This window comes from Anolis sagrei, chromosome 4 (assembly GCF_037176765.1).
Source record: "Anolis sagrei isolate rAnoSag1 chromosome 4, rAnoSag1.mat, whole genome shotgun sequence".
Taxonomy (NCBI): Eukaryota; Metazoa; Chordata; class Lepidosauria; order Squamata; family Dactyloidae; genus Anolis; species Anolis sagrei.
Genome location: NC_090024.1, coordinates 146,630,322 through 146,760,733, shown reverse-complemented (window position 1 = coordinate 146,760,733; position 130,412 = coordinate 146,630,322). Strand labels below are relative to the sequence as shown.

General features: G+C 40.6%; 1 protein-coding gene and 1 long non-coding RNA gene across 4 annotated transcripts; one reads left to right on the top strand and one right to left on the bottom strand.

Moving 5' to 3' along the window:
- Positions 1–53,095: 53,095 nt before the first annotated feature.
- Positions 53,096–105,862, bottom strand: LOC137096961 (uncharacterized). 3 transcript variants are annotated; one of them, XR_010909846.1, is made up of 8 exons: positions 105,100–105,862; positions 99,040–99,223; positions 82,199–82,268; positions 58,349–58,604; positions 57,350–57,469; positions 56,561–56,713; positions 55,565–55,721; positions 53,096–53,740 (listed from the first exon to the last, which is right to left on the bottom strand). It is a non-coding gene; the product is annotated as an uncharacterized lncRNA (long non-coding RNA). The 3 variants fall into 3 exon arrangements; XR_010909847.1 differs by having other exon boundaries at positions 53,096–53,503; XR_010909845.1 differs by lacking the exon at positions 53,096–53,740 and having other exon boundaries at positions 55,564–55,721.
- A 6-nt stretch (positions 105,863–105,868) lies between these two features.
- On the top strand, positions 105,869–121,901 carry F3 (coagulation factor III, tissue factor). Its single transcript, XM_060773961.2, has 6 exons — positions 105,869–106,089; positions 111,022–111,136; positions 114,281–114,465; positions 116,486–116,667; positions 118,180–118,339; positions 121,044–121,901. Exons 1-6 carry the CDS (start codon positions 106,008–106,010, stop codon positions 121,181–121,183), a joined length of 864 nt encoding a protein of 287 aa, XP_060629944.2. The 5' UTR covers positions 105,869–106,007; the 3' UTR covers positions 121,184–121,901.
- Positions 121,902–130,412: the final 8,511 nt, after the last annotated feature.

Below are 130,412 nucleotides of genomic sequence, written 5' to 3'. Positions count from 1 at the left end.
CTTAATGTGGACTCAGATAACCCAGTTCAAAGCAGATATTGTGGGATTTCCTGCCTTGATATTCTGGAATTCAGGGCTGTGTGGAAGGGCCCTCAGATATCCCAGCTGAAAGCAGATATTGTGGATTATTGTGCCTTGATATTCTGGGTTATATGGTTATTTGGAAGTGTAGACCCAGGCCCTTTCCACACAGCTGGATAAAACCCCACGTCTGCTTTGAACTGGAATATATGGCAGTTTGGACTCCCATAACCCAGTTTTAAAGCAGATCTTGTGGGATTTTCTGCCTTGATATTCTGGGGGCCCTTCCACACAGCCATACAACCCTGAATATCAAGGCAAAGATTCCCACAAGATCTGCTCTGAATTGGTTTATCTGAGTCCATATTCCTGTTCAGCTGTGTGGAAGGGGCCTGGGTTATATGGCTGTGGTGGAAGAGCCCTCAGATAATCCAAAGCAGATATTGTGGATTATCTGCCTTGATATTCTGGGTTATTTGACTCTGTGGAAGGATCCTAAGGATAGCATGAATAAATGAATGCTTGGAAGAGGTAATAATGGGTTGGATGAGGAAAAACAAATCAAATCCAGACAAGATAACAGTGCTGACTGTCAAGGGTGCTAACCTGGTTTTGGAGGTGAATCAACTGGATTTAAAGTGGATTTTTTCTTTAGTGTGATGAGGCCCCAGCCACTTCATCACACTAGAGGAAGAAAAAACCCACTTAAATGGATGGATTTACACTTCTCTGAAATACTGTGCTCTCTTCCATACAGCTGTTTAATATCCACATTGAACTGGATTATATGGCAGTGTGGACACAGATAACTCTGTTCAGAGCAGATATTTGTTCCGCCTTGATATTCTGGATTATATGGTTGTGTGGATGGGCCCTCATATAATCCAGTTCAAAGCAGATAATGTGGATTATCTGCCTTGATATTCAGGATTATATAGCAGTGTAGAAGGGGCCTTAGGCAGCATCTCCACTGCAATATTCAGGGCCCTTCCACACAGCCCTATATCCCAAAATATCAAGGCATAAAATCCCACAATATCTGCTTTGAACTGAGTTATCTTAGTCCACACTCAGATAATGTGCAATTTTCTGCCTTTATATTCTGGGATATAGTGCTGTGTGGGAGGGCCCCCAGTTGGACACCACTTTAATCTTCATAAATGAAGATATGAAGTCCAAGGAGTTGTTGTTTGGTGAGGCACCAGCCCTCTTTGGGCAGAGAAGGCTCAAATAAACATTGTAAGCAGTCATCATCATCATCATCATCATCTTAACACTCCCAGGATTTCACAGCACGGAGTCAGGGCAGTTCAGGGTATTGGGTGAGTGGGTTTATTAACAAAAGACCTTCCCCATAAATGCACAGCAGAGTAACTTATTAGCAGCAGTGTGACCCAGCACCAGTAGCCAAAGGATAAAAAGAACAAAAACACACAACAGACCAATGTTATCTCTTCCTTTGGAGGCTTTTCTTTGTAGCAAAATCATATAGTTAAACTATTTACAAAAATAAGGTTTCAATAACACAAAGTTCTTTATACTTCCTTCTTTGTATGTTTTATCTGATGGGCAGGTAAACAGCTTCCAGCTTCACTCACAGAGCCTCTTCTCACACCAAACTTACACAGGACCTTTACACACAAGGCCTTCAACCTGGGGCTTCTCTCATCCAATCTTCTCCCGCCAGGCCTTCTCACACTGGGGTTGACTAAGCTACAGGCACACCTGCTTATACTGAACTGTAGCTTTTGCTGAGTCATTGTGCCCATTTTAACCCTTTAGTGCTTGACTCGCATTTTTGTAATTAAAAATACTTAGTTAATTTTTAATATTTATGACACAAGACTCCCTTCTATCCTGCCCTATATCCCAGGATCTCATCCCAGATTATCTGCTTTGAACTGGATTGTGTGAGTTCCCACTGTCATATAATCTGGCATCAGATCCTGGGATATAGGGCAGTATAGAAGGGGCCCAAATGGTGTCAAAGTACATCAATTCTATAGTATAGATCAGGCATGGGCAAACCCAGGCCCAAATGCGGCCCTTTGGGATCTTTTCTCAGGCCCTCTCTCTCACACACATCATCCTATCCTTCCTTCCTTCTCTATTTCCTTTCTCCTTCCCTTCCTTCATTACCATCCTCTTTCTCCCTCTCTCCTTCCTTCTTTTCTCCCTCCTTCCATCTCTCTCTTTCTCCTTCCTTTCCTTTCCTTTCTGTTCCTTTCCTTTTGTCTTTCCTCACTTCTCTCTTTCCTCTCTCCTTCCCTGCATTTTCTTCATCCCTTCCTTCCATCCTTCTCTTCCTCCCCCCCTTTCCTCTCTTTCTTCCTTCGTTCCTCCTTTCCTCCTGGGGGATGTTTAGCTGGGAGAAGAGAAGGTAGAGAGGGAACATGAGAACTGTGTTTCAAGATTTCGGTCAACAAGTTCAGCAAGGGTGTCCCATTCAGGAGGAGGAGAAGAGAAAACTGATTTTCTGCTGCTCTAGAGACCAGGGTACAAGGGAGCAATGGGTTCAAATGGCAGAGAAAGAGATTCAACTGAAAAGATTAGGAAGAACTCCCTGAGAGTAAGAGCTGTTGGAAAGTGGCCTAGGCTGCCTGTGAGTGTGGTGGAGTCTCCTCCTCTGGAGGCTTTTCCGCAGAGGCTGTCTATTGGGAGTGCTTTGATTGTGCCTTCTTGCATGGCAGGGGGTTGGACTGGATGGCCCTTGGGGGTCTCTTCCTTCTCTAGGATTCTATATCAGGAGTAAGCAATACGGGGTCTCCTGGACACACTTTTTGTCTCCCGTCCACCATCTCATCCTGACCAAGGCCAACCCTTTTGGGATCCAAATATTTCCTGTCTTTCCTTTATTTTCTGCCTCCAAAAGAAAAGAAGAAGGGGGGCAGGGAGGGGATTTTGGGAGACCCCCCCCAGCCCGCCCACCCTGCTCTGGCCTGCCATGCAGCCCCCAAGTTATAAAGTTTGCCCATGCCTAGTGTAGATGCACCCTGAAACTTCCAGAATACCAGCGCCTTCAGTCATGTCAAAACTTCATTAACATTATGTAACACATTTTTGTTCCTGGGTTATAAACGTTATTTCCTAATTGGTTCCATCATCAAAACATGGGGGAAGTTGATTAAATGATAAAAGCTTTGTTTTTGCGGTTTGAACAAAAGGTTAAAAATTGCATAGGAAAGGTTTAAAATGGCAAAGTGAATGGTTAAAAATGGCACAATAATGAAGTTTCTGGAATATAACAACTACTTTCAGAATAAGTGCCACATGATTAAACAGGAAATAACACTTGCAAACCGGGAACACATTTATTTTCGAATTTTGTCACAAAGTGTAATTTGGCAGAGTAGCACATGCCTTTCCATTCCCTTTGCACACATTATATGTACCACTTCTCTCAATGTTGTCACTGAAGTTCCACAAGACCTGCAGACTTGCCCTCTAAAATTTTAAAAATTATTTTTCGGCTGATTTTTGGATGAGCCGTTCCCCCAAACTGGCCAAAACTGCAGCAATTGCTTTCCTGTAATGCTCTGCCCTCACAAAAAAAAAAACAAAACAGAAAAAGACAGGAAAAATGAACCAAAACAAGGTACAGATTTTAACATAGTGCACCAGCTGGATTTTAGCCGTAGAGACATTCAAAACTACAATCACATCTACTATAATTGCGTATCTTAGAATGAAATGTTCCATAATAAAATGCTTCATGATCAGCATATGTCCTATGCAATAGTGACAGTATGAAGAAACTTGTGTGCAGTAGTTGGGTGCTATGATATAGTGCCATTTATTACCCACCGAGGTCTTACACAGCTTATGTTCTTTGAAACTGAATTTCTCTAGAACTTCCCAATTGATCGGGACTTTTTGGTAACCCTTAGTAGAAAAGTGGTGTTTGACTTTTCCACCCACCTATTGGCCCTGCCCTTTAATTTTCATATTCAGGTTATCAGCGATGAAGGAAGCCAGGCAAACAACATAAGGCATGATTTCAACAGAGACTAGACTTTGAATGCATTTACACTGTAAAATGAATGCCACTTTAACTGACTTAGCTCTATGCTATGAAATCTTTGGAGTTGTAGTTTTACAAGGTCTTGAGCCTTCTTCGCCAAAGAGTGCAAAACACAAATCCCCAATTCCATAGCATTGAGCCATAGCAGTTAAAGTGATATCAAACTGAATTCTATCTACACTCTTCCTTTAAAGGTCATGTGTTCGTTTTCTCTCAAACAGTTTTGAAAAGCAAAGACATTTTAGCCTGATACTGATTTTAAGTATCCAGTTCATAAAGTATCCAGTTCATATCTCCTAAGCTTTCCTACTTTGTGAACAAAATATATATTTAAGCTATAATACACTGAATTACAAAATAAGATTGAGGCAAACCCAGTGTCCAAAGTAGCAGAAATATGTATTTACACAAGTCATTGTGTCACTGTGCTAGCACTGTATGAGTGTAAATATTCATTTAGCTACTTACAGAGAGAATTGTTCTGCAGTGTTTTGTTGTGAAAAAGCCAAGGGCATCAGGACAAATCAAAAGCCAGTGAACAAGGTGTGGCTCCAAATGATACTGCTATAGGCGCTTTCCAAAGTTATTGTTGATGCTACTGTTTCCAAAGATACATAGAGGATATGGGATGGCAGCATAAGGAGCCATGTTTTGATGGTAGATCAGCCTTCATGAATGTGCACAACAGGGCAGTAGGTATGGTGTTGAATGTTGCAAATTGATGTTTCCAGCATCAGTGACTCTACTTGCCACCTCTTCCAGAGTCTAAGAGGTCAGATCATATAACAATAATAGACTTATATTGTGGCACAGAATAAGTACATGTGATTTTTAAAAATTTTCCATTTCACATGTACAGATCTGAATAAGGAGCTCCCAGTGGCGCAATGGGCTAAACCCTTGTGCCAGTAGGACTGAAGGCTGACAGATTGGAGGTTCTTATTCAGGGAGAATGTGGATGAACTCCCTCTGTCAGCTTCTACTTCCCATGCAGGGACATGAGAGAAGCCTCCCACAAGGATGGTAAAACATCAAAACATCCGGGCATCCCCTGAGCAACGTCATTGCAGATGGTCCATTCTCTCACACCAGAAGCGACTTGCAGTTTCTCAAGTCACTCCTGAAATGAAAAAAAAAAAGGGGGGGGGGAATCTGAATAAAAACTTTGCTGAAACATGTTGAACTACTTGTACATTTTTGCAATCCTGTCCTATTCTTTTCATTCCTATTTCTGCCCCAGGCACCAAAGTTTCTGTTAAAGAGGTAATGTCTAGAAACACACTTATGCTATCAGCTACCAAATGGCACATACTTTCAAAGTACCTGTTTGCTGCTTCAGAATAATTAAATTCTTTGAAAGCACAATAATTTCATCCTATTTATAGCAACAAGACATATGTATAATTGTTCCTAAAGTCTCTACAAGTTATAAATATCTCATGGCATGGAGTGGATTAGAACCAAATATTTACTTGGATTTGTCTCCTAAAAATGACTCAGCTGAGCTCAGTATTAAGATATTTTCCACTCCGTTTTCATTAGCACACCAAGATGAGTCAGTCAGCTCAACTGACCTAACAGAGCCATCATTTCCAGATGTCTCGTAGCATCATCACTTAATACAGATCTACACAGATTACAGGAGGTTTTGGGAAAGATATGGGAAAAGCATTTCAAGTATAGTGTAGCCAGTTAGCCTGAAGGTGCAGCAGAAACCTGTATACCTGGTTCATAGCAGTAACTTTCCCCCACTGGATGGTGACAAGCAGAATAGCAAAACAAACTTCCTGTAACTAAGGGCCTCATCACACAAGAGAACGAATCCACTTTAAATCTAGTTGTTGCCTCCTGCAGAATTCTGCAGTTTGCGATATAGGGTGGAGCCTTTAAGAGCCTCACTAAACCTGAGAATTATGCAGGAGGCAGAAACCAGATTTAAAGTAGATTATTTCTCTAGTGTGATGAAGTTTTTACTTGACTTAGTATGCTTCTACAGCTCTGCTAGCATAAAATCTATATTTGTTTTTACTGTCAACTCAGTTCACTATCATACATTGCAAAAAAAGGTCCATGTAGACGAAAAAATCTCTAACCCCAGAGATTTGTTTTGATACTCGAATTTAGCTGAGCTCACAATCATAGACTGAAAGTTCAGACAAAACTACAAAATGAATTTAGATAAACATAAAGTATGATATCTAACAGAAAAAAATGACAACTCCAGAAGGGGTGTCACATGGCATGGAAATAGAAAGATCTGAATAAACCACAAATTAAAAGGGAGTCAACATTTTGATATCCTTTGGTCAGACGTGACCTAGAATGTATTGTCAAAGGCTTTCATGGTCGGAATCTCACGGTTGTACATTTTTTGGGCTGTATGGCCATGTTCCAGAAGCATTTTCTCCTGACATTTCACCTGCATCTATGGCAGGCATCCTTAGAAGTTGTGACTTCACAACCTCTGAGGATGTCTGCCATAGATGCAGGCAAAACGTCAGGAGAGAATGCTTCTGGAACATGGCCATACAGCCCCAAAAAATTACAACAACCCCTGACCTAGAATGTTTCTCCCATTCTAAGCTGTACAATTCAAGAAAGCATTTGACAAGCTGGAACGTGTACAAGGGGAGGGTGACTGAAATGGTAAAAGGTCTGGAAGCTAAGACTTATGAGGACTCATTTAGGAAGATAGGTATGTTTGTAGAAGTGAAGATTGAGAGGTGACATGATGGCTATTTTTAAACATCTGAAGGGATGTAATGTAGAAGATGGAGGAAGCTTATTTTCTGCTTATGGCTGTCACATAATTTAAGCAAATGTAATCATCAAAAAAAACTTCACAGGTTGCTGCAATTGTATTACGCTGGTGCTTTGGTGATACAAGTTCTAATAATAATAATAATAATAATGACTACAAACAAAGGCACAACTCTGTGATACAAATGATTCATTGGAACTTATGTTACAAGTACCACCTGTCAGTAGTAAAGAACTGGTGGGATCATAAACCTGCAAACGTAGTGGAAAATGAACACGCAAAAGTACTGTGGGACATTCAAATCCAGACTGACAGTTTTGGAACACAATACACCAGACATCACTATTGTGGAAAAGAAAAGAAGTTTGGGTTATTGATGTTGCCATACCAGGTGACAGCCGCACTGAGGAAAAACAACAGGAAAAACTCAGCCATTATCAGGATCTCAAAATCGAACTGCAAAGGTTCTGGCATAAACCAGTAAAGGTGGTCCTAGTGGTCATCGGCACACCCTCGGTGCTGTGCCAAAAGATCTCAGCTGGCATTTGGAAACAATAAACATTGACAAAATCATGATCTGTCAGCTGCAAAAGCCACCTTACTTGGATCTGCGCCCATCATTCAAAAATACATCACCACAGTCTTAGACGCTTGGGAAGTGTTTGACTTGTGATTTTGTGATATAAAATCCAGCATATAGATCTCATTTGCTGTGACATACTTTGTTTTTGTGTCAGAATAATAATAATAATAATAATAATAATAATTTAATTTTTATACCCTGTCTCCATCTCCCTGAAGGGACTTGGTAAGGGATGTGAGACAAATGTCATAAAAATATAACAGCAAGGCAATCCAACAACAACAACAAAACAAAACCCACATTGGAACAGGAGTATCATAAAATACAACAACCAAAACAAAAACACACTAAACATGACAATAGAACAGAGTGCAGTTGGAGCTCCTATCAGAACACATTCAACATAAACCAATAACTGGATTTCCAAGATGGACCTGGCCAAGCTATATAAGGGCTGGGTCATGCAAATAGCAAACCATAGGGTGAAGTGCAAAACAGAGTACTTCTAATGGCCTAAGAATTAGGCATACGTATATGGCTAGGGACTAATCATTCTCAAAAGCTAGCTGGAACATCAAGGTTTTCAAGTCCCTATGAAAGGTGGGCAGAGTGTGGGCTTGCCTAATCTCCCTGGGAAGGGCGTTCCAAGGTCGCCACCGTGCTTGTGACGGTGGTGGAAGTGAAAGGAGGGCCTCCCCAGCAGATCTTAGGGTCATTAATTTCAGTTTTCCTTCCATCCCCAGATTTTGTTCAGAGAATATTTTCTGTTTGCCTTGTGGCAGAGGGGTTAACAGTGTCCCAAGTGAAATAAAGAAGAAAGAAGTCATTTCTAAAAGTTATAATATCCTATATTATGTTTTACTTTTTATTAAAAAGAACCCCGAGATTTCCAAACAATCTCATTTTTCTGTAGTCACAATTATAAGTATATCCGGTATATTATTTTGCTATTTATAGGCCTTTTATTAATAGTACAAGACAAAAAGTATATATAATGCTGCTTGCTGTTTTAAAGAACAGGGAATTGAGATAACCTGCATATTTCTTTCCACGTGGTGGTGCTCTCGGACTTGTAAGATATTGCTGCTTCATGTCATAACAGGAAAGGAAAAACACTAGCTTTCTATGGTCATGTCCATACTGTGAATGGGCTTCCAGTGTTGTCCTTCATTTTCATATCCTGCAACCTATCTCTCAATTTTTCAGAGGATCTTCCAGGCTTCAGGAGCAGATTTTCAGGAAGTATGGCAGACTGTCACAGATCTTTCCCTGCTATGTGATAGATGCCTTAATGCACCTCCACTGCTGAGACATTGTTCACAATCCACTACAGAGTTAGATACACTTGGACAGGAACATTTTGCTATATATCCTGGATTGCAGCCAAGATATGAATTTGGATGCATTCCTGTGCCTAATTATCGAGGAATAGTAGGTGTAATGCTAAAGCACAGAAAGGTCTACCTGGAGCTCTCTGTCTGTTTCTTTCTCTGTGTACAATATATATAGTAAAGGTTTCCCCTTGACATTAAGTGCTGCCCATCTCAATTTCTAAGCCAAAGAGCCAGCGTTGTCCGCAGACACCTCCTAGGTCATGTGGCCAACATGACTGCATAGAACACTGTTTAAAAACAAAACAAAACCAGATAACTTATTCACCTCCATCACATGGGAAAATGTAGTCTCCACTCAGACTACTTTATTTTCTTTTTAAAAATTAAAAAAAGGGAAACCTCACAATTGCATAAGTCCAAAATCAAAGTTAAAGTCCTAGGAAATATTGGTTACTGCCTCAAGGACTTTGTACATCAGGAAGACATAAGAGACAGAATAGATTAAAACTGACTTCTGCCACTACATGTATGTGAGTGCATATCTGCAGATAAGTAAAATGCAGAATATAGATAAACATAACCCCCCACAAAACACACACATAAACAGTTGCAGCATCAACACAGCAGTCTCATTTCCCCAAAAGAAACACAAGGAAGCTATAAGGTTCTGGGTGCTTTACTGCAATCACTGAAAAGCTATATATGTCTGTACTATTCTACTCCACAAAGATTAGGGCCCCTTCCACACAACTGAATAAAATCTTACATTTTCTGCTTTGAATTGGGATATATGGCAGTGTGGGCTGAGATAACCCAGTTCAAAACAGATATTATGGGATTTTCTGCCTGGATATGCTGGGTTATATGGCTGTGTGGAAGGGTCCTAAGAGCATAAGAAACTATAAGGGGGCACAGCTCAAGGCTTTTTATCTGAGTACTTCCGATCTGGCTCTACATTTAAACAGGATGATAACCTTCCTCAGGGAACAAAAATGTGGTGCTCCCCCCAACCCAGGCTTCGAACTGGCAACCTTTCAGTTGATAGATCTTATTGCTGCTGCTGGTGATTTACCAGCTGTGCCATAGCCTGGCCCATTATCCAGCATTATCAACCATTATAAACCCATTATCCAGCAGTTTGCTCTGATATATTAGGTCTATACTTGGACATATATGTCCATATCCAGTTGTGAATGAATAGGGGACAAAATGTTCTGATCTGATCACTGCACCATGATTCTGGCAAGCAACACCTCTACCACTAATATGCTCATTTAAAAGGAATGCAGATGAACTGGCCAAGCTTCAGCTACTAGTGATTGTAAAATAAGAAAAAGTAGCAAATAGAAAAGAATCAGAGAAGATAAACCTAAATGCTTTCATTTCTACTTCTCTGATTTCAGGGGCAACTCATTCTTCCACAACGGCATTTAGCAAGTTATTTTCACAAATGAAAAGTGACTATGTACAATCCAAGACAATAGTTTATAAAACAAGTTATATGGAGGCACCAATGTTATCTGCTTAAATTGGGGTGTTGTGGTTATAGATTCTCTCCGGAAGGTGCCAGCAGAGGACAGGGAATTCTTTTGCATAATTATTGGGTAATTATAGGCATAATGACTAGTTCCGGTGGGAAAAGGTCTCATGTGGTTTTCTGTTGCTCAAGACTGATAGTTGCCTAAGAAAGTTTCTCCACTTCTGAGAGCAGAATGAGATCTGAAACTCAGGCACTGTGTAGATATGATAACCTCACATCTGCTGAGGGGACAAAATACTTCTTGGGTTGTTTGGAGGGCAGAAGGGAGGGTCAAAACAATTCTTGAATGTTCTGTAAGGGAAATTCCCCTACATGTTGCCTGCCCACTTCTCTCCATAGGCTATTTTCAGAACTGGCTAGAGTGGGAAAGAGATCTCAGCAGCATCAACCAGTCTGCATCTATGTTATAAAATTTCCAAAAATATGTTGTTTTCATAGACTGAGATCTAACAGTATCATTGGCAGAACATGGCTCTCCACCTACCTGACAGAGGTGTGTGATTGGGGAACAGAACAAGTCCACTATTTCTTTCTTGACTCTCTTGACTTTCTTCAATAATCATCCCAAGTCTTTGGTATGTTCTGTTAGTAGTTCAGTGTCATCTGCATAACTTAAACGATTGATGTTTCTTCCTTCAATTTTCACAACTCCTTCCTCTAAATCTGTGCCTACCTTACATGTGATATGTTCTGTATACACATGAAACAGGTATAGTAATAAAATTCAGCTTTCCCTGAATTCCTTGCCAACTGGACACTATAGGAAGGGAAATTCACTCATGGAAGAGTTATCATGGGAAAAAAGTCTCTCCACTAAAGCTTTATAATCAATACTTGTTTCCACAACAAGCCATTTTTAAAAAAAATCCAATTCTCACATGGACAGAAAGTGCGGTAAAATCTTCTGAATAGGAGCACAGAGTGCAAAACAAACACCACAGAGGTGTTAATCCTTCCCTATGCTATTCAAAGCTTATATACATACACACACACATATATAAACACACACATATGGAGTTTTTTCTGACCCTGAAAAATGTATTTAGTCATTTCCTGATTGTCAGGAATATCAAATGTTATAGCACACCCATTTATTTAGGAAAAAAATATTATTTTTCAGGATTTCTATAATCAAATGTTTTGCTACAATCTATGAAAGCACAACTATTTGTCTCCTGAAATTATTTGGTGTGCTCCATTTTTCAAGGCATGCGGGCAATATGATCCCTGATATTTCTTCCTTTCTTAAACCCAGCTTGGTCACCTGGCATTTCTCACTCCATATATGGTTAAAAACCCTCTTTATTATAGAATCTGAGCAGTGCTTTGTTTGCATGTGAAGGTTCTGAAGATGCTGCCACCCTCAAGAGTTGGTATTAGAGAAGATGCATCACCCTCTGCCACTGATCTTCTCATGGTGGGAATGGCTCAAGAATGTTCCCTGTTAGGAGAGAACATGAGTTAAATGCTGAATTAGGAAACCTTTTGCAATAGGGCACATTCACATTTATTTATTTATTTATTTGCGGTATTTGAAGCCTGCTTTTCTCAGTCCTAAGGTGACTCAAGACAGTGTACAGAATTGGCAGCAATTTGATGCTATACATTCATAAAAATACAATTAAAACATTCAGCATAATATTATAAAAATCATTAAAAATATATGATCACCAGTGTCATCCTGTTAAACTCATTGTCCATTAGCATTGTCTAGCCATTCCATGTTCATTCTTCATAGTTCATACTTATTTATTATGCAATTACACGATTATGAGAATGTTATTCCATGTTGACTGCCATGGCACCACCCAATGGAATTGGCAGTTTAAGGAACAGTATTAAGAATTCTCAGCTTGAGAGCTATTCTGACTCTGAGTAAATTACTAATCCCAGAACTCTATAGTGTGGAACCTGTCTGGGTCCTGAGTTCCTCAGGAGAGGCCCTCCTCTCAGTCCCACCACCATCACAAGCACAGTTGCTGGGGATGCGGGAGAGAGCCTTCTCCATTGAAGAACCTTAACCTGGGAACTCCATGCCCAGGGAAGCCAGAAAGCCCACCTCCCTGCTGTCCTTCCAAGGTAGGCTAAAATCTTTCTATTCAGGCAGGCTTTTGGAGAGGAAAGTTTTAAAGACCAAACCAGGAAGTGTTGGGTGGAATTTTGTATGTTTTAAATTGGTTTAAATGCTTTTAATGGTTTTTATTATTCATTTTAATTTATTTATATTGTATATTTTATTGTTTTACTATTATTTATATTTATTTATTTAAATACTTATATACCGCCGTTTCTCAGCCTGGCCGGCGACTCAACGCGGTTTACAGCATAAAATAACAGTTAACAATATACAATTAAAAGCATATAAAACATAAAACACAATTTATACATCAATACCAATCCAATTCAGCTCTTGACTAAAACATGATCCTATTCGTCGTCATATTGCCAGTCCTTTAGTCAGTTACCATTCTTGCATTGAGTTATCCAAATGCCTGCTTGAACATCCAGGTCTTCAATGCTCTTCGGAATGCCATCAATGAAGGGGCTGATCTTACCTCCAAGGGCAGGGCGTTCCATAGCCGCGGGGCCACCACAGAAAAGGCCCTGTCTCTCGTACCCGCCAGCCGCACCTGTGAAGCAGGCGGGATGGAGAGCAGGGCCTCCCCCGAAGATCTAAGGGTCCTGGTGGGCTGATAGGCCGAGATACGTTCGGATAGGTAAGTTGGGCCAGAACCGTTTAGGGCTTTAAAGGCCAATGCCAGCACTTTGAATTGGGCTCGGTAGCTAATCGGCAGCCAGTGGAGCTGGTACAGCAGAGGAGTTGTATGCTCCCTGCGTCCTGCACCTGTTAGTACCATGGCTGCCGCCCGTTGGACTAGTTGGAGCTTCCGAGCCGTCTTCAAAGGCAACCCCACGTAGAGAGCGTTGCAGTAGTCCAGACGGGATGTAACCAGAGCGTGGACCACCATGGCCAAGTCAGACTTCCCAAGGTACGGGCGCAGTTGGCGCACGAGTTTTAACTGTGCGAATGCTCCCCTGGTCACCGCCGAAACCTGGGGCTCCAGGCTCAGCGATGAGTCCAGGATCACACCCAAACTGCGAACCTGCGTCTTCAGGGGGAGTGCGACCCCATCCAACACAGGCTGTAACCCTATACCCTGTTCGGCCTTACGACTGACCAGGAGTGCCTCTGTCTTGTCTGGATTCAATTTCAATTTGTTCGCACCCATCCAGACCGTCACAGCGGCCAAGCACCGGTTCAGGACTTCGACAGCCTCCTTAGTAGCAGGTGGAAAGGAGTGACAGAGTTGGACATCATCCGCGTACAGATGACATCGTACCCCGAAACTCCGGATGATCTCACCCAGCGGCTTCATGTAGATGTTAAACAACATGGGAGACAGTATTGAACCCTGAGGAACCCCACAAGACAAAGGTTGTGGGGTTGAACAGGAGTCCCCCAGTAACACCTTCTGAGACCGGCCCTCGAGGAATGAGCGGAGCCACTGCAGAACAGTACCTCCAAGACCCATTCCCGCGAGGCGTCCCAGAAGGATACCGTGGTCGACGGTATCGAAGGCCGCTGAGAGGTCCAGCAGCACCAACAGGGACACACTCCCCCTGTCGAGCTCCCGGCGCAGATCATCCACTAAGGCGACCAAGGCTGTCTCGGTACCATGCCCCGGCCTAAAGCCAGACTGTGCCGGATCCAGATAATCCGTGTCTACCAAGAATGCCTGGAGTTGTGAGGCCACCACACGTTCCAGGACTTTGCCCAAAAAGGGGAGATTGGAAACAGGCCGAAAGTTGACGAATTGAGTGGGGTCCAGTGATGGTTTTTTCAACAGCGGTTTTATCACAGCTTGCTTTAAGCTGGCTGGAAATATGCCTTCCCGAAGGGAGGCATTAACCACCACCTTCACCCACTCGGCCAATCCCCCTCTGGCCTCCTTTAGAAGCCAGGATGGGCAGGGGTCTAGGATGCATGTGGTAGCTCTCATTCCTCCAAGCACCTTGTCCACATCCTCGGATTGAACCAATTGAAATGAATCCATCAAAACCGGACAAGCAGGTGCTCGTGTTACATCCTCAGAGACTGCCGTTAATATGGTGTCCAGACCAGAGCGGATCAAAGCGACTTTGTCTGCAAAGAACTGAGCAAAAGCTTCACAGCGAGCTGCCGAGTCATCAGGGCACCCATCCGAGGTGGTGGGTTTTAAAAGGCCTCTGACAACTCGGAACAGCTCAGCCGGACGGTTCTTTGCAGACGCAATAGTGGCCGCAAAGAAAGTCTTCTTTGCGGCTTTTATTGCCGCGGCATATGCCCTTAAAAAGGACATAAACCGTGTTCGATTTGGCTCGCTCGGATTCGAACGCCACACGCTCTCTAGTTCCCTCTTCTTTCGCTTCAACGCTGCCAGCTCCTCAGTAAACCAAGGAGCTGGTTTAGCTCGGCTACTTGAGAGGGGACGTTCTGGAGCGATCGTGTTTATTGCCCTAGTCATCTCCCCATTCCAGAGAGCGACCAAGGCATCAACAGGATCACCAACCGAGGCGGCGGGAAAATCCCCAAGAGCCGTCAGGAATCCATCCGGATCCATAAGCCTCCTGGGGCGGACCAACTTAATGGGTCCTCCACCTCTGCAGAGGTTAGGGGGTGCAGTTAATCTAAAGCTGACCAGGTGGTGATCGGTCCATGGCAACGGAGAGATAGATAACTCCTCAACACCGCCACCTTCCTCCCATCCCTGACAGAAAACCAGGTCCAATGTGTGTCCAGCGCTGTGGGTGGGGCCAGATATCTGTTGGGACAGCCCCATGGTTGCCATGGTAGACATGAAGTCCTGAGCCGCCCCCGATAGGGTGGTCTCGGCATGGACATTGAAGTCCCCCAGCACAAGCAGCCGCTGGGACTCCAATGCCAGGTCCGAGATCACCCCCGCTAGCTCAGTCAGGGAGTCTGTAGTGCAGCGAGGTGGACGGTACACTAACAGAATCCCTAATCTGTCCCGGTCACCCACCCTCAGGTGGACGCATTCAAAATTTGTTGACTGTGGGATGGGGGCCCTGGTCAGAAGAATGGAATCTCTATAGACCACTGCAACCCCGCCTCCCCGCCCCCCGGATCTTGGTTGGTGCTGCACGGAGAACCCTGGCGGGCAAAGCTGGGTTAAATTCACACCTCCAGCTTCGTCCAGCCAGGTCTCCGTGATGCACGCCAGATCTGCCCGTTCATCCAGGATTAAATCCTGGATGAAAGCTGTTTTGCCATTGACAGATCTGGCGTTCAACAGCACCACCTTCAAACCGGGGGGACCGCCAACCTGGCTACAACCATTCACCATATCAGGAGGCCGATTTGGAGTTACTAATGTTCTTGAACGATCCCTAGGCCGAATTCGAGGTCTCCTTTTCCCGTATCTCCCCATCCCCACCACGACTTCTATGGGGGCTCCCCGACCAGTGGAACACCCTCCCTCCTCCATGACGCAATCTGCCTTCCTAGATTCACCCCATACTATACTGCTGGTCTTATGATTTATCACCAGTTCAGTTCGCACTGAGATCTCCAATTCAGTCCTCTCCTTACTTCTCCCGCAGTCAATTAGCAGCAGGGTTACAAGATACCAGGAGATCGGAACTAGCATAGGTGATAGATGTTAACAATGTCAATAAAATTGCAAAGTTCTTAAAGTGCAGTTGATGGATGAGTCAGTCTCACAGTCAGTCTCACAGTCTCACAGTTCTTAAAGTGCAAGGAAGATAGTAACACTCTCACTAGAGCTACCAGATTCTAAAGTGCAGCCAGGACTTAAGTGCAATAGATTTTCGAGATTGTTCTAAAGTGCTAAAATAAAGTGCGTCATGGAGGAACCCCAATTTCAAAAACTCGGGCCTGGCACCTTGGATTAAAGTACTAAACTGAGCAGGATAGTAAACCAATACAGTAAGGATAGCAATTTAAAGTGCCAAAGGGTTAAGGTGCTGATAGGATAAAGTGCTAGGATTGTACAAATTAACAGCACCACTCAGTATGTTGGCAGAGATATTAAAACACACAAAATCAAGGCAATAAACGACAGAAAAATGGATCAAAAAATGGATTGATATTGGTCCTTCCGGGAGTAGAGTTAGTGTCCACAAAGGTGATCAACGGTCAAATTTGGCCAGATGGTAGTGAATGGACACACAGGTGGACAGCACAATAGATTGAACAACACAACGGTTGGCACAATAGATTACACAACACAAGTGGTCGACACAATAGATAGTTAATTAGTCAACCCACGTCAAACAGCCGGTACAGTTGGTAGCGTCGATGGCGTACGCAGTTAAGCCCCAGGGATACTCATGAGGGATAACACCCACGGTTGGCCCCAGGGGCTCCTAATGAAGCGTCAGCCTGCTAGGCCGCGTTCGGGGCTTGCCAAAAGAGAAGGCCGTGTCCCGGGGCAGAAGCAGGTTTGAAACTGGCTGGGCAATCTGAGGGCGGCTTGAGATGGGGGCGCCAGCCCTACCCGGAGCCCAACGCCGTTAGTGGCCGAAGCGATGTAATCAGATGTGGCCGAGCAGGGAGCGATGGGACGCCACCGAGAGCTGAGTCGCAGCGCCGCCGGGCAGCTGGCCGCCCTTTTGGGCGAAGGAGCGCCGCGTCAGCCGCTTTTCCTTCTCTGGCCGAGGAGCAGTCGCGTCTTGGGCCGACCGCGCTGGCAATGGCGGCCGCGATGATGGAGCTGGTCGCAGCCTGACCTCTCGCGATAGCCTGCGGTGCGATGGAGCCGCCGCAACCCGCGACAACCCGCCGAACAGCCGGAGCGCCGCAAGGCCAGGCGGCCGGCGCAGCGGGCACCGACAGCGGAGCGCCCCAGCAACAGCGACACAGTAGCCGCGACGGAACAACGGGGCGGGAGCGGCACCCAGGCGCCCCACAAACGCCGGCAGCCGGAGCAGCACCCCGGCGGGCCCCCCAACCGCAACGGCGTCCGCAGCAGGGGCACAGGTCGAGTCAGGTTCAGCTTCTCCCAAAGGGGTGAGGGGATGGGTGGAGAGCCAACACCCCTCTTGGGCTGTAGTTCTAGAAGTTAGGCAGTCCGAGAGCCGCCGCCACAGCTCAGAGGGAACGCTCTCCCTAGGCCCTGGATGGAAAGGCCTCGGCGTTCTACCTCTCTGCTCTCTCCAGCACACTCCCCTCTCTCTTAGTTGTAAGGTCGCCAAAAGCCCCCAGAAGGATCCTTCGAGCCTCTGGGTGCCGATAGTGGCGGTTGGAAGTTGGGGGTGTCTGGGTGAGGGGGGGTTGGGTTCAAATAGATAGTCTCACCGGCCCCGCTCTCCAAGTCCGTTGTTAGCTGTCCGTTGTTAGCTGTCCGCTATTCTTCCCTGCTTTGAATTTCTTAGAGAAAAAGTATATGAATATAATAATAATAATAATAATAATAATCCATGACAATTAAAGTAGACTAATAGTGCTATAGCTGTGCACAATCTTTTTGGTAATACTTTGTGCTGATCAGATTTCCATAACTCTGATTCATTTCTGATTGTTAAAATAACTTATAGTGAAAGACCATATGAGTTTATAGAAAACTTCCAAGATTCTTATCTGTGTGAAGCAAATCTTAGCAATTTATTCCTCTCTTTAGAGCGGATGTGCATGTAATCACGAAATAGTGCTATCATGCAATCTGCAGGAAGTCTATCTGGAGTGTAATAATCTCTGAAGAGGAAGCCCAAGTTGTGATGGGTATTTAGAAAGCTCTATTTTGGGCAACAGGATGTTGCATTTGTTTTTCATGAAAAAAATGTCCCAAACACACTAAGCTGGGGCAGTTTGGCTGCACGGCAGCGAGCCATGATGTCATTAGAAAAATGACATGGTTATATCCAGGACCTGGTGAAAACACAGGCAGGCAACAGAAGAAAATTCATGAACTTGATGAACTCTGCACATTATGACTCATATTAATGTGCATTGTGTGGGAATTCCTTCTATTGCTTCTAGAGGTTATAGCTAAGGGATTGGCATTCATGAACCCAATCAACCCAGTAGGGCCAAAGTCATGTGATTTCTCCAACTGAATCCAGCACCGTTATTTTATCAATTACAAAGAATGAAAGATTCTGGCTGATTCATCCCAAACGTTAGTCCAACATTCTGTTTCCTTGTAGATAACAAGACACTTAGAGGACGGGATTACAGCCCTCCACATTTGAAGTTTGACTTTTGTAGATTTTGTAGATTTGATTATGTTCTCTATAGCAAATTCTCGGTCCTCCAGCATAATTCTATGGTCGACCTCTGGTAGAGGTCGACCATAGAATCACCCTGGAAGACTTAGAGTTTCCTAGAGAGGTTTTCTCTTAGATCAAAAAATTACCTCCAACTCTGTTGTGTGTCTGTTACATGTTTCAATCATTATATTGTCGAAGGCTTTCATGGCTGGAATCACTGGGTTGCTGTAAGTTTTTCGGACTGTATGGCCATGTTCCAGAAGCATTTTCTCCTAATGTTTCATTATATTTATTACCGTATATACTAGAGTATAAGCCGACCCAAATATAAGCCAAGGCACCTAATTTTAACCACAAAAAATGGGATATCAATAACATTACATTAATTGAGGCATCAGTGGGTTAAATGTTTTTGAATGTTTACATAAAACTGTAATTTAAGATAAGACTCTCCAACTCTGATTAAACCATTATTCTAATCTTCCTTCTTCAGTATAAATGCACTTATATATCCTTCCAATAATAATAAAGAGAGTAAAATAATAAATGCAATAATATTAATGAATAGAGTAAAAAATAAATGTAATAATAACAATAATAATAAATAATACTAATAATAGAGTAAAATAATAAATAACCTTGACTCGAGTATAAGCCAAGGCAAGCTTTTTCAGCCTAAAAAGGGGGCTGAAAAACTAGGCTTACACTCAAGTATATACATTATATTGAAATTTTGCTGTATTATTAATAATATATGAAGCCTCAATGAAAATATTATTGATGGTAAAGACTAAATCTCTTCCCTGCTGTGGTGTCCAGGGAGCTAGAATTAAGTTTCTCTAAAACTTAACAGTTCTACTTACCATTCATGAAGCACAGGCCATCAGCTCCCTGATGCCAACATTACATGTAATCTTGAATGTGGCACTTGACAAATTATGAGGTGCTGGGGATGAGTGTTTCATTTGGGACTACATTGCATAGGAGTGGGGGATTTAGCCTTCTTCTCTATTGCTATGTTTGTGTATGCACCTTCAAGTCTCCTGTTGACTTATGGCAATTTCATAAGGTTATTATATGGAACTTTGGTTCCATCATGCGACAACATGACTGATTAAAAAATGTATTTCTCAGTAAGGCTAAATGAGGTAGGAGAAAAAAAGGTTGGCAATTTGAATCCATGAGATAGAGGTGAGCTCCCATCTTCAGCTCCAATTCCTGCCAACCTAGTAGATCAAAAACATGCAAATGTAAATAGATAAATAGGTACCGCTTTGGTGGGAAAAGGCAAAGAGATGCTCCAAGCAATCTTGCTGCAACACAACCAGGAGGTGACAACGCAGGTTCCTCAGCTTGAAAATGGAGAAAACATCTCCCCAGAGCAGGGATTAACACCACCCCAAGAAGCTGGAAATGAAAGGAGAAGCCTCTGTCTTTGTGTTTATGGGTCATTGTAATGCTGTAATCCACTTTGAGTTCCATTAGGAGAAGGGCAGAATATAAATAAGATGATGATGATGATGATGATGATGATGATGATGATGATTATGATGATGATGATTATCTTCACATGAATTCATTTAGAACACGTATAGCAGGGATTGGGACAATGTGGCCCTCTAAATCTTGTTACAATAATCCCTTCTATTAGTTGGCCAGGGCTATTGCAGTCTTAACAGTTCTAGAAGGTTTCATATTCCCCAACCAAGATCTAAAGGAACGGAACTGTGGCATTTAGGAAAACAATTGTATCTGACAGTTTGGGAATAGATATAGCAAAGTGACAAATGACTTTCATGTCAATGGGAGAGTCAACCTGTTCTGACTTTCCGTCTAAATCCGTTTCAGCACTTTGGTTAGCAGCTTTAATGTTCTGGTTAAAATTGCATTGGCTTGACTCAACCATTTGTGTTGGAACCACCAACTCCCACTTACATAATGTGAATGGGCGAATTTTAAAAAGCCTCCTAGTATCACTCAGCCACCATGGCCACTGCCATTTTTCCTGGAGAATTCTGGTTGTTGTTGTCCAAAAAGCATAACTTTGATATATAGTACATTTTAAGGAAGCTGGAAATGACTTCCTGATGTTGGCTTCTGTATGTGCCATGATATAGCATGACCATTTGGCTCTTCTGACTGCTTTTATGACAAGCAGAGAGCAGACCTATATAGTCTCACTCTAAAGCAGTGATTCTCAACCTGGGGTTGGGACCCTGGGGGGGGGGGGTCATGAAGGGGTGTCAGAGGGGTCACCAAAGACCATGAGAAAACACAATATTTTTTGTTGGTCATGAGGGTTCTCTGTGGGAACTTTGGTCCAATTCTATCATTGGAGGGGTTCAGAATGCTCTTTGATTGTAGATCCCAGCAACTTCAACTCCGAAATGTCAAGGTAGGTCCCCAAACTCCACCAGTGTTCACATTTGAGCATATTGAGGAGTCATGCCAAGTTTTGTCCATATCCATCATTATTTGAGTCCATGGTGCTCTCTGGATATAGGTGAGCTGCAACTCCAAAACTCAAGGTCAATGCCCATCAAACCCTTTCAGTATTTTCTGTTGGTATGGGAGTTCTGTGTGCCAAGTTTGGTTCAATTCATTGGTGGAGCTCAGTATGCTCTTTTATTGCAGGTTAACTATATATCCCAGCAACTACAATTCCCAAATGACAAAGTCAACCCCACTCCCAACCCCACCAGTATTCAAATTTGGGCATATTGGGTATTTGCGCCAACTTTCGTCCAGTGAATGAAAATACATCCTGCAAATCAGATATTTACATTACGATTCTTAACAGTAGCAGGATTACAGTTATGAAGTAGTAACAAAATAATTTTTTCATTGAGAGTCATCACAACATGAGGAGCTGTATTAAAGGGTCATGGCATTAGGAAGGTTGAGATCCACTGCTCTAAAGCTCTCAGTCTAGAAAAGTCTACACCAGGCAACCTTAAACTGCAGCCTTCCAGCTGTTTGGGCCTTCAACTCCCAGAATTCCTGACAATGAACAAGCTGGAGTTGGAGGCCTAACTGCTGGAGGGCCACAGTTTGAGGATGCCTGGTCTACAGCTTCAACTGGGAGCATGAATAGTAAACAGAGCTTCTCTACATTATGAGCTACCATAAATACTCTTTTATCATTTGTTTTCTTATTTTAAAAAACAGCAGAGAAGTCTAGCCTTTTCTGCCCAAAAGTTTTTTTTTCCCACAGTGAAGCCTGTCTTCTGACAGGGCCTTGGGGAAATACATCTGGTGTGGTTAAACTCGCAGCCCTGCCATTGATACAGCTGCAATCCCAGAAGAACGAAATGCTTGTCATCCACACTGCTTGCAACCCTCATTATTCAATTATTGTGCATGAGCAACAAGAAAGGCAGATCCCAAAGTAAACATTATTTCAGCATTCAGAGCATATATTCAGCATGTAGGAAGTGAGCTGGCAGCCATTCAGACTTGTGTTATGAGGCCACATGCTTCTATCTGATATTGAACGCTATGCTCCAGCTTTCCCTAGCTGTACTCTTCTGGGAATCTTTGTTCAAAATGAGTTTTCAAATACAGGGCATGATTTTGCATCGCATTAGCAGAGTGCCAGGCTCCAACAATGGCGTTCCACGGCCCTTCCTGCCCAGCAAGAAAAGTAACTTCTAGAGCTGACATTGCTAGCATATTTTTTTGAAAGTCTGTATGAGGAGAAGATGGCTGTTAACAAGTATAACAAAAGAAAAACAAGATGTTAAACTGTTGTTCCAGTTGGGAACACTCATTTAGATAATTCTTTCAAGAAAAGGGAAACACTTTTTAAAAATTGAATATATTATAAACATTAATAACAAAATGAACCTTAATGCAAAACAATATTTGCATCCATAAAAATCTAAACATAATAGACAAAATTAACAAAATAGAATATTACACAGGAACCTTGAATTCCTGCTTCTTGTAAATTGTAATTAACATTTTGAGAAACCAGAAATGACCTTGTTTCCTTTTGGGTTGGTTTTTTGTGGTGGGTCTTGTTGTTTTGGATTTGAATTTTGGAAAATGGCATTCATAACCTTTTGGAAAAACTCCTTTTGAAGATCATAACTTTAAAAAAGAGAAAAGCATAACCTTTCTGAGACGAGCCAAAAACCCCTTCAGAGTAGAATCTTATCTTGTGGTATACAATCAGACAGAATTATGCAAGGCAATGGTTTCAGTTGATAGACTGAATAACCTGTTATCTCTGATCTGTTAAGAAAACAGATATTTTGCAAGTGCATAAAAACAGCAGTGCTTCAGAAGTGTTTTTTGTGCCCAATATATATATACTCTCCCATAAAACCACTTGGTTTATATGATGTACTCAAGAGACAAAAATGAAGTAGATTTTGATAAAAAAAACCTTCATGTGTCACACACAGGTACAAAACTTATCAGTACGGCTCTTAAAATAAGTTCTCGATCAAATACCAAGAGTTTTATGAAAAGCTTCATTGCTTTTCAATCCACAATGTAGATTGTACATATAGTATGAGTCCATGGATCCATGGATTTGATACACACACTCCAAAAACTACTGTCCCCTGTAAATATTCTATGGTATGCCTCCAGCTCAAGTATAGTCAAAATATAGAGTTTGCTATTCTTTAAAGTTTCAAGCGTTCACTTACGATTTTGGAACATTTCCACTATGAATATGGAGATCATAGTGTATTGTGTAGACTCAGATTGGAATAATTTAAAACCAGAGATTTTGTTGGGCTCTGGCAGAGAAGAACTCTCAGCCATAATTCTCAACCATCATATTTTCCACTTGGAACTGGTTGTGTGGGACTATTGCAGGCTAAACAATGTATCTTGTTGAAATTGCAATAAACACTAATGACCAGTCAGTGGTCTGGAGAGAGCAGAGGGCTCCCAGGCACCATCTTGCTACCCATTTCCAGTTGAGAAGAGAAAAGAGATAACTGCCTCCCAGACATCCACAGCTAAGCTGCTACATAAAGCACAGCACCTACTGGTGTTGGTACTAGGAGCCCTCCATCTACAACTAGTCTGAATTATGGTGACATCCATTTGCTGGAAACATCTCTTCCAATTCATTCTTGCTTCAGGTAAGATAATTTATAGTCAGAAAAGACTTTGTAAATATAAATGCTAATGTTCAATGTAGTAAAAGTCAAGATTTCCCCTGACATTAAGTCTAGTCAGGGGTGGTGCTCATCTCCATTTCTAAGCCAAATTGCTGGCATTGTCCATAGACACCTCCAAGGTCATGTGGCCAGCATGACTGCATGGAGCACCGTTACCTTCCCACAGAAGCGGTACCTATTGATCTACCCACCCACATTTGCATTTCAAACTGCTAGGTTGGCAGAAGCTGGGCTAACAATGGGAGCTTACCCCACTCTCCGGATTTGAACTGCCAACCTTTCAGTCAGCAAGTTCAGCAGCTCAGCGGTTTAACTCGCTGTGCCACAAAGGGGGCACATTTTGAATGTGCCTTTCAATAATTGACTTTCCTTCACCTGAGATCTGTTCATCAGGCAAACGTAACGGGTGGTAAAGAGGAGAAGTAGTAGCAACAGCTTTCATTCCATTTGAAGAATGTGTGTCATTACTGTCATTCCTTCTCCTTTCTTTTGCCTTGAGAGCATGTCTTTTTGATGGTCCCTCCATCCTCCTTGCAAGATTCACCAGGCATCTACACTATTTAATTTCTAGTCCAGACAAATACCTTTTAATTTTTTCCAAAAGCCTGTTCACTTTCATTATGTGTTACTGCTCACTATAATGGGCACTTGCAGTCTGTTGCTGTTTGATTCCAGGACCCTCTATGGATATCAAAATCTATGGATTACTACAACAGTAAAATGGTATTCCTTATGTTCATGGATGGTGGAATATATGGATGCAGAATTCATGGATATGGAGAGTTGACTATCCATTGATATGGAGAATTGACTATCCATTGAAAAAAATATGTTTTACAGCTCTTTTTCTCATTAATTTTTTAAGCAACATTTTGGTAATATATGGCTTTGATCATTTCATTTATTTTTACGTGTCTATTTTGCTGCTGCATTAAATCTTTAACTGATTATATTGGTTTCCGCTCTGTTTTATGTTCTATGTTGTTTCACTGTGTACTTTGCCAATCATGATTTGGTCATAAAGCAACTTATAAACTGTAGGAATAAATAAATCAGGAAGTGATTGTCTCTCCATTGTCTGCCACCCTTTGAGTCACATGAATTAGAACAGTTTATTCTTCCAAAAGGCAACAGTAAAATAGAGAAAGAGAGTAGATGAGCCAAAATGGGGCCTTCCCAGCTTCCGCTGTCTTTTTAATTCCATGCCGCTTCTGTTCTGACTTTTGGGATCTTTCTGTCAAATGAGAAAAGAAGAATTCAACGAAAAACAGAGGAGGACAATGAAGGTGAAGAGGTGAATGGATGGAAAGGCATGACTCATACCCATTTTCACCCAGTCAAAACTTGTTTTTCCTTTCTAGCATTGCCAGAGAACCTTGAAAAAATAAATATCAAAATATTAAAGAATTGTAAGAAGAGTTGCAGACACCAAGTCTTCTGTGAGGCTTTGAAGCTCCACGGGATTGTTCAGGACATCTGCTCTAATATTTCACTGTAATTAAAAAGAAAAAAGACAGAAATCTGTTCCTAGCCCTTTTGGTAATTGAGATAAAAGAAACCCATGCAGAAAACATTATGTCCAGCTGCTGATTGCAGGCCTAAACAGACAACATGTGACACACACAGCTGCATTTTATGTCCCTGTTTTACTGTTTGTTTGTTGTTGTTTTTTAAAAAAACACCTATCTTGTGTGGGAAAGAGATGAGTGAGGAGTGTTGGGAATAGCAACCTAGTTGTTTGTTATGTATATAATTGCTTACTGTATTGTATATGTGTGTGTATTAGTTTGCAATTTTCTTTAATCTCTTTATTGTGGGAGGGGTTTCAGACCATGTGATCAGAACTGGGCTTGTTCAGGACTCAGACTCCATTTGAGAAACAGTTCAGTTTAGAAAAATGGAGGAATAGTATGCCTTTAAGAGACTATAGGATCAGAAATATGCTTTAGATTTCAATGCAGGAACTGTATGATTAGAGACTAGACAGAGACTCTATTAGACTCTTAGAACAGAGAGATGCTTTGGACTATGGACTACTGTTTCTAAGAATTATGCCCTATGTTACCAACACAGAGAAACTACTTCAAATCATATTTGTAATTGGATTGATAAGCAAAATACCTGTATGCCGAATATCAATTACGTTACCTTTTTTAAAATCTGCTTATTTTTGTCCTTTGAGAGCATGATTTAAAGGCAAATATATTTTAAGGGAGAGTAGATTTTTGGGGGCAACTAAAAAGAACCTGAGACTCTGCTGTGTGTATGTGATGATAGATAGATAGATAGATAGATAGATAGATAGATGATAGATAGATAGATAGATAGATAGATAGATAGATAGATATTACACAGCAGAGTTTCTCTCTCTCTCTCTCTCTCTCTCTCTCACACACACACACACACACACACACACACATATATAAGAATGAATGCTGGTGAATGCCATTTTCCAAAAGCTTATGACTGTAAAAGGTCATGCTTTTTACCAAGAGGCTATTGCATCATTTTTCAAAAGGTTGTGACTTCTCTAACAAGGTAATCCCTTTCTAAAGATCATAAAAACGCCCCCCCCCCCAAAAAAAAAAAGGTTCTGGAGATTTCCATTTTCCAAAAGGTTATGTGACAAGTGGTTTTCCAAAAAGGAGAAGATGTGAGAGATTATTGTGTACCATCATGCACAAGGGGAGCAGGTTTAAGACTCTATCTCAGTGCAAAGTCTCATTCCTTGAAAATGCTTTTCCACTTCTTCCTAAATGAATAGCAATGAGATCGCTTTGCAAGGAGACTGGAATATACCTTTTTGTTTATGTATGAGATGGAGATCTCAAGCCAACAAGGTGTGAGATCCAGTTATTTGAACCATACTTTTGAAATAGACATACAGCCCACATAATATGATTCCAACACATAGTTTCCGTTTTTACAGTTTTCCCTCCACATTTGCAGATTTAACTTTTGTGGTTTTGATTACTCATGGATTTGATCAATATTTTCTCTCATAGAGCCCTTTCACACAGCCATATAACCCAGAATATCAAGGCAGAAAATCCCACAATATCTGGTTTGAACTGGGTTATCAGAGTCCACACTGCCATATATTCCAGTTCAAAGCAGAAAATGTGGGATTTTATCCAGCTGTATGGAAGGGGCCATAGAATCTTTAGGTCCTCCAGAACAACTTTAATGTCAGTTTCTAGTGGAAGATGACGACAGAGTCATGCTGAAGGACCTGGATGTTTCTAGACAGATGTTCTCTCAGTGGGAGAACATCTGTCTAGAAACATCCAGGTCCTTTTTATTCATAGTTTTCCAGCTTTTGTGAGGATTCTGCACCACTAATCACAGCAAAAGTGGAGGACTTACTGTAGTTTGATCTTTTATTGTTTTGGGGTCTTTTTGCCATCAATGTAGTTTTTACGTATTGTCGAAGGCTTTCATGGCCGGAATCACTGGGTTGTTGTAGGTTTTTTCAGGCTATATGGCCATGTTCTAGAGGCATTCTCTCCTGACGTTTCACCTGCATCTATGGCAAGCATCCTTAGAGGTAGTCACTACCTCTGAGGATGCTTGCCATAGATGCAGGCGAAATGTCAGGAGAGAATGCCTCTAGAATATGGCTGTATAGCCCGAAAAAACCTACAACAACCCAATGTAGTTTTTGCTTATGATGACCGCCCCTTCCCCCAAGTCTTCAACTCCCTTGCTCATATATTGCAAGCCCAGGTTTGTGACTTCCTTAACTGAATCAATCACTCTATATTCAATGCTGTCCTCCTCTTTTTCATACTGCCTTTCACTTTACCATGAATTATGTTTTTCTAATGAATCATAGAAAGCTCTCAATGGTAGATTTAGCACTTTTTTTGCCTCCCTATCGCATCATCCAGTTGACAGAATTTGCGAAGGAAGCCTAAAAGTTAGGCAAAGATAGCAGTGGTATCGTTTCCACATGAAAAATGTAATTAAAAGTCTTTAAAAACCACTTCAAAACAGTTTGGGCTGCATTATTGCACTAGGCTGTCAAGATAATCTCAGGAGACTTACTCCTACAAATCACATGGCTAACCACCCATCTTAATGAAATGTGATTAAAAATAGACTTGGATAAGCAGAAAAATTAAATGATACTCCCTAGGCATTTTTATTAAAAAATCTATTCTGTAGTTTTAATGAAAGCTAACAAAGATTTGAAAATTTCAGACATGTAAGAGGTATTTACACTGAGAGAAGAGTGAATTGACAGCAGCACATAGGGCCTTTCACTACATAGCTATAGAACTATGTACCATCACACTTCAGTTGATATTGCTGAACCCTATAGGATTCTGGGATTTGTAATTAAGATGGTTCACTCAGTGAGCTCCTATACTGCCTCTGAGCAAACTACAAACCCTAGCATTTCACAGAAGGCAACCATGGCAAGTAAAGTGTAATCATATACTATAATTGTGTAGTATGAAAGGGACACTGGGAACAACACAGCGGTCTCTGAGATTATTTCTATTTTACTTCTAAACTTTTGTGGAAGATTGATATTGGCTAGGTTCCATTCATGGAGTAAGACCAATAGTATTTCTGTCATGGTCAGACAGCTACTTTGTTGTGGTGGTAAACCCAGACTTTCCCCATGCTGGTTGGTTTCCTTTGAATTTTGACTGTGTGTTTATAGCGGAGTTCTTGCAAAATAATTTACTGTGATAACTCTTTCAAAGTTCAAACTAAAACCTGGAGCAGATTCACCAACCACCATTAGCTGTATCTACAGAAGGTGAAACCATTTGATGCAATGGAGTGAGCATATTGACTAGCAGGGCAGTAGATACAGACAAGCTTAGTATTCATATAATAACAGTGGTCGGCTAAAGGGAAGTAGGAAAATTGGTAGTTTATGGACTTGATAAATGATTATTATCCTCCCCTTTTCTATCTTCTCTGTGACTCAATATTTGAGTCTTGTCTGCTTCCAATTGCAATTGACTAATCCAACCACTTTGGATGCAGGAATGCAATATGATTACACATCCTCAGAGGTGAATGGCTGTTGGAAAAATGTGTTAACCTCCTTATAGTCAGGAGTGGGATGCCATTCCAAATAAGTCATTCATAATTTTGCACTCTCTAAAAGTAATGTAAGAATACTGATATTGATTTTGGTTTAGTGTTGTTAGCAGCCTTTGATAAGAGAGTTGCCAGCAGTAATTTATGTAGCTACTTCTGATACAATGATGTGCCTTTTAAAATTAACCAAATCAAGTTTGAAAATGTAAGTAGTCTTTTAGAATGGCATCATTTTAGAATGGTGTGGTAACAAAGATAGCCAACAAGACTACACTTTAATATCAGAGGGAGGCAGTATCCTTTCTTTCTCCATGATCACTATCCGATCTGAGTTGCTTGAGAATCTTGACATGTCCAAGAGTAGCTGAAGAGCCTGGCAATTGATGACACCTAAATAGTGACCTTCTGATCAACTGTGGACATGCAAACGTAACACCAGATCAGACAGCACACCAGCTAATTCAGAATGGGAAAACAAACTACAGCAGAGTAAAGGTAAAAATCAACAGGGCGCCAGAACTTGAAATCCACCAATTGTCATCTCCCCTACACCTGAAAGAACTCAGAGAAGCTATTACGCAATGTAAAATTGGTAAAGCACCTGGCCCAGATGACTTAATGATAGAGCAAATCAAACACTTGGGTCCCAAAGCTGAAAACTGGCTTTTGTAAGATCTCTCCTATCTATTACAAAGATAAACACCTGAAGCCTAATCCTGCCAGGACACAAGTGTATGCTTTCCACCTGAGGAACCGTGAAACCATCAGGAAATTGAAAGTTACCTGGGAAGGTCAAGAGCTTGAACATTGTTTCCAACCTAAATATCTTGGTGTCACCTTAGATCAATGTTTCTCAACCTGGGGGTCGGGACCCCTGAGGGGGCCGTGAGGGGGGGTCAAAGGGGTCGCCAAAGACCATCAGAAAACACAGTATTTTCTTTTGGTCATTGGGATTCTGTGTGGGAAGTTTGGCCCAATTCTATCATTGGTGAGGTTCACAATGCTCTTTGATTGTAGGCAAACTATAAATTCCAACAACGACAACTCCCAAATGTCAAGGTCTATTTTCCCCAGACTCCACCAGTGTTCACATTTGGGCATATTGAGTATTCGTGCCAAGTTTGGTCCAGATCCATCATTGCATGAATCCACAGCACTTCCCTGGATATAGGTGAACTACAACTCCCAAACTCAAGGTCAATACCCACCAAACCTTTCCAGTGTTTTCTAATAGTCATGGGAGTTCTGTGTGCCAAGTTCGGTTTAAATCCATCGCTGGTGGAGTTTAGAATGCTCTTTGATTATAGGTGAACTATAAATCCCAGCAACTACAACTCCCAAATTACAAAATCAATCCTCCCCCCAAACCCAGTAGCATTCACATTTGGGCATATTGGGTATTTGTGCTCAATTTAGTCCAGTGAATGAAAATACATCCTGCATATCGGATATTTACATTACAATTTATAACAGTAGTAAAAGGATAGGTATCAAGTAGCAACGAAAATAATATTATGGTTGGGGGTCACCACAACATATGGAACTGCATTAAGGGGTCACGGCATTAGCAAGGTTGAGAACCACTGTCTTAGATAGAACACTAACATATAGGAAACACTGCATGAACACCAGCACAAAGTAGCTGCATGCAATAACAGCCTGCAGAAACTTACTGGCAGCACATGGGGTGACGACCCAAAATTAAAAAGAACATCAGCCCTGGCCTTGTTTACTCAACTTACACATGTCTGCCTATGCAAAGCAGGTAAATATAGCATTGAATGAAACATGCAGAATAATCACAGGATGTCTTAAACCTGCACCTACTGATAAACTCTACAAGCTAGCTGGCACCCCCCCCCCCCGCCCCGCCCCGCCTCCGATGTGCGATGGGAAGTTGCTGCTAACTGTGAGAGAAATAAGGTTGAACATTGTTAAAGCCATCCACTGCATGGCTATCAGCCTACTCCCAGTAGACTCAAATCAAGGAAAAGCTTCGTGAGAATCAGCACTCCTCTTAATGTTCCCCCAGCAACAGAAAGGGTATCCCTCTGGGCAGGTAAACCAGAAAATCCCAATTGGATACCCCCACCACTACCACCACGAGGGTCTTCCTCCAGGGGCAAACTAAGAATGGGCAACTTGGAAGTCCCTGAAGAGACTCAGAAGTGGACTGGGCAGATCAAAAGACAACCTAGCAAAATGAAACTCCCTAAAAGAATCCTCCACCTTGTGTGACTGTGGAGCAGAACAAACAACTCCTCATCTGTATGCTTGTTGCAATGTCCTGCCTCATGCACAGAGGAAGAATTGTTTGAGCTACAGACAATGCGGTCACTGTTGCCCATTTTTGGTCAAAAGATATTTAGCTGCTTGTGCTCCTTCTATTTTTATCAGTTTTATACTAATTTATGCAATGCTTTTGATAAAAAATAAATAAAATCTGATCTTTTTATCATACGTGACAATAATACCAGAGGTGACTCAAATTGGGAATGAATTGCCTGGGGTGATGGAGTGTGAGAAAAGAAGAAGACAGATGGTGGTGGGGTCTCCTGACACTGGAACCCATCCTAATGTTAAAATGAGATCTCATTAACACTTTGGAGACAAATGAGACAGACTTCCTCTTGTCTAGTTCAGTTCTCACTAGAAATTGAAAGGACGATCAGCGAGCAAATACTTTACCAAGAATGTTATGCAAGATGATGTGGGCTGAATGACTAAAAAGCTACATTCAGGAATAATTTGGTATTTTCACATATTACTCAGCATGTCAACAATACGGCTGAGAAGTCTGTTTTTATTAATGCCATAATTTGATTTTGGGATTTGTTTTTCCTCCCCCTCCTTTCTGAAAGAAAAGAAAAAATAATAGTAGGAACTGCTAAAAATAATGAAGACACTGTTTTTTTAAAATAGCATGAGTATAATTTGACTTGAAAGAGAATTTCTATAAATTGATGTACAGATGACACCTGACCCCATCAAGGACACTAGAAATTTGTGTTGGAAAACACATCAAGGTGCTTTCTATCATATGCAATGAACAATTAACAAAGCAAAAAAAAAAAGGAAAATGATACAATATTGATTACAAAAGATATTGAAAATTAGATTACAACTAGTTTTAACTCTATTTTTACTGGGACTTCCAAACAAATGAACAAAACTATGAATTTCAAATCAGTATGATTATTGAAGCAAGAAAATTATTGCAAGAGCTATTTTGTTTGATGGGGTTGGAAAGAATCATAGAATCAGAGTTGGACAAGACCTCATGGGCCATCCAGTCCAACCCCCTGACAAGAAGCAGGAATATTGCATTCAAAGCACTCCTGACAGATGGCCATCCAGCCTCTGTTTAAAAACCTCCAAAGAAGGAGCCTCCACCACACTCCGGGGCAGAGAGTTCCACTGCTGAACGGCTCTCACAGTCAGGAAGTTCTTCCTAATGTTCAGATGGAATCTCCTCTCTTGTAGTTTGAAGCCATTGTTCCGCGTCCTAGTCTCCAAGGAAGCAGAAAACAAGCTTGCTCCCTCCTCCCTGTGGCTTCCTCTCACATATTTATACATGGCTATCATATCTCCTCTCAGCCTTCTCTTCTTCAGGCTAAACATGCCCAGTTTCCTAAGCCGCTCCTCATAGGGCTTGTTCTCCAGACCCTTGATCATTTTAGTCGCCCTCCTCTGGACACATTCCAGCTTGTCAATATCTCTCTTGAATTGTGGTGCCCAGAATTGGACACAGTATTCCAGATGTGGTCTAACCAAAGCAGAATAGAGGGGTAGCATTACTTCCTTAGATCTAGACACTATGCTCCTATTGATGCAGGCCAAAATCCCATTGGCTTTTTTTGCTGCCACATCACATTGTTGGCTCATGTTTAACTTGTTGTCCACGAGGACTCCAAGATCTTTTTCACACGTACTGCTCTCGAGCCAGGCATTGTCCCCCATTCTGTATCTTTGCATTTCATTTTTTCTGCCAAAGTGGAGTATCTTGCATTTGTCACTGTTGAACTTCATTTTGTTAGTTTTGGCCCATCTCTCTAATCTGTCAAGATCGTTTTGAATTCTGCTCCTGTCCTCTGGACTATTGGCTATCCCTCCCAATTTGGTGTCATCTGCAAACTTGATGATCATGCCTTCTAGCCCTTCATCTAAGTCATTAATAAAGATGTTGAACAGGACCGGGCCCAGGACGGAACCCTGCGGCACTCCGCTCGTCACTTCTTTCCAAGATGAAGAGGAAGCATTAGTGAGCACTCTCTGTGTTCGTCCACTTAACCAATTACAGATCCACCTCACCGTAGTTTTGCCTAGCCCACATTGGACTAGTTTCCTTGCCAGAAGGTCATGGGGGACCTTGTCGAAGGCCTTACTGAAATCCAGGTACGCTACATCCACGGCATTCCCCGCATCTACCCAGCTTGTAGCTCTATCGAAGAAAGAGATCAGATTAGTCTGGCATGACTTGTTTTTGATAAATCCATGTTGACTATTAGCGATGACTGCATTTGTTTCTAAGTGTTTGCAGACCGCTTCCTTAACAATCTTTTCCAGAATCTTGCCCGGTATCGACGTGAGGCTGACCGGACGGTAGTTGTTTGGGTCATCCTTTTTTCCCTTCTTGAAGATTGGGACCACATTGGCCCTCCTCTAATCTGCTGGAGCTTCTCCCGTTCTCCAAGAACTCTCAAAGATGGTTACCAATGGTTCCGAAATGACTTCCGCTAGTTCCTTCAGTACTCTTGGGTGTAGTTGATCTGGCCCTGGGGACTTGAACTCATTAAGAGCGGCCAGGTATTCCTGGACGACTTCTTTCCCAATTTGGGGTTGGATGTCCTCCAATCCCTCATCCACTCCATCTTGCTGAGGTTGAAGACTCTCTTTTTGTGAGAAGACCGAGGCAAAGAAGGCATTAAGTAGTTCTGCCTTTTCCCTGTCCCCTGTCAGCATTGCCCCATCTTCTCCTCGAAGAGGTCCTATCGCCTCCTTGTTTTTCCTTTTTCTACTGACATAAGAATAGAAGCCCTTTTTATTGTTTTTAATGTCCCTGGCAAGTCTGAGCTCGTTTTTTGCTTTAGCTTTGCGGACCTTTTCCCTACAGGTGTTGGCTATTTGTTTGAATTCTTCTTTGGTGATTTCTCCCTTTTTCCACTTCTTGTGCATGTCTCTTTTGTGTCTTAGCACAGTTAGAAGTTCTTTGGACATCCATTCTGGCTTCTTTGCACTTGTCCTATTTTTTCTCTTTGTTGGCACGGTTTGCAATTGCGTCTTGAGTATTTCACTCTTGAGAAATTCCCATCCATCCGTAGCTCCCTTGTCTTTTAGTATCTGTGTCCACGGAATGCTGCTCAGCGTTTCCTTCATTTTTTGGAAATCAGCTCTCCTAAAGTCCAAAATGCGGGTTTGACTTGTCTTAGTTTCAGCCTTCCTTTGTACCTCAAATTGCAGGAGCACATGGTCACTTGCCCCTAAGGATCCTACCACTTCGACCGCATCGATCAGGTCCTCCACATTTGTTAGGATGAGATCAAGAGTAGCCAATCCCCTTGTTGCCTCTTCTACCTTCTGGACCATGAAATTGTCTGCAAGGCAAGCGAGGAATTTGTTGGACCTTGTACTCTTGGCCGAGTTTGTTTTCCAGCAAATATCGGGATAGTTGAAATCGCCCATGACTACTACATCTCTTTTCTGTGCCTGTTTGGTCAACTGTTGGCAGAAGACTTCATCAAGATCTTCCTCCTGGCTTGGGGGTCTGTAGTAGACGCCTACAACGACATCTTTTTGAGTCCCAGTTCCCTTGATTCTTATCCAGATGATTTCAAGCTGGTTTCCCAGATTGCTGTCTTGAATTTCTTCTGCAGCATAAGAGTTTTTGACATATAAGGCTACTCCGCCTCCTCTCCCCTTTGTTCGGTTTCTGTGAAAGAGGTTATACCCCTCGATATCTACATTCCAGCGATAGGAGTCATCCCACCAGGTTTCAGTGATCCCTATGATATCATATTTGTGGTGTAGTGCTAGAAGTTGGAGTTCGTCTTGTTTATTTCCCATGCTCTGTGCATTAGTGTAAAGACATGTGAGCCCCTGGGATCTTCCCTTGAGCTGTTTAATTGGGATTATTGTGCTTTTGGTACTTGGTCCTTGTTGTGTTTGTGCAGCCCTCCGTTTAGCCTTCTGGTGATTCCCAGACATTATGGGTAAAGTAGTGTTCGCAAGGCTGTTGTCCCCCTCCCCCGGTGGACCTAGTTTAAAGTGCGTCTAATGAGGTTTGCGAGTCTGTGAGCAAAAAGGTGTTTTCCTACTTGTGTGAGATGCACCCCATCCCTTGCCAATAGGCCATTTTTTTCCAAGATGGCGGAGCTGCAATAGCAACCCAGAGCAGCCCCGGGAGGAAAATTTCATCTTCTGAAATCCTCCCCTTGGGTAGCCCCTACTTACCCAAACCTGACTCTTTTGGAACCCCTGTCATCTGGGGACTGTGCTGGACCGTCTTGCAGCAGGATTGCTGGGTTTGGAGCTATAGAAAAAAACGCCACCGCCATTGCCGTCGCGGCAGGCCTTTTCACTGGCGCGACCAGAGCAGGAAACCTTCTCGCCGCAACGGTCATCGCTGCGGTTTCGGAGGAGGGCCGGTCAGCGGCTGGCCGATCATCGCCTTGCAACGGTCGCCTTATTACTACCATCGACATGGAGAGAGCGGAACCGCGACAGACCGACCTCCAGCCCGGCCGCCATTGGGCCTCGCAGGCCGCAGCAGGCCTCTCAAACGCCACTGCCGGAGAGAGCGGAACCGCGGCAGACCGACCTCCAGCCCGGCCGCCATTGGGCCTGCAGGCCGCAATAGGCCTCTCAAACACCACTGCCGGAGCCGCCGCCCACTCATGAGGAGGGCCGATCAGCGGCAGGCCCACCACCGCCGTCGCTCCCACAGCAGGCCGCAATAGGCTTCCGCGCCGCTGCTAGAGCCGCCGCCGTGGCCAGTTGCTCGTGAGGAGCGCGAGGAGGGCGGGAGATAATAGGCCGACCTCCCGCTGTTATAGTCGCCGCCGCCGCTGGGCCTGGAGACGGATTCGCGGCAGGCCGACCACCGCAGCCGCCGATATCGCCACTGCTGACTCAGCGGAAACCGCGTGAAGGAGGGTGTGCTGCAGTAGGCCTTTGTCATCGCCACCACTGCGCCCTATTTTTCACCGGGTCCTGCTGGGCCGCGCTGCTGCTGCCGCCCCCTCCCCCCTCAGCTGAGCAGAGAAGAAGAGTAAAGACCTAGGCCGCACGGAGAAACACCTCCCCCCCCCATCTGCCGTACCGGAGGTGGGAGAGAGAGAGGGGGCTAAGAATAATCACGCTCCTGAGAGGGGAGAAGAGGAATTTCGTTCCCCCCCCCCCCCCCCCCCCCCGCTATCATCAGAGCCTACCCGGATGCTGCTCTGAGAGCATTTCCAACTGCTTTTGCTGCAGATTCTGCATCATCTTATTTTATTTTGTTTTGTTTTATTTTATTTTATCCTATTTTAGTTAAAATTATTTGTCTGTTGTGAGGTGTTGTGTGATGTCTGCGGGGTTGTTGGATGTAGGTAAGATGTGTGTTTTATATGTTGTGGCTAATTGAATAACCATCAACCTTCCACACTGCCCCCTTTGGTGGAGTTGTGTTGTGTAAATACATCAACTTTTAACTAGAGAAGCTCATTGGCAAATTGTGACGATAACAGCTACTGTCTTCACTGCACGAATTTACATCCTGCCGTGCAACTGCCATTTCCTGCCTGGCCGGTCAGGAGAACTCCAGGGGATCTGGCCAACGGATGCCGGCTTGTACTCCACGGGTCCACGAAGCCGTACTCCTATGTTTTAACTGACCCCCTCGTTGGGATGTGGTGTTATATAAGAAGACAATAATACTTGAACTTGGTTAGCACTACATCACTTTAGCCTAGAGCACTTTAGTAGATCTACCTCATACTCTGCCAGGGTTCATGCTATTAACTGGTCCCAAAGCGTCCCAGGGTGATTAAATTGTAGTTATAGTAGCACTTTAAACAACTGTTATAGTAGCACTTTAAACAACCTGTTATAATAGCACTTTATAGAATTGTTACAGCAGCACTTTAAACAACTGTCTTGAGGCCTGCACTAGCACTTAGCCTCAATTGTAGCAGGTTGACAATTATATTCTGTTGTTACTAATACCCCACCCCTATGTTACCATTGTTACCAACCCTGCTGCTACTGTTACAAGTGCACTTTATCCTCCTTAATACACTGGAAGAAGCAGGTAATCTCATGGGGTGGAAACATCAAGACCCAACTTTATGTGACTACACTTATTATCAAACTCTAACATATGGAACAACTATAGATAGAAATGGAGGGTGTCTTCCCGGTGGGAGTGAGTCCATGGGTGGGGAAGCCGCTATAGAGGTGGTGACGGGTAGAGGGAGATACGGGAAAGGGAGAGCAAACTGTTTATTCCGGCCCAAAATTCACAGTAATAGATTGGCAATCTCCAAAAACACTAACAATCCAAGGAAAAATCAAATTCGACCAAAAATTTATAACAGAATATTGGCAATCCCAAAAGTTGAGAACACAATTCGGCCCGAAATTAGTAAAGACAGATTGGCAGCTTCAAAACATTCTCCTGATAAGATACAACTGAGGTGCCAGGATGGTGGCCCCTCCAGGTTAAAGGTGGTGCTGCTCAATGCCAGGTCAGTAAATGGAAAAACTGCTATTATTAAAGATCTGATCCAAGAAGAACATGCTGACCTGGCTTGTATAACAGAGACTTGGTTGGACGAAGGGGGAGGGGTCAACCTTTCCCAACTCTGTCCACCAGGCTACCTTGTTCAGCACCAACCAAGGCTTGGAGGGCGGGGAGGTGGAGTCGCAGTGGTCTATAAGGAATTTATCCCTCTGATCAGGCGTCCCATCCCACAAACATCTTCGTTTGAATGTGCCGGCTTTAGGATAGGTGACCGGGACAGGATAGGGATTCTGCTAGTGTACCGACCACCCCGCTGCACTACAATCTCCCTACCTGAGCTAGCGGGAGTGGTCTCGGACATGGCCTTGAGCTCCCAACGACTTTTGGTCCTGGGAGATTTCAATGTCCATGCCGAGGCCACTCTCTCAGGTGCGGCTCAGGACTTCATGGCCGCCATGGCAACCATGGGCCTGTCCCAACTAATATCTGGTCCCACCCATAGTGCTGGGCACACTTTGGATTTGGTTTTTGCGCAGGGATGGGATGAGGGTGACGGATTGGAGGAGCTGTCCATCGCTCCATTGCCATGGACCGATCACCACCTGATCAGATTTAGACTAACTGTGCCTTCTAACCTCCGCAGGGGTGGTGGACCCATTAGAATGGTCCGCCCCAGGAGACTTATGGATCCAAATGGTTTTCTGACGGCTCTTGGGGATTTTTCCACCTCCTTGGCAGGTGACTCTGTCGATGCCCTGGTCTCCTGCTGGAATAGTGAGTTGACCAGGGCAATTGACACAATCGCTCCGGAACGCCCCCTCTCGAGTAACCGAGCTAAACCAGCCCCTTGGTTTACTGAGGAGCTGGCAGCGATGAAGCGAAAGAAGAGGAGGCTAGAGTGTGTGTGGCGCCAGAACCCCACCAATCCAGCCCAAACACACCTGAATGCCTTTTTAAGGTCCTACGGTGTGGCAATAGCGGCAGCTCAAAAAACATCTATCACAGCCAATATTGCATCCGCGAAGAATCGTCCAGCGGAGCTCTTCCGAGTTGTCAGGGGCCTGTTAAACCCGCCAAAATGCGAGACCCCAGACAACTCGGTGGCTCGCTGTGAAGCATTTGCTCGATTCTTCACGGATAAAATTGAGCGGATTCGGTCAGGCTTTGACGTCATGTTAACGGCAGTCTCTGGGGATGTAACGAGAACATCTGCTTGTCCAGCTTTGTTGGATTCGTTTCAATTGGTTCAGCTTGAGGATGTGGACAGGATCCTTGGAGAGGTGCGACCCACCACATGCATCCTAGACCCCTGCCCATCCTGGTTAATAAAAGAAGCCAGAGGGGGTTTGGCAGAGTGGGTGAAGGTGATGGTTAACACCTCCTTACAGGAAGGAAAATTTCCAGCGAGTCTAAAACAGGCTGTTATAAAACCGCTGTTGAAGAAACCATCACTGGATCCCACTCAATTTGACAACTATCGGCCAGTTTCCAATCTCCCCTACTTGGGCAAAGTCATGGAACGTGTGGTGGCAGCACAACTCCAGGGGTTTCTGGTAGACACTGATTATCTAGATCCGGCACAGTCTGGCTTCAGGCCGGGACATGGAACTGAGACAGCCTTGGTCGCCTTGGTAGATGATCTGCGCAGGGAGCTAGACAGGGGGAGTGTGTCCCTGTTAGTTCTGCTGGACCTCTCAGCGGCCTTCGATACCGTCGATCACGGTATCCTTCTGGGGCGCCTCATGGACATGGGGCTCGGAGGCACTGCTCTGCAGTGGCTTCGATCCTTCCTTGAGGGTCGATCCCAGAAGGTGTTATTGGGTGACACCTGTTCGGCCCCACAACCGTTGTTGTGTGGAGTCCCACAGGGTTCTATTCTGTCCCCGATGTTATTTAACATCTACATGAAGCTGCTGGGGGAGATCATTCGGAGTTTCGGACTAAGATGTTATCTCTATGCAGATGATGTCCAAATCTGTCACTCCTTCCCACCTGTCACCAAGGAGGCTGTCCAGACCTTGAACCGGTGCTTGGCTGCTGTGTCGGACTGGATGAGAGCTAACAAATTGAAATTGAATCCAGACAAGACAGAGGTCCTACTGGTCAGTCGGAAGGCCGAACAGGGTATAGGGTTACAGCCTGTGTTAGATGGGGTTACACTCCCCCTGAAGACGCAGGTTCGCAGCTTGGGAGTGATCCTGGACTCACCGCTGAGCCTGGAACCCCAGGTCTCGGCGGTGGCCGGGAGAGCTTTTGCACAACTAAAACTTGTGCGCCAGCTGCGCCCGTACCTTGGGAAGTCGGACTTGGCCACGGTGGTCCACGCTCTTGTTACATCCCGATTGGATTACTGCAACGCACTCTACGTGGGGCTGCCTTTGAAGACTGCTCGGAAACTCCAACTGATCCAGCGTGAGGCAGCCAGATTGCTCACTGGGGCGACATACAGGGAGCACACCACCCCCCTGTTATGTCAGCTCCACTGGCTGCCGATCCAATTCCGAGCACAATTCAAAGTGCTGGTTTTGACCTATAAAACCCTAAATGGTTCCGGCCCAGTGTATCTATCCGAACGGATCTCCCTCTACGCCCCACCTCGGAACCTAAGATCCTCTGGGGAGGCCCTGCTCGCGACCCCGCCTCTTTCACAAGTGAGATTGGCGGGGACGGGGAGCAGGGCCTTCTCGGTGGTGGCCCCCCGCCTATGGAACTCGCTCCCCGGGGAGATTAGATCGGCAACGTCCCTTCTCTCATTTAGGAAGAGGCTGAAGACCTGGATGTGGGACCAGGCGTTTGGACACTCAGGCAGTTAAGAAAGATTTGATGACGAGCTGGAACTGGACAAGAGGATTTACGGAACCCCGAACTCTGAGCTCAGGATTAGCTTACTATTGTGTTTATGGTGTTACTATGTATTGATGATTTAATTTAATTTGTAATTGCTTAATTGTTTTTATATATGTATGTATATGTGATAAGGCATCGAATTGTGCCTTTCTCTGTAAGCCGCCCTGAGTCCCCCCTAGGGGGTGAGAAGGGCGGGGTAAAAGTGACAGAAATAAATAAATAAATAAATCCTCCTGGAATAGCAGGCCATGGTCGAGGAAGCCAAAGCGTTCCTCCTGACACCATTTTCTAAGCCAGTCATTGACCTGTACTATTTTTCTGGCTCTTGTGGGTCCGTGTCTTACAACAGGGAGGAGGGATGAAAAGACCACCTGTACATTACATTCTTTTAGCATTGCTCCTAGAGCTCGAAAATCATTTGTGATCTTTTGAAACGTATGCCTTGCAGTATCATTGGTTCCTACATGAATCAACATGAGGGGAGGACGGTGATAGGGCTTGAGGAGCCTGGTGAGCCTCTGAGTGATATGGTGTATTTTTGCCCCCGGTAGGCAGCATATTTCTCGAGCCATCCCATCTGGTCTGGAAATGACAGCTTCCGTTCCTCTAAGGAGGGAGTCGCCTACTACCAAGACCTGTTTACTTTCAGGAATGACAGGGCCCCTTTTGTGCAATGTAGTGTGTAGGTCTCCAGAAAAGTGATCCTGTTGGTGTGAATTGTGTAGGTGAAAAGTGTTGTCCTCCTCCTCGACATCCCCGGTGCATTCGTCAAGGACAATCCATTGAGATTCGTCCAAGAGCCTATGGTTCTCCTGTATGTGTTCCTGTTGCTCCTGGCCTATGGTTGGGGATGGTACCCCTGCACGATTGTGCAAGTGTGAATGTTGTGAAGTGTTGTCCCAGTCAGGGCTATCCCCTGCACACTGATCAAGGATGAGCCACTGATCAGTATCTAAGCCATTCTGGTCTTCCCCAATATGTTGTGTTTCTTGGTCAGGTGCTAGTTGTGTGAGAATTTGGAATCTATTGTGTAACTGCAGCTGAGCGGAAGTATTCTGAGGAGGCTTCTGGGTCCTATGTGTCCTTCTAAGGGTGACATTTCTCCAAGCCTGAGGGTTGTCCACATCTGAGGTGCTGTTCTGTTGAGCCTCCCCGTAATGTTGGTGTGATATGGGCCACGTGTCTAGGCCAGTGTGGTGTGTGGTGTCTAAGAACAGCTCAAGTTCCTGAATGTCCTTAAGGGTCTTAATACGGTCCTCGAGTTGTCGTATCCTGTGTTCCATGCGAGTGATCTGTGTACACTTGGGGCAGATGTAATTGAGTAATTGTAGTGTGAAAAAGCTGAACATGCCACAGCTTGTGCATGAGATGGGAAGTTTTCGTGTTTGTTCCATCTGGAGGTTGCTAATGACCTCCTCTTGGTGTGTGTTTGATGTTGGTGTCTGTATGCAGGGGTGAAAGTATAGGTTACTGAGTGTACGAGTGAAAGCTGTTAAATTTAAACAAAGCTTACCCTGAAGCAGAAGGAGACAAAATGGGTTCCTGCTTCCTCAACTTCTGTGGAAAGCCCAGCTGCCCCTTGGGTTCAGACACTGGTTTATATAGGATAACCAGGAAGCCCCGCCTCTCAGACAGAGCAGTTAATTTTTAAACTCAGGAAGCCCCTCCCCTCAAACAGAGCAGTTAATTTTTAGAATGTATGCACACCTTTGTTTGAAAAGTTGTTTGTGGTGTTTGGGGAGAACTACGATATGGAATAGATAGATTGCACAATCAGGGAAATCACGGAGAGAGAGAAATGGAAGTCTTGAGTCATTTAACTGAAAATGTGGCTCATTTGTTGCTATGAAAACCAGTCTGTGGAAAGGGTAATAATCATTTCTAGGGTGAAAAGGGTGGCGAAGGTTCAGCATGGAATGAGAAATTATATATACATCATTCTTATACATTAGTGTTCATGGAAACATAAATCGCAAACATAAATCACAAAAAGTGCTCAGTTGCACAAAACTTTTTTAAAGCTGCCAACGTTTTAAAAATACATCTTTATCATTTGTATTTGCTATGACTCACAAGGGTTTACTATTATTACCATTCATTTGTCTGTTTAAAAGTCTTCTTTTTCGCATTAGACTTGGGCTACCAAAATCTCCGTTCAACAAATGAGTAAATGTGCAATAGTTTAAAACACGGATTTTCCAAGATCAACATTGCTTTCTGGATACAGCAGCTTTCCTGAGTACATTATAAAAACCCTAAAGAACTTGAACTTTATTTGAATATATTTAACTATGGAACACAAACCACATTTTAACATACTTCACAATTATAAAGATAATTTTGTATTCTTATTATACAATGTGGATTGCAAAGGGGTTAATAAAAGAATCACGTTACATTTACATTTCTTTTAAAAAATATTTATATATGGACTCTGAGCAAGTTGCTTCTGGTGTGAGAGAATTGCAAGGACGTTGCCTAAGGGATGCCTGGATGTCTTACCATCCAGCATGGGGAGCTGGAGTTGACAAAGGGAGCTCAACCCGCTTTCCCTAGATGCAAACCGCCGACCTTTCAGTCTTCAGTCCTGTTGGCACAAGGGTTTAACCCATCGCGCCACTGGAAGCTCCTTAAACAATGATAAAATTAATAATAAAATCATCACATAAATATGACACCATGAAAATGCAAAATAAATATTAAAAAACACAAAAGTATACCATCAAAACCAAATGTAAAGTAAGTCTTTATTTTTTAAAGAGCCTGAGAAAATCTCAAATATAACCAGTAAAAGCAGACAGAAACAAAGCACCTGTTTACATATTGGAAATATGGACACATTTGCAGAGACACAACTACCTTATATACTCGAGTATAAGCCAACCCAAATATAAGCCGAGACAAAGGAGAGCTGAGTTGCTGTGTGGAAAAATAAGGGTCCTAGTAGGACCCTCACCTGAATATAAGCCAAAGGGGGCCTTTTCAGCTTTAAAAAAGGGCTGGAAAAGTAGGCTTATACTCGACTATATACAGTATGTTGGTATCAGAATCCCTGTAAGAAAAAAAGGAACTAAGAATGCTAAAAGTAGTGTATTTAGTTGTGAAACAAGGGACTTGGGGTCATGGGGGTTACTCAGCAGGCTACAAAGAATATCACGCATTTGAAAAAGAAAAAAAAGAGGAAAATGGGTACATGATTTAGTAGAATGTTACCAAAAAAGATATGTGGTTATTACACAATATCATTTAAAGAAAGTAGACTAACAAGAGATAATAAGCATCAGACAGAGCGTGGGATGTTTACCCTTTTGTATGTGTGTGTTTTGATTATATTTTTCTGTTTTGTTATTTTTATTAATCAGTTAGTTGTTGAAAGGGATAGTCTCCCAACTCTCATCTGATTTGCACTGCAAATATGAGTGGGCTAAAACTTGCCTGGTAACAAGAATCTGGATATTAAATAGATAACAAACATTGGGTTGCTGTGAGTTTTCAGGGCTGTATGACCATGTTCCAGAATCATTCCCGCCTGATGTTTTGCCCACATTTATGGCAGGCATCCTCAGATGTTGTGAAGTCTGTTGGAAACTAGGCAAATGTGGTTTATATATCTGTGGAACGCAAATCCAACATTGACACTTGCCTCAAGCAGACAAGAGTTCTTCCTCCCTCCCTGGACTTATCTGAAGGGTTAGAAGGCAGGATCTTCAATTGGGAGGGATAGCTAATACTCCGGAGGACAGTGTCAGAATTCAAAACAGTTTCAACAGATTAGAGAGATGGGCTGAAACTAACTAAATGAAATTCAACAGGGACAAATGCAAGATGCTTCAATTAGGCAGAAAAAAATGAAAAGCAAAGATACAGAATGGGGGACAGCAGTACGTGTGAAAAGATCTTGGAGTCCTCGTGGACAGGAAGTTAAACATGAGCCAACAATGTGATGCAGCGGCAAAAAAAAAAAAAGCCCATGGGATTTTGGCCTGCATAAATAGGAGTCTAGTGTCTAGATCCAGGGAAGTCATGCTACCCCTCTATTCTGCCTTGGTCAGACCACACCTGGAATACTGTGTCCAATTCTGGGCACCAAAATTTAAGGAAGATGTTGACAAGCTGGAATGTATCCAGAGGAGAACAACTAAAATGATCAAGGATCTGGAGGACAAGCCCTATGAGGAGCAGCGTAAAGAGCTGGGCATGTCTAGCCTTCAGAAGAGAAGACTGAGAGGAGACATGATGGTCCTATATAAATATGTGAGGGGAAATCATAGGGAGGAGGGAGCAGGCTTGTTTTCTGCTGCCCTGGAGACTAGGACGTGGAACAATGGCTTCAAACTACAGGAAAGATTCCACCTGAACACGAGGAAGAACTTCTTGACTGTGAGAGCTGTTCAGTAGTGGAACTCTCTGCACCGGAGTGTGGTGGAGGCTCCTTCTTTGGAGGCTTTTAAGCAGAGGCTGGGTAGCCATCTGTCAGGGGGTGTTTTTAATGCAATTTTCCTGCTTCTTGGCAGGGGTTGTACTGGATGGCTCACGAGTTCTCTTCCAACTCAATGCTTCTATTATTCTATTATTCTTCCTATCTCGATCCATCATCCACACAACCAACAAACCTGCCAGATCTCTCTTCAGCAGATAGTGCATGGGATGGAGATCATTTATTTCAGGATCCATCTTTCATCTTCCTGGATCCTGGCCAAAATTATTATTCTGTTTGTGAGAAGGATTTTTTTCCACGTGTGCCTTTTTGTGCTGCAAAAGTACTAATCTTCAAATAGTCCTTGAAAACTATATAGGTTTTGAAAACTTTCTTGCAAGAATAACAAACGCAGTAAAATTATTCATTCTTGTCTGTGAGAATGAAATTTATAAAGATTGACACCCTACTGACACATCTTGATCACAAGCAACAATCAGTTTTGGGGTCAATGAATTAATTTTAGGGTTTCATCACAACCAGCATTTTTTTCATAGCAATGTAACTACTTAAGACCACATTGCCAGCTTGTAAATTGTTTGTTTTAATTTCAGATCAGGGAACATTGTGAGTTCACGAGATCATATTAATGCATACTCCATTACAGATCCAGGTTCTGAATGCACATAAAGATACTCACACGGCCAAGGAACCCACAGCATGGCTTAGTCAGTTTAAAAGTACTGGGTGTCCATTATCTATCATGGATGAAATTAATATAATGAGTTAATCATACTCTTTGCAGCAGACCAGATGACCCCATGAAATTATTTGATGACAAACTGCACATCTACTTTTCCAGATGGCAGGTTGATCTTGATGATAATACTTTTTTTTTTTGTTTGATGATGATTAGTGGGAAGCTCCAGTAATGGAAAATAAGTGAATGAATACCTTTCAAACTCTGGGATGAATTGCTCATTGGGTGGTTTTGACATACAGTAGTCAATGGAAGCAGCACAAACCTCAAGATCCTCATTGACGGGGATGGCGCGAGAACTAAACACTGGGTCTGAAGGTTTGGGAAACCACAGGCAAGTCAGCCTTAGTAAAAGTGAAGGTGTGAATCATCAAGAATTTGTGGCTGAAGATGAAGGGAACCTTTGGACACAGGTACAAATTCATCATTCACTTGGTTAGTTCTCTATTTTTAAACTACTACATTAAAAATGAAGAGTCACCAACGCTTCAAAGTACAGTCTTTTATACTTTTATTTTCAAGCTCTGGTGTAGCCAAATATTTATTTATTATTTATTTGATGTATGTTCTCTCCTTTTCCTAAAGCCAAGACTTAAAGTGATTCCAAGAAGATGGAAAAACAGCTAGGAATAAAGTTCCCATAAGTTTCTACTGTTAAAATGCAACCAAAGTCATTATAATAATAAAACACAGCTGAATTAAAAGCAATTGTAAAACACATGATCATCATCAACAACAAAAAGTATAGCACATTCTGATCCTTTCTAAATATTAACATCTTAATTCTGAGAGTATGCTAGCAAGATAGATTAAAGTATCTTTGTATCAGATGACAGTACATGTGGAAACAAGTCTGAGGAAATACTCCTTAACAAGGAGCTGAGCTAAGAAGTAGGTAGCTATAGATGGCTTACAAAAGAGCTCAGTTACAAGAAACTCAATGTCTTACATTGAATGAGTAATCCAACAAAACCATCTAAATAATTTTGGATGTTTACAGATGAGAAGACCACAGAATTGCCAGAAACGTAAATTCCAGTTTTTCCCAGCACTTGAGGCAAATGCCTATTGTAATAACCTCATAGTATGTGCTTTCATCAAAACAGGAATACAGACATTGACCAAGATCTTACATTGCAGTGGGATATTGCAGAGACCCACCAAGCAAAGTTATGTCTTGTCCACTTAAACCTGCACAGGTGATTAAATGGATATCAAACATTATTGTTACATTCACTTAACAAGAAGAAGAACTTTATTTTTCTACCCCACCTCCATCTCCCCGAAGGGACTCAGGGCGGCTTACATGGGGCCAAGCCCAAGGCAACATACAATTAAAAACAAAGCAATAACAAATTAAAATAGCATAAAACAGCATAAACAATAATAAACAACCATCAAAAGCAACAGCAGACTAATTTTGGAGGGCGGAGGAGGAGGCCACTATGCAAACTGGTTAAAAGATAGGGTGGCTCAATAAGGTGGATAGAAACGTATAGTAGCATAGGAAATAGCATGGAAACAGAGCAATTAAACAGGATCAATTTGGCTTAACTTAAAAATATAATAATGTAATATAGGAATTCAGATTCAGGACATGATTCAAGTCATGATACAGGTCATCTGTCACAGGAGACATCAATCAAATGCACAACGAAACATCCGAATCTTCAATTCCTTACGGAATGTGAGTAGGGAGGGTGCTAACCTAATCTCCCTGGGGAGGGAGTTCCAGAGACGAGGGGCCACCACTGAGAATGCCCTTTCTCTCATCCCCACCAACCACGCCTGAGATGGGGGTAGGAGTGAGAGAAGAGCATCCCCGGAAGAGAAGAGCATCCCCTGAAGATCTTAAGGACTTCTCTAAGTAGTGAAAAGTTCCAGGAGCCTGGTACTAGGGGTGTGCAATTTGGCAAAACCCATGTCATTTTTCTCTCTCTCTCCCCCCCCCCCACCCCAGTTACGTTTTTTAGGGAACATCCCAAATCCAGAAGACGTTTCTGTTATCATGCCAAATATGCACCAACACACACGAGGAAAATAGGTGTAGCACAGGTTAAACTCTTGAACAGACAGCTAAATGTTGTACCGGGCTGTGGCACAGCTAGTTAGTAGACAGCTGCATTAAATCATTACTGTTTTAAAATGTTTTTCAGGATCACCAGACCTCTAACACTAACAAGATTGCAAATGGAAGTCCAGCCACTCCTTGCTTGCGTGTTCTCATTAATGATGTTTGCTGTCTTGACCACATATTGATGCTGTTACGCTATGTGTGTCCCAAATGTTGTAATTTATCTTATTTTGCTTGAACAGAGATAAACATACTTCAGTGATCCAAGTCCAGCTGAGCTCTGATTTTTATAGCTGTAAGGTATTGTATATAGTCTTTGAAAGCTGGCCTTGAAAAGCATGGAAATGTCAGTTAATTCAGAATGTGTCTGCAAGACTACTAAGCAGGTGATACAAACATGAGCAAGTGTTCTTCGCTTGCTTTCACCCCATTTCTAAGCCCAGATTTGATGATTTTGACTTTTATGGCTTGCAACCAGAATCACTGATCTCTCCACAATTACCTATCTGAACCTTGAAATATTTGGGGTATCTCTGCTGAGCAGGTATAGTGGTGTTGACCTGGGTGCCAAACATTATCCCCAATAGTGTTGGCCATTCAAAGCAATTTATGAGGTTTATAGGCCAAAACCTGAAACCTAGGGATGCCCCCTGGTAGACAAGTGTTATGTATTAAGTACCATGTATTAAACACACACACACACACTGTCCCATTTGGTAATTAATACAGAAATCCGAGTAATGGGGACAGAAACCAGATATAAAGCATAGAGGCTTGTAAGGACTAGGAGGGAAAGAACAAGTTAACTGCATATACAACCTTCTGGATGGAGAATTATTACAAATTGCAGTAACAATCAATTAAGCTTTGCAAAATTGTAGAAGACTTCTGCTCTACTAGATGAGCTGTAGATCTATACACACAGAGTTATTTCCTCTTGTGATGAGCTGGAGAATTTATATCCCTGACTCCTGCCTGGAGATGACCATGAAAACTGAAAACTCAGGGCCGGGCCTTTGACCCTGATCCTCAGGGCAAATTGCCATGTGTCTATCATGGTATTGTTCCAGTCCTGCCCTTTTATTTTTTAGGTCTTTTAATCTGTCCTGGTCTAATGCTGTTTTCATTCTTTCTGGCTGCTTTTATGCTGTGTTTATACTTTTACTGTTGCTGGGTTTTGTTGTTGTGATTTAATTTCAAATTGTTTTATTTCTTGGTGTGAGCTGCTATGAGAACCCTGTAAATACTGTCAAGTAATAAAAATTCCATGCATTAGTTTCTTAAAAAGAGGATGTAATCTTTAACCTTACATGAGTCATTCATGAAAACACCATAAATTGGCAAAGATAAAAGCCATGAACTGACCCAGCACTTGCAGCATCTACATGCAGCATGCCAAGCACAAAGTACAGGGTTAGTCAAAATGCATAGGCCAATAAGCCATTCAATTGAATGGCTTATTGGCCTATGCATTTTGACTAACCCTGTACTTTGTGGGCCCAGCTATATTTCAGAGAAAGGCACCAGAAAAGCCACCTCTGAGTATCCCTAGCCTAAGCAAACCCCATGAAATCCATGGGATCACCATAAGTCAACAAGAAAATTGAAGGCACGTGCACACACACATTGCCAAAGAATCAAGCCAATAGCACGATCCTATCATTGTAGTGCATTGATTAGTTTATACATTCAGTAGAATCAAGAAATAAGAATTTATCCTGAACCTAATATTTCAAAAGAGGTTAGTGTAGGCATTCTCTCCGACTCATGACCAACTACTTACACATTATGGTGGTGATGAACATTTTCAGCTATTCTGTGGCCACTTTCCAAGGAAGAAGGAACAGCAGTGTGGGGAAATGTTCTCATGAATGTTGCCCCAGCCTGGAAGTTTGGGGAACTTCCCATGGTTTGAAACTAAAGCCAAACCACTAAAGAGCCAAACCTCAAATGGCAGGTTCCACATTGCCATTGGAAGCTTGAAGTTGCCTAAATCTCTCTCCCCACTCCCTCCCTCTCCCCCAGAGACACACAGAAAGAGAGAGATATTTGTCCTGTTCACAGAAATTTAGTAACCCTTTTTGATGTAAATCTAGCAGAATGTGAATTACATCAATTTAATCTATGGAAACAAAATATAAAAATCCAAGTGACAGCGGGGTTATTATTGCATAGTTCAGTGTCTTGCTCTGGCAATTTTTTTTTTAGTGACAGAGCAACTTGAGAAACTGCAAGTCACTTTTGATGTGCGAGAATTGGCCGTCTGCAAGGACATTGCCAGGGGACTCCCGGATGTTTGATGTTTTACCATCCTTGCGGGAGGTTTCTCTCATGTCCCCGCATGGGGAACTGGAGCTGACAGAGGGGACTCATCCGTGCTCTCCCCGGATTAGAACCTCCAACCTGTCAGTCTTCAGTCCTGCCGGCACAAGTGTTTAACCCATTACACAACCGGGGGCTCCATGATCTAGCATATTGACAGGCACTGTATATAAGGCACACATGCACAGGACTGCACTATTAGTTGTCTAGTCTAGTCTGGTTACATTCACATTGTGAGGGAGTGATTCACATGCCTCCTACTCTGTTGTTGCTCTGCTGAAGTTTGTTGTAAATAAATCACCCCTCAGACTTCTGTGGAACTACAGAGGGGAGTATCCTGTGAGAAGAAAATTCTCAGGACAACTTGTTCCATTCAGCCTGCATTTTGGGGAGGTGTGGTTTGGCTCAGTTAGCATATGATGTCCTCCAGATGTGAAAATTTCCATTATTCAGCCTTCTCCCGGGATACAATGTAGTCTCATTCTCTGATCCCCTATTATATTAGTCTCTCCATTCAAGCAGTGTTATAAATAAACCAGCTGCTACTAAAAATATTTCTGACAATGGTAGAAGGTGACGGCTGCTACTTTCCAAGAACGTACTAGACAAATGTAATAATTGTTAGAGGTGTAGCCATGGTAGTCTTTAAAAAAAGATCACAAGACTAAATATTTTTATGGAAATGAGTGAATTCAAGATGTGTTTCAATTATAGATCCAATAGTGTGACAGGTAGAGCATTTCACTAGAACTAGAGATAATGAGTTCCAAATTCAGTTCAGTTCAATACGTAGTAGCTGGTATAGTAATAATAATAATAATAATAATAATAATAATCTAATAATAAATAATAAATCACTACCTCTCAAGTTAGCCCATCTCACAGGCTGTCCTGATATCCCATACAGGATGGGAAAGGATGGAGATATACAAACAGAAACATACACATTTTCATATTAAACAGAAATGTTGAATTGAAACACTATTCTTCCAGCAATGTGTAGCCCATCAGGAACCCTGTTAATAAAGAGTAGGTGGCTTAAATCAGTGTTTCTCAAACTTCCTAATGACGTGACCCCTTAATACAGTTCCTTATATTGTTGTGATGCCCAACCATAAAAATTATTTTCATTGCTACTTCATAACTGTAATTTTGCTACTGATATGAATCATAATGTAAATATCTGATATGGAGGATAGTTGTTTGAGGTTGTGGAAGGGATTGCAGACCATGTGATCAGATCTGGGACTATTCAGACTGAGACTCCATTTTAGAAGTCAGTGTTTCATCTGTATTGTATAGTCAGTTGTGTTTAGGCTGTGTTCAGTTTGCATTAAGAGAGTATGCATTAGACATAAAACAGAGAAGAGACTGCAACAGAATGCCTTAGAGAACTTACTGTTTAAACCAGGGGTCCTCAAAATAAGGCCCGGGGGCCGGATACGGCCTTCCAAGGTCATTTACCCGGCCCTTGCTCAGGGTCAACCTAAGTCTGAAACGACTTGAAAACAAACACCAACAACAACAACCCTATCTCATCAGCCAAAAACAGACCCACACTTCCCATTGAAATACTAATAAGTTTATATTTGTTAAAATTGTTCTTCATTTTAATTATTGTATTGTTTTAAAGTGTATTTTGCACTACAAATAAGATATGTGAAGTGTGCATAGGAATTCATTCATGTTTTTTCAAATTATAATCCGGCCCACCAACAGTTTGAGGGACTGTGACCTGGCCCTCTGTTTAAAAAGTTTGTGGACCCCTGGTTTAAACTTTCAACTGATAAGCAATGTACCTGTATGCTGAATACATGACATTTGTAAGTAAACCAACTATGTTATTTTTAATGAAGACAACTTGTTTTTGTCTCTTGAGAGCATGATTTAGAAACAATATATTTTATGGGGGAGTAAATGTTTTGGGGCAATGAAAACCCTTCTGAAAATCTGCTATATATTTTGTGCATTGGCATAATCTTTGTTCCTAACAGTTCAGAGAGATAACCAGGTATATCAGTCTAACAACTGAGAAACCCAATTTTCCTTGCATAAATACAAGTGGACATTTACCACTAAAGAGAAGATTGACTCAAAAGAGTTTTTAGCCCTTCTCAGGAAGATCAGAATTTACAAAAAGGTTATGATTTTCCAAATGGTAGTGAATACCAATTAATTTTCAAAAGGTCACACTTCCAAAACGCTTTGGAGATTCTGGTTTTCCAAAATGTTATGATCTCAAATGTGATCCTTTTCCAAAAATAAACTGTATTGTGAATCCTGCATCACAGCTACAGCAGGGAGTTCACAAGGGTGGATAGGAAACAAATTTGGTGTTCCAAAACTAGTTAATGATACATGCATTAAAGTCTATGACATCAAAGGAATATATTATTATTGATTCCATTGTTTTTATATGACTTAATCATCTAATATAATATCTATGATGAGGTTAAATGGATTCAGTGTTGTGACTCAGGTAACAGAGATTGTCTTACACAGCAATTGAAGTGTTAATAGCAGTCTTTAATAGTCTCTAACTAAAAACAGCACTTAATGGCAGTGTAATTAACAAAACAAAGGAGCCTTCAAGCAGGTAAACAAAAGAGCGATAAGCCAGATCTTCCAGGACTTGAGCTCAGCAAAAAAGGAAAGCAGGAGTTAACTTGAGCGTGTGGCAAACACAAAATCAAAATAGCTTCAATAACAAGCAGAGTCCAGAACAATAACAAAGTCCGATAAGCAGTTGCGTAGTCTAAGCCAATTCCAAGGTCAGAGGCAGGATGAAGTCACTCACGTAGAACGGTTCCAAAGTCAAGATACACAAGGCAGGAAAGCTGGATACCAGGGATCCAAACAGAGGTTAGGCAGAACAAAGCACTTAAGCAACACTTTGTCTTCTGCAACTTACACATCCCAGCGTGCTCAATTTATTCACTATCACTTAATTGATCTTCATTACTAGCATCTGATTCATTTCCCTCAGCTGCTGCCTCTTGGCCACGCCAACGCTGCCATCGTTGGTCTAACTCCTGATTCTGCCAAGAAGAACCTTCCTTCCAAGTACCTTATAAACCTTCGAACTCATCGCTGGATGTAGCTTGGGTGCATATGTCCCTAATGTTCTTCACAAGAGTCCAATCCAGTTCCTCCTCCATTTCATCCTCACTGGCTTCCAATTCCCCTGAACTGGAATTGTCAGCTGTATCTTTAAGTCTCTTATTCAGGGTATCATCATCACTGTCAGACTCACTGGCCACCCGCTTTACTCCCCGGTAATATGACTCTACTAGGTCCTCAGGGCCGAACCCTGCAAAGTCCTCCGAATCGCTCGGGGCCAAAATGATATCACGAATACGCTTCAGCTGACGCTGATCCAAGTCTGACTCAGCATCACTCCTCCTTCTCCTGCAACTGGTAGTAGATACGTTGCTGGGACGCTGAGCCTCAACATTCAGACTTAATTCATTTTAATGAGGCTTTAGCTTAGTTTTTGTACATATTTAAATCTTTTTGTTCTCAAAATATGTTTGTTGTACTTTTTCTCTATAAACCAATAACTCTTACTTACATTAAAAATAGTATCAGTGAATTACATCCAAAGTTTTGCTTTGTTCACTCTGCCTTCCAAAAAGACGTGGTTGATTCATGGCAGTATGATATTTTGTTCTTCCTTAAGAAAAATCATGTGGAGAGTAAAGAACAAACTTCAAATTATGTAAACTTCATGAAATTTCTACTTGAAATATTGACTGAAGCCAAATGTGTCTTGTTATTAAAATAATTGCCTCCAGGCTGACTTCACTATAACAGGATGCAATTAACATATAATATAACTATTAACACATGTATTTGGAGGTTCCTTTTAAAATCCATACTCCTAGGCAATTTTGCTTGAACAACCTGTATCCTAAGGAGAAAGAAAACACTGTTATTGAATGTCATGTGCTTTGGGTCAAAAGGATAGACGCTTCAGTTTGCTTCCCAAATAAAATGCATGATATATTTGCCATTAAAAAATCTCAATGTGCATTAGAGTATATGATGTGACACATAATAATTTCATAAAATAATCCAATAATATTTTTTCTCAAGATGTGATGTTGACTCATGCACTATAATCGTTCCATTAACAGTGATTCAATTTCAATTCTTTAGGGTCACTATGAAATTCCTTAAATAGTCATAATAGAGGCCTCTCTTTGAACAAAATGAAAACTCAGCATTATTGAGAAGAAACTTTTAGAATGGCTGACAATCAGAATTTGGATTCATAAGGCAATAATGACAAAAGAAATCCAGCTTCAGATTCTAAACATTTTTGAGTGACCCTTATCACTATTACACAAACTTTAGTATTTAACTATGGAAAAAACAGATGCCTCCCAGTTCATTGTGAGTGGATTATGGAAATTAAAGGCAGGACTGTTGAGTGCGACCAGATAACATTCCGGATACAATTTATACATAACGTTAATGTAACACAAATGTGTGGCTTTCTAGGTTAGGTGTGACTTGCTAGCTTTGTATTTCATATAATTATATATTAATAATTTGGAGATTCAATTTCTCAAAAAAAAAAAGATAACTAGAAAAGTATTTGTTCTTTCAAATCTGTTCTTGGAAAAGTTCTTAAAGCTGGCTGGGTGCATTAAGATCACTACTGGAGTGAACTTCCGACCAAATTTGTGTAGCTTGCTGTCAACCTTTGCAGCCTGAAAGACATTTTGTGGGAAGGCTAATTTAACTAATTTACGAGGCCATAAAGATCAGCGAACATGCAGGGAATGTGGAAGTACTTCATCAGTGTTGCAGATGGACGGTGAAGCGACAGCTCCCCTGGTGGCCGGAAAAATGGAATGTTAAGTAGTCTCTGACTGTCTGTCTATATGTGTTGTGTGTCTAAGGCATTGAATGTTTGCCTGTATATGTACATTGTAATCCGCCCTGAGTCCCCTGCAGGGTGAGAGGGGTGGGATATAAATACTGTAAATAAATAATAATAAATGTCCCTTCCTTTATTTTCACTAGTGCTGAGTTTATTGTTATTAATACTAAATTGTCTTTTGATGTCATTATTATTATTATTATTAATCAATGCACGTTACAACACACAATCATCGTAAACATTATATAAAGTATACATATTAAAATGTATATCTACTAATCCATATATTAAAATATACAGAACAATGATTCAAATATAGTGAACACAAGACGCGAGTTTAAAATTCAAAACTGACTAGGTAGACCTACTGGAACAGATAAGTTTTCAGATGTGTTTCAAATTCTGAAAGCTCATTTAGCTGACAGATCTCTTCTGGGGTAGATCTCTTCTCTCAAGTGTGTGGGACAACAAGAGTTGTCCCACACTCTTGGGTGGTAGCCGATGAAAACTTCTTCTGGGTGATGGTTGCCAGTTGGGTTCTGGCTGGTTGGAGTTGCCGCTCCACAGAGGACCTAACTAATTGGGGCAGATTGTATGGGAGAAGGCAAACCTGCACCCAAAGCATGCCCTATTACTTACACTAATACTAATCAGCATTTCTAAGCTGATTATATGTAATGGTGACTCACAACCAACAGTCTTACATTGACTCACTATCAAAACCACATTATTGTGGTTTGAATTTTACCAGACTGAAGACAAGAGTAATGTGTAACAACATTTGGAGCAGGTCCTTTACCCACAGATTATGACCCCAGCTTAACACATGGCCTTACACATGCATACCAGAAAGTTGGATGTTGGTCCAGTCATAAGTCTTGTCCTTCAAGTTCTGAGAGCATGTATACCTTCAAGCCAACTTTCAATTAATGTTGACCTCATCAACTTAATAGGTTTTTCTTAGGGAAGAGGTATTCGGAGATGGTTATGCCAGTTCCTTCCTCTAAAATATAAAGCATACATTTAAATAAACAGATTTTTATCTTTCACTTTTTAATACAAGGAAAAACAGTTCCAAATTAGCTTTTGGGAATTATTGCTATCATTATTATTATTATTATTATTATTATTATTATTATTATTATTTCATTTCTTGCCCGGAATGTGCTTTGTTAATGACACTGGGCTAACCAATACCTGGTTTACTGACAAATCACTATTAATTATGCTGAAAACTTGTATGTAGAAAAATATGTATTTGTGTTGAACTAACTATTGTGTTAAAAGCCATATTGCTCTTAAAATCCAGCTTCATCACCCTTTTAACCCAGGGAGAAACCATGTCTTATCCAGGACATCACATAAAGCAGTGGTTCCCAACCTTTTTTTGACCAGAGACCACTTTCCAACATTAGTACCACAAGGGTTACAAATTAGTTTTTGCTCAACTTTAGATTTGGTTTGGTTATTTGGGGTGCTAATTCAGAGAATTGCATTGGATAGACCAAATCAGCTCTAGTTTCTGATACAGAACATATGCCATCCAATACTCAACATTTGCTCACCCACAGAAAAACATATTCAATAAGCCTCGGCATTACAGGAGGTTTTCGTGAGACCAGTCGCTCTCGTTATAATAGTGAAGTAACAGTGAGATTGTGCACCATATTTTAGTTCGTGTGGACCACTAGTGGTCCACTGACCACAGGTTGGGAACAACTGACATAAAGTGACACAAGAAACAACATAAGTAACATTGAGTCGCCTTCAGGCTTGAGAAAGGCAGGATAGAAATATCATGAATAAATAAATAATAAGTGTAATGTATGGGTTGGACCACACCTTCATCACCTGAGATCCCGGCATGTTTTCTGTGGAATGCTCCACCAATGTTGGTGTTCCAACAATCATGTACCACAAAGGGGAGGGGATATTCTGGTGAGGTATGTAGAGCCTTGTAAGAGGGTGCCACCCAGGAGTTGAAGGAGAACGTTCCTTTAAGACAGAGGAAAAAGATAAAGACACTGGCTCAAAACAGGTGCCTAAACAGCTCATGGAATTGGAAGGGAGTGAGTGAAAGAGGACTGGAAGCTAGGAAATAAAAGGGAGAACCTTGGGAGGGACTGGGAGCCACACTCCATTGGGTGTATCTGCTTGGCATGTTTCAATAAAGGAGCTGCAATAAATACCTTGACAGCTTCTCTGCTTATTTGAGAGTACATTTGATTGATCATTAGATGGCACCTCTTGATAGTAGGAGCAGTTTGGCAATGGGTCCAACTATCTAGAGCAGGGATTCTCAAACTTTTTAACTCATTGAGCCCTTTTTGAAGTGAAAGTTTCCTGTAAAACTCCAAGAAAATTTATATGTTATATTATATAATATATTTAATGTATACATATCAGGTGTGGGTAAACTTTTGGACACAGGGACTGCATTGCATTTTAAAATTTGACAGATGGAGCGGGCCAGTGGCAGATGGGTGGAGAGTGTTTGTGTGAACTAATTGAAAAGAAACAGGAACAAATTCCTATGCACACTGCACATATCTTATTTATAGTGCAAAGAAAGAAAGGAAGAACAATGCAATATTTAAAATGAAGAACAATTTTAACCAACATAAACTTAACAGTATTTCAGTGGAAGACCCCAGGGACCATCCAGTTCAACCCTCTTCTGCTATGCAGTAAAAGCACAATCAAAGCACCCCCAATAGATGGCCATCCAGCATTTGTAGTGGTGATGATGATCTGCAAGTGAAACAAATAGTAGAAGAAGAGAAACGTGCACTGGCAGGTTATGTGAAAGGCAATCAAGAAGCAACATTGATGGAAGCTAATAGCATAAAATTTACATGCTAAAACATGGGAAAACCATTTTCTGATTCATTCTCAAATTCTTTTATCACCAATCGTTTAAAACAGCCATTAAGACAAAATCAAGAATGAGAACAGGAAACAGAAAAAGATGTGACTGCAGACACACTTTATCCAAATGTGAGTAAGCTTTTTCCTGTAGTTGAGTTTAATATATCAGTACCTGTGCTATTAGTAATAATAATAATAAAAAGAATCAAGAGGAAATCTGGAGTTCACATATGGCACTCATCCATGCAGACGAGACATACAAATGCATCCGGGACCTCTAAAATTAAACATGATCTAAGAGTAAGGTACCTTTATTAGGAGTTTTTTTGTAGCAAGGCAAATATTGACTTGGATAAAGAAGGAGAACTAAAAGGCATTAGAGATATTGTTTAATCTGTTTACTTCTGATTAAATTAATTTTATCAAGATATTACAACATGACTAAGTTGTAATTTCTTTAGAGGCCTGAAAAATACTTCTTTTCTTGTATATTTGATTTATCCCCAAGTCAATGAAATTTTAAAAATCATTGTTCCTCCCATGAGACTTGTCAGATTAACAGATAGCCTCTAAACAATGTTAGTATAAAATGTACATAAACAATGTGGTTCACAAATGGTATACTTGTGTATACAATAAAAGATAAACAAAACACAAACAATAGTATACTCTTTCCCCGTTATGTTGTCTTGAGAAGAAGCATTTGGGTCTCATAGTCAGAAAGGGTTATTTGTTACATAGCTAATCTATGTGATTACTTACTTAGAAGGAGCCCCTGGTGGCGCAGTGGGTTAAACCCCTGTGCTGGCAGGACTGAAGACTGACAGGTTGCAGGTTTGAAACCGGGGAGAGGCAGATGAGCTCCCTCTATCAGCTCCAGCTCCTCATGCAGGGACATGAGAGAAGCCTCCCACAAGGATGATAAAACATCAAATCATCCGGGTGTCCCCTGGGCAACGTCCTTGCAGACGGCCAATTCTCTCACACCAGAAGTGACTTGCAGTTTCTCAGGTCGCTCCTGATACGACAAAAAAAACTTACTTAGAGCTAGTGAGCCAAATTTTAAAACTAATTTTTTATACGATGACTTCCAGAATCCAACTGGAAGCAACGTAAGTGCAATGGATGTGGGTTGGACCACACCTTCATCACCAGAGATCCAGGTAGGTTTTCTGTGGAATGCTCCCTGACCACGCTTGTTCAGAGATTCTGGGAACGGCAACCTTTGGGGACATTCTACTTGGGAATTAGCCCTTTTTAGGATGGAAGACTGTGACCAGTTCAAAAGCCCATATAGTGAAGCTAATGTCTGAAAATGGATTTGGATCCAGGACTTCCTGAGCAATCCTGACTGTCAACTCATTATATCATTGTGGCTCATCAAATTAATTCAACGTTAACCATCAGAACAATTCATTCATGCAGTAAATGTTAATTCAGCAAGACTCTTTTTTTCCAGACTGTACCCAATGGCTCTAGCAGACAACTGCTGCTCATCTGATCTTCTAATAAAGTGATCTACACAAATGCTGTAAGCTCCATTTCCTGGAAAAAAGATTTCCTAGTAATGATGACGGCACGTTTATGAAGGCAAGGGGGGCTTGCTCTGCTGATTGATTGGCCACTGTACATTGTTCTATAAACTATAGGCTGGAATGACTGGCTCATTGTGGCTTGACAAACGTGACCATTTGTACTTTACAGTTTTCAAGATTATTCTGTAAATCAGCAATTCTGATTCTGGGAAATATTTCAGGGGAATTATTTTTCTTTGAACATCTCTATACATTGATACTGATGAAACTCCCTGGCTTAGCATTTTAAATGCATTTCCTGTCTATGGGATTACTTTTTTTTCTGTTTGGAAAAACAGAAAGAGGAAATTAGCATGTATAGTGTCATCATCACTGGTTCAACTTTTTTGTAATAAATATTATTTCCTAGACTTGTTAAATATATCGGGAAGCTACAAGACAATGGAAACTCTGGCTGTAATGTCACACAAACACTTACTCTAGTACACTGAAAACGTTATACATTTCAATATGTGTATTTCTGGATAGTGTTATGGATTACCTCAACCCCACCCCTAATAAAAAGAAGACATAGTTTGACCTCCGAGCTAATTATGGATGAAATGGAAACGGCTTTTGTTCCCACAATCTCCCTCGAGCTTCCAAAAACCAGCAGCAGCCCACATTCCTTAGCTTCCGGGCCCCCACTCATGGACACCCGCCTGGCTCAGCTGTTCAGCCTGAGCCAATCTGCATCAGCAAATCTCTGGAGCTTCAAGGGAGATCACCTATCCTGCTCTCCCCAGCCAAGATGCAAGCCAAATGGCTAGAATGTATCCAAAGCACCTCCACTGCACAATGGGTTAAACCCTTGTGCCAGCACGACTGAAGACCAACAGGTCAGAGGTTCAAATCTGGGGAGAGCGCAGATGAGCTCCCTCTGTCAGCTCCAGCTCCTTATGCAAGGACATTAGAGAAGCCTCCCACAAGGATGGTAAAACATCAAAAACATCCAGGTATCCCCTGGGCAATGTCCTTGCAGACGGCCAATTCTCTTACACCAGAAGCGACTTGCAGTTTCTCAAGTCACTCCTGATAGGGAAAAAAACCCTCCATTTCCAAGCCCCTGCTACTATGTATCTCTCAATATTTCTTTTATTTTTTTCTTTTTCCTTGTGCAAATATATGGATGTGCACATGAGCAGCGGGGATATGATATAAACAAGTAGGGCAAATAAACCTTCCCATCTTATGCTCAGCAATGGCAAGATCCTCTCTCTATTCACCTCCTCTACAAGCCTATATCAAGCATCACATGAACTCTCTTTTATATTTTATATTATTATTAATATTATTATTATTATTAAACTCTATAAAATGAAAGCAAATGTGCATGAACCTATGAACTCCAGGAACCTCTCTTGAGCAATTCCAGATGCCCATTCCATGCCCTGTGTGAGAACCAGAGATGGGACATAATCTATGGGACAAAGGATCTTTCTGGATCTCAGCAGGAGCCCATCCACCTGCTGGCCAGAACTTCCCCTTCTGGGATCTCAGCTATCCACAGGACAAAGGTCCAGGATGAATCTTTGATTGCAATCCCATCAACAATAGACATCTTTGGGACTCTTTGTCTTCCCAGCATGGGAAGATGTCTGGTACAGCAACCCTCATTGTCTTCTCCAGCAAGGTCTGGTATCTACATAATACTGTCAAATCATCTTTGGACTAATTTTTGTCTCCAACATTCCATTGCTACACACCTAGGAGTAGGCCAACCCCAAGACAGCCTCCAGCAGCCCACTGGAACCCCGGGGGCCCCTGTGCCCAGGTGGAAGGAGATCCCCAGCTAAGCCATTGCTGCCTCCTCCAGTCATGGTGCATACCAGTCAAGCCCCGCCTCCTGACTAATCGGGGGCCTGGGGGACACTGTACAGCTTCTCAGTGCTGGCCAATCAGGGGAAAGGGAGGAAGTTTCAAAATGTAGCAATGTTAATGCATGATAATTCTTGTGTATAAAAATGTCTGCTTATGATTATGCTTTTACACTTGTACCCTTTGAGCAGCCATGCTATACGAGTGTCCCTTTTGCGCAAATTGAAAAGAAAGTCTCTGTTGTTTGCCTTCAACCTGGTGAGATTCCAGGTTCCTAATTCCTGACTTGAGACATCTTTGGTTAGCGAAGCTTGCCAGGTGTCCCTCAGTAACCACAGGACTTAGAAAAACTCCAAATTTCTGCCATCAATAGTCTCCCTGTGAATATTAATGAGTCTCATTAAAGAGGAATACTTTTAAAACCATTGTGCTATTTCATATGAAATCTGAACTAGTGTAACACCTCGACAGTTAGGATCTTATCAAACAGAGGTCCTCAAGCCAGGGGAAAGTGGGGGCATCCACTGGGCAGTGGGGCAAATCCGGTGGGAATTGGGGAAACTGTTGCCCCACACCCTGCATCCCCCAGCTTCCCCCAGTGTTTCCACGGCACTTTCCCTGGCTTATTGGATAAGAACCTGGGAAGCCTCCCGTGTTCTCAGGGCCCAATTCGACAATGCTTGCAGGACAAAGCCCAGTCAGAAGTAGCCCTGCGTTGTGTGATTGGCTCCAACAGGCTCCTATCTAAAATCGTCATAGGACAGGGCCAAACACTAATATGATGAGATCCTTAATATGCTTTGTTTTTACACATATTGTATTGCTGTTGTACCAAATCAGACTAAGTAAACACTTATATGTCAGTCAGTTCTTGAAATCTATTGGAAGATAAAATAGCTTAGATAGGGAGAGATTAGGAACTTGATCTTTCTTTTCTTGCCTGTTTACTTCCTCTATCAGCCACCAAAATGAAGGCATTATGAGCAGATTGCTTCATCCGGTTCAGCCAGGGTTACTCAAATGATTGCCTTTGGACATACAAAAGAACTCAGGCCAACCACTCCCCAATTTCTGGCCTCCGCCATGTGCTGGCTCTCTTTCTTCATGGAGGAAGACACGCTGCAGCATGTGTATTATCTTTATGCTTCTAGAGTAGTTCGGCAAGGATCGAGCTGTTCTATTTAAATAAGGAGTTTCTCTAATAAATATTAATCCTTTCATGGATCTTAAACTTATTTTCTACTTCCACTTGGTTCTTGCAATCTCACCCTTTTAAAGTTGGGATGTCTGCTGAGGCTGGAGAAAAGACCCTAACATCTCTTGTTTTCTGCTTCCATGGAGACTAGGATGAGGAACAATGGCTTCAAAGTACAAGAAAGGAGATTCCATCTGAACATGAGGAAGAACTTCCTGACTGTGAGAGCCATTCAGCAGTGGAACTCTCTGCTCCGGAGTGTGGTGGAGGCTCCTTCTTTGGAAGCTTTTAAACAGAGGCTGGATGGCCATCTGTCAGGAGTGCTTTGAATGCAATATTCCTGCTTCTTGTCAGGGGGTTGGACTGGATGGCCCATGAGGTCTTGTCCAACTCTGATTCTATGATTCTTTCCAACCCCATCAAACAAAATAGCTCTTGCAATAATTTTCTCTTTCTCTTTGTGCAGCAGTTTACCATTTCCTATTTGTATGTAATGAATTACTTTTTAAGTACCAGACAAATGTGACCTCAAAAGACTTTATTAGTGGAATGCTGGAATCCTTTGCAAATTCATTCTTACTCCAATCATGATTACTCAATACAGAAGACCATCCATTTTGGCAGGGATTTTGACAGAGAACCTCCATGAAAGGGTGGAAACTGCAAAATAAACAGGACCTCTTTTTTTAAACCTGACACATCTGTATGAATCTCTAGATCCTCTAACATGACTACTACCAGCAGAGGCTGACTATAGAATCACCTTGAAGGACCCAAAGTGTCCTAGAGGGAACATATTAATCAAATCTGTGTCTTTACTGATATGGACACTAACAGTGTGAATTGGGAGCATGGTTCTTTGGAATCTGAGATTTGCAGACTGTTGAAACGGGGGGGGGGGGGGGAGGATTTAACACAGTGCCTCCCTTTCGGTCTCTCCTTGCTTCCAAAAAAGGACCTGTTGCAATCTCATCAAAACAAATTATTTGTCAATGACAAAGCCACTTTTCTAGCATTTGTGATCACTTTGATTACATGCCATTAAGCATGAACACAATCACTGCCAGCATTTGTTGTTACTAATGCCCAAGGCTTACACATTCTTTCTAGTGACGCACACACACACCCTGGACATTCTCACAGAGCTTAAGTGTTGTGACATAAGCCCAGAAAACCTCTCTTATCTAAGACCTAGAGCAATGTGCTCTTTTCTGTCAGTCTCAATATTAACTGTGGTATAGTAACAAGCTCATCATTTTCCCACATTGATTTCAACATTATATTGCATTGCCTCACTTTAAGAGAGCTGAACTGGACACAACTCCAGTTGTACAACGAATACAGTATTTAACAGTCTTTGAAAATACGATCACAGTGGGACCCTGGCATGGACCAGAGGTGTGGGGCGGGCTTTCATCCTTTACTAGTGGGGTTGCATAAGGTCAAAATGTTGAAGGAACACAATGGCAACAACATCCACAAATAATCAGATCCATGAGTCCTGATATTAATCAGAATTAGGACTACAATGTGACCAAATGGTTGTAGTCCCTTTCTCTAGAGTAATGGTTCCCACCTTTTTTTGACCAGGGACCGTTCTCCAACATTAGTACCAAAAGGATTACGAATCCGTCTTTGGTCAACTTTAGATTTAGTTTGGATATTTGGGGTGTAGATTCAGAAAATTGTATTGAATAGATCACATCAGCTCTAGTTTCTGATACAGGAGATATGCCATCCAGTAGTAACCATCTACTCAACCACAGAAAACAATATTTAATAATCTAGAGCTGATGTGGCAGTAGTAATCTTTCGTAAGTTGTCAGCCTCTCCCCTCCCAACATCCCGTTGCCTCGGAACTATAAGAGGGTTTCCCAAGACCAGTTGATGTTATTGCTGCGTGGTTTCAAGGCAGTGGTGTAGTAATGGTGAGGCTGTGGCTTTGAATGCTTTGAAGCTGCAAGGCCATTCAATGCTAATCATGGTGGTCAACTGCAACATTCACACCTGCCTCAAACAGACAAAGATCTTTCTCTCACCCTGGACATTCCACAAATATATAAACCTCACTTGCCTAGTTTTCAACAGACCTCACAACTTCTGAGGATGTCTGCCATAGATGTGGGTGAAATGTCAGAAGAGAATGCTTCTGGAACATGGACATACAGCCTTAAAAACCCACAGCAACCCAGTGATTCTGGCCATGAAAGCCTTCAACAACACATCAAACAGATATAGTTTACCACTGTTTTCTAGAAGAGAAGTACAACTGTAAACTTTAAATATGTGCATGAATCTTTTGTAAGTTCTTTTCCAGTCATAGATATGAATTAAGCGGGGTTGCCATAACAAGACATATTTAATACTATTTCAAACCACTGATCACTATAATGCTTGTCACTTTAAATATTATTACAAGATAATATGTTATAATTACTTGTAGCACCTGGCTGCTTTGGGGGCTTCTATAGCGCTACTTTAACCTGGCCTGACTCTTTCTTCCTCAGAGTTCTGCTACCTGATCTGCCTCTTTCCTTCCGAAGACATTTAAAAATCCTTCTGGGCAGAAATTTGAAAAAGAGGTCATGTCTAAAAATGGAGGCTATAATAGTAACCTTAAATTAAGATGCAACCAGTACTAGGAATAGAACAATTCTGTTGCAATGGGTGTGCAGATTTAATTATAATTATTAACAATGAGCATGCAATAAGCAGCACAAGTTTCAACAGGCTTCAAAGCATGGGAAGGGACAAAACATGTGGAAACGACTTGACCCATTGTTAAAGTGAACAGTTGGATTGTCACTCATCAACCCACCCAATATAATTGTACCTTTCCATATAGCATTATTATGTAATCAGCACATTACACTTCCACGCTGTTCTTGAATTACTTTTCTTCTCTTCTGAGAACGATCTTTCTCTTTTGGGAAAGATCATTTAGAAATCTGCTGGACAGTAGTATGATGTGGTAACCAGATTTCTATATTTCCAGGGTAGATTAGGTTTTTATTCTCCATTCAGCCAAAATTTTAACCACATGTCTTTAGACCAGTTGTTCCCAACCTTTTTTTGACGAGGGGCCACTTGATCAGGGACCACCTTGACCAGGAACCACTCTCCAACATTAGTACCAAAAGGGTTACAAATCCGGTTTTGGTCAACTTTAGATTTGGTTTGGTTATCTGGGGTGCTGATTCAGAAAATTGCATTGGATAGACCGCATCAGCTCTAGTTCCTTATACAGAACATATGCCATCCAGTAGTCGCCATCTGCTCGCCCACAGAAAACCATATTTAATAAGCCTGAGTACTATAATAAGGTTTTGTGAGACCAAATGCTCTCATTGTAATGGTGAAGTAATGATGAGGGTTAGGGTTAGGGTTTAGTGCTGAAGTACTGTGTAATCCTAGGGTTAGGATTATACAGCACTGCAGAACAAAGAAACCACGAACACAAATATGTGGATGTGGCAATGAGATTGCTGGTCAAATACGAACATACCTCTTTGTGCTCCTGTGTCTGCAAATAAGAAATGTGTGTCCACTGTTTAACAGAGATTGTTGAAAGCTGTTTTTGTCACTCATGGTATTAACACAAGGGTAAGAGAACAAGTGCAGATTTTAAGGCCATTGCCTACTACTCATTTAAAATATTTAAAATAATTTTAGATCAACTTTAATAATGCAACCATCTCATATCCTGATGCTACAATACTTTACTAGCAAAAGCCTATATGACTGGTACTGAGTATGCTGTACCATTCAATAGTCCCAATTATGCAGGGACAATCCCAACTAATTCTCTTTTCTCCCCGCTTCATTGTTTTTAAAATGTCTTTCTCCTTCTCACAAAGTTCCCTCCTTCCCTCAGTTTACTTCTATTGGTGCAAACCGAGTTCAAAGTGCAAGAGGAATTGCACTAATAACCTTGCCACATGTGGCTCTAAAAATTGGTATTGCAAAACCATCTTGTTTTGAGCTGGAGCACACCAGGATAGTAACAGATGTTATCACACCAATCCATTCTGCAAGTGCTTGAAGAAACCTGAAAGTCTTTTTAGGTCAGGGGTCCCCAAACTTTTTAAACAGAGGGTCTGGGCACAGTCACTAAAACTATTGGAGGGTCAGATCATAATTTGAAGAGAAAAAAACCCACAAATGAATTCCTATGTACACTGCACATATTTTATTTGTAATGCAAAAACACTTCAAAACAATACAACAATTAAAATGATGAACAATTTTAACAAATATAAACTTAATATTTCAATGGGAAGTGTGGGCTTTTGGCTGATGAGATAGGATTGCTGTTGTTGTTGTTGTTGTTGTGTGCTTTCAAGTAGTTTCAGACTTAGGTTGACCCTGAGCAAGGGCCCGGTAAATGACCTTGGAGGGCCATATCTGGCCCCCGGGCCTTAGTTTGCGGACCCCTGTTTTAGGTTATTGCAGTTGCTGGGGCAATCCATGCATGCCCCCTCTTTATCCATGTCCCCCCTTCCAAACACACATACACTTTTGCCTCTGGAAGAAATGCACAACTTCGAAACTGTGTGAGACTGCTTCAACGTGGCAAAGGAAGGAGATATCAGGCAAAACAGGAACATGAGCACCCCACCTCCCCAAACAGCCCCCTCTCTCCTCTCCTAAGGATGGAGCTGATGTGTGAATTTTGACATGGCAGGCCCAACTTCAGAAGGCAGGTGGAGAGGTGCAAACTTGCAAATAACCAAAATTACAAATGTAAAACCTGTGAAAGTGGAGGGATGAGTATATTTCTCTGATTTGCTGGGGAAAACGGAAAGCTGAGATGCTCTTCAGATGTTACAATAAGCAAACCATTGAGGGGAGATAGATGGTTTCCTTGGTCTTATCAGGCTTTGTGCACTAGCATACTAATTGTAAATGATTGGCCATTTGAAAATCTGGCTTCTTATGATGTGTGACTCTAACCATTGTGACTAGGAGCTTCATGCTTCCTATCTGGAATCCTGCTGGTGCACTACACTGGCATGACTACAGCAGCAAGAGTAGTGACAGAAGGAAGAAAGTGGGCCAATGAGTGTACCAGTGATGGGGAAAGGGTGCACTACAGTCCTTACTTAGCCCTCAGACCCCACCGACAGACCCTCAAATTTGTCTTTCTTTGAAAAAAAGATTAGTATGCTTTTGTGGCAATATTAATCCAAAAATAGCACTTAAATGACCAATAGCATGCATGCACGCACACTATCCCTTATATCTTTCACTCATACCAACACAAAAGACTGCTTCCTAAACTAGAACTGAGCTCCTAATTGGAGACCAGGATGAAGACAACCTTCATCCACCACCTCCAGTTGTCTGCCCAGAAGCAAAGCATTTAGAAAGCAGATTTTGTCTGTCTCTCCCCACCAATACCTTGGAACGTTTGGGAAAGTGCATTTGCTATCACTGTAGTGCCTCAAGATCCCAAAACCTGTTTTTCTGGACTTCTCATAAAGTGAAAACATTTATTCCAGGCTCCCCCTATCCCCCCCCCCCCAAATCTGACACCCTTGGGAAGACTTGGGAGAAGAAGGTTTGTTTATCCACAGGGACAATTTTCTCAATAAGAGAAAACATCATCTGCAAAACTATTTAAGTCAATTAAGTGCTTTGCTTTTCCACCAATCATTTTGTTGTTTTCAAAGGCCTGGAAATACTCTTAACATATTTCTAATAACAGTTATTATTAGTCTTACGTCTTCTTTCCCAGAATATGTGTGTGGAGATAGAGTGGGGGAGCTGTCCTAAGATGAGAAATCCAAATGTATCCAGGAGCAACGAAAAAGTAGGAATCCCAATTGGCTGTAATTTACACAGGCAGTCCCCGAGTTACAAACCTCAGACTTACAAATGGCTCATAGCTACAAATGAAGGTGAGACAACAGGAAGTGAGAGAAATCTATCCCTTGGAAGGCAAATCCACTCCTGAAAGAGTTATCATGGGGGAAAGGGGTCTCCACTGAAGCTTTATCACCAATTCTTGTTTCCACAACAAGCCATTTTTTTCAAAATCAAAATTTTTGCAGGGACAGAAAATGAGATGAAATCTTCTGAATAGGGGTACAAGCAGCAAAACAAACACCACAGGGGTGTTAACCCTTCCCTGCTCTATCCAAAGATAAATACTTTTTTTGCTGGAGTAACACTTAAAAATGTATCTGCTTTGACTTCCAAACAAATGCAACTTAAGAACAAACCTACAGAACCCATCTTGTTAGTAACTTGGAGACTGCCTGAATAAGGGAAATAAGTTCAATATCATGTTTCTTGTTTATTTCTTTCTGTACTTTTTTGTTGTTGGTGTCATTATTATTGTTAACTCACTATTTTAAATAAAACCCAATTAAGCATACATTTCCCCATCCTACAATATGAAGCTGGGGTTGAGAACTATGACAAGTTCAGGAACTAATTTTCTGCCTCTGCAGATTGCACAGATTGCCTATTACATGTGGGTGGGGGGAACCTAAATCGGAAAAGGATTCAAATCCACATCTAGTTTTGAGAAACATATATTTTGGGATGTTAAACAGTAGAAGGGATAAATAATAATAATAATAATAATAATAATAATAATAATATACAGAAAATGAGCACGTCAAACTCCTCTGGGACTTGCAAATTCAGACAGACAGAGTTTTGGAACACAATACTTCTGACCTCAAGATCATGATAAAAAACCAAGTATGGATTGTCAATGTTGCAATCTCAGGTGACAGCAGGATTGAAGAGAAACAACTGGAAAAGATGACACGATATGAGGATTTAAAGGTCGAACTGCAAAGACTCTGGCACAAGCCAGTCAAGGTGGTCCCAGAGGTGATCTGCACAATAGGTGCAGTACCTAAAGACCTTGGCCTGCACTTAAACACAATCGGCACTGACAAGATTACCATCTGCCACCTTACTGGGATCTGCATGCATTATTCGCCGATACATCACACAGTCCGAGACACTTGGGAAGTGTTCGACGTGTGATCCAATACAACAGCCAGCAGAGTGATCTTGTCTGCTGTGGACTTGTGTTTTAAATAATAATAATAATAAATTTTATTTATATCCACCTGCCACCATCTCCCAAAAGGGACTTTATACTCATGTACTGTTTATGTTTTATACTGCACACCTAGTGCAGTATATAACATAAAGAGTTCATGAGTATAAAGCAATAGCCCATACAAATTATAAAAACAATAACTATCAACACATGAAATAAAATAAAATAACACAATTTAAAAATGCAGACCATCTATCTGGTAGCCTATATAAAACGAGAAGATTGAATGAAAGAAAGTGTAAGGAGCCCCTTGAAGAAAATACAGCATGAAGAACAGCCTCGGGATGACCAATAGGAAGCCTGATCATAGCAATTGAGTCAATCTCTAGAAAAAGTCCAGAAGAAATATCAAGGAGATATATAGAGACCCACATTTGTGGATTTCATTTTTGCAGGTTTGATTATTCATGAATTTGATTATCATGTTCTCTCTAGGAGTCTCTAGATTCTCCAGCACAACTCTATAGTCAACTTCCAGTGGAAGTTAACTATTCAGTCATGTTTAAAGACCTAGAAACCTAGAGAAAACACTTCTCTGGACATTTACAGGCCTTCCAAAACACATCTATTGGAAGCAGACTATACTTTTTCAGGTAAAAAAAAACAATTAACAGTAGCTCTTTCATCTCTTTTTACATAGCTCCTCAACTTTCAAAAATCCCTTTGCACAAAAAAGTAGTATGGAAGAGAATATAATATAACATGATACTCCAGGGGTTATATCACATTTATGCTTTTTCCACTTCTATCATACAAAACATTTTCCAGGGTGATAAGGCAGTGAAAAAAGACAATGCAACTCTAGGTTAAATCAATAAAAGCATAGTATTCAAGCAAAGTAATAGTACTTTGTACTGCTTTGATGTCCAGTTCTGGACACCACAATTCAAAAAAGTATATTGTCAAGCTACAGTATCTCCAGAGAAAGGTGACCAAAGTGGCAAAAATCCCGAATAGATAACTGCAACGCACTCTATGTGGGGTTGCCTTTGAAGACTGTTCGGAAACTTCAGTTAGTCCAGCGGGCGGTAGCCAGATTACTCACCGGAGCGTCATACAGGGAGCATACCACCCCTCTGTTATGTCAGCTCCATTGGCTGCCGATCCAGTTCCAAGCACAATTCAAAGTGCTGGTTTTGACCTACAAAACCCTATACGGTTCCGTCCCAGCGTATCTGTCCGAAAGCATCTCCTTCTACGTCACGCCTCAGAGCTTAAGATCTTCTGGGGAGGCCCTGCTCTCAGCCCCACCTCTATAATAAGTGAGGTTGGTGGGGACGAGGAACAGGACCTTCTTGGTGGTGGCCCCTCACCTGTGGAATTCACTCCCTGGGGAAATTAGGTCATCGACATCCCTCCTCTCTTTTAGAAGGAAATTAAAAATATGGATATGGGACCAGGCCTTTGGGTAATCTGGCAGATAAACAAAGGACAAGCGACGACTAGAATTCATGGATTTGACAATGTGGAATGAATTTACGGACTCTGAGCTGGCAAACGTTGAGCACTAGATTGGTTTTATTGATTATGATGTATAATTGATTATTTTAATTGTTTTAATTACTGTTTATATATGTTTATTTTTATCTTATTGTTGTGCTGGCATCGAATTGTGCCTTTTGTAAGCCGCCCTGAGTCACCCCTCGGGGGTTGAGAATGGTGGGGTAGAAGTGCGAGAAATAAATAACTAAATAAATAAATAAATAAAAAGTCTGGAAGCCAAACCCTATGAAAAGAGACTTAGGGAACTGGGTATGTTTTGCTTCGAGAAGAGAAGGTTAATAAGGGGCATGATAGCCATGTTTAAATATCTGAAGGGATGTCCTATTGAAAATGGGGCAAGTTTTTTTCCCTGCTGTTCCTTGGACATGAAGCAATGGAGTCAAACAACAGTAAAACGAGATTCCACCAAAACATTGGGAAGAAGTTCCTGACCATAACAGTGACAGTGGAATATGCTGCCTTCTCAGAGGGCAATGGAGTCTCCTTCTTTAGAGGTTTTTAAACAGATGCTGCTTGGCCATAAGTCAGGAGTGCTTTGAAAGTGTATTTCTTCATGGCAGGATGGGTTGGACAGGATGGTTCTTGTGGTCACTTCCAACTCTATGATTTTATGATTGAGTTCAAATGCTGAAGAAAATAAGCAAAGGTTCATGAGAGTCCTCTGGCCAAGGGATTGTACAACACAAGCAGCAGAACATGGGGCAACATGGTAGATCTAGTTTTCAATGCTACTGCAGACAGAAAGTCTGCTATCACTGACAATAATGTTCCTTTCTACAATGGAAAAGACAACCATCTGCCTTCAAAGAAATTCTCATTCTATCATTGCTTTTTAAAGGATTTTTTGGCTTTTGGACTTACACTTGATTATGTTGAAACTAGTTAAGGAGGCAAGCAATGTTTGCTTTTCCTTCATGAACTATGAAAATGGATCTGCCAGTAATAGCAGGAACAGACTTAAGATGTTTACTCAGGTGGGTTTTTTGTTTGTCTGTTTTGCTAGACAGAAGAACTTTTCAAGCTGAATTCCAAATTATCTGATTCATTATGTGGACTGAAACCAAGAAGGTAACAGTGCAATCCTAAGCATATTTACTCACAAGAAAGTACCCCAAAGAGGCTCACTATCTAAAAAGAAGTATTGCTGCAAAGGAATGAATCCAATGAAATATACTGGGATTCACCTCTATGTAATTCTTCTTTTGGAATTGTAATACATCCTTATAAAATAATATATACAGAGTGTCTCAAAAGTGTATACAAAATTTAATATCTAACAGTAGCTATGGTGATTATTTAAAGGCTAAGTAAGTACATTGATTTTTCATAATAAATGTAAAAATAATAATTTAATCAGTGTAACAAATTTCATCTTAAATTATGATTTTATGTCAGGTTTTCAAATGGTCATCCCTGTTCAGCAATACACTGTTCACATTGTCAAAGCACAGAACCTAAAGTTTCTCTAGTAATTTTGTGACACTTCCCTACTGTTAGAATTTTAATCCTTTTAAGGGTGGGACAATTGCATTTTGTGCAAAATTAAGGATACGTGCACTTTTGTGGAACACCCCATTTTTAAATAAACCTCAGAGGTTAAGATCGTCTGGGGAGGCCCTGCTCTTGGCCCACGTCCTTCACAGGTGCAGTTGATGGGGACAAGAGACAGGGCCTTCTCAGTGGCACCACCATGTCTATGGAACTCCCTCCCCAGTGAAATTAGATCAGTTCCCTCCCTCCTGACCTTTAGGATAAAAGTGGCTATAGAACCAAGCCTTTGGTCAGTAATTTTCGGTCAGTGCAAAAAGTGAGTACAAAATAGTGCAATGAGAAATGGAATGGCTCTGGATTATAATTTTGGACTATGTGGTTTTAATGAATTGTTTTAATGTTTAATGTTTGTTGTTTCTAACTTTTTGGATTTTAATGTATTTGTTTATTTTATTGTATGTATTTGTGTGGCATCAAATTGTTGCCTAGTGTAAGACCACTCTGAGTCCCCTTCAGGGTGAGAAGGGCTAAGTATAAATGTGGCAAATAAATAAATAAATATGACTAGTGAAGTGGAATAAAAAATCTCAAGGTAGGATAGAGGCAGCAAAGCAAAGACTTAAACACTCTAAAAACAATTTAGAACAGTTGGCCCCCTGAATCCTGTAGTCACAGATTAACTATTTGCAGCTTAAAAAAAACACCCCACAGTATTTTAAAGAAACAACCAAAAAGCATATAAGGAACACCATTTTACCACACCACTGTATATAATGGGACTTGGCCATACATAGATTTTGGTATCCATGGGAAGCTCCTGGAACCAAACCCCAATGGATACCAAGGATCCACTGAGCATAGTATGCACTCTCTCAAAACTCAACAGTCTAGTCAGGCTATGACCCCTAGGCACCAAAGTTTGTGGTAAAAAACCAAAATATCTGTCCAATATCTGTTCATGGAGATGGTATTTCACAAATGAGACAGCGCAGCATTGCACAGAACATTTTCTGGCAACTAGAAATAATACTCGATTTGTTCCCAATGCAGAGGCAGATGTATAGAAGGCTTTTAATGTCAACAGCTCTTGAATTCAGATTGGAAGCCTGCTGATAGCCAGCATATTTCCTGTAGGACTGATGCTGTGTAATTTTGTAAGAATTTCCTATTTCTGCAAGAATATAATTGAAAATGTTGTTGAAAGCCTGATAGATAACATGACACATCCACTGTGTCCATTGCAGTCCATTGGTCTACTACACTTGTCCTTCCAGGGAAGGAAGGAAGGATTTTTCCTGCATGACTCATTTTTGAAAAAACAAAACAAACTATGCTGTTTCTTACAAATCATGACATTTTTTTTCTAAGGGGACACAAACTGACCGATCAAGGTTCTGGATACCAACATCAAGTTGACTGATAGTCAGTAATATTTGCACCCTCCATTTCTGAAGATAAGCACAATATTTACCCATCTTTCAATCTGAGGGGATTCCACATGTTCTCTAAAAATTCCTAAAGATTATACTACCCAACACACATTTTGGTGCCAGGTGACATGAGAGAAGCCTCCCCACAGGATTGTGACACATCTGGGCGTCCCCTGGGCAATGTCTTTGAGACGGGCGATTCTCTCACACCAGAAGTGACATCCAAGTGGCCAGTTTCTGGTCAAAGGAAATCTAGTATAATGCCAAGTTTTTAACTTTGTTTGTGTTTTAAAATACATTATAACTGTACCCTCAATTTGCTTCTGACACGATAAATAAATAAATAAATTTTGGGGTCCTCAAATACCCAGACCTATTTCTGCACATATTTGACCTGTTAATTCAGAAAGTGGCACCAATTCCCTCCTACAGATTCTAGTTTCTGAGACACAGAACATATGCCAGTCTTCAACTGCTCACTCATAGAAAACCATGATAACAATAGCTAAGGAACTAGAGTTGATACAGCCTAACCAATGCTGTTTTCTGAATCAGTGCCCAAAATAATTCAAGGAACAGACCTAAAAACAAGACACCATGAAAAAAGTGGGGTTTTTATGGGCTGTGTTATAATATATTGCTTGATAGAAAACATTTTCAATCTTTGTGTTTGGCTTCACTGAAATCTTAGTGATTTTTAACATATTGGAGTTGTGTTGCTTGTCATGTTATTTGTGACCTGTGTGCAAAACACACCAAAACAAAAAATAACCACCAGATGAACTCAGGTAAAATCGGGCAGAAATACAAGATGGCAGAACCACAGAATCATAGACTAACAGAGTTGGAAGAGACCACATGGGCAATCTAGTCTAACCCCAGCAGTCCAGCAGTAATATTTTCTGATCACGACAGATAGAAGCAAACTCAAATTATATTGCAAAAGTTATGTAGTTTTATAAATGTTGATATTTTCTTATAAGGGAAGAGTGAAATAACAATTTGAGTCAATATTTGACAATCTTTGTCTTCATAAGCTTTGCTATGCCATAGACTGCCCTTCCATACTATGAGAGCTGAAAGTGATAGAAAATGATACCAATGAATAAAAATGATACCAATATAAACTTTATCTGTCTCATAAATTCACGCAAATGACATGGGAACTGAAACAAAAGAATTACTCAAGTGCCTATAAGAAGAAGAAAAATCGTACAAAGATAGAAATTAATATAATTCATCCTGTTTGTTAGAAATGTACAGTGTGTGCATTCAGCAATGAAATGTGAAATTGACACATATAAAACAAAGGTTATAGCCCAACCCAAAACTCTTTTTATGTAAAACTAAATAATTTTATTTTATTAGTATGTGTATCAACCAAATAGAGGCTTAAAATATCAAAAAGTATTTGGAATTTCAACTTCATAATAGAATAGACATCAAAATAACATATTTTTCCAGGAGGTGCACAAGTGGTCACTATTTAGTATAACGTCTAAGCAATAGTCTCCATCTTGTCAACCCTCTTTCACTACCTGCAGAACTGTGCCAAATCTGAACATGCCAAATTCCTAAACACAGCACAGCTCTGGCTTATGTCAAGGTAATTTCAACAAGGTGCCTGGAGGCACTTCAGCACTGACAATGGATATCATGATATGGGGAGGCAGATCACAAACAGTATTATTTTCAGTTGCTTTCAGCTTCATATATTTGTTCAAAGACAGTGTGAGTTTTCAAGAGAGCAACATAAACTTTTAACCTTTCCAACAAAATAAACCAACAACAGAATCAACATGAATTTTTGTTCCTCTTCTATTTCCATTTATAAAAAAGCTGTTTTCTACCGCAAATACTGCCCTGTCCTAACAAGACAGGATACTTATCAAACAATGTTTATCAGCTATATTTTACAGCTACAGGCAGGAATTGCTAAAAGGCATGTTGCACAGGTCCATTATGTCCTGACTTTATGCAGGTCTAGCCTTGTAAACCGCCTTTATGAGATCCCATTTAGGAATGCTGTGTACGTGAAATCAAGTTAGAATTAGTCACAACGTTAGTTGTCAATGACACAAACCAAGAAATATAAATACATGTGGCCACAATCTGCAGTAGTAATGGAAAAATGTATTTGACTCAAAGTTCAAATTCCAATTTGGGAAAGGTTTAGCTACATACCAGAAATGAGTGGGGCTATTTGAAGGAGAGAAGGAGTGAATAGATGAGGTCAAAGCAAAGTTGGTGAACCTGCAGATTGATTCTATGCATTTCTACATAGAAGCAAGAAGCAAGGTTTATTGATTAGTCCACTGACCATATCAACAGTAAAGACAAAAATAAAAAGAACACAAATAGACACTGATCACTACCCTAAGACTCCTGTAATTGTGAACTAACATACATTAAAACTTGATTAAGTTAAAAGTAGTTAAAATATCATCATTAAAATGCCAAGGTAAAACTTTCTACCTTAACAGAACAGATCTCCTGTCTTCAAAGCACAGTTAAAGTTGCATAGTTTTTTAAAATACTGTTTTACATTAAATGATTCTTAGAATCAAAAGCTCAATGGGTGGCATCTGGCCCAAAGACCACAGCTTCTTCATCCATGCTCTGTAGCTCTATAGCACTTCTTTTTAAACTACAGATGCTGAACCCCAAATGGGTCCCCTTAGCTTAATGTTAAGGTTGCGAAAAATTTAGCCACATACATTTACATAAACCTGTTAGCAACAACATGCAGTGTTTACAGTGGACTCAGCAGAAAATGCTTCAGCTGTACTCCATCAATAGGAAAATCAGCATATTTAGCATGCTGATTTATTATTAACTAGCTGTAACCGCCACGCGTTGCTGTGGCCAACCTTCTCCCTTTCCCCCCTTTCCTTCCTTCCCTTTCCTTCCCTCCCTCTTTTCTTCCTTCCTTTCTTCTTTCCCTTTTTTCTTTCTTTCTCTACTTCCTTTTCTTCTTCTTTTCGTCCCCCTCCCTTTTCTTTCCCTTCCTCTTTCTCCCTTTTCTTTCCCTACCTATTCTTGGACTGCAACTCCAAGCAGTCCTCCTGATTGATCTATCTATCTCTATCTAATCTAATTATCTGGAGGATTGCTGGGAGTTGCAGTCCAGGAATAGAAAATTGGATATATGCAGGGACTGGAATGCTCTCAAAGAAATTCAAGAAGAAAGCTTGCAGCTTGGAAGCATTTGGAGCATCCTCCTCTCCTAAAAGGCCTGGTCTAGTGGATGCTGGAAGCTGTAGTTTGGAAGAGAGTGTGGATATGTTATTGTATGTTTTGTTTGCCAGGGAGCAGGCATGTAGCCGGGGGGGGGGGGGGGCTTGAGGGGCTTCAGCCCCCCCCCCCCCCCTAAATTCTCATGGTGGTTCACGAAAAGGCCTTACTGGTGCATTATTTAAACTGTTATGTTTATTCATATCATGATCTGATCACCATACTCTATATATCCCATATGCCTGGGGGTATTGGGGTAACGATACAAAAGATTTGCTAGGGTAGACTCTCTTTCACTCAGACTCAGCCCCCCCCCCCGAAACAAACTCAGCCCCCCCCCCCCGAATTGAAATCCTGGCTACGGGCCTGCCAGGGAGTGTCATTTTTGCGCATGCGCTGTAGCGTCTTTTTGCTGTTTTGGCTTTTTAAGTCCCCTCTGCTGTATTTTTCAGTGTTTTATGAGTGATAGTCAATCGTTGGTCTAATAGGTGTATTGTGTCCAAATTTGGTGTCAATTCGTCCAGTGGTTTTTGAGTTATGTTAATCCCACAAACGAGCATTACATTTTTATTTATATAGCTACCTGCCGTCCCCTGCCAGGCGTTGCTGTGGCCCAGTCTGATGATCTAGGAAATAAAGTAATGAGAAAGTGTTGTTTTCTAATATATGTAATTTCTTGATGCTTGCGGGTAAACAGTATTTCCTGTTGTTTCTTTGTCAATGTTGATGTGGAGTGTGTCTGGTTTGCCTACTCTGGAATATGCAACATATAATTGTCCTTCTTTAGGGGTCCCTTTCAAATCTATGATACTATATCTCTGTGTGTGTGTGTGAATCATATATATCTATATTTATGGCTCATTGTCAGGGGGGCTTTGATTACATTTTCTTGCCCTGGTGAAGAGAGTTGGACTGGGTGGCCTTAAGTATTTTCTGTTTGTCATGGGGGTTCTGTGTGGGAAGTTTGCCCCAATTCTGTCATTGGTGGTTTCAAAATGCTCTTTGATTGTAGGTGAACTATAAATCCCAGTAACTACAACTACCAGATGTCAAGGTCTATTTCCTCCAAACTCCATATCTGTTCATATTTGGGCAAATGGAATATTTGTGCCAGGTTTGGTTCAGTTCCATCATTGTTTGAGTCCACAGTGCTCTCTGGATGCAGGTGAACTACAACTCCCAAACTCAAGGTCAATGCCCACCAAACCCTTATAGTGTTTTCTGTTGGTCATGGGGGTCCTGTGTGCCACGTTTGGTTCAATTCCATCATTGGTGGAGTTAAAAATGCTCTTTGATTGTAGGTGAACTATAAATCCCAGCAACTGCAACTCCCAAATGACAAAATCAAAAAAAAATTGAGTGAAGGACATACACTAGGTTGTTACCTGTATGCTGTCCACATTTGGTATCAATTTGTCCAGTGGTTTTTGAGTTATGTTAATCCCACAAACGAACATTACATTTTTATTTATATAGATAAATGTTTGATCTGTATACTTATTTTAGATATGTATATACCCAGCATAATGTAAAAAATTATCAGGTGGGAAGGAGAAGCTGGAGCTGACAGACGGGAGCTCACATTGCTCCCTGGATTTGAACTACAGACCTTTCGGTTAGCAGTCCTGCCAGCACAAGGGTTTAACCCATTGCGCCACCAGGGGCTCCTCTTCAGGCTCTGCCTTCACTTAATGGTCAGGGCTCCATCTTGCTACTACCACAGTGAAACCACCCCCAGAGCTGGTGAAGAGTTCTGTCCATGTGTATATGCACCCTTCATCCTTGGCTAAATGTAAAAAGCAGGGTATTTAATACATTTGGGCCAATCAGAACAGAACCACCAAAACAAGAAGTACTTTGGGCTGACACAATATTGTCTTCCAACCTTCGGAACTCAATAAAGTTATGATTTATTGTAACTGGATGAGAATACATTTGATTAGTGAGAGTGAAATATCTGTGATGCTTACTTTTATGGCAAACACTTCAAGGGATTAAGTTGTAATGACTGAGTCATTACGTAACTGGTCATCATGACTCCTGGTTCCACCAGTTTCAGTCTGTGGTAGTCTAAAAATACTTTCATGGTTCATGTATGTGTAATCTCTCCATAAAAGAGTTTGTATGTGTCTATACACACATATCCCTTTAACCATATTAGAAGGTTTTCTGCCAAAATAAAAATTCCTTGCATTTGAGTTCATTACCACACACCACATAAGATGCTCGAAGTAAATGTGAACAACATTTAAAAAGAAGCAGTAAAATACAATGAGAACCACTACCTTCTGGGATCTATTCCATATAGCTGTGTAAAATCCCACATTATCTTCTTTGAACTTGAATATATGGCACTGTGAACTCAAGACAACCCAGTTCAAAGCAGATACTGTGGGATTTTCTGTCTTGATAATCTGGGTTATATGGTTGTGTGGGACGGACCTAGCTGGTAGTTCTCTTCCTCCTGATTTAATCCCATTCTTAAACCATTACACTATGCTAGCTCTCAGGTTGCATCGTACAACTAAGCAAATCTTCTTCTGAATGTGACATTGGAAAGAATGTGAATAAACAGCATTCCTAACAACAGATGATCCAAGGTATACATCTGAGAACTGATAACAGTGCTCATTAGAAAATACTAGGCTAGAAAAAACAAAGTTCTGATAGAAGTTTACATACATAGTCATATTAAAATCAAATACAAATCTTTGCAAAGCATATCCTACTGCTCCTAATGCTCCTTTCTATCATACCGTTGGTTGGAATTCCTGTATTCCTGTTTTCTAATATTTTAAAAACTTGGCTACTTAGTAGTTCATAAAATGCTCAAAGAAAACAATTTGCAATAACTTTCAGTGAATTTTCTGATTGATAAGAAGCAAGGAAATAGATGTTTATTTGCAGGGAGGAGGATACCAATATCAAAGATTACAGAACAGAGGGACTACAGAGTACTAAGAGCTGCATACCAACTTTTCATCAAGTTAGACTTAAACATTCCACACATACACTTTCCATTACTGTGTACCTGGTGATCACCAAATTAGAGTATGTTTCATAATGCAGTAAGTTTCTACCACATATAGGCAAAACACAGTGTATTTGGAAATAAATGGTCAATTCACATCTGCATGAGCATTCATATAATTTGGCGTTTTGGCAGCCAAATATCCAGTACCAGCAGAAATGCACTGTCCGTAAAATGTTGCATCTTAATGTGAAAATTCTGTCTGGCTTTCAAAACCTATAATGGAGAATTCCAACAATCACTTCATGTTGTTGTAACTTATTTCCATGTGTGTAGCAAGCTAATAATGTTGTGATATGCTAACACATATAGAATTGACAACATTGGTAGCAAAAATGCTATTGCAGACCAGTTTATTTATCCCTGCTGCTGTATTACTTTTCAAAAAGACAGCATGACAGTTTGCTTCAGCATAAAATGGAAAAAGCAATACCAAGAAACTACAGCAAACTCTGAAAAAATGTGCTTAACTGCATGACTGGCTGGTTAAAATAAAATAATAGTGCAATAATTTTGCAATGTGAGCCAGCCCTCAATCTAGTAGAATGAATCTAATACATTTCAGCCTGAAATATTTCTCTAGTTTTTTCTGAACTTATGGCTGAACATATATTCTGGATTTTTTGCACCCTTATACAAAATAATGGATGTATTTACATTGTAAGCCTGAGGACAGGGATATATCAAGTAACTACTTATTTTAAGCCATTCTGGGGACATTTGGGGATGAAAGGTAGGGTAAAAAATTCTCTAAACCTTGCTGTATATTTGCTAAGTCTTGCTTTGTTTTTGAATATAGTCAGAGTCCATAAGGCAGTTCTTAAAGACTCTAGATACATTCTTTCTGGAACACTTTTACAATTAATTGGGGGTGAAGGGAGATGGTTTATGTAGCACTGTGATAATTCAGTACCTGCTTACCTGCATGCAAAATAGGTTCTCATTTCAAACTTTCACACTAGATTCTCTCCAAAAGAATTATTCACAAGGAATGACCATTTTTAATAAAGAACAATGCCTTGGAGAACTGAAATATTCTTCCACCAGTTTCTGAATACTTCCATTTCTATTATCAATTCACCAGTAAAAATACTGGTTGTTTCCAGAAGTAATATATGTACAGTCTTTAATGACTCTATTATGGACTCTGATTATATTCAGGAACAGAGTAAGGCTTAGCAAATATACCACAAGGAAAATTGTTAACAGGTGTATTTCTGTTTGTCCCAGAAAGTGATAGGATGAAGAGGTGAGTGAATATTTGATGGTCATTATATCCAATATTTGGCACTGTTCCAGGAAATGTATTTATTTACTTACAGTATTTATATCCCACCCTTCTCACACCTAAGGGGACTCAGAGCATTATACAACACAATTAACAAGGACAACACCAACAGAGGTAAAGGCAGATTTTCTCATCTTATTTCCAGCATCTGGGAGGCTGTGGTTGACTCCAGCCATGAGGGGTACTGTCGCTCCATCTTCCATGCTGAGGAGCTTCCTCTGATCGATGTCCTTTTGAGGTGCCTTTTATTACCTCCCTGCTAAAAGTGGTACCTTTTTTATCTACATTTCTGCTTTCGACCTTCTAGATGGAACCAATGCCCTCACTGTGGGAGAAGATGCAGGTCCAAAATAGGGCTCCACAGTCGCCTACGGATCCACAAGAATACTGATCCTGGAAGACTATCCTACTTGTCCAACGAGGGATCGCCTAAGTAAGTAAGTAAGTAAGTAAGTAAGTAAATCTAGGTGGACAGGTGAACTGGGGCTAATGGCGAGTGCTCGCCTCAACCAAGCTCGAACTGCTGACCTGACAATCAGCAGATTTTTTCTGTAGCTAAGCAATTTAGCCTACTGTGCTAAGCTAAGAAAAAGAGTTGGCAACTAAGTATGTATGTGAGTAAGTACGTATGTACAAATGTACATATTGAATTTATATCTTACCTGAAATGAATGAAAAATTGTTTATAGATAAGTTCAGTTAAATGCACAAATTTAAAACAATACAAAGCACAATTAAAGCATAGCAAAAAAAGATATAAATAACAGCTCTATGAAAAGATCCTTCTGCAATATAAATGACAGTATATGTCATAAATTATAGTAGGGACAAGTTTCTGTTTATATATCTGTCATAGATTATTGTTATTGTTGTAACTGAGATTCTTAACAGCACGGTCAACATAAATACACGCAGAGAACAAGAACCATATTACAACAAGTAGATGCTAGCTATGTTCTCTTACCTTATTTTGGAGATCCTAATGATATCACTTTGGAGAGCAGAGTTAAATGTTGAAACAGCAAAGTATTAATCTATAAGAAGATATATGTCAAGAGAAAAGTGATAAATAAATGGCGAGAATACTTAGCAATGTCATTAAACAATACTGCCAGATATTCAAAGTGCCTCAGACACATTTTCTCAGTATTCCTTTCAACAGCCTCCAAGTAAAACAAAGGGAAAAGAGCAAACAAATGAAAAATATTCACTACTGTGTTTTTTAAAGTCACATTTGAATGTTTAAAATGAAAAGTATGGGTGGGAGAGGTTTCTTCAGAAAAGAAGTCCCTGGGGAAAAAGTTTGGGGCTGGGTGCTGACAACTTTTTGAAGCAAAAAATATATTAAAACAGTTATAATGAATCTCATCTTTAAAAGGGATTTGAATCTTTAAACAAGGAAATTGGCTAAACTGAAGTCCAATGCTCTGTCAACAAACAAGTACAAATTATGTTTGCTTTTAGAAACAATTTATTCCACCACAGTAACTAATCACTATGAGCCTCCCTCTCGGTGAAACTATGGTTAAGCAAGAAAATTTCCTGCTTCGTATTAGCACCAATGAATACGTAATGGCACACCTTGATCAGAATACAGTCATACAATCAGTCATTGAACAGAAGGAGCTGGCATGCGGTATAAGTGTGTGGCCCTCTCCCAGTCTTAGCCACAACATGTTTTTGCCTAAAGATCATACATATTCCTTGTGCTCTGAGTCAAGCACCATTTCCGAAAAGTCTGCAATGAAGAATTTTATATACATCCCACTGGAATAGGGCTGTAACATTGATTTATTGTTGTTGTGAGTCATTAAATCAATTCAGGTTTGTTATAGTGACACTAATGTGAAATTATCATTAGTCTCCTTGGGAAGATTGGTTCAGAATGAGTTTGCCTTTGCCTTCCTCTGAGAGTGTAGGACTTGCCCAAGGTCACCCAGTGGGTTTCCATAGCCAAGAAGGGATTCGAACCGTGGTCACAGAAGTCATAGTCCAACACTCAAACATTTATACAGGTAACTTAATTGGTATGATTCAAATCTGCATTGATACAGGTAGCTTAACTGGTATAATTCTGCAGAACAGAATGAGAGAGAACAAGCAAGCATATTGCTTTCCAGATCAGCTTAAAAAGCAGGAGTGCGCATGTACAGTCAACCTTCCACATTTACGGACACCTCCAAATAAAGAAATTGCTGGGTTGTTTTTTTTTTACCTGGGAGAATACTTTTCTAGAAATGTTTAGGTCTTTCAGCACAATGACTGCTAGAAGCTAATCACATAATCTCAATGGAGAACCTAAAGATTACTAGAGAGTTGTTGTCTCTAGAAATCTCTAGATCCTCCAGCATGACTCAAGGAAGTTGATCTTAAGAGTCACAATGGAGGGCCTGGAGATTCATGGAGAGCACATTTTTAATCTAATTAATAAAAGCCAAAACCAGAAATGTGGAAGGATGCGTGTACAGCTCTCTAGAGCATTGGTTCCCAATCTTTGGGCCTCCAGACGTTTTGGAATTCAGCTCCCACAGTTCCTAATGGTTGGTAAGCTGGCTGGGATTTCTGGGAGTTGAAGTCCAAAACACTTGGAGGCCCAAAAGTTGGGAACCACTGCTCTAGACAGACACACAAAAATCAAGGGAAATAGTGCATTTGATTGAAATCTGGAACAGTATTCAAAATATTATTTCTCCATAGCCCAATATTTTCTCAAAAATGTTCACACGATCACTTTCTGCTTTTCATCAGTGTCCCATGGTTATTTTTTTTTGTAACCTAAAATGGAAATATGTCAGGATTGGAATATTATACTGGAAACTAGCATAGTACTATAGAGAATAAATCAGACTATACAAAGTTCCACTGAGAATTCTTCTGGAATATTTAAAAGCTTTTGCAGATGACAATGACTTAGAATTCATCCTGAATTTATTGAGAGCTGCTAGAATTTTTTAAAAATGAACTTTTTCTTTCATCACTCTAATGACTTACTGGGATATAGAAATCATGGTCAAGATATAATTGACATATTACAGGCATGACTCAGTAAATAAAGTCTCTGACAAAGAAGCTACTTTTCATAAATTCCTTGAATGCCTGTCCAATACTTCCTTTTCTCTGTCATCCTCTGTTTTGATGGGGTTTTGTTTGCAGCATTGGCATTGTGCATATTCTTCACTTTAAATAAAGTGTTTGCAAAAAAATCATTCAAAAATCTTCATTTTTGTGTGATTTTGTAACCAATTTCTATTCTTATGTTATTTCTGCTTCTACTACCAAATTTACAGGTGTCCCCAAGTTACAAACATCCCAATTACAAATGACTCACAGTTAAGAACGGGGTAAGACAATAGGAAGTGAGAGAAATCGACCCCAAAGAAGGCAAATTCACTCCTGAAAGAGTTATCATGGGGGGAAAGGGGTCTCCACGCACTGAGGCTTTCTCACCAATCCTTGATTCCACAACAAGCCATTTCTTTTTCGCACAGGGACACAAAGTGAGGTGAAGTCTTCTGAACAGGGGCACAGACAACAAAACAAATACTGCAGGGGTGTTAATCCTTCCCTATGGTATTCAAAGTGCATATGTGTGTGTATGTATGTGTGTGTGTGTGTGTGTGTGTGTATATATATATATATATACACACACACACACACACACACTCATGCACGCACGCACGCATATTGCTGGGGTTACACTTAAAATGTACCTGTTCCAATTTCTAAGTTTTATATACTACTGTTAGTATATTTATTATATTTTAATGCATATTTTAAACTAAATCAACATTGTAATACTTAATTGTTTATAATATTTGTATTTGCTTTGTTTTAAACTGTGATCAAAGTGTTGGAATTGTTAGCCACCTTGAGTCTCCATGGGGAGAAAGGTGGGGTATAAATACAATAAATGAATACTAAATAAATTAATTAATACGTTAATGTATGCCTACTGCTAAGTTGTTAAAAAAACCAAAAAAATCAGTGTTGCTATGGATTCTATTTTGAAACTATACCATAAAGAAATAAAGGCTTTTGAAGTTAGACTATTATTATAGATATGGCCTTACTATATATTTAGTTAGTAATTATCTTTATGATAATATCAATCAACTGCTAAAAGAGATGGAAGATTACTGTGTTGCAGGCATGTAGCCGGGGGGGGGGGGGGCTTGAAGGGCTTCAGCCCCCCCCCCCCCCGAAATTCTCATGGTGGTTCGTGAAAAGGCCTTACTGGTGCATTATTTAAACTGTTATGTTTATTCATATCATGATCTGATCACCATACTCAATATATCCCATATGCATAGGGGTATTGGGGTAATGATACAAAAGGTTTGCTAGGCTAGACCCTCTTTCACTCAGACTCAGCCCCTCCCCCTGACACCCAGCCCCCCCGAACCCCCCTCCCCGAAATTTTTTTAGCCCCCCCCCCCCCCAAAACGAAATCCTGGCTACGGGCCTGCTGTGTTGTATACAGAAGTAAATCAGTCTTGCATCAAATCAGTAGATCAGACTTGCATCAAAAGTTTTCCTTGCCTGTTTCCAAATAATTTAATTTATATTTAAAGCTGCATAAGTAATGAGTTTTCATTAAAAAAAATCTTGCTTCAACAACACTGTGATTTAACAACTTGAGAAGACGGAAAGAATATAAGTGTCAGCAAAACACTCCCTGAAATGAGGTTAGAGAAACTACCCAGATAAAGAAAGGATGTCTGAAGAAATAAACTTTTGCAATAAAAATAATCAGTAGGGATGCAGTAAGTGTGAGGAGAAAGCAAATGGGTTGGCAGAAAACAGCAACACATGCTTTTCCAGAAATGGGAGCAATGAAGTGGGAAGACTTCTCCTTAAGTGGTTTGTTGTTAGTTTTCCAGGCTGTATAGTTATGTTCCAGAAGCATTCTCTCCTGATGTTTCACCCACATCTATGGCAGGCATCCTCAGAGGTTGAGGGATCTGTTGGAAACTAGGCAAGTGAGGTTTATATATCTGTGGAGTGTCTAGGGTGGGAGAAAAAAACTCTTGTCTGCTTGTGGCAGGTGTAAATGTTGCAAGTGTCCTGGTTGCTGCCTGGGGGAATCTTTTGTCAAGAGCTGTTAGCTGGCCCTGACTGATTCTTGTCTGGAATTCCCCTGCTTTTATATTATTTGAGAACACAGAAATGCTGGACCACTCTAACAACCACCATGTCAGGCTACACAGAGAAACCATTGAAATCCACAAGCATGTGGACAATTTCAACAGAAAGGAGGAAACAATGAAAATGAACAAAATCTGGCTACCAGTATTAAAAAAAAAAACCTCTAAAATCCAGACAGTAAATAAAGAGCAACACCAAAAAAGGAGCGGAATTCCAGACAAGAATCAGTCAGGGCCAGCTAACACCTTCCGACAAAGGATTCCACCAGGCATGAAGCAGCCAGGCCATTAAATGCCATTAAATGCTAATCAAGATGGTCATTTGCAACATTCACACTTGCCTCAAGCAGACAAGAATTCTTTCTCCCACTTTTTTTTTTGAATAAACAACAAATTCAATAAAATTCTTTGAACCATAATAAAAATATTGCTGTTTCTCCCACCCTGGACATTCCACAGATATATAAACCTCACTTGCCTAGTTTCCAACAGACCCTCAAACTCTAAGGATGCCTGCCATAGATGTGGGCGAAACATCAGGAGAGAATGCTTCTGGAACATGGCCACGCAGCCTGGAAAACTCATAGCAACCCAATGATTCCAGCCATGAAAGCCTTCGGCAACACACTTCTCCTTAAGTATTTGGTACTTGATTTAAACTGGCAGCAGCTATTTAAAACAAGGAGTGATAAAAAGGTAAAATCTGGGCAAACATTTTCGGAATGTTGTCAGGAGAAAAATCCTCTTTAAAGGCATTTTAATCATACACATTTTAAGTAGATAGCGTATTTTCAAGAAAGTTCCCCAAGTTTCATATTCTTCAGGGTAGAAGGTCAAAATTTCTTGGATAATGATTGCTTAGAAGTAGGACCTTGACCCTTAGTTTTACAAAGAGATTCTTTTAATGCTTTCTTAACAATCCCATGTTCTCTCTTCTCATTCCTCCTACTCAAACATATTTCGTCTCTATCACATTGCTATTTGTGGCCTCTGTGAACATAGTTGAAACAGTCCATTTTTTAAAAAAAAAAAACACCAAGCTTTTCCTATCTTATCTTTATACATTTTTAAATTAAGAGTGCACAAGTCCACTTCTAAAGAAAATGTGCATTTGTAAGCCAGCAGAATAAATATGAAGAAATGTATGCCTTGAACTGTGCAATTAACAAGGGAAAATGAGAAAGAAATTTCATCTGAAGCCCTGAGACCTGACAACCCTAAAGCATCCCTTCAAATATTTCTTTTAATAGATATTTTCTATGGCTATTCTGCTAACCCCATTGGCACTGGGCTGTTGTTGAATTGGAAGATCTGTACAGTTAGTATTTGAAGAGGCAGACAGCAAGTAGAGACCAAAATGAAGAATCATTGAGTTGGAAGATACCTTGTGGGCCATCCAGTCCAACCCTCTGGCAAGGAGCAGGAAAATCGCATTCAATGTACCCCCGACAGATGGCCATTCAGCCTCTGTTTAAAAACCTCCAAAGAAGGGGCCTCTACTACACTCTGGGGCAGAGAGTTCCACTGCTGAACAGTTCTCACTGTTAGGAAGTTCTTCCTAATGTTCAGGTGTAATCTCCTTTCTTGTAGTTTAAAGCCATTGCTCCAAGTCCTAGTCTCCAGGGCAGCAGAAAACAAGCTTGCTCCCTCCTCCCTATGACTTCATATCGCATACTTATATATGGCTATCATGTCTCCTCTCATCCTGCTCTTCTTCAGGCTAAACATGCCCAGCTCTTTAAGCCGCTCCTCTTAGGGCTTGTTCTCCAGACCCTTGATCATTTTAGTCGCCCTCCTCTGGACACATTCCAGCTTGTCAATATCTCTCTTCAATTGTGGTACCCAGAATTTGACACAGTATTCCAGATGTGGTCTAACCAAGGGAGAATAGAGAGGTGGCATGACTTTCCTGGATCTAGACATTGTACTCTTATTTATGCATGAATATACACATACAGATTAAAATAGAGGTTTCTTTTGCTGAATGATAGAAGTATCACTATGAACAGTTGATCTAGTGATTGTAAAAGTGAGTCAAGAAACTTACAGCAGAGAAACTGTGATGAGTATCATATCTGTCAGTCAAGTAATAATGAGAACAATTATTACGTAAACAGAGGAAATGTTTTACTGTGCAAAGGATCAAACACCTAATATTGTTTCAATGATAAGTTGCAATATATTCCATACTAGCTCTCATCTTAGACTCACCAACCCTGTTTATAAAAACCTTGGCAATAAACCATGTCATTTCTTTAATGAAGCCTAAATAGCTGCACAGTCCACATGATTGCTAAATAAACAGAAACATAGGGAGGCACCTTGCCAGCATTCTTTCAAACTTCCAAGAAACACAGGGCTCAGTGTTCATTACTTTAAAATATATAGATTTAAAACTGTCTTTCTATGCTTTGAACCTTAATTCAGATATTAATGTTGTGTCATTGGATGTGAATCACAAGAAAAGTGATTCACATCCAATAACGCAACATTAATAGATGAATCAAATCCTGATAACCTTCTACATAAAATTTCAAAGCAAATAATTTATTTCAAAGCAATAATAGAAGCTATTTAAATGTTATACAGTCCACAATGAATATTTTGGATTAAGACTGCATTCTTCCTTTGCAATAAGCCTGCTTGAACTCACCATGGCTTACATACAAATAAAGACAGATCACACAATTGCAGCAATTGGAGGAAGATTGTCAGAATGTGATAATACAGTAAGGTAAAGGTAAAGGTAGTCCCCTGACATTAAGTCCAGTCATGTCTGACTCTGGGGTGTGGTGCTCATCTCCATTTCTAAGCCGAAGAGCCAGCATTGTCCGTAGACACCTCCAAGGTCATGTGGCCGGCATGACTGCATGGAGCGCCGTTACCTTCCCGCCGGAGCGGTACCTATTGATCTACTCACATTTGCATGTTTTCGAATTGCTACGTTGGCAGAAGCTAGGGCTGACAGCGGAAGCTCACGCCGCTCCCCGGAATTGAACCTGCGACCTTTCGATCAACAAGCTCAGCAGCTCAGTGCTTTAACCCACTGCGCCACCGGGGGCTCCATAATACAGTAACACCCCAGTATTCACGAACTGTGGTTATCTGAAACCATTGTTACCTAAAACCACAAACATAACCAAACAGCATAAAATTATCTTACTTCCAGTCCCAGCGTATTACAGAATTGCGCGAGAGGAGTTAAAGATTCCTAAATATTGCTAAGTTCTCCAATGTAACTATATAGTAACTTATGGGGGAAGTAAACCATAGAATCACCTGGAGGCCCTAGCAAATTGTAGAGAGACCACCACCACCCCACCCTGGCCCAACATGGGCGAGTGAAACTGTGGATAAGGATTCCACAGATACAGAGGTCTGACAAATTATGCTTCCTATGAAAGCTAAGAATAGGGAAAGAAAATAGGCAATTGCAGAATATTGTTATATTAGGAAATCAGAAAATGGATGACAGCATATTTTCCCTCATTTAAGAAAACATTATCAAAGGGACTTCTATAAACAGAAAAGCTATATAACGTGAAACTATTCTGAGGTATAACTCTCCATTGCCTCCCACAGGCTCCCAATATTCTGTTTTCATTTGGTTTCAATCTTTTTCATCTGTCTTTGTAAACCAACAATACCCAAAATAAACCTTTGTATTATCTGTTTTAGTAGTAGATGGGCAAAAATATAATTTTAGCCTTCCATATCATGATGTTAAACTTAGGACTAGATATGTTGGAAAGCCAAAAAGAGGCAAGCAGAGAATATTCGAGGTTACGCATTAGAAAGGTAATGTTTCATTTTGCAACCTCTGAAAAACCTGGAATTTGTTTGTAAATCAGTTTAGTAAAAACTTGGGAGATGTTAGTCTTGCTTTATATGCAATGGGGACCATGGACCGGTTCACGTACAGCATTCTAGTTTGGTCCTGTAGGAATGAACCATGTGCTCCTTCTTGCCCTTTGCTTCCTTAGTTGCATATACTTCATTAACAGAGCTTGCAACATGCATTTGGTTCCAGATAACAGTATGCCACAAACAAGGGTGTAACTAATTAAACTGAATGAGGATAACAATGTGAAGAAGCTCATTCTCACAGCATCAGCCAATGTTTTAAGCATTATATAAGAACACACCCTATGCCTTTCTTTCTGCCTATCTATAGGGATGAGAAAGCCCTGAAAAATAAAGAAAACAAAGGGGGGGGATCTGTTGTATTTTCCCCTAAAAATCTTATGAAATATTTCCTTTTAAAATTATGAAGGTCAAATAGAAACATAATAAAAAGTTAGGTAATTTTACAATTGGGAGATTATGCTTGTTCTCTACACTTTTGTCTGGATCCTGTATTGCCCATATGTGCACATTGTAAAAGTTTTATCTCTAAAGATCAAACATGGTAAGAAGCTGTTCTGTATCACTGTATCACTAAATTCTACATGTTTTTCTTTGTCACCTGCATGAAGAACCTGTATCAGTTGTAACTGGTATGGCTTCATGATTAAACATCACTAACACACACCAGACAGTTGTATGAGAGAGACTGCAAGTTCTTGGCTTGCACAATGAGTGGACTTGTCTGGGCCAAGCGAGAAAACTCTCTTGAATTCTTCTCACATTTTCCTCTGGTCACCTTTAGTTCTTCCCCTAATAGCCTCAAATTGTTAGCACCAATGGCAAATGCTATTTGGCACTGGCAGATCAATGCCAACACTGTATTGAAACACACACTGCACCATAATTACGAATTCGGTCTTGCTTTTGTTGGGGGGTCACCATCTTGCAAATGACCGAGGCTCAGGGCTCTTTGTGCACTGGAAGAGGAATCTAGCCATAATAATTTAAAACTAAGTATCACCCTTTCAAGTGGCAAGGGTTTTGTTCATAGATGGTCCATGACTGCAATTTGATATCAGTTCAGCTTGGGTCCATCTCCATCTTTTTTAAACTGTATACTGTATTTTATGTTCCCAAAGTAACAAAGTGATTTCAGTTTGTGAAGCATATTAAAACTGAATTTTTCATATTTTTTCACTGAAAATTTCATATTTTTTAGCTGGAAATGTTTTCTAGAAAAAATTAAAAAGAGCACCCCCTCCCCCAACTTTGAAATATCTGTAAAATTTTATATCTTTGTCTGTACATCCATTCAGCATTTCTAATTATTCTGTGCAATTCATGGGCACCCTCTGTTGCTGAAAGTTTAGTGCTAAAAATCTATGCAGGTTGGCTTATGGGAAAAATCTAATGTTCATTTACTTGCTAGTAAACAAGACAATATCTGGGCCATAAATAATTTAATTTCTTAGGGTTTTTTTTTTAAGAGGACTTTTCTTCCTTCTGAGGTTAAACTCTACTTTGTAGATTGATATGCTGAAAAAAGGAAAGACAGAAAAGGAACTTATGCTAGCAATACTGTCTTCAGCAAAAGTATGATAGCTGGGACCCTATGCTGGTTGTGCACTGCAGGTCAGAGTTCATGAAGGGAAGATGTGTGTGAGACAGTGCAGCGAGTGAGAGACACAGCTACAAGGGAGGGAGGAGGAGGGGAGTCTACGGCTCACATGTCCTGCCCTCCCGGAGCCCCAGCTTTTCCACTGTCAGAAAGCAGGCAGCAAAAAGCACAAGAAGAGGGGAAGGGGGGATCCAATTCCTGCCACCCTGTTTGCACTAGGGCCTTGTAAACCCTCCCCGACTGCCAGCACACTTTCCACTCTTTCCAGTCCCAGCGGACTTCCCTTCATTAATTCTGGCACGTGTTGTGCAACCAGCATATGGGTTCCAGCTATACGTAGGGTCCCAGCTATCATACTTTTACCATCTTCTCAGGAAGAGTATGTATGCATTACTAAAATGGAACAATGTAAGAGGAAGAAAACATTGCAACCTCTGTCTTGTTTTCAGCAGGAAGCCCACAGAGACACAGTTTTATACTGGGCTTCAGTTTTTGAAAAAAAAATAATCAGATCAAAACTCATCAATAAGAGCAAGTTAACTGGGATGCCGTTGGTTTCCTACCATACCAGAATGTATGTTTAATTGAAATAAAACAATGAAGAACTAGTATATGCAAGCAATCTATGCATCAACAAAACTGAACTCTATTTAGTGAACAATTAAGTCATATGCTGACCTGCATTAAAAATGATGCATTAAAATTAGATTTGAACTCATTCACTGACAAAGGTTAATATCCAAGTTTTGCAATGAAAAGCAAAAGGTATCCCACAGATGTATTTTCAGTGTACTAACATAGGCAGGGAGTGTCTTCAAGGGATAATTAAGCAATGAAGAAGTGGTCCTTGAACTTTTAAAGAGAACACATTCCACAGAAAGACAAAAACTGCCAAACCACAAAGTATTCAATAGCATAAAACTGCTGAGGAAAAGGACAGAGGGATTAAAATCAAGTGGCTAGGACATGGTTTTACAGGAATACTCAGTACAACCAGTCTAGACATGAAAGGGGCTGGTGGATCCCAAATGCTTCAATAGAATTGGACCATTTTTGCCTGCAAATATTAAAGAGGAAATGCACTGTCCTTCTTGAAGTCTTATATCTGAACGACTCCAAGTATCTATCTATCTATCTATCTATCTATCTATCTATCTATCTATCTAGGGTGGAGTTATACTTAACAAATGTACCTGCATACAAATTCAACTTATCTACAAATTCAGCCTAAGAGCAAACTTACAGAACCTCTCTTGTTCATAACTCGTGGACTGCCTGTACACATACCAAAGCAGATGTGTTTGGTAATTTCTCAGACATCACTTCTGTTTCCATTTTAGGAAAACCAAAAAAGCAATTAGTAATAATCACAGGGAAGATTACAACTATCTCAGAAACCACAGTGTGGGCAGATCATTTCCTTTACGATTGTATATCCTTTTAACTCAATTTCCCGTGTAATCCTTTGAAATGCTCTTCATGAAAACAGTGTTTCGTGAGTCTCTTTTATTTCATAACCTAACATTTCAGAGTTCTAATTTGTGAGTGCCCAATTATTTTTCATTATCCATATACTAGAAAATTGTTGCTGATGTCTAAATTCTTTGCCAAGTTATCCCATCTGATCTTGGAAGCAAAGCAGGTTCAGCCTGGGATAGTACTTGGATTGGGCACTACCAAGAAATATCAATGCTGTAAGCTATATTTAAGAGAAAGATGTAAGCAAAATCATCTCTGGGTATCCCTTGCCTTAAAAAAACACCTATAACATTCATAAGCTTTCCATAAGTCAATATACAACCTGAAGAGTAACGCACACAATGTTTAGCAGACTTCCTGCAGTAATCCCAAATACGTATTTAATTCAAATGAAGGAGCCCCCAGTGACACAATGGGTTAAACCCTTGTGCTGGCAGGATTGCTGACCGATAGGTCAGTTTTTCAAATCTAGGAAGAGCAGGTTAAGCTCCCTCTGTTCAGCTCCAGCTCCCCATGCTGGGACATGAAAAAAGCATCCCACAACGATGGTAAAAACATCAAAACATCCGGGCGTTTTCTGAGCAACGTCCTTGCAGACAACCAATTCTCTCACACCAGAAGCGACTTGAAGTTTCTTAAGTCACTCCTACCACGGAAAATATTCAAATGAGTATTAGGATGATATTCATATAAACTGAAATTTTCCATAAATTTCACTTCTTGCTTAACTCACATTTAAAACAAGCATGCAAAAATAATTCTATTTAAAAGTTTTAATTGACCTGGGAACATATCCAGAACAATTAAGAAACATTTTAAACAAAACCAGTTCAATTTTAATTTTAAGATGCATTCAAGTAGAAATAATAAATCTTTGTTAACAACAGTAATTACCATATCAGATTACCTGATTAGGATTTCTACAGAAAGAATATGATCCTGGGAATGTGCACCAAAGCCAATAGTTACTCTTTGTTTTTAAAATAATTTAAACCAGTAACTAAATACCTATGTCACAGTAGCTGCATGAATGCCCAGTAAGAATCTACTGTGACACCATTTTTTAGTTTATTAGTATAGCTGTTATAGAAAACCCCTGAAATTAGAAAATGAAGAATATGGAAGAATAAGAGGCATAAACAGGAAGAGTTGTATGTGAAATACAGTGAAAAGCACTAATGGGGTTTGTGTAAGAGAAATCTCCATTAATACATGTGATAGAAGTTTAATTTATAGCATGAGCTGCCATAAAATCGAAAATCAGGGGTGCAGGGGTGGGCAACAGCAATGGATCTGCTCAGGCGGCCCACTGACTGCTACAAAGACTGCTTAAACTATCAGACATAAGATCAAACCAAGCTACTTCTGTTTTTCAGAAAAATGTTTGCATCAATAATATTAATTACCCGCACCAGGAGGGACTTGTAATCTATTTGAAAGATGAATTACTTCCAAGCTTCCAAACTAAATGTACACAAGGGATGTAGCTCGGCTTCATTGCTTAATATCTTGCCCGGATTTGATCCCTTTACTGCCATATGCATCTGTTTTAATCCAAGCTAAAATCACAGGACCCCCGTGATATAGTTACATTGGTACTAGAGTGTCCGGGCATCCCCTGGGCAACGTCATTGCAGACGGCCAATTCTCTCACACCAGGAGCAACTTGCAGTTTCTCAAGTTGCTCCTGACACACAAAAAATTGATACTGGGGACTGTTTCTGCTGCATGCACATGTTCACTGTTTTGGTTTATGTCCAAATGACTACAACGGCTGCACGGTTTCCTTGTTTGTTCCTGCCATGGATACACAATTTATACAATAGCCATTCTCTGTTTTCTAATGCATTGAATGTTATTTCAACCTGGATGTTATTTCAACCCCCATGTGTTGTCTCTGCCCCCTATAATCTGCTGCCTCATTTTAAACATTCATTTCCCAGGACAGTGGATGTAGGATTGATGACATATGATGCAATCTTAAACAGATCTACTTATACAGATCTACTGCAAGGGAATGGAATTGAAGGAATGAATACCAATACCCTTCCATAGCATGAATTATCAGGTTACCTCAATGACCACCAAACTGGTCCCATCCTCTCCCACATACACGTCACCAATTCCACTGTGATGCCAATTCAGGGGTCAAGCCACAGATTTTAAAAGCTCAGTCCTTTCCAAAAAATAGTTAAATAAACTGCTTTGTCATGTTAAAGTCTTCCAGCATCAAAAATAAGTGTTTTCATTTTGGAAGGCGAGGAATGTCACATGTTGAAACAGGACTGAAGTCATGGTATGGATGCATTATTGAGGCTGTTTAGATTCAGCCCTGGATAGGTATTTGGTCCTTCTGAAGGCTAGAAAACGGAAGAAGTAATCAGGGACATGTAATGCCCTAACTTGCTCATGGCTGTATTATGTTGTAATTGACTTAGAAAGAACAGAAAACTTGAAAACACACATTGACTGAACCTTGTAGCTATCCTTGGAAACCCTCTAAGGATCAGCTTCATCATTCACTGGCATTTAGCCCAAAACTTTGCTCTAAGATTGTTGTCTCCACCAGACAATGTATTGATTTACTTGCTAAAAAGGTTAGATAAAACTGTGACTGCAGAGACATTTCTTTATGCACCTTGCACCTTGATCATTGATATTATTTTGTTTTGTCACTAAAGGTGGTGGTGGTGGGGGGGGGGGTGTCATGTCAGGAGCGACTTGAGAAACTGCAAGTCACTTCTGGTGTGAGAGACACTGCAAGGACGTTGCCTAGGGGACACCCAGATGTTTTTGATGTTTTGTCATCCTTGTGGGAGGCTTCTCTCATGACCCCACATGGAGAGCTGGAGCTGATAGAGGGAGCTCATACGCACTCTCCCCGGATTCAAACCTGCGACCTGTTGGTCTTCAGTCCTGCTGGCACAGGGGTTTAACCCACTGCGCCATCAAGGGCTCCTTACCAAAGGTGGTGGTCCTTCTTTAATGCCGGTTTGCCATCTATGGGTTAAAAAGTCCAATGCACTAATTTAGTCCCATGACTGTTACATGTTTCTCTTCCTTATTTTAATGTTACTGCTGTGTTCCAACTTGTTTTTTTTATTATTATACTGTTACTGTATCATCGTCATCATCATTATTGTATTGTATTTCACTGATTATGTTCTTTTATTACTCACACTGGGGCTCTATTATAGAATTAAAAATAGGGTATACATATTTAAACAAACATTCTTTCTTATCTATTTTCAAAAAGAATAAGCTCAACCTACACAGAAAGAAAGCAATTCTAACATTTACATGTATCTGTTACAGCCTTCACATTTAGAAAGCATTTCTATATGAAGATATATCTCAGTTAATGAAGTAAAGCTGTTTCTAGGATTAGCTTCTTCAACAGAAATGTTGGGGGCAGGGGTAGAAATGTTGCAGGCAGGGATGGATTTCTACACCACAAAAAAGAAAAGAGGTTCAACATGTGTTAGCAAACTCTTTATTCAAAACAAACATTATACACCTATAGCTTATACATTAAATTATGCATTATAGATAAGACCAGCATTAAGTAAATAGAAAATGTTGAACTTTGCAGAAACTACCTGAAAGCTTCTTCCAAAATGCATTGGGAGATTTTTAATTTTTAAAATATCTTCCATTTTTTATGATTTTCATTTTGATGGTAAAATTTTCAGATTTTTGCTTTATTCCTTTCTTTGTTTTTCTTTTCACACATAATTGGTAGGTGATTCTGGGGGAAGTTCTTTACCTCACCTGTTGTATGTAAGCATACACGGCTACAATAGGATCCCCTAGAACTGAATCTTGTTCTTTATTGCACTGTTTACCACAGACACATTGCTGCAACCTAACACTGAACTCCTCACTTTCTCCAGTCCTCTTTCACCAGTGCCAACGTTGCAAAAACACTTCCAGCTAGACAGAAAACAAGAAAGCATGTCTGGACTGGGCTGGCCTCTCACAAAAGAGGGTTTCTTTGTCAGAGGCTTTGTAAATTGGGGGTATGCCTATCCTCATTTTTCCAGGTACAGTTGCACACGTAACTTCCCAGGATAGTTACAAAGGACAATAATAGAATATCTATAGAATCTGTGACACCTGTATTAGCTACAACTACAGATGTTTTAATGTCTATTTCCTGTTCCAAGTCTAGTTGGTTAGAATCACACCAAACATTTCCAAATTAACACCAGTTTTCTAGATTGGTCAAACGTGGCAGGTTTGTGAAAATTCAAATCACCACACCAGAAATCTACAGTGCTGAGTGCTGTATCCCTGGAAGAAGAGATCAAGTCCAGGCCTGAATGGTTTCTACCCATGGGAGTGCCAGGATTTAGATGTCAGGTGATGTATGTTGAAAGAAGGGATCAGAGAAGATCAGGCTTTAGCGAAGATATAGTCTTTATGCAGTAATCAAGACATCTTTAATGCACAGGAATGCTGGTTATGGTTGACTATTTTCATATTTATAATGTGACATTATGAATTATAATGTGACATTATGAAGTAATCCATACATAACAGTCACCACCTGATCCTAGCTCAAACATAACTCTCACTGTTGAACAGGACATACATTGTACTCATAACACCATGCAGACATAAACACCCAAAGACTATTAATCATTGATAAGATATTAAAAACAGGGTGAGAGAAACAGTGTTTCCTTCACAGTTATTCAGGAAATCTCTTTATCCTTAATATTTCTAATGAGGGTTGCCAGGTTGATAACTGGAGACATCTTCTGCATCTTTAATGGTTTTGCAGAAGATGGCATTTCAAAAGATGTTTATTGATTCACCAATGAGATAACAATCATCACTAATTTTCTTTAAAAAAAATAATTTTATTGAGTTTTATAGTTGCGATACATCAGGCAAGTGTTAATCATTGACATATCTATTATAATTTTAATTTTCAATCTGGCAACCTAATCATGGTTCACTATCAACATTAACCACAGGACTACAACCTTAACCCCCTGGTGTAAAATACAACAAAATACAAAATCCAGAGAACAGCAATACCATTTGGACGTCAACTAAAAATCGCAAAATACATCATACAAGCTTTCAAATCTCCACTGTCTTATTTGCGCCTATTATGCTACAATTGAGAATGACCAGCAGGGCTGCAAAATTTCAGAAGCTACAAATGTAAATCTCAAAACAGATGAAAATTTTTGAAAATATCATAGTTTTCTTGCTTTTCCTACAGAGGTAAAAGTTGCAATTATGTGCATGCTTTTCTGGGAGTACATGTATAAACAAACCTTTACACAAACTGTTGACGTGAAGTTATACCTTTGTGATAAAGTGCCTTCTGTGTTTGCAACTGGCTGATTGTATAATTAATATGTTTTTGCAACAATATAACCCATCAATCATTAACATTTAACATACAATAACTGTTTAAAATTTGACTTTACCTATAATGGTACTAAAAATTCTCTTGGGCAGTTATATTTTGTGAATGTATAATAGTTGCTAGGTATAGAGGGTTTTAAATAACACATTCTAATTTTTAATGCAATTAACATTACATTCAGTCTACCTGTGAACTGTAGTATCTCAAAAAAGTCTGATTTGTTTGCTTCAGTTTGCAAACAATTTTATGCCAACCAAAAAAACACCACACATTGTGCTAGCCTATAATGTGAATGGAGACAAGAAAACAGAGACAAGAAAAAGTGGACTCACCTCACATCCAGCACTCTCTGTCCCCATGAAAAAGGTGCAAACTTCCAGTGAGTATCTTGGGTTTACTGTCAAAACAGGTTCATCTTCTAGGTGCATTTGGTCACCATCACTGTCACTCTGGATGCTGTCGCTTAAGTAGTCAGTGTAGACTTGCCATTAGTCTTTGGGTATCTAATCTATCACCCTAAATATTTAAACTAGAATCAGAAGTCTTTCAGTCTTAAGTAATATATTTGATTTTAACCTGGACAATGAAGAAAGCAAGGTAAAATGAAAAGCAGAAGGAAAAAAAGGTGGCCACACTACAGGTTTTATCAAGGAAGCCACAGCTCTGAGTATGCAAGATCTGAGCAAGGCAGTTGATGATTGGGAATCTTGGAGTCTCTCATTTAAAGGATTCCCATAAGTCAATGATAATTTGATAACTTGTAACTTCAGAGAATTTAATTAGCTATTTTTAAACGAAGACAAGTTGTTGCAAAGACTAACTCTATATATGGTCATGAATATAGTATTCTTCCTTCTTCCTGCTGATTTATGTAACCTCATGATGAAATTGACACTTCTCACATTTTCTGTTTCCACATTTTGTGCCACACTCTAAATAACCAATTTTGCATTCCTTCTATAATAATATAAATGCATGTTTACCTTTCTAAGACAAATAAAAAGCTTAGAAAGAACACAGCTGCAGGAGTACAATACGGTCTTTATGGTGTCCTGAGCTTCAGTGTTGCCCAGACTACAGAGGAAAAGGATTGGGGCTCAAAACGTAAGAAAATTTTAATATTCTACTGCTTGTATTCTGCTACCCTTTTATCTAAAGTTTGGAAGAGTGGGTTGTTTTTTATAATCCTAGAATTATCTGTTCTAAATTATATCAACTCTCTAAAATATCAAGACATGCTGCATATTAGCTATAGCAGCAAAAATATGTTGTTCCTGATATCCATTTCTTAGACTCCTTCTACACTGTCACTATATCCCAGGATCTGATCCCAGATTATCTTCTTATCCCAGATTGTATGGCAGTAGAGACACACATAATCCAGTTCAAAGCAGATAACCTGGGATCAAATCCTGGGATATAAGGACAGTGTAAAAGGGACCTAGACCAAAGCACATACTGGTTCCTTTAAGCTCAAGCTGTATCAAAAAACTTCCTACACTTGCAATGGATTTTCCACACATTATCTATCCTACTATATTCTATCTGAATCAGTAAACCAGTTGCTGTGTGGCTAGAAACATAACAGTTCCTCTCCTTCTTTCCCCTAACACACAAAAAGAACTTTCCTGGTTTTAAAAAGAAGATATATCAAAAGTGATCTGAGTAGGGGTTAAACTTCATTTTAGAGGTTTTTGTCTTGCTTAAAATCTGCTCAGATTTTTTAAAAAGATAACTGAACCAATTCTCTACACTGAGCTGATTCTCTACTCCCAGTTTTTCTGTCTCTTGCAACTTTGTAAGAATTTGGTAAATCAGGGAAGCTTGGGAAACCGAACTGTTCTGTTTTCTAAGAAAAACGTCTGGTCTTGTCATACATGTATACACAACACAAACATTAAACAGCTGCTCCAGAGGCTATGGCATGGGGCAATGGATTCCACCTAAACATGAGGGGAAATGATCTGATGGTAAGACCTGTTCGGCAGAGTTTGATGGAGTCTCCTTCCCTAGAGGTTTTTAAGCAGAGGCTGGATGGTCATCTCTCAGGAGTGCTTTGATTGCACGACAGAACTGAGTTGGAGTAGATGGCCCTTGGGGTCTCTTCCAGCTCTGTAATTCTATGAAACTGCCCCATAATTAAAAAAAACATTTGAAGAATTTTCTTTCAGCATGATTGTGTCAATAGAAGTGAATCCTAGAGAGAATGCAGTGAAAGAGAAAATATGTTTTCCAGTGTGTGATAATGGTTGGGGTTTTTTTTGTTTGTTTTTTAAACAAGCCCCCTAATAATAAACCATTATTGAGCAAATTAAGACGTATCTCCCCCTTTCCTTATGTAATTTGCTGTTCTTTTTTCTTTTCAATCGTATAATTAACATTGGCAATTTCATTGTTTGGGTTGAGGATCACTTTTCCAGAAGCAAACAATTTTAAGAAGCCATAAAGTTGGGATAAGGTATGTCTAGACATAGGACCTGCTTCAGATCATAACTAATGAATGGATGACTATTTTGTTTAAGTATGGGCAAATGATTAACAAGATTGGTGGCAGAAGGAACAGTCCTCCAAGCGAAAGGGACTGAGCGGTAGGACATGAAACAACTCTGCAACAGGAAATACACAATAACTAGTTACGAAGGGAAGGGCAATTCCAACACATCAACCAAACTTCTCCAGGGCCACTCCTCCAAATGTTAGCTCAGTTACATACTGTTCCTGTTGGCATCTGCAAAGACATTTCATGGCTCTCTTTCTCTCCACAGGATAGTCTATGGTAAAATAAGTAAGACCCTCTGGACATCCCCCCCACCCAATTGAAAAGTAATTATACCATGGTGTGTGCATCTGGTCTGGAAGTACCAAAAGTGGAATGCCTGCAGAAGAAATTGGGGTGCTTACCTTCATTCCCAACCCTTTCTCTACCTGAAGATGATTTTCTTCCAAAATGCAAAAAAACAAGACAAAACAAAAATGGAGTTAACTTTCTACAGCTGAAGGTGAGAGTGCTGGTTGCATTGGTAGAAAATTTGAGCTGACAAAAGTCTGGTGAAGGTGGAAATGATAAACAGAGCCTTTTCACTGGTCTACTCAACAACTATAAACCAACAACTTAGCATTTAAAAAAACAGGTCAAGATGTTTTCCAAGTTCTGTTTTCCAAGATCCGTTTCAGGGAAGATGAAAAAAAACTTGTGAATGAATCTGAATTCAAGGTTATCCTTGGCAACAACTTTCATTGAAACACAGATATATACAAAATATAGCCATTTGAAGTACAAGATCCAGAGAAGTGACTGCATAACTAAACTAGAAAGAAGGAGAGGCACAATTTTAATATTTACATGCCACCAGAATGAAATTTAATTAAGAGCCCCACAGAAGTGGAACACAGTAACACAGATGAAATAAGCAGGGAGGAATGTACGTTTCTTTAACAATCTCAAGTATTTGCATTGGTGTGTCTGCCATTCACACAGGATTATGAGTGTAATATTACAGATGGGGACTTTGTTTGCTTGGGGTAGTAAGGATATCCTATATCCTATTGGCATGGAAAGACAGACAGACTGATCTCCACATATTAACATAGGCATGAATGTCATATAGTTCAGTGGTATCGACTGTCATGTAAGCATTCAAAGAATAGCAGCCTGAGAACACAGAGTTGTCAACAGCTTTTCCATCTGCAAAACAGATGCTTGCTCTGTCTTGTAGTAATCACTAATGCAGGTTTTGTGGGGGTGAGGTTGTGACCATCCCTCTTAAAAATCCTCTCGGATAGTTTTGAAATTGCTTTTTCATTCACCAACAATATTCAGTGAATAAATATTAATCAGAAATATTCTAAATTCTTGTATTTTCTCCCCTTAGTCTTTTGTTACACTTTCAGAGCCTTAAATGGTGACTGCATCAGGTTAATGCCTTTTGTTGGAGCTTATTGCATAATGTTGTCACTTTAAAAGCATTTTTTAATCCTCCAAACCCCATTATTGAGTTCCTTTTCCACTTCTGTTACACTATGATTTCCAGTGCAAAAGTTCAATTGTCTGGTTATATCAATTTTGCTTGGTCAGTGGATATTTGACTGGGTGGGACTGTTGCTAGGACAGTACAACACCAAAAAAAGCAGAGGAAGGAGAGGGGAGGCACCTCCAAGAGCTATTTGATCAGTGCTGGGCACAAATGGGAGGCTGGTTATTTGTGCTCTTTCCTCCCTCCTTCCTTGATACTTCAGAGGGAAAAATCAGGCAGGGATAATAATGGAGGGGGTAGGCAGTCTGTGTGTGATACGATTTTGGTGCTGACACTATCTTGGGCTATAGAATTTGTTATAAACTTTATTTATTTATGTATTTTAATTGATGTGTATTAATAAGTTTAATGCCATGTTCAGGTTTTTATAGTAATGTTTTATTTAAAATGTGAGCTGCTTTGGGTATGAAAAATGAGAGAAAATGGGGTAAAAATAAATGTCATCATTAGCATCTTGAAATGGTCCCAAAGATACGCAAGGAAAAATAGGAATCCTGATTGTATGAACTGTCTCTCTCCATTTACTGTCACAAACGACACGACCTTGGTGCCCGGGAAGCTGCCAATAACTCTCAGCTTCCTCTTTCTTTTCCTGTTTTGGGGGGTGAATGAGGGAAAGGGATGGAGAGAGTTGTAGCAATGTCAGATGCCCTTTCCAGGAACTTATCCTGAAAGAGTGGGACCCATGGAGATGGATGGAACTTAAGATCACCCCTACGAATTGATCTCAGAAAGTCTGGCTCTGGCAGAGATGATGGCGAAGCTGACTTCAGACCCACTGATTTCAAAGAGCCCACGCACAACTGGTGCATCTACACTGCAGAATGAACGCAGTTCGACATTACTTTAACTGCTATGGCTCAATGCCATGGAATCATGGGTGTTGTAGGGGTTTTTTTTTTAAGTCTTTAGCCTTCTCTGCCAGAGAGTGCTGGTGCCTCGCCAAACTACAACTTCCAGGGTTCCATAGCAGTTAAAGTGACGTCAAGCTGCATTCATTCTACAGCAGGCATGGGCAAACCTTGACCCTTGAGGTGTTTTGGACTTCAACTCCCACAATTGTGGGAGTTGAAGTCCAAAACACCTAGAGGGCCCAAATTTGCCCATGCCTGTTCTACAGCATAGAAGCACCGGAGGTCAAGATTTCAGAATTGATCGCAGAAATTGTAAGGAATCTCCTGAGTTTCTTGAGTCAAACCCATGCAGGAAGTTCTCTTTATAGCGTCATCTGAGAAATTGAAGGCTTGAGAAAATATTGCAGCTTCCTGCTCAACTTCACACATTTACGACAGAGTTGAGATTTTCCCCTACGGTTTAACACTTGAATATTCATCTTTCTAAGTATTGATTTTGTTGCAATATCATACTGTATGGCTATGCTGAGCCGGTTGAATCCATACTGGACTTGCTGACCTGACCTGAGTACAAATGAAAGGTCATTTTCAACCCTTAAACATTTGAAAACGTACACAAGAAGCACAATGAGGCAAGAAAGACTGACTGGACTTGCACTCTTGAGTGTCCACCGAAGTTTATCAATAGAGCCTGATTTCTGTCAAAGTGTATTGACACAGTTTTCAAGTGTTTCTAACAAACGTTGTGGTATTTTTTAAACTATAAATTATGAATTAGCAATAATTTTCAGTTATTTTAAGACTTGAAACTTTAACTAAAATAGAAATTTGATTTAATGAAGTCTATATAAAATATACTTGAAACCATATAATTTAAAGTATTGTATGTTATGGCACGATGAAACATGCCTGTTACCCTTTGTAGTCTTTTACCTAGGTCATTGCTATCTTAAATGCTGGTTATAAATTTTAATCCTTGTTTTATCAATTTTATCCGCTGTTAATTCCACCCACATCGTGTTTTAATCAGATTTGGCTATTTTTGGCCTTACTAACCTTGCACACCTTGTATCTTATACCTTTTACGGAGAAATAAGGGTCCTTGGACTGTATTTAAAATGTTGTTGTTATGTTATCAAACTACTCTTCATGATTTGCTAAAAAAAAAGTTTCAACCCTCCCCGAATTTTTTTCTGGCTACGGCCCTGAGTGCAGGCACTGCACCCAGTGTGCCGATTTATTTATTTATTTATTTATTTGGGGTACTTTTACCCCACCCTTCTCAACCCCTGAGGGGGGACTCAGAGCGGCTTACAAAAAGGCACAATTTGATGCCTGTACAAAATACACATAATGTACAAAACCATAGTTAAAACAATTATCACAGTTTAAAACAATCAAAACAATCAGTATATAACACATCAATAAAACTATTCTCATGCTCAGCGCTCGTCTTTCAGAGTTCCATAATTCCATTCCATTAGTCCATTCCTGTCCACTTTACCTTTCTTTATCTGCCAGATTGTCCGAATGCCTGGTCCCAAATCCATGTTTTCAATTTTTTCCTAAAGGAGAGGAGTGATGTCGCTGATCTAATTTCCCCGGGGAGTGAATTCCACAGGTGGGGGACCACTACCGAGAAGGCCCTGCTCCTCGTCCCCACCAACCTCACTTGTGATAGAGGCGGGTGGAAAGCAGGGCCTCCCCAGAAGATCTTAGACTCCAGGGTGGGACGTAGAGGGAGATCCGTTAGGACAGATCACCACTGGGACCACCTTTACTGACTTGTGCCAGAGTCTTTGCAGTTCGATTTTTAAATCCTCATATGGTGTCAGCTTTTCCAGATGTTTCTCTGCAATCTTGCTGTCACCTGGGATTGTGACATCGACGATCCATACCTTGTTTTTTAACACGATTGTAGAGTCATTATTATTATTATTATTACTATTATCTCCGTAACGGTCGGAGCTTCCGGGCTCAGCTATCATACTATTACCCAGCACTCTCTCCTTATTTGCCTTCCTCTCGCTTTGGCTCCCTCTCAGGTCTTCTCCTCCCTCCAGAGGCACCTGAAGAGGAGGAGGAGAAAAAGGCGGGAAACCTTTCCCTCTTGCTCACCTGGCCATCCCGCAGACCGGGGAAGCGTTGCCCTGGGAAGGCGGGCGCGCGCGGTGAATCACAGCCGGCGAAGGGCGTGGCTCCGCCCCCTCGCCGACACCCTGGACTTTCCGGGGGGCTGGCCCTTTAAAAAGAGGATGCGCCGACGTCGCCTACCCTCACACACGCTTTTCTACTCTGTGTTGCTCTACCTGAGCAGCGCCGTCGCTGCCCTTCCGCCGGACACAGACACACACGCACTTCTATACACTCTCTCTTCTCCTCAGTCTGCACTTTTCCCGGCGTTAAGTAAGGATGACAGCAAAGACGGGGAGGGCTGAGGCGGCGCCGCCGATGCTTTTGGGCGCACTGCTCGCTTTGCTACGCTTCGGCTCAGGTGAGTGAGAGAGCGAGAGAGCGAAGGAAGGAACGGGGCGCGCGAGACCGACCAACCGAGCGCGCGCTCACCTCTTCCATTCGTGGATGGACCCCAGCGCGAGGCACGCTTCTGAACCAATAGGAACGCTGCGCCGGACCCACAGAATGCTTAGGCTGCATCTCTCTGCACCAGACATGGGCAAACTTGGGCCCTCCAGGTGTTTTGGACTTCAACTCCCGCAATTCCTAACAGCCGGTAGGCTGTTAGGAATTGTGGGAGTTGAAGTCCAAAACACCTGGAGGGCCCAAGTTTGCCCATATCAGATCTACACTGTGGAAGCAATAGTTTGGCACCACTTTACCTGCCATGTTATGGCATCCTGAGAGAGAGACATAGTTTTACAAGGTCTTCGGCCTTCTCTGCTAAAGAGTGGTGGTGCTCCACCAAACGAGAAACCCCAGGATTCTATAGAAATTGTTGCTTTGCGTTTATTAAAATGGAAAAGTCAGATATAATAATGATAATAATAATCGGCACACTGGGTACAGTGCCTAAAGACCTTGGCCTGCACTTGAACACAATCAGCGCTGACAAAATTACCATCTGCCAGCTGCAGAAGGCCACCTTACTGGGATCTGCACGCATTATTCGCCGATACATCACACAGTCCCTAGACATTTGGGAAGTGTCCGACGTGTGATCCAATTCAACAGCCAGCAGAGTGTCTGTGTGGACTCATCTTGTTGTGTTTCAAATAATAATAATAATAATTATAATAATAACAATAATAGATTTTCCTGCATCTTGGAAGGGGGTTGGACTGGATGGCCCACGAGGTCTCTTCCAACTCTATGATTCTACTTAAAGTGGTGTTTAACTGCATTGATTCTACAGTGCAAATATGTCTTATGCAACCTGGGTGAATCTACACTATAGACTTGGAAGAGACCTTGTGGGCCATCAGTCCAAACCCTGCCAAGAAGCAAGAAAATCACATTCAAAGTACCCCCAACCAATGGCCAGCCAGCCTGTGTTTAAAAGCCTCCAAAGAAGGAGCTTCCACCGCACTCCAGGGAAGAGAGTTCCACTGCTGAACATCTCTCACAGTTAGGAAGTTCTTCCTAATGTTCAGGAGGAATCTCCTTTCCTGTAGTTTGAAGTCATTGATGCCACTTGAACTGCCAGGGATCAATGCTATGGTATCATGGGGAGTTGCAGTTTTATAAGGTCTTTAGGGTTTGCTGTCAAAGAGTGTTTCTGTCTCATGAAACAGGAACTTCCAAAATTCCAAAGCATTGATTCATGGCAGTTCAAGTGGTGTCAACATAGTACTCCATGTCATGTAGGAAGTCTGCACAAGAAAAAAAAGGTGCTGGTTCTTAAGGTGTGCCATGGCTTTTTGTTGCACGGCACTGGAGTAAACTGGAGGGATGTAGTTCCACCTCCTGAGGGGATTTATTCCAGAACAAGTTCCATGGAAGTGATGTTTCTGGAAAGCTGTTCACTTGAGGACTAGAATCAAGTGACTCCAGCATCCCCAGACTGAGGTCTCATCCACATTAGTAGGAAAATCCATGCTCACCTCTATTCCAGTGCTGTAGGGTCACTACCCTGGTGTGACATGAGACATTTGTTTGCTGCACTTCCAAACAAACAGCCTCTTTCTGTTGTTCATCGAATTATTTTGTGTTCTAAATCCAGACTAAAGTGTATGCACCTTGCGTCATTTATATCAAAGCCTATCTGGTTGTGGGTCTTGTCGTTTTTATTTGTCTCCGAAGCAGACTTTACAACCTTCCTCACCCCCCACACAAAGCATTTTTTTCCTGGAAGAAGCTTAATGGTCACATACGACTCACACAGTCCTAAGTGACATGCAAAATCATTTGGTGTGTGTACTGCAGAAATTCGTTTTCTGAAATCTTTTTTCATTCATAATTCAATTCTAAATTTGTGGGATGAGTGAATAGATGCTTGTGCTGAGCTGTATTTTGGGTTTTATTTGGTGAATGATTAATAAAATCTTAAAATGGTAAGGATTGGCTAAAATACTCTTTTTATATCTTTACGATATTTATAATGTTTTGCACTTCTAGTAGAAATACGGCAAACAGATATGTTTGCTTTATTGCCAATTATCTAGTTCGGTCTTATATACCTTCCTTAAGAATCTAGTCAATGTAGACACTTCTCTGCTTTTAATCAGTCAAATAAAGCCATAAAGTCTTGTGATCAAAGCTTAGAATGTTACTACATAGAATAAACGTGATCCATTATTCATTGGGACCATTCTTTTTAAACTTCCTGCAGGTGGAATAATATGGCTTACTTATTAACTCGTTGCAATAACTTGTTCTTTTAAAAACAAGGAGGGGTGTTGGTTCATACCTTCATATAGGAAGTGACCAAAAGGGAAAGGTTGTCTGTTTTTAAAGAACTTTTGGGTGTGATTTACGTGTCTGAACAGCCCAAACACCTGCGGTTCGCTTCTGATTCAAACTGATGAGTTGCAGAGGCTAACATAGTATAGAAACCACTTCTTGTAAGGCGTCTACAGTATGCCTTAAATATCATATGGCATCTCTGTGTTGTTGGAGTGCAATCCTAAGATTCCTGGCAAGCATAGCTGGGGTGAGAGATGCTGGGCCTTGCAATCCATTCACATATGACAGGCCTAATATTTCCCACCCTGTCCAAGCATATCATGTTTCTTGTGAGCACAAAATATTAGCAATTGTTAAAAAATCTTAACAGTAGTATTGCTGCAGGGCAGCGGTAGCACAGAAGGTTGAACTGCTGAGCTGTAGAGCTTGCTGACCAGAAGGTTGGCAATTTGAATCCAGGAAACAGAATGAGTTCCCATTGTTAGTTCCAGCTTCTGCCAACCTGGCAGTTTGAAAACATGCAAATATGAGTAGATCAATAGGTACTGCTCCGGCGGGAAGGTAATAGCTCTCCATGCAGTCATGCCGGCCACATGACCTAGGAGGTGTCTACAGACAATGCTTGCTCTTTGATCTAGAAATGGAGATGAGCACCACCCCCCAGAGTCGGACATTACTAGACTTAATGTCAAGGGGAAACCTTTATCTTTAGTATTTCTGGTGGCATAAAATAACTCCCAAAGTAATATACCAAGCCATTACTCTAAAAAGTTACTTCCAAACTTTAGTTGTGCTACTATTCCTCTACCTTGCTTTTTACAACTTATTTTTAGTTTCAGGCACCTTATTTTTAATTCCAGGTCATTTCACTATATTGTATAAATACTGTTCATTTTACCAATTACCCTATATACTTGTGTATAAGTCAGCCTGATAGGTAAAATCAAGGGCACTTTGGAGTCCAAAATTATGGATTTTGATAAGACTCGTGGATAAATTGAATGCCATTCCATGCAGAAGGGAAAGCGTTGACGCTATTTTAGGGCGACTGCCCCTGGTTGCTATTTTCCTCACCCAGACATCTAAAATGACCAGACATCATATCACACCAGAGATAATAGAGGAGTTCATTGTATCTGCAGTTCTATTTTAATTTAACATGAGTAGACCATTGACAAATTAAGAAAAATATGATTAAACATATGTAATGAACAGTACAGCCTCACTGTAATTTGGCTCAGGAAAATAAGGAAAGTAAATGTCAGTGAATTCAGTAACAAAATACAAAAATGTTTACTTCAGCTTTGATAACAGGAATTTTGATTTTGTGTATTTCTCAGCTCAGAACAGCTTCTTAGAATAGAAATATGAATAACAGAAAAAAATCTTGGTGACATAAACTCATGGCTAAATTTAATCTGCAGATATAGAGAACGTAATCTAATTATTGCTCCGAAGACTTGGGAAGCCTGTTACAAAATGCTTTTGTGAAGTGTTAAAATTGGCTTAAGGCCTGAGAAAAAATTTCAAATTGTTCCCAGAGTAATACAACAGTGCCGTTGTGTGACTGTAGATGTGAGGAGCATATCAATGTGATGGATAAAAAAGAAGTTAATACAATTAAAGGAACCTTCTGTACATTGGCAGCAGTGAAAAGAGATTTGCTTGGACACAGTCATCTGAGCCAGATTCCCATTGAGAGCAATTTCCATGGAAACCCACAAGTAGAACATTAAGGAAGGAGTTTGGAAATATGGCCGTGTGGGCTAGGAATTCTAATCCAAAAAAGTAGCTGTTTGATTACGAAACTGATATCTCTTAATATTTTTCCCAGCTGTTTCATCTTGAATAGTAGCTATTGATATGCATCCTTCAGCATGAGCACAGTAGGAATGTGTTAGAACATTTTCTTTGAACGAAATCTCATGGATTCATGAAGTAAATCTTGAAGAACTTTTTTGGATCACAGCACCCAGATCCATTGTCTCCCAGCCATTATTGCCTCTGGCCACTAAGGGACTTGGTGAGTTATCATAAAAGCCATTCCCTTTCCACTATGAAAATGTCCCTCTCAGAGAGATTAGAGTTGTCTTAACATCTCTACGCAGGGCTGTGGTGGCACAGCAGGTTAAACTGCTAAGCTGCAGAACTTGTTGTCCAGAAGGTCGGCGGTTTGAATCCCATTGTTAGCCCCATCTTCTGCCAACCTAGCAATTGGAAAATATGCAAATGTGAGTAGATTAATAGGTACCATTTCAGCACTCCATGCATTCATGCTGGCCACGTGACCTAAGAGGCGTCTATGGACAACGCTGGCTCTTCAGCTTAGAAATGAAGATGAGCACCACCCTTCAGAGTCAGACTTGGCTAGACTCAATGTCAAGGGAAAACCTTTACCTTTAACATCTCTACCAGGGACCGTGATAAATAAACCAGTTGTAAAACGGGTATTTTTGTTATGCAGTCACACCCTTCATTGCTTCTGGTGCATACAGAGTCTGTCAGAGCCAGTCATATACCAATATGATTAACAGTGGCACTCTCTCTTCCTTTTCTTTTTACAAAGGCAATGCTGATGTATTGACAGCTTCTAACATTACCTGGTCATCCATCAATTTTAAGACACTACTGCATTGGGAACCTGAGCCCACCAATTATGTTTATACAGTTGAAATAGATGGGTAAGTTACTTCTGATGGCTTGACCATACCTCTTTTGGACAACTTATGTAATAGTAACTGAGACCGTGGGATTTTAAAAACTGTAAGAATGTAGAGATGAAGAATACTATGACAGATCTCACCTGATCCTAGATTTGAAGGTAACCACAGTGTGGTTACCTACCTATTTGAAGGTAACCACAGTGTGGTTAAGGGGCCGTGGTGGCATAGTGAATTAAACCGTTAAGGTGCCGAACTTGTTGATCAGAAGGTTGGTGGTTCGAATCCATGGATGGGGTGAGCTCCCGTCATTAGCCCCAGCTTCTGCCAACCTAGCAGTTCGAAAACATGCAAATGTAAACAATAGGTATCGCTTTGGTAGGATGGTAACAGTGCTCCATGCAGTCATACCGACCACATGACATCTGCAGACAGCACTTGCTCTTTGGCTTAGAAATGGAGATGAGCACAACCTCCCATAGTCAGACACGACTAAACTTAATGTCAAAGAGAAACCTTTTCTTTACAGTGTGCTTTATTGTCTTTGCATAGCACTTCAGCTTGAAGTACATTAAGTGAGAAAATGCATGCATGTGTGGATCCAAAGTCAAATTTAAGTAAAATGACTTACTTAAATTTCATACTTTCTGTTCCCAAGTTCAAAAGAAGTATTCATGCGTATCATACTGCACTGTGTTTTGTATTGTATTTTGAAAACAAACTTTTAAAAAAATTCTTCTATATTGATTTAACTCCCCCCCCCCGCCCCCCCGCCCCCCCGCCCCCCCGCCCCCAAAATCTTTGTGATGTTCCACAAGGTTCTGGTCAGTCTGTTTTAAAGATGTTCCTCAAGGAGGATTTGAACCTTAAACAGACTGAATTTTTTACTTTTCTTTCCCTGTTGCTGCCTGCCACTAACTGGAATGCTAATTGTATTGCAGTTTTGAAGAACATTGTTTATCTAATGAAATATCTAAAATGTTTAAGGCATATAGGAAATCAAATTACTTCTGCAATGTTCCATCCAGCAAAAGTATTGGGTTTTGTACAGAAATCTGTTTTCTGACTCCAAAACATATTTACCGGCTTTTCTAGCCACAGTGAATTTTCTTGAACTTGCTTGATAATTGTCAGAAAACTTCACGTTCTCATGTAGAGGGTTGAACATGCTGAAATTACTTATTATTGGATGAGGGTGTGAAATATGTGAAAATTTTCATCTCTGTGATAGTGGCCATCACGAATCTAAATCGACTATAAATGCATGGTAGCGCAGGTTTGTTTGCATAAGATCTTCAGGAATGTGTAACTGAATAACAGGATTCAAGTGGCAGTCTTGGCACAGCTACTAATATGGCTAATATGAAACTGCCTTTACATTTTGTATGATTTACAGAGTCTAGAGCCATCCTACAACCACAGGAGATCGGCCAAATGTGGGAAGATGTAAACAGAGAGAAGAATACCTTTTAAATATCGTTTACTGTTTACTATAACTGGGCAAGCATTGCCCTTGTGAAATGTCCAATTATATAAACCAAGTAGTCTTGACTATGATGAAAAGAAACCGTACAGCATTAGTGCTTAGTGTGTGTTGAATGCAAACCAAATTACTTTCCACATGTACAATTGTTCAGATGAAAAGTTAATATTTCTGGTTGTTAATGTTTGGCATTCTGTTGCCTTGTAAGAAGTTAATGTTTGGCATCCCATGGGCTTGTAAGAAGTTCAAACCACAACATCACATCTAGCCATTTGGAACTATTCCTGTTAAATTGTTCGTAATTACTAGTAATAGTAATTTACTAATAGTGGGCTTGCTAATAGGGGGGTGGCGCAGCAGGTTAAACTGCTGAGCTGCTGAATTTGCTGACCGAAATGTTGGCGGTTCAAATCCAGGGAGCAGGGTGAGCTTCTGCTGTTAACCCCAGCTTCTGCCAACCTAGCAGTTCAACAACAGGTACCGCTTTGGCAGGAAGGTAACGGGGCTCCATGCAGTCATGCTGGCCACATTACCTTGGAGGTGTCCATGGACAATGCCAACTTTCAGCTTAGAAATGGAGATGAGCACTAACCCTCAGAGTTGGACACAACTGGAGTTAATGCCAAGGGGAAACCTTTACATTTACCTTACTAGTAATAAAAATATAAACTAAAATGGCAAAAATAGCCCTGCAGCTATTTTAATCTATTGTTGAACTGTAAGGATACATACGTTTTTGTATCCAGCGTTAAAGGGTTTCTGAAAGTTTTGGAAGTGTTTTATTTCTAATTTCTTATTGTGTCAGTATGTAATGTTCCCAGTTGTATTTATTATTCCATTACGTCTTTTTGTCAGAAGGATGACAATTGGTTTTCCTAAGGTGATTGCACAAAAAGTACAAACAGGAAGGCTCAATTGGGTAATTACAAATTTTTAACTACCACAGTTTCTGACCTGTGTAACGACTTTTGTCACATACAGAGCTCAGTCCCCACTTACTTGAAAGCTGTCACTGTAATTGGTGGGGAGGGGGGGTCCATTCCTTTCCTACTCAGACAACAGGTGACTGATGTTCACAAGCATTCCCATGAGCAATCTTTAATGTGACAGCCAAAAATGGCAAAAATCTCTGTTGCAATTCTTTCTCACACCAGAGACTGTCCATATGAAGTGGGATGAAAATGTTAGTCCACTGCTTCCCAAGTGACCAGAGAATGGACCCCTGTCAATTGCAGCAGCTGCTTCCTAGCAAGTGGGGCTTAGGGGACTTTCATGTTTCCTATATGTCCCTTAAACTAGGGATCATAAATACTACTAAGTTACAAATCTGTGACTCCAGATTATTCATTCTGGTTCTGGCCAATGCTGCTTGACAATGTGGATCAAAGTGAATATGAGATGCCTGGCTCAAGTCGCTATTTCTTTCTAACTGCCATAGTTTATTAAACCACAGATGTATTGCTTTGCCAATATAAGCAAGGTCAGGCCAGGTTACTGCTTGGATGGGAAATTGCTGAGGAATACTAGGGACTACATTTCAGAAGAGGGTAATGGCAAACTATCTCTGAGAATTCATTGTGCTATGAAAATTGTTATTAAATTGATGCCATATATCAACTGATTTGAAGGCATATACACACTTGTGAATTACAGTGTCTGCTTTACTTTCTTGATCATTATAGGGACCTATCCAACCGGAAAAAAACATGTATTCATACCAGAAATACAGAATGTGATGTTACTAACCTGCTGAAGAATGTAAAAGATACCTACATTGCTCGCATATACTCTGAAGTGCCAGACCAAGACAATGACTTTAATACTCCTCCTTATGAAGTCTCTCCCCGATTCACACCCTATGAACAAAGTAAGTCAGAGATGTGATTCCTATGTCCTCCCTACCTATAGTTGCAGAATGAGATTCAGCAAACAGAATACAAAGTGGTTGCTTGAGATGCTCCTTCATGCAGTTGATGGAGAAGGAAGTATTTATGCCCAGCTGCTTTGCCATTTGGAAATCCATGGTCGAGGTTCAGCACACATCAAATTATACAAAATGCATTTGGATCTTTTGAAATTCAGTGAACTTATGCTGATTGTGACAGGCTAAACCGCTGTGCTGCAGAAAAATCCTGCCAATTGAAAGGTCGGCAGTTCAAGCCAGAGTTGGGGTGAGCACCTGCCGTTAGTTCAGGTAACCTGCCCATCTAGCAGGTCAAAAGCAGAAATGCGAGTAGATAAATAGGTACCACTTTTATTGGGGTGGTAATAAAGGCACCCTTAAGGATATCAATCACAGGAAAGCTCCTCAGCATGGAAGATGGAGCGACAGCCCCCCCCCCCCCCCGCCATGTCAAGCAGAGCCTCCAAGATGCCGGAAACAAGATGGGAAAAGCTGCTTTTACCTCTGTGTTGTTTGTCCTTGATAACTGTATAATCTGCATTAATTTTTGCCATATGAGTGTTCTGTAAGCCGCTCTGAGTCCCCTTCGGGGTATAAATATTGTAAATAAATAAATAAATATCTAATTCAGAACTCTTAATGTCACTACAAAACTCTTGTAATCTGATTGTGGATCCCCTGATTAATATGTTCTTTGCCTCTAAAACCATCCAGTTGGAGTCATATGTGAAACATATTTAAAGTGAAACATCTTTTAAGATATTGATTGTCAATTGTCTTTGTAGAGTTTTCATTCAGAAAGATAGTAGATACACTTAACACTGGGCAACAAACATTTTGATGCGTCAAATGTTTGACCTGTTTCTTGATATATTTGACCTGCTAATTCCAAAAACGGCACCAGTTTCCCCCTTTTTCTGTGTCAGGAGTGACTTAAGAAATTGCAAGTCGCTTCTGGTGTGAGAGAATTGGCCATCTGCAAGGACGTTGACCAGGGGATACCCAGATGTTTTACCATCCTGTGAGAGCCTTCTCTCATGTCCCCACATGAAAAGCTTGAGCTGACAGACAGGAGCTCACCCCACTCCCCAGATTCGAACTACCGACCTTTTGGTCAGTAGTCCTGCCAGCACAAGGGTTTAACCCATTGCATCACCGGGGGCTCCTAGTTTTCACCTATCAGTGCTACTTTTAAAGATACAGAACATATGCCATTAAAGTTGCCATCTGGTCACCCATAGAAAACTATAAGGAGCCCCCGGTGACACAATGGGTTAAAACCTTGTGCTGGCAGACTGAACACTGGCAGGTCATAAGTTTGAATCTGGGGAGAACACGGATGAGCTCTCTTTGTCAGCTACAGCTCCCCATGTGGGTACATGAGAGAAACCTCCCACATGGATGGTAAAAACATCAAAAACATCTGGGCGTTCCCTGGGCAATGTCCTTGCAAATGGCCAATTCTCTTACACCAGAAGCGACTTGCAGTTTCTCAAGTTGCTCCTGACATGGAAAAAATAAGCATATCTAATGAACTACAGCTATCCAAGGCATTTTTCTGAATCGGCACCCCAAAGAACCCCAGGAACAGGTCGTAAAACAAAGACAGCAAGAAACATGTCCCCCCCCCCCTTCAGTTGGGCTGTGATATGTGTAGATTACTATATGTACATTCCCATCTATTTAGTTAGAGTTAGTCATCTCCCTCCCTCAAAAAGACTTAATACTTTCATTTCAAAGGATGTATGTCTCTCTATTTTGTCCAATAATATAAGATTTGTAATACTGTACAGAATTGTAAATACTGTACAGTATTTGCTTTATTGCAAAGTTCTCATATAGTCAGCAATGTTAACCCCCTTCTTATATTATTGTGAGAAAATAAGCAACTGCTATACAGCATAGTATTGAAACGTGTGACTTGTTCAAGTCAGCTTTAAAGATCTTTCTCCAGATATAATTTTACTTTTTTTTCTTCTTTCAGCTGAGATTGGAATGCCAGCCATCAGTTATTTTGAACAAATAGGTAAAACTTTGAAAATAGAGATATCGGATCCACTGACTCCTTACAGATTTAATAATGGAAGCTTTCAAACTATCCGAGACATATTCAAAGATAAGCTGGAATACACAGTGTACTATTGGAAAGACCAAAGCACAGGAAAGGTGAGCATCTCTTTTCAGTCTTCAAGTTCTTTAACAACTCCCTTAATATTTGTAAGCACAAATGACAAGTTGACAATACATACAAAATGTGTGTTTTAAAACAATTAACTGTAGGTCTCCTTTAAGGGGGACATGAGGGAGTAAAAGGTAAAGGTTTTCCCCTTGACGTTAAGCATAGTCGTGTCCGACTCTGGGGGATGGTGCTCATCTCTATTTCTAAGCTGAAGAGCCAGCTTTGTCTGTAGACACCTCCAAGGTCATGTGGGTGGTATGACTGCATAGAGCTCCATTACCTTCTCGCCAGAGCTGTATCTATTGCTCTACTCACACTTGCATGTTTTTGAACTGCTAGCTTGGCAGAAGCTGGGGCTAACAGTGGGAGCTCACCCCACTGTCTGGATTCAAACCGCTGAACTTTTGGTCAGTAAGTTCAGCAGCTTAGTGGTTTAACCCACTGTGCCACCAGGGGCTCCCTTCAGGGGGTATTTGACTCATAATAGGAGGCAACTGGGGATATAGTATTTTCAGTTATGGTTGTGAACTATTTCCATAAACAGTTATATGTTTGAATATCTTTCCAATATCAGGTGACCCTTTTCACTTTACCAACCTTTTTCCCACTTGTGTTCATCTATTTTGTTTGGGGGTTACTTTTAAACAAAATTGCTGTTTTGGTTTAACTGAAATTATTTCATTTTAAACCATCTAATATATTTAAGCACTGGGGTATGTACGTTGATAATAAATACAAACTTGAAGTACATGTGATACAAAATTGTGTGTATAATAGCTGGGGGAGCCAGGTTTCTATTTTTTTCCATTCTGTCTTAAATATGTAGATCTTGCTGTATAATGCACACTTTTACAAAATGATTGTATAGGATTAATTGATGGTGATCCTTAAATTTGTTCCAATCCTTACAAGCAGATCAATTTTAATGAGGTTAAAGATAAAGGTAAAGGTTTCCGCTTGACATCAAGTCTAGTCAATTCCAACTCTGGGGGAGGGGTGGTGGTGCTCTTCTCCTTATCTAAGCCGAAGAGCCGCCGTTGTCCATGGATGCCTCCAAGGTCATGTGGCCAGCTTTACTGCATGGAGCGCTGTTTCCTTCTTGCAGAAGCAGTACCTATTGATCTACTCAGATTTGCATGTTTTCAAACTGCTAGGTTGACAGAAGCTAGGCCTAACAGCGGGAACTCACCCTGCTCCCCAGATTCGAACTGCTGACCTTTCAGTCAGCAAATTCAGCAGCTCAGCGGCTTAACCCACTATGCCACCTGGGGCTCCCTTAATGGTGTTACTTCCATCTAATATTATACATCTATAACTTTTAATTTAAAAACTCTCCATATACCCTGTCCATTTTAAAACTCTTCTCTGTCTAATTATTAAGTTGAGTCTTTTCTTTCTCCTTATGTATTCTGAATTTGCACAATCTGTGTTCATCAGTGTGAAGAGCTAAATTACTTGCAAATATACATATATTCAAATAAATTTATATCTGCTTGCAGAAATGGTCAACCAAACGAAGCAACCAGTTTGAACTGAATATTGATGAAGGGAAAAGCTACTGCTTCTATGTCCAAGCAGCTATTACATCAAATTCAAGGAGCCGTGAAAGTCCCAAAAGCATAGAAAAATGTACTAGTGTTAAAAGGGAGGACTTGGATGGTACGTATTGATGGACCCTGACACATGTTTCATGTAAACAGTTGAGAACAATTACTTCTGAACTTGGTTGTGGAGCTTCTGTTGAAATTCTTTTCCCTGAAATCACCTAAATTGAACTCTCAATGCAGTCATTCTTTTTTCTACATCTCATTACTGTGAAATTTGGGCTGTAGGCATTGGCACCACTTCCTTTCCCAAGATGCTGTGATTGTTTTCCTGACTTTCTTCTTCATTTTAGAAGTATCATGAGCGGTTTTCTTTTTCCTTGAGAATTCAACCACATTTTCCAGAGTATAACAACCTGAGAAGGGCAGTTCCATTCAGAATAGAGTTTTTAGGGGCTTTGGAAAAAGGAAATCTCCAGAACCTTTTAGAGATTTTATGATCTTTGGAAAGGGATGACTTTGTTAGAAGTCACAACCTTTTGAAAAATGATATCATAACCTCTTGGTAAAAAGCATGGCCTGTTAGATCATAATATTTTTGGGAAATTGGCATTCACAAGCATTCGTTCAAGAAAATTGAGTATCTCAGCTGTTAACTTGATATCTTAAATATCAACTGTCAGGGACAAGGATATGCCAATGCACAATATATATATTCAGCAGAGTTTCAGAAGTGTTCCTTTTTAGTTGCCCAAAAACATCCACTATCCCTTAAAATATATTTACTTCTAAATCAAGCTCTCAAGAGACAAAAATAAGCAGACTTTAAAAAATAACATAGTTGGTTTACTCACAAACTTCATGTATTGGGCATATAGATACTTTGCTTATCAATCCAGTTACCTGGAGATTTGAAGTAGTTTCTCTGTGTGAGTTTCACAGGGCATCTTTCTCATAATCAACAATCCAAAGCATCTTTCTGTTCTGGGAGTCTAATAGAGTATTTGTGTAGTCTGAAAGCATAAAGTTCCTACTGGTCTCTACATTGAAAGTCTAATGGCGTCTTCCTTTCTAAAATGAAGTCAGACCCCTGAACAAACCCAGACCCCTGATCACATGGTCTGCAGCCCCTCCCACAACAAATATGTTAAAGAAAGCTGCAAACCAATACACACATATACAATACAGTAAGCAATTATATACATAACAAATAACTAATGGAGGCTTGAGAAGGTTGCTATTTCCAATAAGGGGGGCAGGATCACCTCAGTGGAATAGCCCTTTTTGCACAGACAACTAATTTGTAAAGGAAAAAGTCAAGCTAGAGTATATTTACTCTGAAATAAATTCCAATTACACCTGCCTAAGTGGGCATATGATAGAAACATTAGATAAAGAATACAATTGAGTCATATGATCCCAACTGAAATTTCACACTCCTACAGGTGCTTATCATATGAATTTTGTAGTCAAGTGTTTTGACCCTAACATTCCCCTGGAGGAAATCTATATTGCATGATGTTAAAAGATGTAATGAATAATGTGTAATGGAGTGGCATATTTTACATTAAAGGAATGTGATCCCCAGTGGGATTCTCAATGAAAGAGGAGGAAGATCCAGTCAGATATTAATTATAGGAGCAGGCTATTTTTGGTGTTCTTGCTCTAGATCAGGCTGTACAATCTGCTGCCCTCTTGATGTTTTGGACTTCAATTCCCAGAATTCCTGACCATTAGACAACCTGACTAGGGCTTCTAGGAGTTGGAAGCCCAAACACCTGGAGGGCCACATGTTGTTCATCCTTGTTCTAGATCAGTGGTTCTCAACCTGTGGGTCCCCAGATGTTTTGGCCTACAACTCCCAGAAATCCCAGCCAGTTTACCAGCTGTTAGGATTTCTGTGAATTGAAGGCCAAAACATCTGGGGATCCACAGGTTGAGAACCACTGTTCTAGATAGTTACATCTGGTAGCTATCTGATTTGTGTGTAAAAATGGTATTAGATTGAACTGTCCTTTCACCTTAACTTCTCAGGCTCCTTCACTTTGGGGCAGTGATTCCCAACCTTGTTATGACCAGGGACCACTTGAACAGGGATCACTTTGACGAGGGACCACTCTCCAACATTAGTACCAAAAGGGTTACTAATCAGTTTTTGGTCAACTTTAGATTCAGTTTGTTTATTTGGGCTGCTGATTCAAAAATTGCATTGGGTAGACCACATCAGCACTAGTTTCTGATACAGAATATATGCTATCCAATACTCACCATCTGCTCGCCCACAGAAAACCATATTTAATAATCTAGAGCTGATGTGATAGTAGTAATTGTTCGTGGGTAGTCAGCCTCTCCCCTCCCAACATCCCCGTTGCCTCGGCACTATAAGAGGGTTTTGTGAGACTTGTCACTCTCGTTGCCATGTGGTTTCGAGGCAACAGTGTGGCAATAGTGAGGCTGTGGACCATATTCTTGTTCTTGCAGACCACTGGTGGTCCACAGACCACCTGTTGGGAATCACTGCTTTAAAACCCTTTCATCCAGCTAGGTTTCCATATATTGGAACTGAACTAGGGGGAATTGACAAATGCCTGAAGTGACAAGGGGAAGGGACATATTCATTTCCTCTTGCCTGTGTGTCTCTTTTCATGAAAGATGTGAGCATGTAATTCCAAATGTTCTTCTCCAGTTATGACCCTAACTATTAAAGGGGAAAGGTTCTCAACATATTTCATGAATTTTAATCTGGAACTACAGCCAGGACATAGGAAAAATTATGTCCTCTTCAACTAACTTCGTGTCTTTTTTTTTGTCTCCACCAGGTCTTGACTTAGACACAATTCTTATCATAGCAGGAGTTGCAGCTGGAGCTATCATTCTTGTTATTATCTTATCTGTGGTTGCATATAAATGCACAAGGAGAAAAACAATAAAAAAAGAGAACATGCCCCCAAATCTGTAGGGAGAAGAAGGTCAAGTCTTCAAAGGACTTCAGAAATTCTCCTCCGACCTGAGGAAGCAATTATCACTGACTTCTCAATTCAGGAGTCTTCTACTGTTTCTGTGAAACATTCCTACTTACAACACTACTTAAAAAGCTTGATTTGAGACTGTCATCAACAACTGTGAGAACTATTTAAAACACATGAATTGACAGATGTGGTTATAATGCTACTGTTTCTCTTGCACTTTTGGTGTATTTTTATATTATCAGTTGGTACGGGTTTTATAATATTGTAAAGGAAGACTTTTATTGAAACCTTGACAGACTTTATATAAGGTGTTTTGATGTCAAATCAATATTAAACACTAGAATATGCCAGATCCAGGTACTTGCTGATAATTTTTAAACTGGAAAATTCAATGCTTTGAAATAGCAATAATTTTTAATGGTATTATTGGCAGCCATGTTGAATTAACAGGTATGACAGCCTGTACATATTAATTTATGTATTCGGATTTAGCACTTTATCATCTAGTAACTGCTGGACAGAGACAAACCTAACTTATTTAAATGGCATATGTTTGTAAACATAGGTGATGTGGTTTTGAGGTTTCTCACACTACTATAATCAATGTTAATATATTTATGATTTTTATAAAGGGGATTAAATATATTTGTATATTTTGTAGTAACTTATTTTATGTAATATTTACTGAAATAAAAATAAATTGGAATTGTGGGAAAGTTCGGATTCTTTTTTGTTTTCAATATGCTGGTCACATCCAACTCTCTTATTTCCATTTGTTCTCAAAGAAGTAATGGTCATTTGTAATTTATTATGTAATTGTAATAAGCTGACATCATGAAATATACTCCTTTGAAATTGGGTCCATCATTTTGAAACACCCTGTAATAATAATAATAATAATAATAATAATAATAATACTTATTATTATTATTATTATTGGCACAAGCCAGTAAAGGTGGTCCCAGTGGTGATTGGCACACTGGGTGCAGTGCCTAAAGACCTTAGCCTGCACTTAAACGCAATCGGCGCTGACAAAATTACCATCTGCCAGCTGCAGAAGGCCACCTTACTGGGATCTGCACGCATTATTTGCCGATAGATCACACAGTCTGACCCTTGGGAAGTGTCTGACCTGTAATCCAATACAACAGCCAGCAGAGTGATCTTGTCTGCTGTGGACTCATCTTGTTGTGTTTCAAATAATAATAATAATAATATAACAACAGCAACAATAATGCAATAACAATAATTTTTAAAAGTTAACTTTAGTGCATTGCTAAAGCTATATAAGTGGGCAACACCTAGGGCCTGGAGCCTGTGTAAACATTAGCAAACAATTACTACAATGATCCTTCATCTAAAACTGTCAATAGGATGCCATGCTTCTCATGCATGGAAGTCACTATTGATTTGTAAGGTATTTGACAGTGCTTAGTCTGTTTCCTCTAGGAAGTATTTTAAGTATGCAGTGCAGATAGTTAACGGTTGTTGTCCATGGCACTATTCATAGAATGTTAAGATCTTATTTTGGAACAGCAGAGGTTAACTAGCATTTCCAGTATATAGTAATCTCACTCCTGGTTGCTGGGAAGTTGCTGCCAAAATGCATATAATGAAAAGAATGTGATTATAGGCTTAACTTGGAACATGGATCATGTGACCATTGAGGACAAAGAGCTTATGACTTTGCAGAAATAACACACACACACACTGTAAAACTACCAGGATGGTGTGTTTTTTTAATTTTTTTCTGATCTCTTCCTTACTTTATGCTCCTTTGCTGAAATGCTCCCCAATAAAAAGTCTATTAGGCTAAAATACACCAAATAGTCTAAAGGTAGCTTGGATTCTATTGATTTCCCCAGTGATATATAGTGGTGGATCTGCAATAACAAAGGGATATTTCAAATAAGACAGGTGAATTTCCAACAGTAGGAGAATCCCATCCTATTATTATTTTATTTATTCATGCACTCACTTCCCAGCAACTCATCCTTATATGGGAAAAGGGTAATTGGTTTCCAACACATCACTGGTTTCAAGCACACAAACTGGCTTGGAGGCTGTGGCACCTGGTGGCATTCAGATCAGTGAAATGGAGAATCCTTTCCGTTTTAGCCTAAACTTTAAAGGAGCTATCCATGGTGCTGAACCTATTTGGGATTTCGGAGTGAGGAATTTCACAAAAAATGCTGCAGGACCGAGAACAAGCCACGAGAGTAAAGACAAAGATCCACCCAGAGGAAAAGTGCTCTTGCCATACATCAAGGGAACCACTGACTGCAAAGGGAAGCTGATGAGGAAACACAACATACAAACTATCTACAGACCCACTAAGAAAATCCAACAAATGCTACGTTCAGCAAAGGGCAAGAGGGATCCTCTCACTTCTGTGGGAGTCTACCATGTACCATGCAACTGTGGACAAGTCTTCATAGGGACCACCAAATGCAGCATTGCCCAAACATGAATCAAGGAACATGAAAGGCACTGCAGACTACTTCAACCAGAGAAGTCAGCCATAGCAGAGCACCTGATGAACCAACCTGGACACAGCATATTATTTGAGAACACAGAAGTGCTGGACCACTCTCACAACCACCATGTCAGACTACATTGAAATCCACAAGCATGTGGACAATTTCAACAGAAAGGAGGAAGCCATGAAAATGAACAAAATCTGGCTACCAGTATTAAAATAACTCTAAAATTACAACAGCAAAACAAAAGAGAGGAAACAAACAATGACATCTAATTACCTCTCAACAAAATATTGCCCCAGGCACTGCCAGGCCATCAAATACTAATCAAGGTGGTCAGTTGAAACATTCACACCTAGCTCCAGAAGACAAGAGTTCTTTGTCCCACCCTGGTCATTCCACAGATATATAAACCCTTTTTCCTAGTTCCAATAGACCTCACTACATCTGAGGATGCTTGCCATAGATGCAGGCGAAATATCAGGAGAGAATGCCTCTAGAACATGGCCATATAGCCTGAAAAAACCTACAACAACCCAATTTCACAAAAAGCTTTGAGTTCCTTCTGTTTCTTCAAAGTGTGTGAAAAGGGGGAATTTAGCCTTCCATATATGGCTGCATTGCTCTAGCCAACAGTAAAGAATACTAGGAATTACAATCTATCAACTTCTGGAAGTCTTAGTTTTCCTACCTTTGCTCCTTGATTCAGGGGTCATACAATTAATAGGTTTCCCAGAAAACTTCTCAAACAAGAAGGAAGGCAATGGGTTTTAATGGGAAAGCTGTTCTGTCTGCATTCCAGCTCCCGAGATGTGTACAGAAGGATCTAGTACTAGAGAAAAGGTGTCCCTCAAACACTTTGCTTCAGCTGATTCTTAAAGTTAGACTGTTGTCTGACTGATGAGTCTATTTGCCCGAAAGAGCACAGCTATAAAGTTAATATTTATTTTTGCAACCCATGCATATCTATTTAAACAACTCATGAATAACAGCTAACACATTTTGACTGAGGGCCACATCAGCATTATGGTTGCCTTCAAAGGGCCATTTGTAATTGCAAGACAGTATAAATGTAACTGTTTTGGCCTGGCATTGAAGATTTAGCGGGCCACATAAAATGACATGGCGAGTCAAATTTCGAGCCTGGGCCTTGCATTTGACACATGTTTAAAAAACATTTTCTCTGAAAGCAGATAACCTTTCATATGAAATATTATACCTAATAGTAAAAGGTCTTGGAGGTACATTTGGCCTTCTGCATCCACACATTGTGCATGCAGAGATTCAAACATCCATAGCATCAAAAGGTAATTCTGAAAGATAAATCTTGATTGTTGTTTTATTTGAGGGACACAATTTTGTGATACAATTCTATATAATGGGACTTGAGCATTCATAGGTTGCTCTGAAACTAAACCTCAGTTGATAACAAAGATCCACTGTAACAATATGCTCCACTTCTGATAGGATCCTTCCATTTAAAGTACACAACTTGGATAGGCAGCAACTGTCAGGAAGCAACACAACCATTCTTCTCTTATAGCAGGACAATTGTCTCTTTTACACTTTCCAAGTGTTCTGCTGTTGCATGGCCAGTCAAGGTTAAAGCTGTGTACCAAATGACGTGTTTCCTTGTGTCTTTTGAGAAGCGGTGAACTGAAAAACCTCAGGTACTCCTTTGTTAGGGAGACAATTTAAAACAAATTGGCAATGGGGTTGTTCTCTTTTTACTCTAAGTGCCTCCAATGACTATGCACCCATCTTCTTAGAAGAGTGACGGAAACAATAGCAGAGATCTGCAGCTTCAACTAGTCAACTGCCTTTGCCCTTGGGGGGCTTCAGGTTGTGGGTTCTGGGCCTAGTGGCAGCAAGATTCCTAGGGTTATCTGGTCCGGAGACCAGGTAACAACAACAACAACAACAACAACTTTATTCTTATATCCCGCCTCCATCTCCCCAAAGGGAGACTTGGGGGGGCTTACTTGGGGACCAAGCCCAATATAAACAAAAGTTACAAGTAACATAATTAAAAACATATAACAGTAACATGTAAACAGTAAAAACAATAAAATTTAAGACATCATTTAAGACATGATAGCCGAGAAAAATGAGCATGTTCATATTTGAGTCTAATAGGGCAGGATAAGGGCTTGTGCCAATGCAAACTTTAAGGCCAGGGCTGGGAATAAAGTGCTGGAGATCCAACCAAAAGATTAGGGCTAGGCAGACTTAATCAGTAGCTAAACCATTATTCAAAGGCACATTGGAACATCCAAGTCTTCAAGCCTTCCCTGGGGAGAGAGTTCCAGAGTCAGGGGGTCACCAACGAGAAGGCCCTCTCTCTCATCCCCACCAACCAAGTTTGTGATGAAGGTGGGAGCGAGAAGGACCTCCCTAGCAAACCTTAGTGCTTGAGCTAGTTCATACAGGGAGATATGGTCACCAAGATAAGCAGGTAGACTTTTGGTTTGATCCAACATAGCACTCCATATGTTCTTATCTGCAGGAAGATTGGTTGTTGATCTTGATGTATGTTTTATATACTTTCAAATGTTGTTTGTTTCTTTATATTTTTTGTTATCATTTTGTTGATATGCATTTTCAATGTGTTATGTGTTATGTTTTAACTTCTCTGTTGGGCCTGGCCCCATATAAGCCACCCCAAGTCCCTTCGAGGAGATGGAGGTGGGGTATAAAATAAAGTATTATTATTATTATTATTATTATTATTATTATTATTATTATTATTGAGGGCCTTTAGTGATTGGTGTGCATCCTCCATGGATACTGAAATCAGTGGATGCTAAAGCCCCATTATATACAATAGCATAGTCAAATTGTGCCCCTTATGTAAAACAGCAAAATCAAGATCTGCTTCTTGGAATTTTTGGAGGATGGGGAAAATATTTTCAAGCCATGGATGGTGGATGCAGAATCCATGTATATGGAGATCTGATTATACTAAATAAAGAAATAACTGAAGACTACCTTCTCTGCTCTGGCAGAGAAAACATTTGAATTAAGCAATTAGTCTTTCCTAAGAGGAAAATGTGTTTTGAAATCTCAAGAACCAAGCACCAACTAAGCTGATCTGATCAAATGCCTTCTTTTAACATCTTTTTATGTTTAATCTCTTGATGTTCTGTTGTTTCAAATATTTATGCATAGCCTGCTTTTTTAAAAAAAAATCACTTCTCCTGATCTCCCGTTCAGATTACTGACCAAATCCACAGCCACTTGGCTTCAATAAACACACTGCATCTGGTGTTCTCAGACAGAACTTCAACTTTCAACCTTTGTTAACAGAGTCAGGCTCTTGGTCACTTCCGCTGGAAAAGTCAACTAAGAAGAGAATTAGCACAATTTTTCAAATATGCATATATAACAGAAAAGTGGCAAATACCAAGATATTTGTGCTATGTTCCTTTCTGGGAGTCATTACAACAAGAGTAGTTGGAATATAAATGCACCAAACAGACTGTATAAATTAGAAGAAAGAGGTGTGAGTAGTCTGGAATAAAATGATTTATATGTCCTTTTCTTAAAAGATGTACTACTGACATGTAACCATTATGGGCCTCTTGGATGCTTTCTTTGGCATTTGCCATATTCCTTGATTCTTCAGATTGAAAAAAAATTAAAGAAAGTATGGTATTCTATACAACATCAGAATATCTATTTCCAATACTATCTGTGGGCTCTGCAAGCACTGTTATAAAATACTAGCCGTCCCCTGCCATGCGTTGCTGTGGCCCATTCTGCTGATCTGGAAAATAAAGTAATTAGAAAGTGTTGGTTTCGAATATATGTAATGTCTTTATGCTTGTGGGTAAACACTATTTCTTGCTGTTTCTTTGTCAGTGTTAATGTGGTGATTGTCTGGTTTGCCTACTCTGGAACATGCAACGTATCATTGTCCTTCTTTAGGGGTCCCTTTCAAATCTATGATACTCTCTCTCTCTCTCTCTCTCTCTCTCTCTCTCTCTCTCTCTGTGTGTGTGTGTGTGTGTGTGTGTGTGTGAATCATATATATCTATCTATATCTATGGCTGGATGGCTCTTTGTTGGAAGGGCTTTGATTACGTTTTCTTGCCCTGGTGAAGAGAGTTGGACTGGATGGCCTTAAGTATTTTCTGTTGTTCATGGGGGATCTGTGTGGGAAGTTTGCCTCAATTCTCTGTTGGTGGGGTTCAGAATGCTCTTTGATTGTAGGTGAACTATAAATCCCAGTAACTACAACTCCCAAATTTTAAAATCTATTTCCCCCCAAACTCCATCTGTGTTCATATTTGGGCATATGGAATATTTGTGCCAAGTTTGGTCCAGATCCATCATTGTTTGAGTCCACAGTGCTTTCTGGATGTAGGTGAACTACAACTCCCAAACTCAAGGTCAATGTCCACCAAACCCTTCCAGTATTTTCTGTTGGTCATGGGAGTTCTGTGTTCCAAGTTTGGTTCAATTCCATCATTGGTGGAGTTCAGAATGCTCTTTGCTTGTAGGTTAACTATAAATCCCAGCAACTACAACTCCCAAATGACAAAATCATAATTTTTTGAGTGATGGTCACTCCTTTTGTTGTGAGACGCTTTGTTGCCAAATTTGGTGTGATTTTGTTCATTAGTTCTTTTGTTTTTAAGGTACTCATTATGCACAGAGCATTTTTTATATAGAAATAGAAAATGGCAGGTGGGGAGGGCTTCAAGACCTATACTTCAGTTTGAGTGTACCCAAGAATAAATATAAATGGCAGAGAGTGCACCAGGAAGGGCATGGGCTTGGTGGAAGCATCCAAAGCAGCTGTGGGATTTGCTGGAGAGGGAACCGCACTGGGATGGGCAAGTTAACAAGACAGAACACAAAAGTCGCATTTTCCATGTTCTCTCTTTCCCTCTATTTTGTCCCTTTTGTTTTGGTGCAGTATGTGCATAAGTTGGGTTTTCTATTTGTCCATTTCAGAAGAATATGTACTTTGCTGTCTGTGTTGACTTTGTGTGCATGGTTCAATTGATGTTTTCTTTGTGTACATTTCCCCAGCATGTTTCACTGTGTATTTTATGGGAGTAAATCAGTGATTTACATGGAAGCTTAAACCTACACCTCTGTCCAATGCTTACTTTCTTGGTCAAACAGCTTGTCAATGGGCTTCATCTATTTGCCTTTCATGAAGGTGGTGTTGGAACCACCACCTCTAAGTTCAAAAGATCTGTTCTGTATTTTGGAGCTCAGGTACACTTTGTTTTTGTTCTCAGGTTCTTGGGTATTACTTTTTATTTAGATTAGCTTCAGTGAAAATTGCACTCGGCTTATTGAGTCATATCCGTCATGGCAGCTATTTTGTGAGTGTGCCTACAATATTTTCTCAAAATCTGAGACACAGCTACTGCTGTACTCCAGAGCAGGAACACCTCTAACCATAAACACACCAGCTTGGTATCAATCTGTTATCAATCAGTCTGGTTGCCATAATCTTGTTTTTATATATATAATGTTTAACTGCAACCCAGCTTTTGCACTTTCTTCTTTCATCTTGGTTAGAAGGCTCCTCAGCACCTCCTCGCTTTCGGCTATCAAAGTGGTATCATCTGCATATCTAAGATTGTTAATGTTTCTTCCAGCAATTTTAATTCTAGCCTTGGATTCATTAAGCCCCGCACATGATGTGATCTGCATACTAGCTGAATAGGGCAGGTGAGAATATACAACCCTGCAGTACTCCTTTCCCAATCTTGAACCAGTCAGTTGTTCCAGGATCTGTTCTTACTGTTGCTACTTGGTCCTTATACAGATTCCTCAGGAGACAGACAAGGTGACTTGGTATCTCCACACCACCAAGAACTTGCCACGATTTATTATGATTCACACAGTCAAAGACTTTAGGATAGTCAATGAAGCAGAAATAGATGTTTTTCTGAAACTCCCTGCCTTTCCCCATTATTCAGCAGGTATTGGCAATTTGGTCTCTTGTTCCTCTGCCTTTTCTAAAGCCAGCTTGTACATCTGGCAACTCTCTCTCCATGTATTGCTGGAGTCTACTTTGCAGGATCTTGAGCATTACCTTACTGAGGTGTGAAATAAGTGCCACTGTATGAAAGTTTGAGCAGTTTTTAGCATTTCCCTTAGTTGATTTTTTCCCCTAATCTAATGGCCATTCTTGTGTTTCCCAAATTTTCTGGCATATGGCATACATCGCCTTGACAGTATCATCTTTCAAGGTTTTAAACAGTTCAGCTAGGATCCTGTCTTCTCCTGCTGCCTTGTTAATAGCAATGCTTTTAAGGCCCATTCAACCTCACTCTTCAGTATGTCTGGTTCTAATTCATTCATTACACTATCAAACCTATCCTAAATATTATTACCCTTCCTATACAGATCTTCTGTATAGCCTCACCACATTCTCTTGATCTCTTCAGCTTCTGTTAGGCCCCTGCCATCTTTGTTTTTGATCATTTTTGCCTGAAATTTACCTCCGATGTTTCTAATTTTCTGAAAGAGGTCTCTTGTCCTTCCTATTCTGTTGTCTTCTTCCACTTCCATGCATTGCTTGTTTAAAAACAGTTCCTTATCTCTTCTGGCTAACCTCTGTAATTGTGCATTTAATTGGGCATATTTCCCTCATCACTGTTTCCTTTTGCCTTCCTTCTTTCTTGGACTACTTCCAGTGTCTTGGAAGGCAACCATCTTGCCTTCTTGGTTTTCTTTTTCATTTGGGACAATCTTTGTTGCCACCTCCTGAACA

Coding starts and splice junctions, on each gene's coding strand:
- F3 (XM_060773961.2), top strand. CDS start 106,008: ATGACAGCAAAGACGGGGAGGGCTGAGGCGGCGCCGCCGATGCTTTTG. Junction 106,090..111,021: donor TTTGCTACGCTTCGGCTCAG/GTGAGTGAGAGA, acceptor CTTTTTACAAAG/GCAATGCTGATGTATTGACA. Junction 118,340..121,043: donor TAAAAGGGAGGACTTGGATG/GTACGTATTGAT, acceptor TGTCTCCACCAG/GTCTTGACTTAGACACAATT.